The 106,466-nt window shown below is 33.1% G+C and overlaps 6 protein-coding genes and 1 long non-coding RNA gene across 7 annotated transcripts; 4 read left to right on the top strand and 3 right to left on the bottom strand.

Moving 5' to 3' along the window:
- The first annotated feature begins 7,403 nt into the window (after positions 1 to 7,403).
- Positions 7,404 to 14,167, top strand: LOC114421409. Its single transcript, XR_003668532.1, has 3 exons — positions 7,404 to 8,011; positions 12,888 to 13,540; positions 13,621 to 14,167. It is a non-coding gene; the product is annotated as an uncharacterized LOC114421409 (long non-coding RNA).
- A 19,326-nt stretch (positions 14,168 to 33,493) lies between these two features.
- LOC114424164 (agamous-like MADS-box protein AGL29) lies at positions 33,494 to 36,192 on the bottom strand. The gene is made up of 2 exons (XM_028391018.1): positions 35,700 to 36,192; positions 33,494 to 33,672 (listed from the first exon to the last, which is right to left on the bottom strand). The coding sequence occupies exons 1-2, from the start codon at positions 36,190 to 36,192 to the stop codon at positions 33,494 to 33,496; spliced, it is 672 nt and encodes a 223-aa protein (XP_028246819.1).
- Positions 36,193 to 48,195: 12,003 nt separating this feature from the next.
- LOC114424163 lies at positions 48,196 to 64,717 on the top strand. The gene is given in 19 exon segments (XM_028391017.1): positions 48,196 to 48,775; positions 48,887 to 48,929; positions 49,496 to 49,921; positions 52,500 to 52,816; positions 52,895 to 53,086; positions 53,275 to 53,457; positions 53,546 to 53,620; positions 53,725 to 53,791; positions 53,914 to 55,042; positions 55,114 to 55,170; positions 56,499 to 56,659; positions 56,727 to 56,809; positions 59,745 to 60,079; positions 60,705 to 60,957; positions 61,086 to 61,859; positions 62,289 to 62,535; positions 63,135 to 63,543; positions 63,770 to 63,998; positions 64,000 to 64,717. Coding segments are annotated over 19 exon segments (5,889 nt in total). The 5' UTR covers positions 48,196 to 48,448; the 3' UTR covers positions 64,582 to 64,717.
- A 548-nt stretch (positions 64,718 to 65,265) lies between these two features.
- LOC114423106 (inorganic phosphate transporter 2-1, chloroplastic-like) lies at positions 65,266 to 71,240 on the bottom strand. The gene is made up of 3 exons (XM_028389728.1): positions 70,275 to 71,240; positions 67,206 to 67,397; positions 65,266 to 66,546 (listed from the first exon to the last, which is right to left on the bottom strand). Exons 1-3 carry the CDS (start codon positions 70,983 to 70,985, stop codon positions 65,722 to 65,724), a joined length of 1,728 nt encoding a protein of 575 aa, XP_028245529.1. The 5' UTR covers positions 70,986 to 71,240; the 3' UTR covers positions 65,266 to 65,721.
- Positions 71,241 to 79,802: 8,562 nt separating this feature from the next.
- On the top strand, positions 79,803 to 81,752 carry LOC114422030. Its single transcript, XM_028388203.1, has 2 exons — positions 79,803 to 80,138; positions 81,193 to 81,752. Exons 1-2 carry the CDS (start codon positions 79,988 to 79,990, stop codon positions 81,588 to 81,590), a joined length of 549 nt encoding a protein of 182 aa, XP_028244004.1. The 5' UTR covers positions 79,803 to 79,987; the 3' UTR covers positions 81,591 to 81,752.
- A 6,838-nt stretch (positions 81,753 to 88,590) lies between these two features.
- Positions 88,591 to 88,995, top strand: LOC114424162 (30-kDa cleavage and polyadenylation specificity factor 30-like). The gene has a single exon (XM_028391016.1). The coding sequence runs from the start codon at positions 88,591 to 88,593 to the stop codon at positions 88,993 to 88,995; it is 405 nt and encodes a 134-aa protein (XP_028246817.1).
- A 10,474-nt stretch (positions 88,996 to 99,469) lies between these two features.
- LOC114422596 (ethylene-responsive transcription factor ESR2-like) lies at positions 99,470 to 100,646 on the bottom strand. Its single transcript, XM_028389041.1, has one exon. It carries the CDS (start codon positions 100,593 to 100,595, stop codon positions 99,531 to 99,533), a length of 1,065 nt encoding a protein of 354 aa, XP_028244842.1. The 5' UTR covers positions 100,596 to 100,646; the 3' UTR covers positions 99,470 to 99,530.
- Between the last annotated feature and the right edge of the window lie 5,820 nt (positions 100,647 to 106,466).

Genomic DNA, 106,466 nt, shown 5'->3' with positions numbered 1-106,466 from the left:
CCATAATCCTATGTTCATAGTGCTTACTAAATATCTTATGATTCTTTTAACAGCACTAAGATGTGATTGTTTAGGATTTGATTGAAATCTAGCACACATACACACACTAAACATTATATCAGGTCTGCTAGCAGATAAATAAAGAAGTGATCCGATCATACCTCGATATTGCTTAACATCTATTGACTGACCGATTTCATCTTTATCTAGATAGCAAGTAGTGCTCATTGGTGTAGCCATGTGCTTAGCATTTTCCATGCCGAATTTGTGGATTAACTCTTTGCAATACTTGGATTGATTGACAAAGATACCATCATTGGTTTTTTAATTTGTAATCCAAGAAAGAAATTAGGTTCTCCCATCATTGACATTTCAAACTCACTTTGCATGTCATGAGAGAATTCCTTGCACAATAATTCATTAGTAGATCCAAAAATAATATCATCAACATAAATTTGAACTAATAAAATATCATGTGATTTTCTCTTTATGAAAAGAGTAGTATCCACTTTTCCTCTAGAGAAGTCCTTTTCTAAAAGGAACTTACTTAGATGCTCGTACCAAGTCCTAGGGGCTTGTTTCAAGCCATATAAAGCCTTTTTCAATTTATAGACACGATTTGGCTTATCCAACATTTCAAAACCTGGTGGTTGTTCAACATATACTTCTTGAATTAAGCCATTTAGAAAAGCACTTTTAACATCCATTTGATAAAGCTTAAAATTCATTATGGATGCATATGCTAAGAGCATTCTAATCGCTTCTAATCTAGCAACTGAAGCATATGTTTCTTCATAATCTATACCTTCTTCTTGATTATATCCTTTTGCAACTAATCTAGCCTTATTTCTAATGATTATTCCATGTTCATCTAACTTATTTCTAAATACCCATTTTGTTCCTATGATGGGATAGTTTTTAGGTTTCTCAACAAGTTCCCACACATTGTTTCTTTCAAATTGATTCAGTTCTTCTTGCATATCAATTATCCAATTATCATCTATTATGGCTTCTTTTATATTTTTAGGTTCAATCATAGATAAAAAAGCCATATTATTGAATAATTCTTTCTAGTTGTTACCCCTTTTGAGATATCACCAATAATGCTGTCGATAGGATGATCTTTTGAGGCTTTCCATTCTTTTGGAAGTTCATCATTTGACTTTGCTTCTTCTTGAGGATCTTCATTGCTTCCTTTTCCTTTTCCTTTAGAATCTTGTCCATGAATATGAATTTTTTCTAAATATTCTGCAATATCATCTAGTATATTCTTTCTTGATAGAATAACATTAGATTCATTAAAAGAAACATGAATGGATTCTTCAATACTCATAGTTCTTTTGTTATATATTCTATATGCTTTACTTTACAATGAATATCCAAGAAAGATGCCTTCATCAGATTTTGCATCAAATTTTCCTAGATTATCTTTACCATTATTAAGCACAAAACATTTGCAACCAAAAACATAAAGATGTGAAATATTAGGTTTTCTACCATTATATAACTCATATGGGGTTTTCTTTAAAATGGGTCTTATTAAGGCCCTATTCATGATGTAACATGCAGTATTGACGGCTTCAGCCCAAAAATATTTTGGAAGAGAAGTATCATTTAATAAAGTTCTAGCAATTTCTTCCAATGACCTATTTTTCCTCTCAACAACTCCATTTTGTTGAGGGATTCTAGGAGTAGAAAAATTATGCTCAATACCATGTTCATCACAAAATAATTCAAAATCTTTGTTTTCAAATTCACCCCCATGATCACTTCTAATGGATAAAATCTTAAGATTTTTCTTGTTTTGTATAACTTTAGCAAGTTTCCTAAATGCTTGAAATGCATCACTTTTATGAGTAATGAATAATGTCCATGTATATCTAGAGAAATCATCAACTATGACAAGAGCATAGTAATTTCCTCCAAAACTCATGGTTCTAGATGAACCAAATAAATCCATATGCAATAATTGTAAGGGTTGAGTAGTTGAAACAATATTTTTGGGTTTGAATGAGACTCTAGTTTGTTTTCCCTTTTGACATGCATCACATAGTTTATCTTTTTCAAATTTTAATTTAGGCAAACCAACTACTAAATCTTTTGAAATTAATTTGTTTAAGTGATCCATGTTTATGTGAGCAATTCTTTTATGCCATAACCATGGATCATCATCTTTGCTAAGAAAACAATGATTGCTATCTATTTTTAGGCTTAAGTCTATCATGTATACATTGTTGACTCTATATCCAACATGCTTTATATTAATGTCATGCTTATGTTCTATAAGACATTTTTGAGAATCAAATGATACTAGATAGCCTTTGTCACATAATTGACTAACACTAAGTAGGATGTGCTTAAGACCTTCAACAAGTAGAACATTTTCAATGGAGTTTGAAGAATTTGTACCTATTTTACCAACTCCAAGGATTCTACCTTTGTTGTTGTCACCATAAGTTACATGCCCGTTTTTCTTGGGAGAGATATGTGTAAACTTTGATGCATCTTTAGTCATATGTTTTGAACATCTGCTATCTATGTACCATTCCTTCCTCAAAGACACCTCTTCATCGCTTTCATAACTTTTAGCCATTAGACAGAGGTTTATCTCTTCATTTTCTGAATCTATAGAAGATTCCATATCATTGTCATCCTATGTGATGTACGCTTTCTTCATTTTCTTTTCACTAAAATTTTTCTTTTCAGATTTCTCCATCTTTTTCTTGAAGATAGGACAATCAACCCTCAAATGTCCAGGTTGATTGCATTCAAAGCATTTTGGAGTAGAAGATGAGATTTATGTCCTTCTTTTAGATTTAAAATTTGGTCGCCTTTGACTTCCTCTGACTTTTAGAAACTTGTTAAACCTTTTTACAAAAAGGCTAAGATCATCATCTTCATCTAGATCAATTTCCTTATCACTTTCTTCTTGGATTGAAGATGAGGCTTTAAGAGCAATTCCCTTCTTTTTCTTGTCATTTTCTTCATGTTGATTTAATCTCAACAATTCCATTTCGTGTGCCTGTAACTTTCCAAATAGAGTAGCAAGAGTCATGTTAGATAAATCTCTTGATTCAGTAATGCCTATTACTTTAGGTTGTCATTCTCTGCTTAGACATCTTAATACTTTGTTTATGAGATCTTCATTTTGAAAATCTTTCCCTAAGGTTGCAAGATGATTTACTATATGTGTGAACCTCTTTTGCATGTCTTGAATGCTTTCATTTGCATTCATCCTAAATAGTTCATATTCATGAGTTAATGTGTTTATCCTAGATCTTTTAACATCTGTTGTGCCTTCATGTGTTGCTTGTAAAGTGTCCCACATTTCCTTAGCACTCTTACAATTTGAAACCCTGAAATATTCATCCATTCCCAGGGCAGATGTAATTATGTTTTTGGCTTTTAAATTATATTGTACTCGTCTTCTATCTTTTTCAGACCATCTATCTCTAGGTTTTTCTATTGTTGTGCTTCCACTTGTTGTGCTTCCATCTATTGTGGTTCTTTCTACTGTGGTGGGTATATAAGGCCCTATTTCTATGGCTTCCCAAATATTTAAGTCTATTGCCTCAATAAAAATTTGCATTCGGGTTTTCCAGTAGTGGTAACCCTCTCCATTAAAGATTGGAGGTCTATTGATTGAATTTCCTTCTGGAAATAAGAAGTTTGCTGAGGCCATTATTCTTGAAGCTTCTAAACTTTATACAAGAATGAAGCTCTGATACCATTTGTTAGACAAGTGGCCTCAGATATCTTAAGAAGGGGGGTTGAATTAAGATATTGCAAACTATTTCCCCAATTAAAAATTCTATTTCAATTTCAATGCAAGTTGCAAGTTACCTTAAAAATTAACTTTTAAATAATGATTCAAATAGAACAATCTGAATATAAATATAAATCAGTAATAAATAAACGAGTTTAAGGGAAGAGAAAGTGCAAACTCAGATTTATACTGGTTCGGCCACACCCTTGTGCCTACGTCCAGTCCCCAAGCAACCCGCTTGAGAGTTCCACTATCTTGTAAAATCCTTTTACAAGTTCTGAACACACAAGGACAATCCTTCCTTTGTGTTCAGATTTCTTTACAACAAGAGATTCCCGGTCTCTCAATCCCCTTTGAGAATTTAGAAAGAAGAGAAGAATAAATCTCTCTTGAAAGAGATAGATTTTACAATCTCCTTTGTATTGGCCAAGGAATTCTTAAGAGGATGAAATGTTTTTGCTCTTTGAGAGAATAAGACTTTTTGTTATGAAAAACTCTGAGCAAATTCGTGTTTCAAGTCACATATATATAGACCTTTGGTGGCCATGTAAAAACCATTTAAAAAGATGTGACTCTTAGAAATAATTTTCTGAAAATCTCCTCTGGTAATCGATTACAGGATTTGTGTAATCGATTACAGGTTTTAAAATTTGAATTAAAACGTTTATTAGCTGCTGGTAATCGATTACCAATATTGTGTAATCGATTACACAGTCTAAAATTTGAATTCAAATTTTTAATAGTTGTTGTAAACCCTTTTTGGCCACTGGTAATCGATTACATCCTCTAGTAATCAATTACCAGAAAGTAAATCTCTTGAAAAAGACTTTTTAACTTAAATTACTTGGCCAAACCTTTTGCTATTTCAATTAGGAATTCCCTTCCTAAAATACTAGTGATCATCTTGATGTTGTGTCTTGTATTGTTGAATCATTGTCTTGAATTAAACTTGAAAAGCGCATTTGCATCAAATCATCATGATCATCATCAAAACATCAAAGTCATTTGCTTCTACAATAAGATGAACCATATTGTTTAAGAGAAGTCTAAAAGTAAATAACATACGGTTGCATGCCTAATAACTTTTGTAGTATAAATGGCTAAAGTTAATATGAAGTCCAAGTGGGAGATAGTTAGGAATTTTATAATTCTTAATTAATTAATTAATGTGGGTTACATATTATATTATAGCATTTATATTAGTTACTTACATTTTTTATGAGGTCAATATAAGTGATCTAATTTGGTGAGCCTATTAGACTATCAACAGAAAATTGATATGAGTTTAATGAGCGGAAACCAATTTGGTCCATTAGCGGATAATGATAATTCTAATAGGTTTAAAACCTAAGGCACGGTTATGGTCCCCATACACCAAATCAGAAACAATTTTCTTCTCTCCATATCTGAAGAGAAAACGAAGGTCACATAAGGAATAAGGAGATTTGGTTGAGGAAGGTCATTAAACCAATTGATCATGATTGTTCTTCAGATTCCGCTACATTTGTTTGATCAATCATTATGGATCCTAATATTTTTAAAACTCTTCTTGATAATCTAACGTAATATGTTCCAGGTGATTATTAGTATTTTAAAAGGATCCCCTAAAATTCTAAAATCCCCAGTTGTAATTCATGTAATGGTTTCCCATTTTCCCCTAAACAAACAGCTACATTTTATCCCATTACAAATATCCACACATAAGTGACATGTAAACAAGTTATGAACTACAAGTCCTTATGCAACTTTTTAGTGATGCACGCTCCCGGTGAGATGACTTAGTGGTGTCGTCCTGGATGATCGACTTCATCCAATCAAATAAGTAATCAAGTCATTCACTCAATTGAACGTGTGACACTCTTCTCTTCAGAGTGACATCACCAAGTGGAGATGAGTTGGTAGGCACCATTAATTTTCTACATGATGGTAGGAATCATCTGGTATGATAAATTATTTAAAGATCACCCCATAGAGATATTTAGTTTTAAAACAAATCCTATATTGATCAAAATTCTTTGTTCTTACCTATAAGCAAGACCAATCTGTAAATAATATTTTTTGTCTGCAGCAGAGTTGAGCTTCAAAAGATCCATTTCTAAAAATGCGTGCATTCATTTCTCAATAATGACCAAATGTTTCAGATTACAGCTACCCACACCACCAACTATATATCCTGCTCGTTTATGCCATCGAGGAATTGCACGTGCTGCAGAAAAAGCATTTCCGCATCATATGACAAGGCAGTAGCTACACCTAACCACTTACAAGAAACAATGATTTACCGATTCATAGCCACTTGTAACAAGCTTTGCACACTTCCATACACATCTTTTAACCCCTATTTTGGTCCCTATCGTTAAGTGTGTACCATATATATCTGAAAAAACTACCAATTTCTATTTTTTGTGGTGTAAAACAACCGCAAATTTGTTGCTAAATGACACTTTTTGGCAATTTAACAACCATCATAAACTTTGTGACAGTTTACCAAACAAAGTTAAGATACACTTAACAACTTAACAACAAAGACCAAAACAAAATTAAAAATGCATGTGTGTAGATACTAAAATAACTAGTTTTTGGATAAAGGGACTAAAAATTAATGGTGCAAAGCAAAATGAATATAATTAAACTAAGGTTAAATGGTAATTTTGTTCCATTTATAATTTTTAATCAAGATTTTGATCTCTTATTTTTATTTCTTTTAACTTTGGTTCTTCTATTTTAAAAAATATGCAATATTAGTCCAATTTTTAGTTTTGTATATATTTTTTTCTTTTACTTTTTATGTTTAATTAATTTAATTAATTTTATCATGTCTTAAATAAATATGTTAGATTTATGGTTCAATTGAATAAAAATAAAAGAAAAAAAAACATATCCAAAATTGAGGATTGAACTAAAATTGTATATTTTCTAAAATAAAAAGACCAAAATGGATGATTAAAAATTATACAAAATCAAAATTAGAATTTAAATTTAAACTTAATTATTATCATACACATTAAAATAAAACATGAGATATAATGAAATATCTAGCTGAATAAATAGAAAAGATATCTAATGAATCGAAAAGAGAAAAAATAAAATAAAAATGAAACTAGTTAATAAAAGAAAATATAAATAAAGGGGGAAAATTTACTTTTAGTTTGTTAGTATTTTTTCCATTCTTATGTTTAGTTTTTAGGGGACTAAAAATAAGAAAAAAATTAAGAAACTACACAAAAATTAAAAATCTAGAGACTAAAAATAAAAAGTTTTAAAGACTAAAAAGTTAATAATTATAATTGCAGCCTTTAGATTTCTCGGTAACTTCACATTGATAGAACTGCCAAAAATTTCTTTTTTGAATGGCCTATAGAGAAGCCAAATGAATCTGAATATACAACAATTTTTGGATTACGGGCCCGTTTGGATGTGGCCCAAAAGATCTTTTATTATCTTATATACTGAAAAAAGATCTTTTTTATTTTTTTAAGAATGTTTGGTTATTATTTTTTTAGCTTTTACAAAAGCAAAAGCTCTCAGCAGATCTTCCTTTTAAGCTTAGATTCCCAGCTTCTCAAATCTCCTTTTCGGGAATCTGATCCCAAAATAAGGCTTGGACAATAATGTCCTCAGAAAATTTCAAAATGACAAGCATACCCTCCTCATTTTCTGAACCCTAAAATTTTCTCTCGTTCCTCACAACTTGCAGTGCTGTGCCTTCCTCGAAATTTTTCTCACATGCTTCCGATCTCCTTCGTCATCTCTCCCGATCATCCTTGGTCTTCTCTTTCAATCATCCTTCGTCATTTTTTCTTCTTCCTTTGTTAGCATCACAGGTTAACCAATTCTTCATTAATTTCTTTTTCTTCGCAATATTGTTATGGATTAGGGTTATGCTTTTGTTTGTTTCATTAAGCTTGTGAAATGTCTCTCAATCAAGTTCATGTGAAAAGAAAGAAAGCAGAATGGTGTGATAAAAATACTGAGATTATGTTGAAAGTGTGCATAGAAGAGGTGAATGCTGGAAATAAACCTCACAACCACTTCACTAAGCTTGGTTGGGCAAATATTGTAGAAAAGTTCAATAAGGCAACAAATTTGAGATATGAATATAAACAATTCAGAAATAGGTGGGATTGTTTGAAAAAGGAATGGCAATTATGGGCTAAGCTTATTGGGAAGGACACAGGTCTTGGCTGAGATGGGGAGAAAAAAACCATTGCAGCTAGTGATGAATGGTGGGAAGCGAAAATTCAGGTATGTGTTATTCAACGAAAATAGAGTTTTTGTGCATGCCACTCTTTTGTTCTTTTGTTTTTTATGTGTGATTCTTGACTTTGGGGCCAAAATTGCAGTTGCAGACTATTTTTTAGAAGCTTGCATTTGAAATTTTAGTACCCTGAGACTGAAACAGTACCCCTTTATATACCCTTCAAATCTATTGACATGCTCATCCGTGGAGGAAAGCATTTTTGTTCTTATTTTGCTTCATCTCTGTATATAATCACAACTTCAGAGGCTTGGTTCTAGGATTCAACTTCCAAAGGCTTACTTACTCTAATATATCTTTGATTCAAATCGTTCTGTGAGTTTTCCTGTTTTAGTCTGAGGCTTTGAGCTTTGTTTGATAGATATGCCAAAGGCAAATTGTAGTTTCTAATTTGTTGAAACTACAAAGATTGAGTTTAGAACTGATAGAAGAGTTACCATGTGTATCAAACTAGCATTAGAATTGGTCATGGGTGTTTGTTTTTTACGTTCTTAGTTCTTATACACTACTAGAAACTAGAAAGAAGTGATTGGAATTTCAACTACCATTGTTGGTTTAGAGGGCAGAGGCTCCATTGAGTGAAAGTAAGAAAGCAATTAAAGGCCTTTGAAGTGTATTCGGGTAAATTTCAACACCTCTGATTCCTTCTCTGGCTTGTTGTTGTTCACAATAGGATTCCTTCTCTTGATGGTTGCTTTTCTTAAGGACATAGACTTTCAGAGTTTCTTTGCCTAAGGGTGTGTGATGCTTCACATTTCCATGGGTGGCCTTGGCATGCTGTTGGGGACATAGCATTGGCTATTTCATGGGTCTTTTTTCTTGTGTACACATGGAGAGAGAAATATGATTAGTTAATTTCTTTTATAATTTTGTAAGTTTTTGGTGCTTGTGGTTGTAGAAACAACACGGCCCAAATTGGCCTTGTGAATGCTTAGATTCTTGACATAAATGGAGAACCATTATATGAGTTCTGTTCTTCTTCAAAGAGAGAATGAAAGAGGTTATTGAGTTAACTTTCTGGTTCTTCTTCAGTTCCTTTTCTTTCTCTCTTATCAATTCATTGGATTGCTTGCATACTATCCCACTTAAACCTATTTCGAATCGATTTAGATTCTTGATGCTAGGCGTGTGTGTCTCATTATTAGCATTTGCTATGCTTCCATTTATCCAACTGTTACTTACATTGGTGCCAAGCAAAATTTGCTGATTGGTATATTCGGGGGCATTGGACACCCTCTCTCAGTGGATTTTTTTGTTTTCCGAAGGAGCGGGAGAGGTGGTAAGGTCTTATTGTTAAGTTGTTTGTTGTGTAGCTTGGTTCAACTAAATTAGATTTTCAATTAAAAGAATTATATTATACCGGCTTACACGATTACAAGTGGATATAAGTTCTGTAGTTGAATTTTTTATCATCATCCGGCTTATGTATATTGCTTACATTCTTGGGGTTGAAGCTAATGTTGCTCTGCATATTTGGTTTCAATTATGCTTCCTTTTATTTTCTTAGCTATTTTGAATCATTTGTGCAGTCACTACAATTTGGACTTTCATTATTTTGGTTGTCTTGTTATGAACCTTCCTTGTATTCAAATTGTTTGGCTAGATGATCTAATTCCAGCCATATATTGTATTGTTTGGGATCTCATCTCAAATTGTTATGGTATCCTGAGTTTCTTTATCCAATTTTTAAGCTAGGTTGTTTAAGTGGGAACCATAATTATCTTTATCCAATTTTTACAGGTACATGTATAAGAATATATTAAGGAGATTGGTGGGCTTAATAACCTTTATGGACCAACTACACTGGGATTATTTTAATTAGATTTTTGCTACTGCATATGCTAGTGAAGCATGTACTGCTAAATATTAATAAATGGCATCAACATGGACAAGAATGTGTACAGTACAAAGCATAAATAAATAGGTTGACTCAACACTCTACACCAAGAAGTAATACTTAGAAGCCATAATAAAAACACAATTCTCTTGAAATATTAATTTAGGAATTGAAGGACACCTTTGAGGCAAAGCAATCTAAAAAGTGCAAACAATTACTATGAATCTTATTATGTTCAAACAATTGATATTTTATTCTCAACTCACCAATGCATCTCTTACATCTTAGACTCAAATTATGGTTGATATGTTTTTCTCCTAATTCAAACACTTATGGTTGATATCTTACTATCAAAGTCACCACTCTGCTCTTCTTCTACATATAAATACCATTTTCTTCTCACCATGGCTAGAATCATGATTAATTCAACACCATTGAATTTAATTTTCTTGGCATCTATATATCATCAGCTGGTGCTATAATCACTGGATCTGACTCTCGAAATGAATGATCCTACTTAATTCTCACAAGATTCTGATGCATGGTTTGATGAGGTATATATATATGTTGAGACTACCCTGGTTTTACTTTGCTGCTTTTTTTATCCAAAATTCAAACCTTGCAAGTTATGTTTGTTATATATATATATGCTACACTTTGATTTTTAACTTCTGTGACTTAAAAATGCTTGTTTTCCCTTCTAATTTCTCTCATTAGACACTCTCCTACTCATGAATGGGATCAAAGGAAGATGTTCTGTGCATTTCCTTGTGGACCCTATAATGTAATATAATACTTATCCTAATAAATATTTAAGTAAAATTATATCCTTCAATTATTGCAGAAAGAATATCTCTTGAAATTATATCCTAATAAATATTTAAGTAAAATTATTTAAGTAAAATTATATTTGGCAATTCTTTGGTATGTTTTGCAAGAAAATTGTAGTTAAATTTTCATGAGCTTGGAAGTGATGGCCTTGGCAGTGAGCGTATGGTAGGACCTGTTCTATAAATATTCTTGGTTTGTGACATCTTTAATGTGTTGGGTAGTTGGTAGGCACGTAGCTTTTATGGTATGGCTTTTTATAAATATGGGATTTTGAGTTATAATATTTGAAAGCAATACATCTGTCTTATTGTTAGACAATGGCATTATATTGAGAATTGTCAGGTTGTTGTTAGGAGTGTTGGATCAAGTGGCCTCAGAATAATTAAGAAGGGGGATTGAATTAATTATTCCTAAACCTTTACTAATTAAAAATTACTCTTCTAAGGCATTTACTAAATTGTTAAGAGAATGAGGAGTAGAAGAAAAACTTAACAGAAAGTAAAAGCGGGAATTAAATGCACAGCGGAAAGTAAAAGAGTAGGGAAGAAGAAAACAAACACACAAGAGTTTTTATACTGGTTCGGCAACAACCCGTGCCTACATCCAGTCCCCAAGTGACCTGCGGTCCTTGAGATTTCTTTCAACCTTGTAAAAATCCTTTTACAAGCAAAGATCCACAAGGGATGTACCCTCCCTTGTTCTCTTTGAAAGCCTAGTGGATGTACTCTCCACTAGAACTGATCCACAAGAGATGTACCCTCTCTTATTCTCAGTCAAACCCAAGTAGATGTACCATTTACTTGTACCACAAAGGATGTACCCTCCAATGTGTTAAGACAAAGATCTCAGGCTGTTAAACCTTTGAAACTTTGTGAATGGGGATACAAAAGAATTCTCAGGCGGTTAGTCCTTTGAACACTTTTGTATAAGGGAATGGGAAGAATCAAAAGAATTCTCAGACTGTGTCGTTTTGAATTCTTTGACAAGGGAGAAGGGAGACACAAAAGAATTCAGGCGGTTAGTCCTTTGCTTTATTGGAAAAGGGAGAAGAGAGACACAAAAAGAATTCAGGCGGTTAGTCCTTGGCGAATTCTTTTTGGCAAAGGGAGAAGAGAATGAAAAGATGAATAGCACAAGTTTTCAAGGTTTGGAAAACCAGAAAACTTCAGAAATCTTTTGGTACAAAGAAGAAGAAGAATTTCAAAGAGATTCAAGGCTTGTAAAGGATTGTAAGAAATTGATTGGAAAAGTATTCAAGATTATTGAAATGCAAAACAAGGCCTTGCTTTTATAGACTCTTCATGTCTGGTCAAGACAACCATTTAGAAGAGTTATAACTTTTAGAAAAACTTAAAACCAATTTGAAAAAGTCAAAAAACTATTTGAAGAGTTACATCTTTTGATTTTATTCAGAAACAATCACTGGTAATCGATTACCAAATTAGTGTAATCGATTACACAAAGCTTTTATGTGAAAGGATGTGACTCTTCACTTTTGAATTTGAATTTCAACGTTCAAAGGCACGGGTAATCGATTACCAAAACATTGTAATCGATTACAGCTTTTTGAAATTAATTGGAACGTTGTAAATTCAGTTTGAAAACTTTTTCAAAACAATTTTGCTACTGGTAATCGATTACTAGAGAGTAAAAACTCTTTGGTAAACATGTTTTGAGAAAAATCATGTGCTACTCAATTTTTGAGAAAAACTTTTCATACTTATCTTGATTAAGCCTTCTCTTGATTCTTGAATCTTGAGTCTTGAATCTTGATATTGATTCTTGAGATCTTGAACCTTGAATCTTGATTCTTGACTCTTAACTTTCTTCTTGAGTCTTGAATTCTTCTTGATTCTATCTTGAACTCTTGAATTGTTCTTGATTCACTTGAGTTGTTCTTTGATTGATCTTTGAGCTTTTTGTCATCACCTTTGTCATCATCTTTTGTTATCATCATTGTTATCATCAAAACACCTTTGAATCACCTTTGATTCACCATGAAGCTTTGCTTCTACAAGGAGGACTTATATTATTCCACAGGTTAACATATGCAGAAATTCATATTGGATTAGGTTTTGCTTAATTTAAATTATATAGGAATGTCAACCTTACCAAATATATTATAATGAGATTGATTTTTATCTCTTAATTCTCATGCCAAATATACATTATAATTCTTATTTTTTATTTTATAGGAGGATCCTGAAGTAGCCAAGTTTAGAGAGCAAGGCCTCAAATTCTTACCTGAGATGGAATTCCTTTTTAAGGGTACTATTGCTACTGGTTTTGCAGCATATGCACCATCTGAAGATTCAAGACAATATGAAGGATTCAACACAAGAACAGAAGAGACAAATGATAACATTGATGATAACACTGACATGGAAGTGAATGAGCCTGAGATAGACACGACAACTCAAAACACATCTTCGGCAAAGGAAAATGGACAGAGGAAGAGAGGGTGATAAAAGAATTGGGGTTGCTGCCAAGCTTTCCTCACAATTAGATCGTATTATTCAAACATTTGAATCTAGTGTATCTTCTCAAGACCCAACTAGCATTACTGCATGTGTAGCAAAGTTGAAAGATCTACCAGGACTTGAGCGTGGGCGTGAACTATTTTACAAAGCCACTAAACTTATGAAAAAAAGGGCAAACAAGATATTTATGGACTATTGTTTGTGAACTATTTTACAAAGCTACACTACCACTAATGTCATGGTTGTTTGTGACTTTAGCATGTGTTTCACTTTTGTTTGGGCAGGTTGGGAAGGTTCTGCACATGATACTAAGATATTTATGGAGGCTTTACATAAGCCTGCATTGCATTTTCGACATCCTCCTCAAGGTACTTAAAATTTATATATTATAAATATATGTATCATTATAATTTTGTGTTCTAACATGCTCTATTATTTTATTCTTTAGGTAAATATTATCTTGTTGATTCTGGTTATCCTACTTTTATGGGTTTTCTAGGACCGTACAAGAAAACTAGGTATCATCTCCCGCAATTTAGAATTGGGCCTAGAATCAGGGAAAGAGTTGAAGTTTTTAATTATTATCATTCCAGTCTTCGAAGTACAATTGAACGTGCATTTGGTTTATGTAAAGCAAGATGGAAGATATTGGGTAATATGCCACCTTTTGCTTTGAAGACACAAAACCAAATCATTGTTGCTTGCATGGCTATACAAACTTCATTCAAAGAAATGACAAGAGTGATGGAGAATTTGATTCGCTAGATGAAGATAATGAAGATATAGATAGTGATGAGGATGGAAGTGAAGTTGGTCCTAGTACTACAACATGGGAAGAACCGGATGCTCAAAGTACTCTACAAATGGAACGATTTAGAGAATCTCTGAAGAATATGTTTCCAACACGTATTTAATTTCTTTATTTTTTTAATACTATAAGGATGCATGTTTATGGTATGAGTACATTTGAACAATTTTCTATTGAAAGACATTATTGATCGTATTATTACCAGGTTAATGATATTTTATATTTTGTTATAAATTATAATTACATAGATAATAATTAAATTACAAACTAGAATGTATGTGACAACATTACTAAAACAATAAATTAATTAGATTTTAAATATGAAAAGTAATTATGTAGAAAGATGTATAATTATATTTTTATGAGATACATTTATTTTATTTTTATAAAAATAATTATTTTTTAATCAAAATTTCTAGAAAATATATAACAATATTTTAAATATAATGATAAAGTTAAAATATTTTTATAAATGAAATAGAAAAAAAATAATTTTTATTATTTTTAATAATATTTAATTATTTAAGGCATTTAATAATTATATAATAATGTTTAATTATTTAAGTACTAGTTTTAATAATGTCAAAACATATAATATCTTTTTTGGTAATTTTAATTATGCAAAAGATCTTCTACAATTTCATCCAAACACCATATTAATTTAAATAAGCACTTAAGAGTTTATCATCCAAACATCAAATTAACTTATGTAAAAGTAACTTTTCAGATAAGAGCTTCTTGAATAAGTTCTTTGTCTATAAGATCTTTTACAATAATGCATCCAAACAGGCCCTACTACGGTTACGGCTCCAAGTCTCCAACATCACACCAATTAAAAGTAGAAAATAACATACTTTTTATATATATAAAAAAAAAAAAACAGCTGGGAGCATGGTATTCATGCAAAAGACAATTCCATCCATGAATATTAGAGTAAGTTTTGTCTCAAATGGAAAAGTAAAAGGTTAGCTGAAACAGTGAAATGGTATTATATTGTGATTGCGATTTAAGTTACACTTACATTAAGATCTTTGACATTACTGTTATGTCACTGTTTTAGATATATTCTTGTTATTTATAAACTTATAATTATCGTTTGATATGAATGAATGTCGTGTTCAACTTTTCAGTAAGGTCCGAAAGGTTGAAGCAAGCGGAGGAAGAGGCAGAGAGGAAAGCACAGCGCAATAAAGAACTCAGAAAATAAGTATCAAAAGTCACTTTCCGAGGTATAAAAATAATGCTTATGATAGTTCAAAATTTAAGTATCACATGTTCTCAATATTGGATTGACAAGTTGAATTTCCTTAGATCACTGGGAGTTGTGGATCTGACGCAAAAAAAGGCTTGAGGAGGAGATAGACTGAGTATAAAAAATTTAAGGAAAATCGATCAACTTCAAAGGTCTCAATAGAAGTAGTTGACATGCTACACAAGTTTTTTTTTTATCAACAATGCAAAAGCTATATTAGCATGCTGGTACAAGTGATATCCAAAATCAACTTCATGATGTTTATTCCCTTGAGGAAATCTTTTGAAAACTTGTGTTAATTGTTTTGAGATGAAAGTTTGTACGTAGAGCCAGGCGCGGAACTAGAATTTTTATGTAAGGGTCAATATAAAAAAAAATCATTACTTATAAAAGAAAATTAAAAATTTTACGTGCATGGTATTTATAAAATCTTTAAGATATAACTAAATGTTTTTTAGGAGCAAAATAAATATATAATTGTGTTAAGCATGAGAGAGATACTAATCACCAAGTGCAATTAACACATAAGGGCCAAAGACAAGTATCAAAAGAAAAAGAAACTAAAAAAATCAATTAAATTAAGTAAAAATAAATCACATGTAAAATACGTAGAAAATACTTGATAAATAAATCACAATGCTAATAAAGACTTAGATAAGTTAATTAAATATAAATATATCATTAACAAAAATAGAAACTATAAATTAGAAATGAAGAGAATTTTAACTTTTAGATAAAGTATTTTAATAAAAAAAATATTGAAGAGAACTTAGAAAAGTAAAATAATTTTATATATAATTTGAGAGTTTTTTTTAACAACAATGAGAGATTATATTATAAATAAAAGTATTGGAATTTGTCACAAGATGTGGCCAAATTACCAACCATAGAAAATTACAACAAGAAATTACATAAACACAGCCCATAAATATAACATGGTAGCACCGAGAATCCAACAACTCATAAAACCCAGTCCCTACCAAAAAACACTTAGGCTCATTGAACCCATCACAAAACAATACCGCAACATATATACTAATACCAGCTAAACCAAACTAAAAGAAAGTACGACAAATTCCCTGTATATTGTGTCCAATAAGAAATAGTCGAGTAATGGGGGGGGCATGGCCCCAGTGGGCCCCCCGCCTCGGCCTTTGCGTAGTGCCCTATAGCACCATGCTCTTATGTTTTAATCCTTTGAAAACTTACGTAGTGCCCTATACCAGGTAGTGGCTTCTGACCCACAATGTTTTGTTTTTAGTTGCATTACTTCTGCCCTTTTGCATAAAAGTTTGATGTCTAACTGTCTTAAGTGTTTTTTTTTTTTCCTTCAGCCCTTTTGTTTTGGAAGACTTAAGCTTTTTTGTGCTTTGCTGGAATGCAAATACAAATGAGATTTTGGTGAGTTTAAAATATATTACAAGTTTGGCTTATTCATATCGAATAGTGCTTTTGAATCTTCTTTTGAAGAAAAAAAAAACAATAGCTTACAAAGATGTTATATGATTTTCAACTTGTTGGGTAGTTTGTGTGTCTAATTTGAACATCTATTTTGGAAAGTAGATTACAGTATGTTTTATGTGTTTTGGAAAATTCTTGGTAAAATGGAATAGGACTTTTTAGGTTAATGTAAGTTGTCATGTCCTATAACTGTTTTGGCTTATGATTTGACAATGATCCTTCTTTTATTCAAAAAGTTTGATAGTACAAATAAGAAGGATATTAACTAATGACAATCTAAGTAGATTGGGTGTTACACCATTCACCAAAACCAAGATAGATAGATGCAGACTTCAAGCAAGCTTCCATCCATATTTAGCACAAAAGTTATCTTTTTTTATCATATAGAACAATAACTCCTAATTAATGCAATCATATGTCTTCTGAAAGTCAACCTTAAAAATTAGGCATTGTTTTTCTTCTTTTAGCATTATCTACCACTTCATTCACAATTAAAACCATCCAACATATTCCTCCCCCCCCCCCCCCCCCCCCCAACTTTGATTGCTAGCAATGATCTTGTGTAGCTCCAATTTTAGTCTCCTAGCCAATACCTTAGAGATGATCTTATTCATCAAGACCTTGTGGATCATCCCTTTTAGGTATCAATGCAATGAATGGAGGATTTCCTCCCCTTGGAATGACACCTCTCTCCCAAAACTCTTTCATTTTGAGGATAACATTCGGTTTCAAAGAATCCCAACATCTCTTGACAAAGTTAAAATTAAGCCTATCAGGTCTCAGGCTCTTGTCTCCACCATATTCTCATTCTATCTCTTTAACCTCATCTTCACTAAATAACTACAAATAAAAAGTAGAGACATTATCTACTTCCCCAATTTGATTGAAGGGGGCCCCATCAAGCAATCGTATGACACAAGCATCCTCTTGAAATCTTCTTTTAAAAAAGTCTAAGACTCTTTTTTTTAACAATTGTAGGATCCTCCGCCCACCCCCCCTCCAAAGATATGCCTTTAATTCCATTTTCCCTCCTTTTCCAATTAATGACATCATGGTAGAGCTTTGCATTACTATCCCCTTGTAAGACCCATTTACTTCTAGATTTTTGATACATTAGAGAATCATTTATTTTCACAATTTTCCAATATTCCCCGTGTCGCAACGTGGACCACGATGGGATGACAAATAAAAAGAGGTCTTCCAAAAAGAAAAATTGGGAGATTTGTCACCAACGTTTATTTAAGGAAAATGTCGGGAAAATAAAAAAAGATAAGGAACGGTCTACGATTTGAGAAAAAAGATTCGAGAGTCGTTTACACGCAGGAAAGGTGCGCACTCCACACACTCATCATGAAGATAACAACCTTTAATCAAGTGTGCTAAAAATAAAGTGACTTTTTAATTATTTATTTTCCCTTAAGAACATGAGTTATGTTTCTTATATTTTTTGTTTATTTAGAAAAAAGAAAGAAAATTTTTATTTTTTAAGAAAAAAAGGAATTTTATGTTTTTTAGGTCGACAAGGGGTTTGTCCTTGCTCCTATGTATCCTCAAGTGCAATAAGAAAATCAGACTTATGTAGTTCTTTGGGTAGAAAACATTTTGTGTATTTGGTTGATTTTATTTCATTTTATTTTATTATTTTTTGAAAGATTTGTTTTAATTGTGTGATAGAGTCATTAAGGCATTGGACCTTGAAACGACGTTGAATTTTATGAAAACAGCGAAAAGAATCACTTAAGGCATTGGACCTCGAAGTGATCTCAAGTAATGTGCAAATTTTGTAGAAAAAAAGGAGAATTGAGTGATTATTTGTTTGTGGAGAAAAGGGAGAATCTCTTTTATAAAGTCAAGCAAGTCAGAGACCAAGCATGACTTTCACAAAACTTTACCAAGAAAGTTGAAGACCCAACTGTTGGATCAAGTGACCTCGGAATAATTAAGAAGGGGGGGTTGAATTAATTATTAATGTGCCTTGACTAATTAAAAAACTTATCCTTCTTAATGTTACTAGATTTAATTAAGCTTTTACAACTAATTTAAGAAATTAAAGAACAGAAACAATAACTTAACCAAAAGTAAAAGCGGCAATTAAAAGTACACAGCGGAAATTAAAAAGTGTAGGGAAGAAGAAGACAAACACAAGATTTATACTGGTTCGGCAACAACCCATGCCTACATCCAATCCCCAAGTAACCAAAGGTTCTTGAGATTTATTTCAACCTTGTAAAATCCTTTACAAGCCAAAGATCCACAAGGAATGTACCCTCCCTTGTTCTCTTTGAACAATCAAGTGGATGTACCCTTCACTTGAACTAATCCACAAGAGATGTACCCTCTCTTGTTCTCAGTACAACAATCCAAGTAGATGTACCCTCTACTTGTACCACAAAGGATGTACCCTCCAATGTGTTAAGACAAAGAATTCTCGGGCGGTTAGTCCTTTGAATCTTTGTAAGGGAAAACAAAAGATATCTCAGGCGGTTAGTCCTTTGAAATCTTTTGTTTTAGGGGAAGGGAAGAATCAAAAGAATTCTCAGGCGGTTAGTCCTTTGAATTCTCTTGGAAAGAGAGAAGGGAGACACAAAAGAATTCAGGCGGTTAGTCCTTCTATTCTTTTGGCAAAGGGAGAAGTGAATGAAGAAGAAGAATAACACAAGTTTTTGGTCAATGATCTTTTCTTGAAAGAGAAAGTATTGAACAAAAACTCTTAGAAAAATGAAGTGAAATGAATCAGAAAGTTCTGTTAACAACATTATTGAAATTCATGTCATGGTCACATATTTATAATCATTTGATGACTCAAGGTAAAGTTTGTAACTCTTGGCAATTTCTTTAAAACTAATCACTTTAAAAGCTTGTGACTCTTTTGAAAACTAGTCACTTAAAGGTTGTGACTTTTGAAAAATCCTTCAGAAACAAGTCATTTTAAGAATTGTGACTTTGGAAATTTATTTTTCGAAATCATTAACTGGTAATTGATTACCATTAAGGTGTAATCGATTACACATCAACATATGTCACTCTTCATGTTTAAATTTGAAAATCAAAACGTTTAGAAACACTGGTAATTGATTACAAGTATTGTGTAATCGATTACACAAGTTTAAAATGATTTGAAAAGGTTTTATCACTAGTTGTGACTCTTGAAATTTGAAATCTTACATTTTAAAACATTGGTAATCGATTACATGATTATGGTAATTGATTACAGCTTTATAAATCAGTTTTGAAAACAATGCTGGCTATTGGTAATCGATTACTATCTCATGGTAATCGATTACTATCTCATGGTAATCGATTACCAGAAAGTAAAACTCTTTGGTAAAAGATTTTGTGAAAAATTCTTGTGCTACTCAATGTTTTGAAAAAATATTTTAGTACTTATCTTGATTGAGTCTTCTCTTGATTCTTGAATCTTGAGTCTTGAATCTTGATCTTGATTCTTGAAACTTGATTCTTAAATCTTTGGAATTTGCTTAACTCTTGATTCTTTGGCATCATCAAAATAATCTTGGAAGTCATTGCTTCCACACCAACATGGAGTGCACAGAATGTAAAAAAAAAAAATTAGGTTTGCGGTAAACTTTGTGAAGCCAAACAAGTCGGAGACCCAACATGACATTCAGTAAATTTACCCACACATTTATTAAAACACCATCAAGTAAGTCGGAGACCCAGCATGGAGTGCACGAACTGTGAAAAAGATTTTGAATTTGTGGTAAACTTTGTAAAGTCAAGCAAGTCGGAGACCCAGGATGACATTCACTAAATTTTCCAGAGTTTATTAAAACACCGCCAAGCAAGTCAAAGACCCAACATAGAGTGCACAAAATGTAAGCGTGTATTAAAGAATACTAAGATAAAATTTCAAAATGATTGACATAGCGTTAAGTAATCCATAGACGAGATACACACAAATAAATCGAATGTGAATAGAAAAGGATAAAATAGAAGCGAGAAATACACTTAGTAATTAAGGGTGCAAGGTTAAAACATGGGGGAAATAAATAAGTGACAGAATATTTACAATACACTACGAACTAACTAGACAATGATAAATAAATAAAAAAGATTTATAGAGCCAAACTGGAAAAAAGGTGGTATGAATAGCAATTTTACTTCATTTGGACTACCTGAAAGGAGTCGGGGTGTGTATGTAAATAGAGGTGTGACTAGTGGCATTTATTTTATGTATAATTATTTTTTGAAAAAAATGGATCAGGCCCAAAATGAAAGAAAAAATTATGTATGAAAAGTTGGTGTTAATAGCAATTTTTATTTTGTTTTTATTTTTTTTGTCTTTTTATTATTTTTTTTGTTTTTTATGATATAAAAAAATATGGACAACAAATATTTATAAAAAAATATTTAAATTCTAAGAGTCTCACCAGTACCCAAGGGGTTACCGACAAGTTGAAACAAATCAAGCAGGAGAAAGAGGAGAAGAAAGAAGAGAAAAAGAAAAGAGAAGGAAATGATGAGATGAAAGGAATAAAGGGGTACCCAAAGGTTCCTCCCCCTTTCCTAACTGTAGTGCCAAACGATGCTATGCAGTGAGCTTCTTCGCCTCCTCAGAATTCATGCCTCTCCTTTATTTTATTTTTTTGCCTGTTCTCTCTATGTGTTTTTGTGTCATTCTTCTCTTCTCTGTAATTGTGTATATTTGTGATGCTAAGACCTCCTCCTTTTATAGTGTTTCTTCTCCTTCTATCCTTTATAATTTTTTCCCTTATTATTATTATTTTTTATGTTTTAATTTTGTTCTTTCTTTCCTTTTTTGGGTTTCTTTTCCTTATTTTCTTTCTTTCTTTTTTTCTTTTTATTTTTTGTTTTCTTTCTTTCCTTTTTTTTTCTTTTTTTCCTTTTTATTTTTCTTTCTTTCCCTTTTTTATTTTTATTTCCATTTTTTTATTTTATTTCTTTCCTTTTTTTAATTTGTTCTTTCCTCGTTTACTTTTGCTTTCTTTTTTTTCTTTCTTTCCTTTTCTTGTTCTTTCTTCTCTTTTTTTATTTTCTTCCTTCTTTTTTAATATATTTTTGTTTTTTATTTTTTAATCTTTTTGTTTTGTTTTTTTATTTTGTGTGTTTTTTTTTGTTTTTAGAAACTTGTCCAGACAGAATTAGGATTTGACAGATGCCCATCTTTACTTTTCTTTTATTAAAAATAAAGGCAAAATTGGTCCCTCACTTTATCTCCAATTACGAATTTGACCCCCCTATAATTTAATTCACAAATTTGGTCCCCCAGTTTTATAAATCCCTAAAAAATTGGTCCTGGAAGTCCGATTTGGACGTTGACTGTTAACCTCAGACGTTGACTGTCACGTGTCAACGTCTGAGTGGTTCCATGTAAAGACTTCATTTTTTTAGGTAAAATTGCACTTTTGGTCCCCCAATTTTACTCCAATTTCGATTTTGGTCCCCTTATAATTTAATTCACACATTTGGTCCCCCAGTTTTACAAATCCCTTTATAAATTCAGCCAAATTTCATTACTGGAGAAGTTGTATTTCAAATTTCAAACAAAAATACCATTGTCATACATAGGCCACTTAAGCAGTCATATACACATAATACCGCATGGGAGAGCAAAAAAAGAAAAAAAAAAAGAAAAGGTTATTACAGAACCTGTTAAAGTAAGAGATCTAAAAATTTCAGACCCAGGTTGGGATTCATGCGCCACTTTCCCAAGTTGAACAACCCCGAAAGTGGAAGAGAGACAAAGAGTAATTTTTCTCTGGATTCCAAGTGAGTGGAAAACTTGCGATGAAAAAGAAGTACAAGATTTATCAAGACCTACCATGTCTTTAGCACCAATGGCTAAACCATTCAAAAGACCAATTTTGCAGGAACAATTTATAAAGGGATTTATAAAACTGGGGACCAAATGTGTGAATTAAATTATAAGGGGACCAAAATCGAAATTGGAGTAAAACTGGGGTACCAAAAGTACAATTTTACCTACAAAAAATGAAGTCTTTACAGGGAACCACCCAGACGTTGACATGTGGCATTGACACATGACATTGACACGTGACAGTCAACGTCTGAGGTTAATGGTCAACGTCCAAATCGGGCTTCCAGGACCAATTTTGCAGGGATTTATAAAACTGGGGGACCAAATTTGTGAATTAAATTATAGGGGGACCAAATCCAAAATTGAAGATATACTGGGGGACCAAAAGTGCAATTTTGCTAAAAATAAAAGATAAGTAAAAACGATGACACTAATTTTGTTCGAGTAATCAAAATATGAGAACGAAGACTCTTCGAAAAGATCACAATTGAGGATTTTGGAGCTATGAAACATAAAAATAAATGATGTTGAGTCCTATGAAATTAAAAATAGAGGACATTGTGTCCTATGAAACTAAAGACAAAGGACGTTGAGTCCTATGAAAGTAAAAGAAAGAGGACATTGAGTCCTATAAAACTAAAAACGGAGGATGTTGAGTCCTATGAAACTAAAAATGGAGGATGTTGAGTCCTATGAAAGTATAAGGGAGGACGTTGAGTTCTATGAAACTAAAAAGGAGGATGTTGAGTACTATGAAATTAGAAAGAAAGACGTTGAGTCATATGAAACTAAAAATGGAGGACGTTGAGTCCTAAGAAACTAAAAAGAAGGACATTGAGTCCTATGAAAATAGAAAGGAGGAAGTTGGTAGACCTCCCTTGTTAGAGAAAGAAGGATTCATGCGGATTCTCCAGTAGAGTATTGGAATGATCTTAAGAGTGTCCTTAGGAAGAGGCACATTTCCTCCTACTATGAAAGGGAGCTTATGGACAAGCTCGAAAGGCTTGAACAAAGGAGTATGAGTGTTGAAGAATATAGACAACAAATGGAACTACTCTTTTTAAGAGCTAGACTTAGGGAGGAGGAAAGAACAAGTATAACTAGGTTCCTTAGTGGGCTTAATGTGGAAGTGAGGGGCAATGTTGAACTCTTTCTATATAGGGACCCAGATGAACCAGTCCAACTTTGTATAAGAGTGGAGCAACAACTTAAAAGAAATTCTTCTTCAAAATCTTATGGCTTTCACTCTTATCCAAGGAAGGACCAAGCCTAAGGAATTTTGGGGGCTGCACCTTCAAAACCTAAGGAAGATAAGGGTAAGACCATAGAGAAATCCACCCCTAAGACCAATTCCCAAGCAAGGACTAGCAACATTAAATGCTTCAAATGTCTTAAGAGAGGTCACATTACCTCTCAATGCCCCACAAAGAAAACCATGATTATGAGGGATTAAGACATTTATAGTAGTCAAGAGAAGACTACTTCTTCCCCTTCCTCTAGTGGAAGTGAAGATGAAGTAAGGGGTGAAAAGTCTAGTGAGGAAGTCTACCCCCATGAAGAAGGTGACCTCCTAATGTTTAGAAGGCTCCTTGGAGGCCAATTTTGTGATCTATCACAATCCCAAAGAGAGAACATCTTTTATATAAGATGCAAAATTTTAGATAAAACTTGTTCTCTCATTGTGGATAGTGGATCTTGTTGTAGTTGTTGTAGCACAAGATTAGTTTCCAAGTTGAACCTCACTATCATTCCCCACCCAAAACCTTATAAACTTCAATGGCTCAATGAGCAAGAGGAAATGATAGTTAACCAACAAGTGAAGGTACCTTTCTCCATTGGAACATATAAGGATGAAGTTAGTTGTGATATAGTTCCCATGGAGACATGGCATATTCTCTTAGGAAGACCATGACAATTTGATAGGAAGATAATTTACAATGGCCTAACTAATGAGATTACCCTCACCCATCTTCGCACTAAATTTGTGTTACATCCTCAAACACCTTCACATGTAGCAAAGGATCAACTTACAATGAAGGATAAGAGGGATGAGGAAAAGTTAGAAAAAACAAAAGAAAAAAAAGGATAGTAAGACCTTAGCTCCAAAGGTCAAGGAGAAGGAAAAATAGGAAAGGTGTTCCTCTAATAAAGTTGTAAAGAAGGAAAGTCATTTTTCAACAAAAGGAGATATTAAAAGAGCTATTCTTCTCAATAAATCTTTCTACCTTCTCCTCTCAAGGGAGACTTCCCTTAGCACTACCGCAATTCCCCCACTTGAGACTGTTCCCCCAAAGGTCCAAGAACTCTTATAGGAATTTGGTGATGTATTTCCCAAATAGATACCCCCTAGGTTACCTCCTTTTAGGGGAATAGAACACCAAATAGACTTAGTCCCAGGAACAAGCCTTCCTAATAGGCCAATGTGTACAGATTGTAGGGACATCAACAACATAACTGTGAAGTATAGACACCCCATTCCTAGGCTTGATGATATGCTTGATGAGTTGCATGGTGCAAATATATTTTTCAAAATTTAACTTAAAAGTGGTTATCACCAAATAAGGATGAGAGAAGGTGATGAGTGAAAAATCGCTTTCCAGACCAAGTTTGGGTTGTATGAGTGGCTAGTGATGCCTTTTGAGCTCACTAATGCACCAAGCACCTTCATGAGGCTAATGAATCATGTCCTAAGGGAGTTCATAGGTAGGTTTGTAGTTGTTTATTTTGATGATATCTTAGTCTATAGTAGGGACCTAGATGATCACTTAGGACATCTAAGGCAAGTTCTTTAGGTTCTTAGGAAACACACTCTCTTTGCTAATATAGATAAATGCACCTTTTGTGTTGATAGTGTAGTCTTCTAAGGTTTTGTGGTTAGCAAAAATGGGATCCATGTGGACCCTGAGAAAATCAAGGCCATCCAAGAGTGGCCCACCCCAAAAAGTGTAAGAGATATTAGGAGCTTCCATGGGTTGACAAATTTCTATAGAAGGTTTGTTCCTAATTTCTCTACACTTGCTTCGCCACTCAATGAATTGGTGAAGAATAATGTGGCATTCACATGGGGTGAGAGACAAGAGCAAGCCTTTGCTTTGCTCAAAGAAAAGCTTACCAAGGCCCCCATTCTAACTCTCCTTGACTTTTCTAAAGCTTTTGAGCTAGAGTGTGATGCTTCTGGTGTAGGTGTGGGAGTTGTGTTATGGTAGGGTGGACACCCTATTACTTAATTTAGTGAGAAACTTCATGGTGTCGCTCTTAACTACCCCACATATGATAAGGAGCTTTATGCCTTAGTTAGAGCCCTCCAAACTTGGGAACATTACCTTGTTTCCAAGGAGTTTGTTATTCATAGTGATCATGAATCACTTAAGTACATTAGAGGACAATGCAAGTTAAACAAGAGGCATGCAAAATGGGTAGAGTTCCAAGAGCAATTTCTATATGTTATCAAATACAAAAAAGGAAAGACCAATGTGGTTGCATATGCTCTTTCTATGAGACACACATTGCTTTCTTCTCTTGGAGCTCAAATTTTAGGATTTGATGACACAAAGGAATTGTATGTTTCTGATGAGTACTACTCTCCCATTTATGCTAGCTATGGGCATAAGGCCCAAGATGGATTCTACATTGCTAAGGGGTATTTGTTCAAGGAGGGAAGACTTTGTATACCCCAAGGATCCATTAGAAAGTTGTTGGTCAAAGAGATTCATAAGGGTGGGCTAATGGGGCATTTTGGAATTGATAAGACTCTTGTTTTCCTCAAGGAAAAATTCTTTTGGCGCCATATGAAAAAAAGATGTCCATAGGTATTGCAGTAGGTGTGTGGCTTGTTTACAATCTAAGTCTTGGGTAATGCCTCATGGGCTATACACACCCTTACCCATTCCATTTACACCCTAGGTATATATTAGTATGGACTTTGTCCTTGGGCTTCCTAGGACCTAGAGGGGTGTAGAATCTATCTTTGTGGTGGTGGATAGGTTTAGCAAGATGGCACATTTCATACCATGCCACAAAGTAGATGATGCTAGTCACATCTCAAGACTCTTCTTTAGAGAAGTTGTGAGGCTTCATGGTTTGCCTAACACTATTATGTCTGATAGAGATGTTAAGATTCTTAGCCATTTTTGGAAAAATTTATGAGCTAAGCTAGGAACTAAGCTCCTTTTCTCCACCACTTGTCACCCACAGATTGATGGGCAGACAAAGGTAGTGAATAGATCTTTATCCACATTGTTAAGGGCTCTCCTAAAAGGCAATCACAAGTCTTGGTATGAGAGGGTTAGGAACCAAATAGAGGACCAAATAAAGGTGTATGCAGCTAAATGCAATAGAGGAAGGAAGGAGTTGGTGCTTAATCAAGGGGATTAGGTTTGGCTCCATCTTAGGAAGGATAGATTTCCTACTAAGAGAAAGTCCAAACTTAGCCCCAGAGGTGGTGGCCCTTTCAAGGTCTTGGAGAGGATCAACAACAATGCTTATAGGCTAGACCTCCCAGAGGAGTATGGAGTTAGCAACACCTTTAACATTATTGATTTGGTTCCTTTTGCAGGTGTAGCTAATTCAGATGATGAGGGGTCTACAGATTTGAGGACAAATCCTCTTCAAGTGGGAGGAGATGATGGAATCCTCCTAAGGAGGGGACCTATCACCAGAGCCATGGCTAGGAGGCTCCAAGAAGATTAGGCTAGAGATGCAGGAGAAGACCCTAGGGTTCTCATGAGCCTTAGGGTAGATTTTGGGCCCATGGGCTAAGTATGAGCCCACTTATCTTTGTACATATTAGATTAGGGTTTCATTATTTTTAGGTCTTATATTTAGGTCTCCATAGTGTAGGGAGGGTACCCTAGTAATGTAGGATTTTTCAGCCTTTTATATTTTAAGGCATCTAGACCAGTTTTGTATTAGGGGTAGTTTTGTAATTTCACATACATTAAGTGCACTATTTGATATGTGTGTTGGGAGAGAAATTTAATTGAATTGGGAGAAGCCCAATCCAATTAAATTTCATACCAGCCTAAAGGGGAGGTGAGTATTTGCTTGCTACACCCCATTTCCACATCATATAGTCACACTATGTGCATGTCCTTCATGCTTTACATGCCTCATGACACCTAAGCACACTTAGCGGAGAATCTTGGACTTGATCTTGGATTAGTAAGCTGAACCATAGCTGAAATTCACTAATCATAATTAGTGAAATTTTGGCTCCACAAATTCAAATTCAAATTCAAGTGAAATTTGAATAGAAATTCAAATTTCTCTCCAATTTTGTGTGACACTTATGCTATAAATAGAGGTCTTGTGTGTGTATTTTTTCAACTTTGATCATTTGAGAAATTAGACTTCGAAGTTCAGACCTCATTCTCCCTCTTCTCTCTCTCAAAATTTCGTTCCCCTCTCTCCCTCTCCCTCCACTCATCTTCTCCTACCTTCAAACTCTTATCCATGACCTCCTATGGTAGTGAGCTTGTTCTTGACTCATCTTTTTCTAGAAGTGGTGTCTTTAATCACCTTTTCTCCTTTTTCATTCTGCTGCCATTGATCTTCATGAAGCAAAATACTCCATTGATGAAGAAGATCCAAGGCCTACAAGCTCTACATGGAGCTACATCAGCTGAGTCTATGAAACTAAAAAGGAGGACGTTGAGTCCTATTAAAGTAAAAAGGAGGAGGTTGAGTCCTATGAAACTAAAAGGGAGGACATTGAGTCCTATGAAACTAAAAGGGAGAACGTTGACTCCTATGAAACTAAAAATGGAGGACGTTGAGTCCTATGAAATTAAAAAAGGAGGATGTTGAGTCCTATGAAACTAAAAAGGAGAACTTCTTACCCTTGGGTTTACTTGACGCTCATGCATGGTGCATGTCATTGCCCAAGGTAGGGTTTAAAGGTATCTACTACTAACGTTTGTCATGCCTTTGTAGTAAGAAGGAATGAAAGAAAAGAAGAAATGAAAGAAACTATACGGGTTCTTGAAGGAGAATTTTCAATGACGAGAAATATTATAAAAAAAATTTCGTTGACAGCTTAAACCAAATGACTCTCGCTTTTAACAAAACTTTTAAGAAAGATAAGATGAGGTTACATGCATGTTGGTGTCTAGTATTTATTAACTTGAAACACAGTCAACCAAATGTTTATTCAATTTTACTCATTGCTTACAACACCCTCACCAAATGTGTAGAACACCCAATTTCTGATTGGGCAGACTTGGAGTACATGCATATTCCAGTGAAAGTTAAATCGTGAGAGAATGATAGATGATGACATCAAATTCATTCATATTATTAGCGTTGCGATAGCATGAACATGAAAATCCAAATGCGTCCTTGGAATGTGTTGGATTTCCCCTGCGGTTACTTTTTGTTCCACTTTTCCTTCGTACAAATATATTCAAGGGAAATTCGGTTTACCAAAAAGCGCACCGGATCGTCAAGTATTTAAAAATTAAAATGGATTAATTCGAGTATTGAACACAAGGAACTAATGTTAGCCTGAGTTAAGTTCAGAAATGAAGCATTTTTGAGAGAACATGTATGATTGATAATTTCAAATAGAATTTAAACTAAACCTTTATGCTAAAACTATAAAATACAAGGTAAGTAAAAGTGACAGCAGTAGGTAGAAATGTTGGGTCTTTCTAACAAACAAGTTGATGCATATAAATATATTTCTCTAATCAATCATGTTGTTGTGTTCTATGTTGTAGCCTAAAGTACTAAACCTCGATCCCTCGTCAGACCGAATCAATCCAAGCTTCGTCCTCAGATCCCTCTTGTTGCACTAGACCCAATTTAGACGGCCCTCTTAGGTTTAGACAAACTTAAATTGAGTTTTGTCAGTAGATCCCACTTGTAAGACTAGACTCAGCTCAAGCAGCTTATGAAAGTTTAGCTTAATTTAGTCTAAGCTTCGTCCACAGATCCCTCTTGTAAGACTAGACCTAGACTAAACAACATTATTGTAACAACATAACTAAACCAAAACTTAATCCGTAGATCCCTCTTGTAAGACTAAGTTTCGATCCTGATTCAATCAAGTTCTAAGGCAACAGTACATTTCCCAATGCTAAAGTCACCTAACTATGCACACAAATGGATGATCAGACCAAAAGCATACAAACATTAAGCATTGAAGGAAGCATTGAACACAGAAAACATAATCAATTAGATATTAAGTATTTACATCATCTGTTCATTAGAAATCCCCAACTAGGGTGTTTAGCCAGCCATTATAGATGAAACCCTAACAATAATAAGCTCACAAAACCTAGGTATCTCTACAAAAGTTGCTCCTCTTGCTGCCTCCAAAGCTCTTTTCTCGAAATAGGCACTACGGTGTGCTGTGGAATTCTATGCCCTGGCCCTTCTTCAAGTTATACCCTAATTCTGCACCAGATAGGCTTTAAATAGGCTCTGAATTCGTGACATTGCGCTTAGCGCCACGCTCGCGCTCAGTGCGAGTAAGTGGATTTGAACTTAGCTCCAGTTATGCGTTGAGCCTGGCTGAAGACAATTGTTGCACTTTGCACACTGATCTCGCGCTTAGGGCGCGACCTTGATGCTGATGCTTTGCCAGATTCTCCTTTGCGCTAAGCGCGTTGAAGTTGTGCTTAGCGGTGGATGCGCGCTTAGCCCACTGATGAGCTAAGCTCAACTGTCACTTTTAGCACTTCATGACTTAGCCTCATTTTCACCTGAAATTGCACATAATTCATCATTAAATCCAATGGACATATTCTAGAGGCAACTTAAACCATAAAACACGATTTATTTACAAAAATCACTACAAAATAACCATAAATTGGGGAACTATACAAGTTTTGAAAAATGTTTTCTATACAAAAGTTAGTCGTATAAGACGACTAACAAACTCTCCCAAATTTACAGTTTTGTTTGTCCTCAAGCAAAGAAAGAACAGTTCACTTGTCCTCAAGTGACAAAGACAGTGGTCAATCAAAAGAAAATGGTGTCTGATTCATAAAGGAATTCAACCGTATGAACTAAATATCATGGAATACTTAAATCAATTACTTCTCACAAGCATGCAGCTTTTCAAAGATAAGAGCATAAGCATTAGAGTCACAACTGAAATAAGCTAGTAAGCATGACAGAAATTAAGGAAGGATCATCAATCAAAACCTCACAGTCATTGTTTCACTTAAGCTGAAGTGTTTACGCTTATTCCATCATAAAAAACTACACAAGTCCCAACCTTTGCATTTCATCTCATGTCATACAGCACCTTCACTTTTTCATTCATTCACATCCCATACTTTTCTTTTAGTTAGGCTTCCAACAAATAATGGGGTTAGGCTTCCAACAAATCATGGTTTCCTACTTTTTTTTCTTTCCTTTTATTTTTTTCTTTTTCCGTTTACTTTTTCTTTCCCTTGTTTTTTCTTTTCTCTCTTTCCTTTTATTTTTATTTTTTTATTGCCTTTTTTTCTTTTTTTTCCTTTTTTTCTTCTTCCTTTATTTTCTTTTTCTACTATTTCTTTCCTTTTTTATTTTATTCCTTCTTTTTTAATATTTTTCATTTTTATTTTTATTTTTTAATCTTTGATTTTTTTATATTATTTTTTTGTGTCTTTTTTTATTTCTTTGTTTTGTTTTTTTTCAAAACTTGTCCTGATAGAATTAGAGTCTGACACCCCGACACAAGTTCTTCTAGGCATTTCCTCTTCCAAGAGCCCTTCATGCTCACATTTAAGTCCAAAAAGTTTAGAAGTTTCCAAGAGCCCTTCATGCTCACCTTCATGCTCAAAACTTGTTTTTGTAGGTTCCTAAAGCATTCAAGATTTCACTTTCTTGGATCTTTCTTTAGAAGTTTTATCTTTTCTTTAAGTACAAACACACATTTTCCTTGAATCACGTAGGAGTTCCATAATTCCTTCACTTTTTCCTTAAAGCCATGCTCTAAGAACCAACAATCTAGTGTCCTAAATGGTTTGGGTCCCTAATCATTTGTTGCATTCTTAAGAATAATGGGGCAATGATCAAAAGAAGCTCCTATCTAACACAAATTGAGAACTCCCCTAGCACTTCTCAAGCCAATCATATGACACCAAGAACCTAAAAAGCTTACTCTTTGAACGAGAGCTTGATATATACCATGTGTATCTCCTCCCTATCATTGGAATATCCTCCACCTCCCACTCATGAATGAAATTATTGAACACTTCCATATAATGTCCTCCAATAGCAATGTTTTGAGAATCCATCATTTCCTCCAATAATCTAACTGTATTAAAGTCCCCCACAATGCACCAAATAACCTCATTCACTTTATTCTTATGACAAGTCACTTGTTCTCAAAGTCTTATCTTCTCCTTAAAATCACAAGGTGCATAAATATTAAAAATAAAGCATGGAACATTGCCTTCTTTCAACACTCCTTGCACTCCAAGAAAGCCTTTCCCAACAAAAGAAGTATTAACATCCATTACCTCTTTGTTCCATATGCAAAGCAAACCACCCGCCGAATTAGATGTGTGTGATTGTCTCCTCTCAAAATCATCATCACCCCATATATTTGAACAAACATGCCTAGTCATCTTTTCAATTTTTGTCTCTTGAAGGCAAGCAAAATTGATGCCCTCCTTAACAATGCAATCTCTAATAGCTCTCTGCTTCAACCTTCTTCCCAACCCTCTCACATTATGGCTTAAAACCTTCCTGACAACATCTCTTCATTCCCTACTTGCTTTACACCAACCTAGCCATCTACTTCCCTGTCTCTTTTTTCTAAATTTAGAAAGCTATCAACAACAACCCACTAATTCCCTTTTATACTCCACACCCATGTCTTCTGTCATTCACCATAGCTTTTTGGCCTCTTTTTTTCATTCTTTACTACACTCCTAATACCACATATATTTTCAACATGTGTCTTCCCCTTCTTCTTTCAGTACTTCACAATATAAATCCTTGAAGAATTGTTACGTACAACTATTGGGACCACCTTTTCCTTTGGTGTCTGGCAAAACTTCCCCTCTAAAACATCTCCCCCTCTTGAATATGCATATGATCTATAGCCTCCTTATATGTTTTATTTCCTTTGTTAAAAGAAATAATTTCCCTGTCATACGACCACGAAGACACCCTCTCTTCTTTCTCATCCTTATACTGACCAACACCCATTTTGACTTGATTCTTCAACATCCTCACCAACCTTTTCCTTGCCAGGCTTGAATTTTTTCCTTTGTTTTGAGTCTAAGCCTTTTTGCCACGATAATAATATTTAGGCTTTTGGTTATGGCCCAAAAGGAATTTGTTCCACTTTAATATGTTTACTATGATCATTATGGTTCTCAATTTTTTTGTTTACTTCCTCAATTCACAAGGCCCTGCATTAGAGTGGCTCCACTTGTCTTCTTATTCCCCCAAAATATGTCTAACATCTTTCCTCTCACGTAGGTATATTTTCACCTCATGCCAATAACTACATCTTCCATTCTATTCTCCATATGGTCATCAACCTTCCACTTCCGTGATTCCTCCTCTTATGTATACCCATTTCCTTTTTTCGTGTAAAATTGAGTATATGGCCTTTATTGCTTCCTCTAATGTTTCTGCTTCTGCCTCCAACTTTTCCCTACTGCTAGGTACAACTTTATTAACATTGACGTGTTGACTTAAATAAATGTCAACATCATCATTTTTCACACTATGACACTTTACACAGTGACACTTCACTCAACTTCTTTGTTGGTCAAAATCTTTCACCGATCAAAATCCTTTGTAGGTAGCTCTTTTTGAGATCTCGACAATTTGCTTCGGCTGATTTTATGATCAATGATTGTCCCCCAAAAACCAACATGAAACTTTTGTCCTAACTCATGTTTTATAGGAAACTTTTCAGAAGGTCATCCATCCTATAACTACTTCAAGCCAAACACATTTAACTATGGAGTTCTTAAGTGATAGACTACCAAAAAATAGATGCATCTTATTTATATAGGTAGTGCCAATTAATTATTTTTAAGTTATCATCAACTGTATAGTCTAATGCCTGCATAACCTATGGATTTCTCTCTTTCTAGTGTGATTCTCTCAGGTGTTACAATTTCCAAATCACCCCCTTCAAAAACCCCATAATCAGCCAAGCACTCAGACACACTTGTTCCTCTTACAAAAGTATAGCCCATAATGGATGAATCCTCATCTGAATCTTGTTGATTCACAGTCCCACATCACTATCGTGGTACTCCACATAAGATGCTTCTTACATTATTTTTTATCACACATTGCCTCCCATTAATCAACATTTTTTCTATCTTATGTATCACTTCCAATAATGATGTTTTGATTAGGACCCGAGCATAATCAACCTTTGATAGCACTTCAGTTTTCTCATCCACCATCATGACTTCACCTAGTGTCATAGCTAGCTCAACAAAACAATGTTGGTTCCAAACATCCAAAGGGGGACCCCGAATTTGAATCCACACCAGTCTACTATTGCTATGTGTTTTTGGAGTCCATTGAACAATAGATTCAAACATTTCGTTTAGCCATGCTTCATCCCCCTTCAACATATCTCACATATCATCACCTCCATTGGGCGTTAGCAGCAACATTTTATCCCTAAGTACATGTCTACACAGTTTTAAGGCCTTATATGAACAACAATTCCTTTATATTTTGGATACTATTAGTGCTTTGGACTGTTGCACCATTCTACGTCTTAGCCATCTGTTATTACTATCTTTCACCTTTGTCTCTCGTCCCCACCCTTTATTTTGATGTCCCTCTGTGTTCCCATTGTTTCTTTCCTACCCATCCATCGTTATAACTTCTCCTCTTTGTCGATACAACCTATGCATAAGACCTTCCCTATATGATTCTCGCCCCCCCCCCCCCCCACCTCATGTATTCTCTCCCAATCCTCCTCTTCTTGACACCATATATCAAACAGGGTTTCCCTTCTGATGAGGTCTAGCCATGTCTTTTGGGAACTTAGGCAAGTTCCCCGTCATCTTCATATTTCCAGTGAAGATGTTATCTAGTCATTTCTCCAACCCCTATCGTTTGGACAACTCCCACTCCTATACCCCTTTCTCCTCTCCTCTATGCTCTCATGTTTTTTTTTTCACATAAAAAATTGTGACATGAAATTTACCATAAATGATTAATTAATCAAATCATAATTTTATGAATTGTGGCATGCATCAAAAGAATTGGGAAAGTTTAATGCTATTTTCTACATGTCATTGTTTCTTGATTAAATTCAATCCACTTAAATTCCTTAAAATATTTATAAAATAACTTTATTATAGGATGATATTTTCCTTTTCTTTCTCAAAGTTGATGAGAATTATGTAATTAACACAAGTTTTTACTATTATGTCAAAATGTATGTAAAAAGTAGAGAAGGACATGCTATTTCATGTAAGCTTACAAAGATTCATTTATGTCTTGCTACAAAGAGTCGTGTCTATTCAAAAGATATCTTTTCAAGCAAAATTACAATGGTTTCACACAATTCTAATGCAATTTCTAAGAACATTGTTTTATTTCAAAAATTCGCATTAACAAAGGATATTAGCAATAATATAGTAAAAAATCTTACTCTTGGTTAGAACTTCAAGATTTGTAAAAGAACTCATTTCCTTATTTCAAAATTATAGAAGAGATTTCCCACAACAAAATTTTATGTCCTTGTTACAATAATTATTGATTACATTTTAAAACAAATTTCATGATATTCTCTAGGTCAAAAGTATGACTATATTTTTCCATTAATCATTTGATACACATTATCAATTGATAAAAAGATCTCTCAGTACTAAAAATCATCTTAGGTCCCAGTTAATCTAAATTAATTGTATTTATTTAAAGAAAAAATAACTCTTGAAATGAATTTTTTTAATAGGATTCAAATTCATTACATACTCAAGGAAATGTAATTCTTACAGAAATAATGGTATAATTTCATGACATGAGAACTAAAAATAGTTTACTTTTATCTCATCATAATTTTTTAAATCCAATAAAAAAAAAGTATTCACCAATATTACTACTTTCTCTCCCATCTCACTATATCTAAGAGATGGAAGCAACAAGGCTATAGGGTGCAAGGAAACTAAATATGAATCTAAAAATTACACATTGCAGAGCATCAATTCTTTCTTCTTTTCTTCGTAGTCATTTGTTTTCTTACTCCGACTACGGGTTCTTTTGCAAGAAGCAACATACACTCTGATACCTCGATTGCGTCAACATTGTCCTTCACCTTACGTTGGAGCTCTAAACAAGAACCTTGCAATTCTGCATATTGAGAGACTTGTGTCACTTCATGTTGTTTTAGTCTCTCATCATGCCTCGCACCCTTCTTTTCTTCCTCTAGTATTTGGGCCTGAAGATTAGACAATTGTTGATTCAACCTTTCCATGTTGTCACCATCAACAACTTCATTCGAATTAGGGTTGTTGTTATTTTTTCCCTGTGCATCATCATTTGAATTGGTTGTCGCTTGTTGAAGAAACTTGGTTGCAACAACATCAACACTTGGGTGCCCAAAAGAATAAGGTTTGTTTCCAATAGAGAACACAACCATAGCAATTTCTACTCCGCACAAGATGGACAATTCATTTGCCTTTTTGAATAAGCCTGATCGACGCTTGGAAAATGTGACTTGCCTCGTATTAGGGTCTTTCACCTCCGCAATTTCAATCTTACGACGACCCATGTTGATGACTACTAAAAAGAAAATACAAAAACAAAGAAAAGAGGGAGATTATTTTAAAGGTTGGGGTGGATATGATATGATAAACCCACAACCCTTTATTTATACACAAATTCTTGAAAAATTTTCGATGTTTCTATTATTGAATTTATAAATTCCAATTCTTTTCTATTTATGTACAGAAAGTGTTTTAGTATATTTCCTAATTTATAAAATTGGTCGTATGAACAATTTTGACTTGTATTTTATTTCTTTTTTAATTTAATGATACTAATACTAAATATGACCACATATTTGATTTGTAAGAAAACAAGAAATCTGATTTCTATGTTTGTTAGATATTATTGAAAACTTAAAAAGAAACTTAAAAAAATATTTTTATTTATCAACGTGATCCCAAATGTATGTTTGAGTTGTTATATTTTGGATTATAACAAGATACATTCGTCTGCTAAAATATATACTTTGTACAAAATTATTTGTCTTGTATTTTGTGATAATAAAGTCAACCTAATGTTATTATTTTAGTTTTAGTTTGTATAGTTTTATTTTTTTTATTTTTAATTAATTGGATGGACCTAATTTAAATTCATCACTCAAAATTATATTTTTAATGTAAAGCATAATTTATTTGACATTTTAATTTAGTCTATTTCTATAATAAATTAATATAAAACATCATTTTAGTAAGTATTATTTTTTCAAATGAAATGCTAGTCTAATCAAATTAAGTTAATTCATTATCAAAGAAAGTAAAAAGAAAATTTAATTTAAATTATACAATGAAATAAGATATTTTCAGTCAACTCAACTTGAACGTGACTACTTTTTTCATTTTTTTTCATTGAATAAATACTTTTTTAGTTTTCTTAAACTTCAAGAATTATTCGATTTTTTATATAAAGACAAAAGTAGTGACTATTAACTATTGTTTAAAGCCAAATTTATCATTATCTATACATAATAGAAATCAATTAAATATTTTTGTAGTATAATTTTTTTTATATGATTAACTAATCATAAATTTATCATAAATATTTTTTGTAATATTATCATATACGTTAAAATTATTAACTTTTGTAATAATAAATATTTTAAAAGTCATATTTAGGATGGTGAATTTCATTCAACTAAGTCAGCTTAATAATTGTGAGTGATTTTTAAAATTAATGAAAGGTTGCATTGTTTCATAAAATTATATGTCTATCCATATAAAGGTGTAAGTATCAATAGATGTGACTTTTCATCAATAGAAATGAGATGTGGTTCTTCATTAAGGTTCATGAGATGTGACTCTTCACCAATGATTATGAAATTTAATGATATTAAAATACTAATACTAAATATGACCACATATTTGAGAAGTTATATATAAAAAAATATATTTGATACGTTAGAAAAAAAACAAATTTCTATGTTTGTCAATAGATATTATTGAAAACTTAAAAAGAAACTTAAAAATATTTTTTTTTATCATCACCATCACAAATGTTGAAAACTTAAAAAGAAACTTTAAAATATTTTTTTTATCATCACCATCACAAATGTGTATGTTTGAGTTGTTATATTGTGGATTAGAACAAGAGCATAGATTTGTCGGCTAAATTATATCCTTTGTAGAAAATTATTTGTCTTTTATTTTGTGAAAATAACACATTTATTGTGTAAGTGAGTTAACCTAACGTTATCATTTTAATTTTAATTTTAATTAGTTTGCATAGTTTTGTTTTTTCTTTTTAAATTGATGGACCTAATTTAAATTCATCACTCAAAAACTATATTTTAAATGTGAAACAAAATTTATTTAACATTTTAGTCCATTTTTAGAATAAATTGATATAAAATATCATTTTAGTAAGTACTCCCTCCATTCTAGACCAAGTGTCACCTTTCAAAAAAAAAATATCCCAAAACAAGTGGTACATTTGACTTAATATAATATTAATTATTTTTTCCATTAATACTCCTAATAAGTGTGACTTTAGTTTTTCAATGTAATATTAATACTAAGGTTAGTTTTGTAATAACACTTTCTCTTTCATCTATTTATTAGGTTTGTTTACATGTATAAAACAATAACACTTATTTCAAATAGAGGGAGTATTTTTTTAAAAAAAAATGAATGACCATTCTAATCAAATTAAGTTAATTAGTTACTAAAGAAAATCCAATTAAGTTAATTTGAATTATATAATGAAAGAATTTATTTTCAGTCAACTCAATTTGAACGAGAATAAATTTTCATTGTTTTTCATTGATAGATAAGTACATATTTCAGTTTTTTAAATTTCAAGTATTATTCATTTTTTTATAGAGACAAAATTAATGACTGCTCCATTAACTATTATTTAAAGCTAAATTTATCATAGTCTATGCATAATAGAATTTAATTAAATGCTTTGGTAGTATAAAAGTTTTTTATATTGTCAACTAATCATAATTTTTTAACATTTATAATAATTAATTTAAAATTTATATTTTAATTGATTAAATAAGTTATATTTTAATTGATTGAATAACTACAAATGTTGTGTGCGATTTTGATTGATCTCTTTGCTTCAATGATGCTGGAAACACAAAGCCAAATGATAGGAGTTGGAATGACTATTTTATCTGAACCTTACAAGTATCCAAGGCAAAAAATATTTGCATTAATTAGCATAAATACACACATAATGAGAATGAAAATAGGGTAGACAATTATCCATAAAAATGAACGGAGATGAATGCGGGTAAGAGTACTATAATATCCATCCTACCCATATTTACACCTATTAATATATACAAATATTTAATTATAATATGCAATGTCATATATATATATATATATAATTTTAAAGGGAGGGGATCCACTTATTGCTAGAGTAAGTTTAAAAGATTACTCTTAAATCTTAATCTTAACCCCTTATTTCTACTAAAATCTAACTGCTTGGATTAATTTACTTAAAAAGTCACGTGATAGTCAAAAATCTAGTTTTCAACTCTACCTTCCTCCATTTATTCTCACTTCTAACTTCTCATTACTTCTTTGACCCAATAGAAGACACCCGTTCGAACAAATTATTGTGCTTCTCTCTGTTGTTTGTCTCAAGTGCACTACCTCTCTATTGCATTGTGGTTGGTGGTGAAATAGGTTTCAAGGTGGGTGACATTGTGACCATTTACTCTCATTTACTAGTATGCTTTGCCGTTGGTAATGGGGAGTCTTTTGTGTGGACTCTACCCTATGATTACCTTTGGGAGGAGGTAAACATGGTTGTAATGAACCACCATTAATTTGCTTTGAACAAAAATTGATTTTGAAGAAAAAATGGGTTTCTAGGAAAACAAAAACTATTTTGATGTAAATTTGTTTTGAAAATTTGTTGCATGCCCTGTTTTCTTCTCATTTTTGCTTTTGGTTTTCTCTAGGAGAGCTCCTAATACAAATGAGACTCAGCCCAAATTTTATCAAGTTTTAAAACTAAAATATCAAAGATCACATTAGAAGAGGGGGTTGAATAGTGTGTTAGATAAAATAATACTTTTTCACAAAGGAAACTCTTTTTCTCAAGTATATCTATAAAGCATAGGAACTAATTGTGTCGTCCAGTGATAAAGAAAACAATTTTGGTGAAAATAGAAGACTACCTTCTAATGAAAGATAAAGAAATTTTTTCATAAAGATTTTCTTAAACAAATACTTAATGACCAAGTGTGACAAAGTAAGCTTAAGAGAATATTGACTGAATAACTTAAGAGAGGGAGAGGTAGAAACACTTAATTTATATTAGTTCATTCAAATAGAGCTACATCCAATTCTTCTTTACAAACTTGCAAAGGGTTCCACTAACCAATAACTAATTACAAACAAGTATTATATCATACCACTACTGGCTATATGGTATTCTCTAGGCCACTACTGGCACACCCATCGACTCCTCCTGAATCAAAGATACCCAAGTATTTCTTTATACTAAGTCACTCTTGACTTTCACAAATAAAAGTTTGAATGAATACAACGATTCAAATCACTCAATAGAGTGGATAAACAATTATGCTTGAATACACGGATTAACTTTGCTAGGCAAATGATGAACTATTTAAGTGCATAGTATGTCATCCAATGATTTTGACAGAGTTTTTCTTTAGAATGTTTTGCTTGTTTTCTCTTAATTAGTTTGTTGTTCGAATAGCCACACCTTAGGCATCCAACACTAACACTTAACTAGGATGACACCCATAATAGTGCGTTAGGGCTATTCAGTGTTGCAAGCATATTCCAATCCATCGGATCAATGTCACATCCTTGATTGCATTCGTAATACCCCTAATTATTGACATCTTGACGAATCAAATTCTACGACACTTCACTCAATTCCCTTGTTGGTCAGAACCTTCCACTGGTCAAAACCCTCCATAGGTAGTCCTTTTCGAGGCCTCGATAATCTGCTTCGACTGTTTTCATTATCAATGATTATCCCTACAAACCAATACATAACTTTTCAACATGTTTTATCCTCACTCACACACTTCCTAAGAAACTTTCTAGAAGGTCACCTATCCCATAATTGCTTCAAATCAAACATGCTTAACTGTTGAGTTCTTAAGTGAGACACTATCGAAATGTAGATGCATCTTGTTGGTATAGGTAATACCTATTAATTACGTTAAGTCATCCTCAACTGTGCAATCTCATACAAGCACAACCTCTAGATTCCTCTTACTTTAGTATGATTCATTTGGGTTGTTACAATCAACATGAGTTTAAAGGAGATTTCACACCAGATAACTCATATGAGACAAAAGCTTAACAAACACTTTATGACCGCCCCTAGTTAGCTTCATAAGTATACTTTCCAAAATATTTATATATGTCTCATTATGATGCATGGTTCATACAGATGCTTGTGGCTTAATTTAGCTTATGGCATACAAATTTTATGAATAAAAAAATGATAGGAAAAAAGACTCACTAAAAATTATCAGTTAGGTTTCTTTGTAAGAATCAAATATCATTTTTTATCTGTAGGAATCAAAGACAAATACCAAAAAATTTATAACCATTTATGCACCTTGTTCAACTAACTGAATTATACCTTTTTAGTATGAATATTTATCAACAAAGTCAATAAATACTATACAACTATATATAATTGAAATTAATTTTTAAAAGAAGTAAAATATAAGTATACTTATTACATGTGGTGTAATTATCACAATCCCAATTTTGAAAGTTTAAAGGACCAAATACATGACGACTTCTCGCATGCATACCCCCTACACGGGCTACACGATGTAACAAGAAAGTTTTGTGAGAGTTGTTGGACAAGTGACCTCAATAACTTAAGAGGGGGGTAAATTAAGTTTTAAAATTTTTCCACTAACAAATTTTAACCCCCTTTAAAATGATATATGATAGGCTCAGAATGTAAAAGAAGAAGAAACAATCAATTTAATAATATTCTTTTAACTGCACAAGACAGAGTAAACTGTAATAAAATAACTGAGATAAGGGAAGAGAGAATTGCAAACTCATTTTATCCTAGTTTGGCCACTTCCTCTGCATACGTCTAGTTTTCAAGCAACCAACTTGAGATTTTCCACTATCTTTATAAACTCTTTACAATTTCTGAATACACATTGGGATACATCTCCCTTGTATTCAGGATTCTCACGAGTCAAGAGACGAACAATCTCTTGATCACAACAATGTTTTTAGAATGTACAGAAGAATTTCTCTTTTAGAGATGATAATACAAATTGAAGATCTTTAGAAGAATACTCAATTGATTTGTAAGTGTTTGACCAATAGTTGTTTAGAGAACATTTGACAATTAAGTTCTCTTTTTAAAATCTCTCTCTTACTTTTCGAAGTCAGACACATATATATAGGCCCATTGTGCCTTTTCAAAATGGTTTGAAGAGATGTGTCTTTTCAAAAATCTTTTCTGAAATTTTCTCACTGGTAATCGATTATAGAATTCTGGTAATCGATTACACAATTATATTTTTGAAGAGTCATGACTTTTCAAAGTTTTTTTTTTTAAATCTTTTCACTGGTAATCGATTACAGGATTTTGGTAATCAATTACACATATCAAAATTCAAACAGTTTTGTGCTGTTAGTAAAAAATATCTTCACAAACTCTCTGGTAATCGATAACACAGTCTGGTAATCGATTACTAATTAAAAAATATCTTTTTGAACTAATTTAGCCTTTGATAAAAGAGTGTTTGATACTAAAGATGTTAAGGCCAAACTAAAGCAATCAAATTGAGATTCTTTAAATAAATTTACTAATTTATCATCTTAGATTTACTTGATCTTGTTCTTGACCTTGAATTAATCTTGAAGCAATCTCTGTTTGCTTAACCTTGAATGTTTCTTGAAGCAATCTTGTTTGCTTATACTTTGGCATCATAAAAAACCTGTATACATACATTCACATTCTCCCCTTTTTTGATGATGACAATCATTATCAAGTAAATTCTTTTGGCATCATCAAAACCTCCATGATTCGATTCACATTCTCCCCCTTTTTGGTGATGACAACCATCTGTAGGTAAGGAGTAAAAAGAATATCTATTTGTGTCGTTTACTCTCCCTTGACTTTTCAATGATTGCTTATATGAAAAAGTTAAAGATTCCATATATAAAAAAATAGATAATTCTCCTTACTATCTTATCTATCTTTTCCCCTTTGCCAACATAAAAAACAAATCATGAGCACAGAGAAGAAAAGTATTCTACAATTTATAATGAATTAATAGAGAAGAGCATATCATACCGTTCAAAGTACCATTTCTTGGCCTAATAGAGTTAGACTAATCAAAAGCAATTATGAGAATCAAATAATATCAAAAAGCTTATATCACATAATTGACAAACACTTAATAAACTATGCTTAAGACCATCAACAAGTAAAACATTTTCTATGGAGGTAGAGGGATTCAAACCTATTTTTCCAACTCCAAGAATTTTACCTTTGTTGTTGTCTCCATAGGTCACATGTTTACTATTTTTGGAAGAAATATGAATAAACTTTGATGCATCTCCCATCATGTGTTCAGAGCAACCGCTATCAATGTACCAATTTTGCTTCAAGGAGTCTTTCATTCATATAATCATATTTTGATTTTGGTACCCAAATTTTCTTGGGTTCTTAAATGTTAGTTTTGACTAAGGATCCTTTTGGAACCCATACCATTTTTCTAATGCTACTACCATTCTTTCTAATATAACATATTGATGCACTATAACCTTTCTTACCACAATAAAAGCATGTTAAGAAGGGAGAACTAGTCTTTTGAGTGGAGGCAAAGAAATTTTTATACATCTTTTGTTGATTTTCAGGATTATATCCTAATCCAAATTTTTAAAAAACATATCTACCTAATATAATATCTAAATTATTTTTACCAAGAGTAAATTTGGCAAGAGCAATTTTTAAATCTACAATTTCTTCTTTAAATTTATCACAACATTGACATGAATGAGATGCTTTATTGTTTTCTTGTATTAAGCATTTTGTAGAAGATTGGTTTTTATCTATTGATTTTAATGTTTTAACTTCAGATTTAAGATTTTATAACTTTACATTTAATTTCAAAATTTCCTTTTCTAAATTGGAAATAGTTTTCTTAGAAAATGAAACTAATTTGGCAAGTTTAATAGATTCTTTATGCAAGTCATTGAATGCATCTTGAAGTTCATCAAAAGAAATAGATAAATCATAGTTAGAAGATGTTACATCTTTTTCGCTTTCATAGTCCTTGACCATGAGGCTTAGATTTATGATTTCATTTTCTAAATCACTTGATGAATCCATGTCATTATCTTCTCATGTGATATATGTTTTCTTTTCTTTCTTATCTTTGAAAGTTTTCTTGTTGGATTTTTCCATTCTTCTTTTAAAGATAGGACAATCAAATCTCAGGTGCCCAAGTTGATCACATTCATAGAATTTTGGAACTAAGGAGGAATCTTCTCCTTTCTTCTTTGGATTGAAGTTCGATCTCCTTTGATTTCCTTTGTTCCTCAGGAATTTATTGAATCTCTTTACAAAGAGAATGAAATCATCATCTTCTTCTAAGTTCTTTTCATTTGAGTCTTCTTTGTCATTTTCCGCATGAATAGAAGAAGATGAGGCTTTGAGTGCAATTCCTTTCTTCTTTTTGTCATTCTCTTCATGTTGATAGAGTTTCATAAGTTCTATTTCATGTTCTTGAAGTTTCCCAAAGAGAGTGGCAAGAGACATGTTGGTGAGATCTTTGATTCTGCAATTGCTGTTACTTTTGGTTGTCATTGTTTGCTTAAACATCTTAGCACTTTGTTAATGAGATCTTCATTAGGAAATATTTTTCTTAATGATGCAAGATGATTAAATATATGTGTAAATCTCTTTTGCATATCTTGTATGGTCTCATTTTGATTCATTATAAATAGTTCATATTCATATGTAAAAGTGTTTATTCTAGATCTCTTAACATCAGTTGTGCCTTCATGTGTAACTTGTAATGTATCCCACATTTCTTTTGCATTTTTACAATTTCAAACTCTAAAGTACTCATCCATGCCTAATGCAGAAGTAATTATGTTCTTGGCTTTTAAATTATATTGAACCCTTCTTCTTTCATCTTCATCCCATTGTTCTCTAGGTTTTTCTATAGTTGCAATTCCCACTATCATTATAGGAATGAAGGGACCAATTTTAATGGCTTCTCATATATTTAAATCTATGGCTTCTATAAAGATTTGCATACGGGTTTTCCAATAGTGATAACCCTCACCATTGAAAATAAGAAACCTATTAATAGAATTTTCCTTAGGAAATGGAAAGTTAGATGAGACCATAATTATTCTTGAAGTTTTTAAACTTTAGACAAGAATCCTGCTCTGATACTACTTGTTGGACAAGTGGTCTCAATAACTTTAAGAAGGGGGGTGAATTAAGTTTCAAAATTTTCTCACTAACAAATTTTAACCTCATTTTAAATGATATATGATAGGCTCAAAATGCAGAAGAAGAAGAAGAAGAAACAATCAATTTATTGATGTTCTTTTAACTGCGCAAGACAAAGTAAATTGCAATAAAATAACTGAGATAAGGGAAGAGAGAATGCAAACTCATTTTATCCTGATTCGGCCACTTCCTGTGTCTACGTCCAGTTCTCAAGCAACCCACTTGAGATTTTCTATTATCTTTGTAAACTCTTTACAACTTCTGAACACACCTTGAGATTTCTCTCCCTTGTGTTCAACATTCTCACAAGTCAAGAGACGAACAATCTCTTAATCACAACAATGTTTTTAGAATGTACATAAGAATTTCTCTCTTTTAGAAATGACAATACAAATTGAAGATCTTTAGAAGAATACTAAATTGATTTGAAAGTGTTTGACCAATAGTTGTTTAGAGAGCATTTGACAATTAAGTTCTCTTTTTAAAATCACTCTCTTACTTTTCGAAGTCAGACACACATATATATAGCCCATTGTGCCTTTTCAAAATGGTTTGAAGAGATGTGTCTTTTCAAAAAGCTTTTCTGAAATTTTCTCATTGGTAATCGATTACAAGATTCTGGTAATCGATTATACAATTATATTTTTGAAGAGTCATGACTTTTCAAAGGTTTTTTTTTTAAATCTCTTCACTGGTAATCAATTACAGGATTCTGGTAATCGATTACACAGATCAAAATTCAAACAGTTTTGTGCCATTAGTCAAAAATATCTTCACAAACTCTTTGGTAATCGATTACACAGTCTAGTAATCGATTCCCAATTCAAAAAATGAATTGATTTAGCCTTTGATAAAAGAGTGTTTGATACTAAAGATGTTGAGGCCAAACTAAAGCAATTAAATTGAGATTCTTTCAATAAATTTACTAAGTTCTTATCTTAGCTTTACTTGTTCTTGATCTTGAATTAATCTTGAAGCAATCTCTATTTGCTTAACCTTGAATGTTTCTTGAAGCAACCTTGTTTGCTTATACTTTGACATCATCAAAAACATGTATACATACATTCAAAGAGTATCCACAGTGAGAAACAAACATCACTCGTAGGATATAGACCATTGAACATCAACGGTTAAAATTAGTAATGGACTACTATAAAACTACCCACACTAGATTATTTTAAAAATATATTTTTTCTCTTCTTGGTCATCGCCCCTTTCTTTCTTTCATTATCGTCTACCCTTTCATCACCAATAAGCCTCTTACTAATGTTGGTGAAGTACTTCTCATTGTCGACGACACTCCATCATCTTTCTCAACACTAACAAATTGATTTTGTATGATGACCGATTAATGTTGGTTGTTTGCTTTCTTTTTTTGGAGATTTGGTTAAGCAGGGAGAGATGTGGTGGTCTCTCACATGCACCTACCTTGTGCGTGTCACCCTTTTGTCGTCTCATAGCATCCCAAGTGTTGGCTACTCATTCTTGGTGTTTGATGCGACAGTGGAATGGCACGGGTTTGCCTTGTGCCATGGCGGTGCGTTTGCCCTGTGCCAAGCATGTAATCATCTCCTTGATGCATCACCACCATATGCACACCGCATTGTCGCTGAAGGTGCAACCCCTTTCTTCCTTCCTTTTAGTTGCAACATCATATTTGATGATTTAAGATAGTTGCATTTTTTTTTTCTAGATTTGAGAAATGGGTTATGGTTTTCAATTTTTTCCATATCTAAAAAAGGTGTTTCTTTGAAGGGAGAGTCATTGTGCTTCGATGTTGTTGTTGTTGGCTTCCTTCAATGTCACCAGTGGTTGTGGTGGTGCCGCTACTATTAGCTCTTGGTCGTGGTGCTTCGATGTAATTGACTATGAGTAGGACGAGGGGAGAGAGAGAAGGGAACAAATTAAAATACTTTCTGTTTATTATATATCAATTAGCATAAGATGCAATAGTGAAAACACACGTTCTTGCAGTAGAAAAATAAAATCCCTAAATTTCATAATTATGGTTCATGCATAATTGAGAGAAAATAAATTATTTTTGGAGAATCATAAATTTTGTAACTTGGCTCTGATACCACATGTAAAACTTAAGGATTCCATAGATTAACAATTATAGGAAACTAATAGGATCTTGAAATATATGATTCTCACAAATAATAGATAAACAGTGCGTACTTTTCTCCATAATGAGACTTCTCCCCGGTGTACTTTGATTCCTTGGAAAATGAGACAAAATTTCGCTTTCTTGAAACAAAATTTCTCTTTCTTGACTATTCTTTCCGTCTCTCTACGTTCGTGATGACTAGGGGTTAGAGAGAACATTTTTCTATACCTTGTCTCACATGAGGTAACAATTATCTCTAGAAACTCCTCCTATTTAACCAAATTACAATTTAATCCTTAATTATTTATTTATTAGTCCCTACATAAATCACATATCTCTCACACAAGACATTAATTCTAACAAGAAGGGAGCAAAGAAGAAGAAGAAGAAGAAGAAGAAGAAGAAGAAGTCTTATCAAAGGTGGGTATACAAACCCTTCCGATTCATTTCAGGCCTAGTCTATAAAGCCTGCATTTTAGATGGACTAGTTCAGTTTGTGAAATAAATGAATTTTTTTAAAATCTATATTCGGTCGCAAAAGTTCATGGATAAACAGACGCATCCACGGACTCAAATATTAATATATTAATTTGAAAAAAAATATTTTTAAAAAAGTGAAAAATATATAAAATAAAAAAATAATTAACTTCACTTTTTAAATTAAAATTTATCACACTAAAATATATTAATATTTTAAATATAACAAATTAATAATAACAATATAAATTAAAGATTAAAATCTCAATATAACAAATTAATAATACTTATAAATTAGACTTATGCACGCAGGCTTCACAACCTGGACTTGAAAACTGAATAGATTTATACATTTTTTATTTTTTAAAAAGACTCGTTATCGGTGGACTTAATGGACCTGTCCACAGATACTCATCCCTAGTTATTCTAACGTGGTATCCCCCGTATAGCCCTTTAGTTATTTTGATCATTAATTACAAAGGATGCACGTTAGCCGACATCTCAAATACACACATCAAGATTCAGGACTTCAGTTTTTTATTTTTCATTTTTATGTTTCTTTTATTTTCTTTTTTCCATACAAGAAGAGAATAGAATATAGAGTGAGTGGGCAAAAAAGAGTTTGGATCGCAAGCGGGGTGCCCCACGGTGTGTACCTGAACCCTCATTCTTCCTAAAATTCCCCCTTCAAAACGAAGCGCATCGCAACGCAATCCAAATCCCCTAATCAATGGATTCGTTCCAGCAACAACCCCACGGCTACATGAGGCCACCGCAACCGCCACCTCTGCCGCCGCACACGGCGGATCCCCACCACCACCCGCACCACTTTCACCAGATACCGCCGCCACCGCCCCAAGTCCCTTGGTTCTCCTCCCAGTTCCAATACCGCCCTTCCCAGACCCCTTCCCCTCCGCCGCAGTGGCAGCAACCTCCGCCAGCTCCTCCGTCGAACGCTTATTCCTACCACCCCAATCAGTTCCCTCCGCCTCGCGCTCACGTGCCTCCTCCTCAGTTCACACCTCACTCCCACGTTCCTCCTCAGCCTTATCCTCAGGTGAAATATCCATCTTGCCCCTCGTGTTTTTTGCATCTTCTGTTCTTAGTTTAGGGTTTAATTTTTTTGATTGTTTTGCTGGTTCGCTAATTGCATTGAAATTTTTTGCAGGAATGGGGCAACCCAAATTGGCCACCTAACCAGGGCTATCCAGGTTAGTTGTTTTTCTTTATATGCTTATGTGAGAAACGTTGTTTTCGTATTTCGTGCCAGAATTAAGGTTTTGGTTTTTATTAGGGCCTGGAATAGTTGAAAATTATATCCGCTTGAGAGGGAAGCATTTGCTCAGAAATGAAAAAAAATGAAGAGTGGGGAAAAAAAAAAGGCTTGCATTGTTTTTGTTAGCTTTTGTTTGTTGGTTGATTTATGAATTATGACCATGTTATCTGGGCCAAATACATTGCTCTTTTTTTTTTTGTCTGTGGTTCATTTGTATTTGTATGTATTCTTGAGATTTTTGTTAGTTATGACTTGGCACTGAATGTTGGCCAAGATAGATACTTGCATGTGAATGAGGAATTTAGCCACTTTTCAACTGTAGTTTGCAACTAGTGTAAATGATAATTGGTTTGTGATGCTGTCATTGGAATGATAACTGTGTAATGTATTGTTTATGTGCCTCTGCATGATTTTGTAGTTCTATATGGCATCTTGGAATTTCTGTATCTCCATTTTTAATGCAGTGGGTATTGTATTTTTGACATAATGTTCTAATGATAGCCAATAAGAATGAAGATTGGGCTGCTAAGGCCAGAGCTTGGGCTGATGCTAATGCTGCAAGGGAAAGTCAGCATCCACAATCACATTTTTCACCTGCTGGAAGAATGCAAGAGCAAAGCCATTATCATGATCAGTATCAACTATCTGTTGACTCACATTATACTGATGTTCAAAACCAAACCCATCCATCAGCAAGCTATCAACAATTTTCCTACTTGGATGCATCTGTGCAGCGGATTTCAGGACATTCCCAGGAGCCTGCATCTGCCAGTTTGGAGGCATCATATAATCAAGATGGGCATTCATGCAGTGCTAGAAATGGGACCGGCATAGGAGATTCGACTGTTTCATTTGAACAAGGGAACTTGCCAACAAATCCATCAGTTCATCAGCAGGAGGTACCTTCTAGTTATAGTTCTGTTGCAGGTAATTGTTTATTTAGTACATTGAAATTGCAAGTGAAGCTTCTGTGGAAATGGATCATAAATCAATATTCTGGAATTTGCCTATACTGTATATTTGTTATATGATCCTGTCAAAATTTGGTTGAGAGAGATATCTTGGTAGTTGGAATCAGAAGAATCATGATTTGATTCATGTGATTTGATGCAAGTTCTCACTCTATAGATGCAGATTGCATAGAGTTTCATTTTATCACTGGAGATGCATGTTGAATTGCTAGAACTGAACCAAATTGTAGGAATTTCAATTCTATTGTGTTTTCAACAATATAGGAAGGGTATTTAGCCGAACAGCTAATGTGGGATGAAAAACTAAGTCAGTGTTGGGTGGGTGTGACCGCAATCTTGTGGGCAAAGGGGTCTGTGAAGATGGCTTCTGAAAAATGCTCACTGTCACACGCTACCCAAATGGGTGGACACTACAGACTACAGGCCAGTAATTGGAACATGGGATTGTGTTGATGCTCTGGGGATGATGAGCCTGTGGTGTAGGGTGGTTTGGCACAGGCGATGAGGGTGGTTGGGGAAAAATAGAGTTTCTATTGAAAAGTTCTAGTATCATTGTTGAAAGAGAGAAAATTAAGTAACACTCCCCCCACCCCCCCAATTTTTTTTTTTTTAAAAAAATAAGTAATAAATAATTAACGTACATATGAGGCAAATAAATTTGTTGTGTGTACAAAATACAAATATATTTGTTATTTTCAGTATTGACCATGAATCTTATTACTCATGATATGTTGTTCACCTAATAGGTATACTAATTTGTGATTTGATTTACAGTTTGATAACCATGAGAGAAATCCCTTTTGACCCTTATGTGTTGTCCATATTTAGACAAGACATGCTATCAGCCTATCACAATTCTTGTTTAATGGACAACTATGGTTTTATGAATTATTTTTTGATAGAAAAAGAAATATTATTAGATTGGGAGGGGAGAGGATAAGATACCCACGAAACAAACTCACACAAAGCTGAAGGAAGCAAAGAAAGTTAAAATCACCCATGAGAAACTGCAAAACTAACACAGCCCAAGGAGTCAACAAAAGGGAACCCCCATTACATTAGTTCTCCTAGGAAGTTCTTTCCATTGTCCACCAAAAAACTCAACCAAAGTGGAAACCCCTAATGCTAAATTAAAGTAATAAACTCAAGACATTGCTCTCACTTTGGTCTGAAGGTTTCAAATTTTAAATATCTGGACAAGAAGAGTTTCCTTTTCAGAACCAGCATTAATAAAATTACGACCTATTGAAGACTATATTCTTGTCCTATCTGTTATTATGACAGCCTAATCTTCAAGGTCTCTCTGGACAAGCATTGGGAAGAAAGGCTGAGAAACTGGATGATGTATGTGTGGGGTTAGGTGCCACTTTTTTAATTCAAAATAATAGTTGTTTTAGTAAAAGGTCCACATCGGTTCTTGTTTAGAAATATAGGGAACTATATGAGACATTGCTTTATTCTTATCTTGTCAAGCAAATTATGTTGTTAAGTTGCTTCCACTTTTTATGTGAAGCAACTTGAGCTGAGAATTAGATGGCTCAAATTGGGGAATAGTTGCATGTTTATTTAATTATTTTCACCATCCAAGTGCTTAACAATAATAAGTTGTACTTGATTATTTATATATCGAATCGGAAGTCCTGATGAAGTACCCATTAGTGATGATTGAGCAATATCCTTTAATCACTTCAATGTACATTATTATATAGCTAATTGTTAATAGTTATTTATAAGCGGTGCCCACCTAATCGTTTTAGGTCAGGTGTCTGTTCATTTTCTGGGCATTATTTATTGTATTAGGATATAGGATATATGGATTGTTGGACCTTATATCTTTTTTGGCACCTCACTGCCTTACATGTAAATATTACCACATCTTCATCTATTTGCTCAGGACCTAGCCAAGGAATGATAAACCCATTTATGCTGGTTTATTTGCACCTTGTGATAGGTAGTAGGCGTGTATTGTTATAATACTTAAATGTTGCATATCAAAAGATGAGTTGGAGAACAGCTAGCAGTCAGTAATACTATCTCCAGTCCTATATATAAAGAAACAAAAGGCAATATTTTCTTGGTCCTGATTATAAGAAACGTAGGACTTCTCTATTGCTAAATTTCCTTTTTACCCCTAATTAATTGTGAGGTCTATTAATGATTACACTCATTTCTCCATGAAAGTGAGTGCATTTATTGAGCTGTCAACAAAAGAAGATATACTCATTGGTTGAAAAATTATCTTTTGAAAAATAATCACCTCTTAAATCATTAATATAATGAGTATTCTTGAAATAAAATTAAAATTTATGACAAATTAACTAATCTAACCACTTTTATTTGTCTTAATGAATTGGGTAATTGTTTCTTATATATAGGACCGGAGGTAGTATTAGACAGTTGGAAAGGGCTTTTTAAAGATTACTCATTTTTTTGTTCCTTTCATGAATGTATGACTCTAGATCTTTGGGGACCAGATATTTAATTTTAATGCTTCATATTCTCCCTCATTTAATTCCCGAGTATTGACTTAACAGGTAAAGAGGCTGCTGAGCAGATTCAACAATCATACTCGGCCTTTCCTTTGTCAAGTTCCTCATCTCAAGAACACCATGTGCAACCATCAATGCATGCACCACCTTTTGCGTCTGGCTGCCACTCAGTTGACTCTGCTATCAGTCTTGCTGATCAACCATTAGATTTTGCACCTAGGTTTAATCGTGATAGTGACTTGCAAATGCAATCAACTTATAGTCATCATGATTCCAGCTCTTCAATGAATAACTGGGTTTCTCCAGTGGCACCTGGTGTTGGTTATCCACCAATACCACCAATTCTTTCTTCTGGGCAACAGGTTTTAATTTTGAAATGTTTTGTTTTCCTAGTCACTAATGCTTATTATAATGCTCTTGACACTTGGTTAATTTAGCAGCATGACCCTTCTATCACCACTCCTGGTCATGTGGCACCACCATTTGGAAGGTTTCCTGGACCTGGCCTCCCTTCAACCATACAACCAACTGGTGCACCCTTTACTCTTAGCACAGGAACCACAATTCATCCTACTGTGGCTTTCTCTGCTGATGTGTATGGGGTATCTGGTATTCCTGATCGTCCTAAGAAGGTAAGTTAATGTTTGGATATATATATATATATATATATATATATATATATATATATATATATATATATATATATATATATATATATATATATATATATATATATATATATGCGCCATCAAAACTGTTGTTAAGGTTAATGCTTGGATAGATATATGCCATCAAAACTCATTTTGCTGTTATTTTTCAGGCTTCAGTCCCTAACTGGCTGAAAGATGAAATAAAGAAAAAAGTCATCCCTGCTCCTGCAGGGAATCTGAAGGAGGAAACATTTGTAAATGATGGCATTGACAAATCATATGCGAGAGGTGATGAGGCAGATAGTAAAAGCATTGATTCGTCTAGATCAGCTGAGGATGAAGAAGACGAAGAGGTTTCATTTTATAATATTAAAGTTTGTGTCCACAATAAATTAAATGCCGTTATAATTTTTAATTCAGTATGATGTATTTCATATGTAGGATCAAGTTGAAGCAGCTAGAACTGCAGCAATCAACCTAGAAATAAAAAGAGTTCTGACTGAAGTTCTTTTGAAGGTAACCATTGTTTAAAACGTGCATTATTTATCTTATTTACATCAGTGTACTGTATGTAGCAGAAAAATAAATATACTGTAGTTCTAATTACTGCTTCTTCTTAGGTTACTGATGAATTGTTTGATGAAATTGCAACCAAAGTTCTTGCTGAAGATGATTTTACTGCTGAAGGTAATTAATCATCTGATGCCATCTCATTTTCTCTTAAATTGTATCTATTAATCTATATACGTGATTTTATTCTAACAATTGAGTATTAAATATTTTAGGTTATAACAATGTGTTTTCTGTAGTGGGTCACAAGGTTGCCACCTCAAACCATAAGGCATCAGCATCTCCTCCCTCAGCTACAGTTCCTAAGGCATCTGCAAAAGTTTTTGTTCCAATCAAAGAGAAGGTAGAAAATGTTGATGCCAGTGAAAAATCTAATTCCAGCTCTCCTGGAGATGTTTTAGGTCTTGGAAATTATGGTTCTGATGCTGATGATGGAGACAATGAAATTGAGAGTTCCAGTGTGCCAACTCCTGCAAAAGATGCTGCCTATAAGTCAGGGATTAAGAAACCTTTGTCAGATACACATGATCTATCTGTTAATGGCATTTCACAACTTGATGAGCATGCTATAAGTGAAACTAATTTGGTGAATAATCAGGTCAAAACTATCTCTTTACCATCCAGAAGTAGCAATGGTGCTGCTACTGATCAGTTGCATGATGACAAGGTGACCAAGGAATCCAATCATTCACATTCTTCCAAGGTGGTGTCTGAAGATCTGAGGGATAATGGGCTTAATTTCATTGAAAGAAACCATGATAGATTTAATGGTTTTAGTTCTAAAGATACTTCAGGGATACCACGATCTGAACTGCCTGGAAAGAACATTAGTGTGGAAAAAGCAATGGATGATCATTCAGGTAGGGAAAGCAGAAAAAAATCAGAAAAAAATGATCGACCTGACAGGAGTACTTCTGAGAAAGACTTTGTAAAGGAGGTACACAGTAGTAAGACTAAGATAGATGAAAAAGGTAATGAGAATCAAAGAAGAAAGGATGAAAGGAATCAGAAAAGGGACAAAACAGATTATGGCAGTGAAGCAAAAGAAAGAGTGAAACAGCACAGTTTAAGGCACGGGGAGAAGGCAAAGGAATCAGACTCAAGGAAAAGATCCTCTCATGTTGATGTCAAGGATGATAAAAAGGAAGCAGAAAAATCCCATAGAGGTAGTGCCACTGACGATACTAGCCGGAAAAGGGAGCATGCAAAGGATAAGGGGGAACATAAATCAAGGCAAAAAGATGCAAGTAATAATGACAGGCATAGAAGAAGGCGTTCATCTTCAGTAAGCAGTAGAGGTAGAACCAAGAAGGATTGTATTAATCATGCTGGTGATTCAAGTGGTGAAGGATCAGATGGCTCAAAAAGGTTTAAAACATTCCATTTGAACCTCATTGTCTGGTTGTCATATGTAGTCTCATATCATTTTTGTAATGCAGGAAGCTGCATTCAAGAAAGCGTGACTTATCACCGTCTCCAGTCAGATCTAAAAGAAGGTATTATTTATTAAGAGATCCTTACATTGTTCAGGTTTGGAATATTGAAGTTTGGGTGTTTCAGAACATCTTGCAATATCTTTCTTCCTGTTCATATATATATATATATATATATATATATATATATATATATATGTATGTATATCAGTATGTGTGTGCACGGGGGTGTGTAAAATACATTTACCATCTTAGTAATTCTGACATGGTTAATGTTTTTCTGGTTATTAATAGAATCTTGGTGGTTTGCAATACAAATAGTTTTTCTTAGCTTATATGTGTAAAGTTGAATCTTAAATGATGATACTAGTCATACTACCAGCTTTTCTATAATTTCCTTTAACGATTTCAGCTCTAGGTCTATCTTCTCACGACTTTAGGTGGGAGGCTTAATTGCTACCCTCAATCTTGTCACTGAAGCTCTTTCTTGCTATCTCAGAAGGCCAGAAAGTTCTATATTTATTTCTGCATTATTTTTGGACTTTGGCCGTCTAACATTTTTATGTATTTTTTATTCACTTGTTTGGTTGATAAGATTTTTTGGTCTTATTGTATACCAATATTTTTTGCAATATTATGATAGTTATCTAAATGTGTGTTTGACTGTTTGTGTAGGTTGTAGGTATTTTTCTGATACATTTTTATGTATGATCAGTTTTATCTTTGCTGGGCAAGCTTCCATTATTTACAAGATTACGTCTGCCTTGGTTCAACTTATGAGATTACTGTTACTAAAGTTGCCTGCAAGTTTGAAAATAGAACTACTGATATTCTAGTTTTTTGTACGGTATGGTAGTTGACTTATTTTTAACCTTGTTCCTGTGAGAAAACATATTTAGCCTATGACTTTTGGCAGTTTGAGGATTCTGAAGCTGATACCATGCCACAGATTCAATCATTTGGGTCTTTTTTTGTTGAAGTTAAATTGTCTTATTGCGTGTTATATTGATTGTTTTTCATAATGTTCAAGTTTGTAGTAATAATCACATTTTCATGCATCTTTGGTCTACTCTGATCTATCAATTATCCATCTGCAATATAATATAAGACACAATAGAAGAGCAAGAAACTATAGATTTTGTGCAAAAAATTGTTGCACGTGTTTATCCATAATTGTAAGGATATCTGTACCCTGAATCTAAGATATGTAGGTACATTTGTAGTTTCTGGTAAACGTTTGTTTGATTCTGATCATACTCATTAGGAACAGATAGGACTTATTGTAATAGGCTTCTTCCAATGGAGTGTTGACACTGTACCAGGTTGAGTTGTATTTATAAACTTTTGTATACTTTAAACTCACCAAGTCAGTACGGTGGTTTCATTTTTAGACAACTTTTGCGGTCTCCTCATAGCAAGCGTTCTCAGCGCAGGCATTCTCCCTATACTTCTCTTGATTCTTCCAGGTTTGTTGCCATAGAGTTTTTCAAGATTAAGATTTATGTTTTTCAGACAAACTTCCATCATCATATAAGATTAAAGTCGCACAGGTGAATTTGTCAGGCTTCATATTTATGTTACAATGGTGCCTTCTTTTTTACTGGAACCCTTTTATGCAGGGGAAGGAGGTCAAGATCCAGATCACCTGTTCGGCGGCAGAGATGAATGGATGGGGACAGAGATGGTTGACTTTGCATCTACGGTGTTCATTCAAGAGAACATAAATTTGGAGGCGTAGGGCGAAGCTTGTGATGTTTGGTCTTCAAGGGAATGTTGATTAAAAATTAAATAGATAGTGGTGACTTTTCCCATTTTTGTGGGTTCAATATAATGATACTGTTATTTTCCTGGTTTGCTACTGTTCTTTAGGGAGTAGTATAAAACTGGGCAGGGTTGAACATGTGCTGTAATATGTTTTGATGTAAAAAAGGAAACTGAAAAATCGATAGCTTCTTTCATTCGAAATCCAGTATGTACTTATATCCCATCAATATCATAATTCGTAATGACAAATTCATAAATGGCTAATCCTATTTTTGCTGGATGTGTTGGCTGACTGATTCAGATAAAGTTTAATAAAATAATCTACTGTCCATTTTTCTTGTGTTTTTTTCCCTTTCCTTTTCCACCTCTACCCATGTCACGTAAATACTGAATAGACGAGTTGAATGGAGAATCATCTATGCCACCTATCCCATGCAAAAAATTATCTTAGATGAGGCTATTGATGTTAGTGTAACAGGTACAAATGTGAATGTCTGTGTTGGTTTAATCACTTGAGTTGCGTTAAAGTGAATGGCAATACACGTTTCTACTGTGTCTCTTAGCTTATTGACTAGAAGACGTTATGCATCTTGTAATGGCCACATTCTGTGCTATTCGTGATTTTGTGATATTGCCTTCCGCGAGTTTGAAACTTCTGATTTAAATTTTGTAATTCATCTTGAGGCAGTTTTAGAAGAAATCTTGCTATTTTTTCAGGAAAGGAAGTTACAACTTGCAAGATTTCTCTATAAAGGTAGGTAGAAAAGTTTGGTGCCGGGTAGGCAGTATGGCAATAATTGTATTATCATTTTTCAAGTGACGCGGCAATAATTGCGAATGAGAGTCACGATTCTGTATATTTGGTTGTTTTCTAGGCTGTTAGCATTATTGATTTTTTAAATAAGGTGTGACATTGATGGGTAGATAATTTGTTTCCTAATCAGATGATCATGAGTTTGATTCTTCATGGAAAAATATTTATTGAGAGAAATCAATTTCTTAAATGGATGTCAGTATTTTAGAAGATTGGTCTTTGATTTTCAGCAGAAGGATATCCTGATTAAAAAAAAACATTATTGATTTATTGTTACAGTTAGCATTATTGATCTTTAGATCTTATTCCTTAATCAATTCTGAAATCGTTATGATCATTATATTTAAGCCACGCCAATAGTCGGCCAAATTCAACTGTATACATTAGTACATTTGTCAGGTCATTCTGGTTAATTTATAATTTATTTGATTAACTTGTTATAAACTTGTTTGATTAAAATAGAAGTATCTGATAGTAGTGTTTAAAATTATAATTTATTATTTATTTTTCATTTTCACCTTTAATATTTTAATAAAATTTCTCATTTGCCATTTTCATTATTAACATTTGTTGATGATAAACATTTATTTGAAGAATAAAAGTATTTTGATTCTCAAATAGATGATTTTTCACTGTGGCTCTAACCAATAAATATATTTCTATTTTTGGGACTTGTAATCAAACAATAAATAGATTGTAAAGACCATTGACAAGAAAATAAAGGACTTGAATTAAGAACTGGATGAGAACATACATTATCAATAAGAACCTATATGGCTATATCCATGATGATAGATGTGTGTGGTTTTTTATAGATGTGTAAATGTTTCCATAGAACCTATAGTTAAACAACTTGTGCAACTTTTCCGTCCTGCCACTAATAAGAATCCACATTAGGTAGTACAAATCAAACTTTGTTTACATCATGTAGTATGGAACATGACAGTTTGATTAACTAGTTGACCTTTGATCAAGTAATAACAATCTTATATCAGTAATATATTTTAGGGTTAAATATTTTTTTTACTACAATTTAGTATTGTTTTTTTTTTCATTTTAATCCTTGTTATCCTTAAAACATTTTAGTTAACTTTTTAAACAGTAAAAAAATATTATCTAAAATACTTTAAAGACAAAAATATAGTATTAAATCAGTTTTTTACAAGAACAGAAATGAAAAAAAAATATTAAATTACATGCACATGCACGAAAAAGATATTTAAATCTATACTTTAGAATGATCATATTTTGATATTTTCTTTGTAAAATTCCCCTAGTTCAGTAGAGGGGACAACCATGGTTGTCATTTATCCGTGTTTTAGGTGAAGAAAGCAGTATCCATAACCTAAGACTAAACTATTGATTATTGATTGTTAACTGTAATTAGGTAGGTTGCTAATTATATGCATGTTGTTGGTTTAATTAACTACCTCAGCCTGTCTCCTTTACGTATGCATTTGGAAATGTCCACATGCTATTCGTGAATTCATGATGCAGAAAACCGGCAACGGCATTGAACCTCGTTAACTTCGATTTTACTCATGAAACGTTTTTTTATATCTTTAGTATCTTTAACGAGTTTGACTCTTGACTAGTATCTTATTATCATCTCATTCTTTTTTTTGTTTTTTCTATACTCAATTCAATTCTTGCAACTTTGATGAAGACCTTGGAGGAAGCCAACGTGCTTGTGACGTCAGACTACTCCACATGTCTCAATAGTGGCTTAGTGGGTTTGTTAGAGTTGCATTTCTTTCTTTCAGGTAAAGCACCACTCTTCCTCTCTTTCTTTTAACAATCCATGAAGAGTTTATTTTTTATGGAAAAATGTTAGTTTTTTTTTGTTAGCGGGTCGAACCTATGGCCTTTTCCCCATTTCCTTCTCCCTTAATAACCAAGCCAACTTTATATCTCCACAACCCATAAGTTGACACAACAAGAACACATTTTTCTCAGTAAAAAGCCATGAAGGTCCTTAAATTTTAATTTTAATTTTTTTTGCATTCTTTCAAAAGCCTTGTTTTCAAAGCATGCTAATCTTGTTGTACTTAATTTTCAGGGATCTCAGGTGGAGCTATGGTTAGTTTGGCTATCTGGGTTTGCCTTCATTTCTCTCTCTCTCTATGCCACTCAGAGATTATCTTCACTAAAGGATCACACCAGAACTTTCAAAAATGCTATCTTGGATTCCACAAGTCTAAGTAATATTACCATATTCACAGCTCCTAAACCCTTTAAGGGCTCTATTAGGACCAGACAAACACTAGCTATTCGGTCATGGTTGGCTCTGTCTCCATATGTTACAGTTGTTTTGTTCAGTCAAGATCCTTCTGTTTCCTCTTTTGCAGATGCTTTTGATTCCAGGGTTTTAGTTGACACTAACATTGATTTCACGTAAGTAAATTGTCCCTCGTGTGCTAGAGAATAGTATTCATGATTTGATACTCATTGCAGAAATTGCTACTCGGGTGGTTTTCTAGTTGGTATATTGCATTACTCAAGGTCATTAATTTGTTTGTTCTGTCTAAACCTCATACTGTTATCACTAAGTTATACAAGTCACTTGCATATATTGATTTACTTTTTATGTTTAATTTTTACAGTTAAAATCCTTACATTGTCAATCAATTAAAAATCACCTTATAGATACCTTGTAAAATAATTATTACAAAAATTAATTATTTTTAATTATATTGCAATCATGATTAGACGATAGTGTAACAACTTTTACTCTCCTTGTATATTCCAATTAAATTCTTTTTTTTTTTATGTGATTGACCTGAGTGAAGAAAATAATACAACATAAAGATTTTTTAATAAATCTCAAGTAAGACAAAGACCATCATCATATGGTATCCTCTTTGTTTCCATAGATTATATACAATGCTGATAATAATAATGCATGGCGATGGAGTTTTTGGTGTTTGTCATGTAATTGATAAAATAAGCCAAGTCATTGTTACCTAATGTACAAGGAAAGATCTAAATTACTTCTATCTAATTATTATCTTTTATCCAGCTTCCTTGGTACTCCTTTTTTCCATTCCATGGTTGCAAAATCACGCTCATACACATCAGAGATATCTGTCATCATTGATTCTGAAACCGTTATCCTTTCTGGATTCATCTCCACTCTAAACCATGTGTATCAACTTGACCATGATTGGCTTCTTGTTGCTTCGGCTCAAAATGTTTCTTCCTTTCCATTCCATTTGGATGAGTCTGGGAAACATTGGCAGACGGATAATAGGAAACGGATGAATGTCCAGGAGGTATGAAAAATTGAAAATCTTTCAAGGGTCTGAGAGAAATTACTCACTGAAAACACTTAACGAAAATTCTTAGCCACACTCACTTTATATGCTCAAGAAAGCTATATTGAATTGTCCCTCTTCTTCAGCTGCAGAAAATACTTCAGCACAATTGGCAGGGGAAACATTGTTGTTATTCAAGAATGCTCATGGTGTGGAACAACAAGGATGCGCCTCTACATAGTGGAGTTCTTCCTCCATTCTTGTACGGTAAGGGTACACACAACAATTGGCTGATTCATGAGGCCATGTCATCTGAGTTCAGATTTGTGTTTGATGCTAGTTTGACCATCACAAGTTTCCATCTGAATGAAGAGGATGATTTCAGTCCTACACATGGGAATTCTAGTGCTGTAGATATTGAAAATAGAAGTTGGGAGTACATTGGCAATTCCCACATAGGGGCAAACTATGGCTCATTCTTCTATAGTGAAGCTAATTTCACTAGCCTTGTCAAACTTTTGAAGTGTAATAAACAATACATTATGGTTGATACCAAGAAAAACATTGTTTATCCTATTGGACACCAAGGTGCAATGAACTTGATGAAGGAAAAGGTTATTCCATCTTGGTTAAAGGAAAATACAGTGTATTGCATCGATCGTCTGAACTCACATACAAAATCATTAGATTGCTCTGTGAAGGATCAGACGAAAATTCCATCAATACTGGAGCTTCCATTCTCCTTAGAATCACTTCTTTCTATCACTTCAGACAAAACTAAAACAGTTATACTTACTGTTGCTGGATATAGCTACAAGGATATGCTCATGAGTTGGGTTTGCAGATTACGAAAACTTTCCATTGAAAATTTTGTTGTGTGTGCCCTTGATAAGGAAACTTCTCAATTCTCCATCTTGCAGGTATGCGCTATACTTCTCCTCCACAATAATATTTGTGGAAGTACTCATTTGTTTATGATCAATAGCGATATATTCGTGGATATAGCAGCAAATTCTTATTAAGAGTGTTCTGTACAAGCTTCCAAATAATTTCGTTAACTCTCTAAAATACTTCTAGAGGAAAGTGAGATCCATAAATTTTCATTGTTTGGGACTTGGATGCATTAGCCGTGTTTAGTCTAACATACTAAGTGAAGTTTATGAAGAAATATAAGAAACGAATCTACCATAATGTTGTTAATGCATGTTCTTTTATGGCCAAATGGAAAATTGTTAATGCATGTTATACGTACTACTAATGGTTCTTTAGTTCTACTTTGTTTTGATTTTCATTACCTATAAGTGCTATCATATTATCTGAATTCAATTTACCTTTCTCTGTTATGGTAGGGAATTCCCGTTTTCACAGATCCAATAGCTCCAAGTAACATCAGTTTTGATGACTGCCACTTTGGCACAAAGTGCTTCCAAAGGGTGACAAAGGTGAAGTCAAGAATTGTTCTGAAGATTCTCAAACTAGGTTACAATGTTCTTCTGAGTGATGTTGATGTATACTGGTTCAAAAACCCAGTTCCCTTGCTTCACTCTTTGGGCCCCGCAGTTCTTGCTGCACAGTCTGATGAATACCAAAATCAAGGTGCTTATTTCACACTTGAAGTTCATATTTTTCCAAAACTAGAAGCATAGAACAGTTAATACTAGGATCTTAGTAATAAAAGTGTATAAACCTATCTGCTTAACCGGACTATAGCAAAATTTCTATTATAAATTTATTCTGCATTTGAACAAAAAGTGTTGGAGTAACAAGCGTGAGTAAAAAGTTTTACATTTGATAGGAATGAGCATGTTGAGTAAGATATAAGTGCGAACTATGAAGTACAAATTCTGACACGGAAACCAAACCAGATACAAACACTTTGATACAACTAATGTCTAAAATATAGGACACGGAAACACAGCAAACACACACAAAAAGAGAGACTTTAATGAAATAAAATACAAATAACATAACAAAATATTTAAATTGATGATATATTCATCTTTTTAAATCAACATTCTATGTTTTTTCAAGTGTTAGAGTTGTGTAAAGATATCCACTTAAGTGTTCAAGCCAAAAAAAAGTCATTTTTAAATTGAAAACTTAATAAGTGTGGGTATCGGAAACGTGTCCACAGGTTTTGTTGAATGAAGATTTTCCCAGTGTTTCAACTATTCTTTTATTGTCATTTTGTGCAGGACCAATAAACCTACCTAGACGCTTAAACTCCGGCTTCTATTACGCTCGTTCCGATTCTCAAACAATTGCAGCCATAGAGAAAGTTGTAAGACATGCAGAAACTTCAGGCTTATCAGAGCAGCCAAGCTTCTACGACACGTTATGTGGGAATGGAGGATCCAACCGTGTTGGTGACGACAAATGTGTGGAACCTGAAACAAACCTAACGGTACATTTCTTAGACAGAGACCTTTTTGCAAACGGTGCTTACCAAGACCTGTGGCGGGAAAAAAACGTCAAAGAAGCATGTTTGAAGAAGGGTAGTTACATCATCCACAACAACTGGATCAGTGGGAGGCTCAAGAAACTTGAGCGCCAAGTCTTGTCTGGTTTATGGGAGTACGATCCCAGCACAAGAATGTGTCTAAGGTGTTCGCAATGTATCAAACAGTGATGTTAATTTTGAAGAAAGAGTTGATTCCTTCTTATCCATTCGATGAACTTCTTTTGTCCTCTTTCAAATAAAATCCTTTGGTTTCCTTTTTGTTTGCACATGTGCCAACCTTAGGAAACTGAGAAGCTTCTATGCTGACTCTCTTTAAATTGTTTTGCTATGACAAACGCGCATCCTCTACCCATTTTTAGCTTCTAAAAGAGATGGTGAAACAGAAACATTCAGAGTGCATAACAACTTTGAGGTGCAGGCTATGCTGAAGCGTGTGGTTCACTCCTTAGACCTGGTAGAGCAAAAAGAGAAGGATTCCAGAAGGAAGAACCGTCTGAGAGGAAGAGAGGCTCCGCCAACGAAGGACTTTGTTGTGAGTATAATTCATGCAGTCCCTGTGTTCAAGTTGATGAGAAAGTATCCGGGGATGTGTGTAGCGCGGCCCCGATGTGTTCAAATTTCCTCATCAATCAGTGTTTTGGCATGAAGATGTTCCGGTGCCAGGCCACAAGTACATCTTGATCTCGTTTCGAGATGTCGATAAGCTGAAAAGTAAGCTCTTGGAGGAAGAGAGGAGCAAAGAGGCTAATGGAGTGGTGCTGGAAACAAAGACCAGGTCTCCTAGTGGACACAAGGACAAAGTGAAAGTGTCAAATGGTGTAGCAGGCCATGAGGCACTGGAGACAATGATCACAAGTGGAAATGGAAAAATGAAAGAGCCAAATGGAGTTGCAGGCCAAGAGATAAGTGTGTCGTTGTCTCCCAAAGACAAAGTGAAGAGTGTAGAGATGGTGGATACAGACATGGAAGGTTCTCTAGGTGAGGGAGGTGTAGAGGAATCTTTTTTCTCTGCAAAGGACTTCTATGCCCCTAAGGAGAAGTCCACAAGCACAAGACCTTCAAGAAGAAAAGGACTAAAAGGGAAGAAGCCTTTTGTGGCACCTCTTCCAAAGGCAAAAAAACTATATAGGAGTTTGGGATGGCAACCCAGCCTCCCAACTGTGAAGGAACCCTCTCCATGATTTTGTACTGGGTTTTCCTTTGTATAACTCTTGTTCTGCTATGAAACTTGAGTGCCAACCAATTGCTGATTTTTCTTCATGGATCTAATAGATAGCTGTTGCATCATATTAATAAAATCAAAACACTATTCCCATTTCTTTAATAATACTGTTTTACTTATGCATAAGGAACTTTGGCATATGTATTAGATGCGATGACAACAACAACAAAGTCTAATCTTACTAGGTGAGGTCAGTTACATGAATTATTACATGACGTCATCTGCCTATGTTTCTTCATAGGCGGTTCCAAGCCCAAGTTAAGGAAGAGGGTTGTGTTAAGCCTCGACCGGTCAACGTAAAACTCGCCATTATACCAAACATTAGATAGACGAAGAAAAAAAAAACTAAAAACTATTGGTATAGCATTGGCATAACTTCTCACAGATCTGACTACACAAATGAAATTGAGTTATTCTCGTTAAATAGAATCCAGATATCTCCATCGCATTTCATTTATTTATTTTATTAAATTCGTACTTTCATATTACCTTCAGCCATTTTTTTTTGTTTGCTCAGTGCTCACATACTAATTCAGGCTCTGTTAATCGGATGTATTGCTCTTACACGTTTTTCACATTTTACATTGTTTCCCAAAATTGGTCTAGATATTACGAAACCTTATTGAATAAACAGATCTGGACATTAAGAAACCTTGAATCTCACAGCTCTATATAGAAGAATGTTTCAACAAGTGGATATTAATTTGGGGCAAAAAGGTTAAATGAATCTGTTAATAAGTACAAACGTTGGGTTTTTACCAATAATATCGCTGAATCTGTAACCTTTTAAACATAACAAGGATTGCTAAGTTGTTTTTTCTAACTTGGCTAGATAGTAAAATGTCTAAAAATGCTGCAGCCGAAAAATTCTCCACTCATTTCCTCGCTTATTAAGTTTCCATCCGAGAATAAATGAACATGAGCAATCACAGGCTTGACATCCGAACATAAAAGATTCATCCCTTGCCAACTGAGTTAAGATACCTGTGCTGCCCCACCCCTCTTGTCCAATTTGTTCCTCAAAACAATCCTTTGAAAGATGTTGCTAGTAACTTGAATTAATCACATACATAAGCTTTTCATATCTAGGAATGCACCCTCATAAAATATAAGACAAAATCTTAGTCAAGATCCAAGTGTAGAGAACTGATAGAGAAGCACCAACTGGAATAGTGACTACCCATGAAGCCACAATCTCCTTCACAGTTTCTGATCTAACACTGTTAAATCCCCTTGCAAATCCAACTCCCATTACTGCACCTACTAGAGTATGGGTTGCTGAGATGGGTAGCCCCAGCTTTGAGGCAAACAGAACAACAGAGGCAGCAGCAAACTCAGCTGCAAATCCTCTTGTTGGTGTAAGTTCTGTTATCTTCTTTCCTATTGTAGCTATCACTCTATAACCCCACATCATAAGCCCTGCAACGATTCCAAATCCTCCCCAAGCAAGGACATCAGTTGGAATAATAATCTCAGTTCCCATGGTACTGCCTTGAAGAATAGCTAGTGCACCCGCCAATGGACCTATAGCGTTGGAGACATCGTTTCCACCATGAGCAAATGACATGAAACATGCTGAGAGGACCTGCATGTAACCAAAGACTCCATAAACTATTTCCAGTTGAGCACCCTTCGGGCCTGCAACATCGTCGAGGAATCCGATATTGTGGTGGTGGACAGTGTCTTCTTTTGGCTCAGGCTCTGGAGTACTTGACTTGACAAGAAGATGTCCAAGCTGTTTTCTGATGATTCTGTCTACCAGAAAAGCACCAACAGTTCCAGAGGCTAAAGCTTGGACCAGAGCAAAAGGGAAACTCTTGCTAAGAGGAAATGCAACAAATGAAATCCCCGTTACACCCAGAAATACAGCAATTGGTGCCGCTGCAGCTGCTGCTAGACCGGGGTTAGGTGCACTGTATACAAACTGGAAGGGGGAAAAGACATGAGCAGGAAATTAACATATTATCCTGTTGACAATTTGAAATTTTGAAAATGGAAATTTCCACATAGCCTTCAAGCTAAAAATGTTTGAAAAAGTGTCCAGTGTTTGTTAATAATAAATTTTGAGCACAAATCATGCTAGTTTAATTTTTATGTACTCCTTATATAGACAAGTTTTACATTGCTCCGATGATGTATTCTCATATCCTTTCATGAGTTTGACAACTCATCTCATTAAACTCAGGTATCACATCATTTTGGATGGGATTTAAATCACCGGTCAAACTTTTGAGTCTCAATTCCTGCCCCATCAATGAGAAGCTGACACATCATTAAGTATTTTTGCTTCAATTCTCAAACTGGCCCTTGTAAATCTCTAACCCGTCAGTTACTGTTTTGTTTATCGTGACAGGAGTAGTTTGAGAATTTAAGAAAAAATACTTAATGACATGCCAGCTTCTTATTGGTGGGGCAGGAATTGAGACTCAAAAGTGAAACTGGTGATTTAATTCCAGATGAATGATTTTGGACTGAAAATGGCTTTCTTTAGTGTTTTGATTACTTTTCCTAGATTGCATTTGTAACCAAATAAAAAAAATGTTAGAACCCAGAAGACAGCATGTTGGATTAAAGAGCTTATACCCTTCGAATGCATTTATAGACAAGAAAAGACACAGCAGCTCCCATTAGTGGTGAGACAACCCACGAAGAGATCACCCTGGCCAGTGAACCCCAGAAAACAGCTCCGGCACCTCCATAAGCTAGGCCAAACCCCACCATTGCTCCCACTATACAATGTGTAGTAGATACTGGCCAACCATAATATGATGCAAACTGCATAGTACAAAACAATAATCAGATGTTGAATCGAATTGGATTGTTTGAATGCATAAATAAAGCATAATTATTTACTTATCTCTTGAACAAAACTATATAATATAAATTCAATGACCAAGTCAAGATAGTACTATATATATTGCTTCGAAGAAGCAATTGGCATCTAATTCCAGTTGCTCCAAAGTCTAATCTGTAAGGAAAAATGGCATGCCTCTAATACAAATTTGAGTTCAATCTTTCCATTTTCTTCAATCATTCAAAAAGAAGTTTTTGTATGCAAATATCATGGAAATTAAACATGGTAACGAAAAGAAAAAATATCAAGGAAAATACTGTCAATACCCTTGTGTACCACATGCCAAATTCACCGTACCACATACATACTGCATATCAGGTTCTCTTTAAAGAAAATCTTGTAATAAAATGTAAAGAGTGACGAACCACGTACTTGTACACATATCACGTACCTAATAACTATGTTGAAAAGTGTACGTTCATTAATTTTAATAATGCTTCTTTTTATCCTTGTATTTTCCAACTACAGCAACACAGCCTAAGATACGTTGAAGGGAAAAAGAATATATTGTAAGCAGCAGCTACCGACTTGTATGGAAAAAATTGTGTGCATATAAGAACCTGTTTGTTAGCAAGTGTGATAAATATATAACGATATCATTTATATGTCTTAGAATTTTTGAGTATCCTGCTCCATTTTCAACATCTTTTGCATCTATTTTTCTCTCTTTCAACATGGTATCAGAGCGGTACTATCCTCCGTGACCTTTCTAGTGTGTTTCCTTCTTTGTCTACACCTCAGCCAGCTGATTACCCTCGGCAACTCCTACTACTTACGAAGAGAGTTCTTAGAATGTAGATTTGAGTCTAACTCAACTTTAAAAACTCATAAAATAAGGGTTGTCTCCAACTTATATATTCTATTTTGGCCTTATTCTTATCTCTAGTCAATGTAGAACTTGAGTTTTTTTTCCAATACGAGCATTGCCAGACATCCCGATAACCTGCTTTAGTGTTTGTCATGCAATTCTTTTCTCACTGATGGATTACATCAGTGGCTTCTATTCCAACAGAGGATTATTCTGGCGGTGACTCTTCTCACAAATGAATCATTCCGGTAGTGACTGTTTTAGCCATATTCATGGTGACTGTTTTAGTGGTGACTGTTTTCCCGCAGATGAATCATATTCATGGTGCCAATTTTAGCCATCTTTTGCACATGTTTTCTGTCCCAACACTCATATTAACCGCCACTGCCAATTTTGGCCAGTGAACTATCCAATGAGCAAACGTAACATTCTTTCTATTTCTATTTCCCTAACTTCAACCCACATTCCTATAGAGAATTCTCTCAATACCAGTCATCTTGAAAGCCGCAGGAATCATCCCAACATCACAAAGCCAGATTAAGATTCTTCTGAAGTGTTAATTGAAATTGTCTTTTTATTCCAAAAATTTAATTTTGATAACTGTCAACCATATAAAAGTCACCCTAGCTAGGTGTAACACTTCAAAGCTAATTATTATAAAAGTCAACAATGTTTAAGTCCATGAGAATCTCTGATTGAAGCATGTTATAAAAAAACTTTTATACCGTAATATTATCTATCATCTTAAGATACAATTATCTAATTCATCAAAACTAATAAAAAATAATTAGACTGATTAATTTGTCATAAATTTTAATTTTATTCCAAGACTATCCATGGTTATTTTTGAAAATATAATTTTTCAACCAATGAATTTACTTTTTTTTTTATAGCTCAATAAATGCACTACTTTTAAGGAAAAAACGAGTGTAATCATTAGTGGTAAAAAAAATTAACAAATAAAGTAATCAATAAATGCACACACACATTATTGTTGTCCAAAATTGTATTTATGTTAATGATTATTGTTTATATATAAATTTTTATAAAATATTTTATATATATTTCGAGGATGGAGGCGGGGCGAAAAAACCAACCCTAGTCGGGTGTGGGGGCGGGGGCAAATTTATAGTCCCGTCGGTTTTCGCGGACGGGAGTGGTTATGAGATTTAGGGATAGAGGAGGGTAAGCAAAAGTCACCTCCGACCGCTCCCTGTTACCATGCCTAGACCGGAGGTAATATGTTCTAGAGTAAATTATAACAACACTCTCTTGACTTTTTATTAAATTACGCATAATACCATCCCTTCCATTCTCCTACACTAATTCTCTTTAAGTTTGAAAACATTACACTAACATTCTCTTGTATGTTTGAAAACATATTATATTAACATCTCCTCAAATCTTATGCTAACACTCCAATTATAAAGGTGAATATAATGATTAAAAAAAGCAATTACAATAAACCTCGGGAAGTATTGCTATAATTTGTTCTACATTCTAATTCCAGTTAAAAATTCCTATTCTAATTTCAAGGTTTTAAATTGCCATCTACAACGGCATTCTACATTTGCCTGCAGTTTTGAAAACCGCAATGAATAACCTTACTAACCTCAAAATCGAAAACTCACTGAGTTGGCCCAAGACCTTTCAACTAATTTATCTTAATTAATTTAATTAATCACATTAAATATATTAATTATTAATACTATTATTTAAAAATTATTATTTTTTAATCTCTTTATTTACTTAATTGTCTCTAATTAATATTTGAAGAAAAATAATTAAATAAGAATATATAAAACAATAAAATTAACACATCTAAAAATTATAAAATAAGACAAATAATTTTTCTTAAAAAAAATCTTATATTTAGAAAGGAAAAAGTAACCCTTCACTTTCCTATGAGTTATAAGGTTAATTTGATGGCAAGACTTTGTTAACAAAACTAAGATTCATCCTAACCAAAAAAAAAGAAACTTTACTTTACCTGTAACCAAGTGCCAGCAGCGGCGAGAGAAGAGAGCAACCCGGCGAAGAGCAAAGAATCCTTCCCATTGAACACGTTCGCGACGAGAATCCCCTTCTGCATCGTGCTGGTCACGTGCGTTCCCATCATCAGCGCCCCGGAGAACTCGAGCACCGCCGCCGTCAGCACCGCCTGCCGGAGCGTGAGGGCGCCGGATCCCACCGACGTCCCCATCGCATTCGCCACGTCGTTGGCGCCGATGTTCCACGCCATGTAGAACCCGAACAGCAACGTCGCGTACGACAGCACCTTCGTCTTCAGAACCATGCCCTGCCCCAAAGAAGTCATGAACAACGGAAAAGTCAACACCGCCAATGCCATGCATATCGATATGGCAGAAGCCGTTCGAGACGATATGTTGAAGGCCTTCGCAATTCCTCCCAATTCATCGTTGCTCGGTGGTGTTTCTGTTCCCTCCTGATTCTCTTGTTGTTCTCCCTCAGCGAAAGATGAAAGCGTTGCGAAAGGGTAAGAGAGTTTGATGTTTCTGAACCTGAGAATGTTATTAAAAGGATAAGGCTTTGTTGTTATTGGTGGTGATAAGAGAAAAGGTTTCTGAGAGTGAGAGTGTCCGAGGAAGACATAAGGGGAAGTGGTTTTGGAGAGGTGGGTGTGAGAGTTGTGAAGGAAGGAGGTGTGTTTAGTTGAAGAGAAGCGACAAGAGGGATTCATGTTAGTTAGTTATTTAATTAAGCAATGAAGAGTGATGTGAAAAGGGTGTATGTGTGTGTTTGTTTTGGAATCTGTGTGGGATTATTCAGGTAGATTCTTCTTGGCCATGGAGAAGTGAAGGAAGAAGGAGAAGGAGGGGAATGTGGAAGAGAGCATTGTGATGTGAGAGTGTGAGTTTTTGGATTCTTGCTTGGTTTCTTGTTGATGGAAATGAGTGGTGATTGGAGGGTCTCTGCCTTCTCACCAAATATATATCCAAAGCAACAAATATCAGTCTGAAATATTATGGTTCAAAATGGGAAATTAGAATTTCACCAAAAAACAAAAAAGAAAATGGGAAATGAGAAATGAAATTCGGACACAACCATTATCCGGAGTAAAACCACAGAGTATGACATGGGCTGTCTCTGAGGCTGACACGTGTACAGATTGGCTTGCTCTTTTTGTTCCGTGTTTCTTTCCTTTTGTTGCCTGTTGTTATACCATTTAAACTTTTTTAGGAGAGGTTGTTTTTAAAGAATAGTATTGCATTTGGAAGAATTACATTCTTAAGAATATTATGGGTATTATGTTATATTCTTGGAAATATTATATTTGAAAATACTATTTCTATCATCATGTTTATGGTAACATTTTAATAGAATAACAAAATTAATATAAATGAAAAAATATAAAAATATGAATTAATTAAAAATTGTGTCATTGGAATAAACGTGAATAAATTATTTAAATATGATGTGATATAAGTACATACAAAATTTACTTTGAACACAATTAAAAACTTAAGGAATTGCAACGAGATGTACGTAAGGTGGTTGGTGTTGGCGATGACGATAGCTTGTTTGAGGAGGTATGACAGCGATTCAAGGACTTATTCTTGCGTTGCTGAATTTGGTGTTGGATCTGTGTGGTTGTGTTTTCAGAGTTGTGATTCGTAAGTGGATTATGAATTAGGCCGTGGAGTGTCATTTTCGGTAGTAGCAGGACGATGAAAGGGAGATGAAGAGGAGGTTGCTGCCCTGATGGGAAGGTAGAGGGCAAAAAAGTTGCCGGTTTGAAAATCAAAGTTAAAATTAAAACTCAAAACTAAAATTAGTTTTGATTTTATAAAATATCAAAACTAAAAATTAGCAACCATCCTACATGAGGCCTAAAGTAAGTTACTTAAAAATATCATTAATTTTATTTATGGCTTAAAAATGTTTCTTTTTTCTCTCAAATTGGATCATTTTTGTCTTTTTTCTCTTAAATTTAAATCTTTTTAGCTCCTGAATTTTGAAAAATATTCCGTTAGTTCATTCAAACTTATTTTTAGCGATTTATTGGATGCACAATTAGTAGAAATTATTGATTGTTGAAGAGACTAAAAAATGTATTTTTTAAAAAAAATAATGAGGGATAAAAAAATTTAAAATTAAAAGACCAAAAATGAAAATGACCTAATTTAAAGGAAAAAAATATATTTAAACCTTCATTTACATGTAAGTTCACCTAATTCATTTAATTATAAAAAATTAATGAATTAATAAGATTAAAAAAATATTTGTTATCTTTTTGGCAAATAAAAAATTATTTGTTTTTTGACAAACAAAAAACTATTTTGTTATTTGATAAACAACGAATTATTTAATATAATATGTAATCTATTGAATTAGATACTACACCGTTCATTAAGGAATCCTTGAATCAATATTCAAGAGTATTTGGGTATAAAATTATATATAAATATTAATGTTTATTTTTAAAAATAGTTAATAAATGGATTGGATAATTTTTTTTATCAAACAAAATATAGATAGATTAAATTTTTAATTAAATTCAATGTAATGTATATTAATCTATTCAAAATAAAGTATGATTTCAAAACAAAAAGTTATAATTTAATAATTTTTTAAATAAAAGAATGTAATTTATAAAAAAATAGAAAAGAAACTCTCTAGTCCCCACTATTTGTAATCGTATAATGGGCTTCCTTTCCTCTTTTAGTTTTGATATAACTCAACAAATTTTTTAAATTCCCATTGTACCTTTCCCTTATAACTTTTCCTGTGCTTTTTTATTTAACGTTTCTTCATGCAAGCTTGTTCTTTTTATTTTCCTTCACCTTCGTTGTCGTGAGAGTTGTTTCGGTGAGAGTTGCTCGTTCGTTGTTGTGTCTTCTTTGGTGGAGGTGCATTGTTTACGATGGTTCGTGGGCAAGTGGTGATTGTTGCGGTGGTTGGTATGGCCATTAACAGCGGAGGTAAAGTGTTTGATTTGGTTTTTTCGCGTTAAAATTATGGATTGATAATCCATAAGTTGTATACAATTTACGAATTGATAATCCGTACGTTGTATATAACTTACAAATTGATCATCCATAAGAACCTTACGGATTTTCAATCTATAAGTTCCTTTTAATTTGTTTTTAATATTTTTTTATTGGCAATCCATATGACTTATATAGATTGGTGATCCATATAAGGCATACAAATTGGCAATCTGTATGACTTATACGAATTGGTGATCCGTATAAGGCATACAAAATGACAATCTTTATGCCTTATACAGATTGGTGATTCGTATAAGCCATACAAATTGCTTATACGGATCACCAATCTGTAAAAGCCATATGGATTGCCAATTTGTATGTCTTATATGGATTTTCGACAACCAGAACCAAACAACCTCCACAAAGAGACAAAGAGAGGGACGAGACACTTACGGCGGAGAAGCACAACAACACGACAATTGGTCTTGCGGTTATTGGCGGCATGAGCGACGACAGTGACAATGCGGAGACAAAACCAAGTCACGAACGAAGAAGAAGGAACCAAAAGTCATACAGAATGCATTAGTATGCTTTTTAAAAATTAAGTGAATGACCTTTTTGTCACTTCACATATTTTACTGGGTGTACGAGCAATGTTGCTGGTGCCCAAAGCAATTCTCCAGTCAGCATTGTTCTCTTCCACAATGGTCCCGAAGATGGAACAAGAGTGGACAATGATAATTACTTAATACAACCCATTTTTGCTTGGTGCACCTCCTAAGAATTACTTGACACCCTAAATAGACATTTTTTCCCTTCCTTTCTCGGCCAAACCTTAACACCCTTCCCTTGTTTTCTCTTGTGTCGTGAACCCCCAACCCTTGCACCCTGTTGCATCGGTTGTTGTAATTGTAGCAATGCCCTTTATTGTAGGTCCAACCTCATCATTATAGCAATCCCATTCATTGGCAAAGGTAAAGACACCTTTGCAGCCCGTCACAATTCCCTCTAGTGTTTGCTAGTCACTCAACCATCACCATTGAAGGCAACACAAAAGACACACTTGAAGGTAAGTTAGTGTGGCAATGTGTACTTTTAGTATTTATTACATATTGAGTAATTCATAATACAAAATGTATTATGAATTACTCAATCCATAACTATATGGGGGTGGTGGTGGAGATTTAGTGTAGCATGGAGATTCATGAATCATAGGGAAGTGCATGGCGAAGGTAGATGGTTGAGTGGCAACATGGTGGTAGGTTTGGTGCGATGTGGAAGTGGCATTGGGTGGTTGTGGTGTTGGTGTTTGAGTGCGGTGGTGGTATTGGGTGGTTTGGTGTAGTGATCATGGAGGTTTGGGGGAGAGGCAACCAAGTTTGCTTGGGAGAGGAAGTTAAAAAGGGAATATTAGAAAATTTGGAAATACAAGTATAATTTGCTCATTTAGAAATGAGTAATTCGGTTTGTTTGTTGCTCTAATAGAATATGATAATTTTGTCCTATAGTCTCAATCTCTCTCTCTCTCCCTTTATATATATTATATTCAACTTATTACATAAAATGTATGTATGATATTATTATGAAAAGAATATAAGACTCATATATATAAGGAATATAACATATAGTACATTTAATTTATATTATTAATTAAAATATTAAAATTAAATATTATTATTTAAATATTTTTAAATAAAAATATTTTAATAATAATTATAATTTTATAAAACTTCTATATTTTATATTTAAAATAATTGCATAAATAAAATATTTTTTTATAATTCAGTTAAAATTAATTTTTTTATAATCTTCATAATTTGTAAAAATATTAATTAACAGGACTTTTTTTAATGTAAAACTGTATGTAATTATAATGAAATAGTAATTTTGTCATTTGAACATAATTTATACTATTTCTTATCATTATTTGGTGTGTAACAAACATTGAATAAGATTAAAACTTATTTTTTTCTTATCATGTTTTATCTCACTCTCATATTCTATCATATCATGTCCATCACACAAACACTCATAAACTATATATACAATGATAAAAGACATAAAAAATAAAGATGATAATACATTGAGAAAATATATTATGTACTAATAATATAAAATAAATTTATATTATCATTTCATAAAAAATTATCATATATGATAAATTTATTAATTCTTACAATAATTACCTTAAAAATGATTTCTAATTTATTGAAGGAGTAAAACTGATTTTCAATGTTATCATTAACTCTAATACCTTTCACATTAAAAAAGGGATCACAAAAAAAAAAACTTTTGTTGCAAGATAGGAGTGGATAATTGCTATTTTTACCACCCCTTCTACTCTATTACCTCCCATCCCCTTCTCATTCTCATTGCCATATAACCCGGAGAAGGCATACACCCCCCTCTTTATCAATTTAGAGACCCATGCTCTTTTCAAAAGAATAGTCGTACCTTCCCTCAATCCAGGCAACATATGATAAAATCTACAAAACTAAAACACCAACATTACAAACACAAATTGAACATTTTACATTAGCTATAACAATAAACAACATAATTAAAAATCAAACAAACCATTCTAATAAAAATTTTGAATGCCCATGATTTTGTTGAGAAACTTGTTGGTTTGCCTTCTCAACGTCCACTGAGCAGCTGTTGCATTGCCTCCAACATCTTCAATATATAATCAGTGTGAAGAGATAATAGATCAGGGTCCTTTGTTGGACTAGTATTGCTGTGAGAGAGTAAAATCCCTAGCAAGGGTTTAGGGATTGTCAATTGGTATGTGCCATCATTCTCCCTTACTTTTATTTGGTCCTTTATTAAGTTGTTTAGGGATGAAGAATTTAAACATTGAGACAATTTCGCTCATCAAATATCAGAATCTTGAATCCCCTCTTGCTACATTCTACTAGTTATATCATCTAATGTTAGCGATGTGTGAATACTGTAATACTGCTTGTATGTTCAGTTTTTGTGTGTGTGTGTATATATATATATATATATATATATTGCAATGGCTGTTAATGTATCCTTTGAGATAGAAAAAAAAAGTTTGACAATCTTTTCACTCGAATTCCACTTTCACTTTTTTTAACTCTCGAGAATGTTCGAAGCTTCCAAATCACCTCTGTTAATTTAAATGTTATTTATGTTTTTGGAATATTCTTGGTACCTTGAGGGATGCATTGTGGCAACTTCATGAAAAATATGGGGGTGTTATACAAGTCACTTTGTGAAAATTTGCATAATTGTAATTCTTGTAATGAATTGGTGAAACAGGAGGAAAATAGAAAAGCTGACAAAATAAGAAAGAAAGAAAAGTGAAAAGGAATGAATGAAAAGTTAGTTGAAAGTATGTGCAAGAAAATAAAAGAAGTAAAAAAGGTGAATGAATTGAGATTGTTAAAAATGTCCTGCTACTATAATTGTTGCTTGAAGGTGGTCAAATCTAGCCTTCACCTCCACCCATATCACTTTTTGCCCCCTTTTCTTTCTCAAAATTTTCTCATTTTGGTTTTTTCCTCTTTGTTGGATAACTCAAGCTTCGAGCGTAAAGAGACCTAAACTGAAATGACTTGAATTTATTGGGTCAAAACTAAGAAAATTTAAAGACTCGAATTGAACTAAAATGGTAAATTTCCCTTAGAAGGTTTCATTTACAAAGTATTTATCAAACGAGATCTGTTTTTAAACTATTTACAAGGGGGGTTTGTTTTTACAAACTTGCCGCAGCTGCTAATGGCGATATAGCCTGAACCGCCATTGCCACTAGCGAGGGAGCTGCTTACGTGGACATGTCGCCATTGTTGTTGGCGAGACCAATTGACGTGGCTTTCCTGCCATTGCTGCTGGCGAGTCTAGTAACGTGGAGAGAGTCGCCAATGCTTCTGGCGATATAGGTTGCAGGCTAGCAGTGGTTCTTGCCACTGGAAATGACGAGACTGGTGTCTGGGATTCCTTTAAATAGACAGCTTTTGCCTTGAAAATTTGTAGTAGTTTTGATAAAAGAAAGCACACAGCAGCGTGTTCAATCAAGAATTTACAAGCCTTGCTTTCATTCTCTTTAGATAGCCCAGCTTTTGCCTTGAAAGTTTCTCATTCCATCCTTATTTATTTGAAGTAACAATTTATATTGTTGTTCAGTCAATAATTTATCTGCCTTGCGTTCATTCTTTTCAAGTTAAGTTTTTGAATAATTTGTATCAGTTACAAATTATTTATTTTGAAGTAATAATTATTGTGGTTAGAATCAATTTTGAAGCTGAAGTTTAAGTGTAGTAATTATTGGAATTAGATTTTTTATTTTGAAATTATTACCAGTAATTATTTATAAGTCTTTGTTGATGGTTTTTATGCTTAGAAATTTTTATGTGTGACCCTTCCAGTCTTTGAAGTTAAAGAATTATTCACAAATTATTTAATTGGAGTAATAATTTTTTTTCTTAGAATGAAGTTTTAATCTGTAGTTTAAGTTTAATAGAGTAAGCAAATAGATTTTTTTATTTTTATGATTCGCAAATTATTTATTTGAAGTAATAATTTTTTTGTTAGAATAAAATTTGAAGCTAAAGTTTAAGTGTATTAATTTTTTTATTTAGAATTTTTATTTTGAAGTTATTTTTATTATGATTAATTATTTATAAACCTTTGTTGATGCTTTTTCTGTCTTAAAAATATTTACGTGATTCCCTTCCAGTTTTAGAAGTTAAGGAATTATCCAAAAAATTATTTAATTGAAGTAATAATTTTTAATGTGTAGTTTAAGTTTAATAGAGCAAACAAATAGATTTTTTTTCTTTTTATCATTCAGAAATTAAATTTTTGAAGTAATTATTTTTTTTTGTTAGAATAAAATTTTAAGCTGAAATTTATGTGTATTAATTTTTGTAATTAGAATTTTTATTTTGAAGTTATTTTTATTACGATTAATTATTTATGAGTCTTTGTTGATGCTTTTTCTGCCTTAAAAATATTTATGTGATAATATTTTCATACTAACTAACCTAAGCTTAGAATACCTATTAACACAAATAATTTTTTTATAATATTAATAACAGAATACATAAAAACTATTTATAAAATATCTCACAAACTTATATATACAACAACCAAATAATATTTTCATACTAACTAATCTAAGCTTAGAATACATAAAAACTATTTATAAAATATTAATTTAAAAAACACGTCCCAGTTTGTGTTTGAAATGATAATATATGAGTATATTGCCAATAGTAGAAGCGAAAAGCGAAACATAGCAAGACACACGCAGGAGAAGAAGAAGATGAAATATTATAGAGGAAGTTGGGGAGAGGATACAAGAGTGTATGCGTTCTAATGGAAGATTTTTTTTATAAGCAATGGTCACATTATTCTCACCATTAGTAATGACGATATATGCTCAGAAAAAGCAGGCCTCCTGTTCTGCAACCCGCTGTGCATGTCTTGCCAATGGGAAGGGCGAGACTCTCTCCACGTCACCAGACTCGCCAATGAGAATGGTGGTATGCAGGTCACGTCAGTTGTCTCGCCAACAGCAATGGCGGCATGTCCACGTAAGCAACTCTCTCGCCAACAGCCTATATCGCCAGTAGCTCCCGTGGCTTCCTTGTAAAAACGAACTCCCTTGTAAATAGTTTAAAAACAGACCATGTTTAATAAATACTTTGTAAATGGAACCCCTTGAAGAAAATTTGCCAACTAAAACACTTCTACCAACTCAAGTGTTATTTAATATCAAACCTAATTTAAACCTACCCTTTTTCTCTATTTTTGGTCTAACAAATATTTAGGAGAACAATATCCCAATATTTACTAAAATGCAATAATCTTTAAGTTTTTAATACTTATTTTAAGCTAAGCTTTTGTACCTTAAAAATATATAATATTCTTAAATTTAAAGTAAATACAAAACTAATACATTATTATTTACCCATTTTAAAAAGGAAAAAACTTGGATGTACTGTTGATGTTGTTCTTCGATCAAAATTAAATTAAAGTTTCAATTTGATAACATGCATAATAAAGATTTTCATTAAATGCCAATGCGTATTATAGAGATGTAACTCAAAATCTGATTAAAAAATAACATTAACAACACCTATAATGTAAGTTTTGTCCTTTTAAAAATAACCTTACTTTCCATCACCTAAAAACAAAACAACAGCAAGACTAATCAATAAGTTATGCAGGGGAGGAAGTCTTCCAACAGGCCTTATTCTCTATAAATACAGGAAGTTTATTTTTTTCACTCTTACTATTTTGTATCCGACACCTTCTGTTATATTTTGAAATGTATTTTACATCCGACACCTTTCATTTTAAATTCCAAAATAAGTTTTCCCGAATGCATTGGAAAGCATCGGATACAATAATAAAAATGCAGGATAAAATAGCCTAAATACAGATAATGTATGTTTGTGGTGAGAAAAAGAAAAAGAGAAAAAGAGAAGGAAATAGAAATAAAATAAAACAAATAAATAGTAATTATAACACTATAAAAATAAAGGCAAGAAGAGAAACAAACAGGAATAAGAGATGGGTACATGAAAATCATTATCCTATAAATACAAAACAAAATACAAATGATTGGATACATAAGCTTGAAGAGCTACACCACCAAACTTGTCGTTCCAACTTTTAACCTCTATGCCCTCTTTCTTTGTCTTAACGTCTTCTTCACAGAATTAAATAGAACACCGAACCCCCAATCCCATTCGTTCCCGCTAAATCCAACGAAAACCCAATGGTGGGCCCCTCTCCCTCCCATGGCAACAACCTCAAATTCCTCTGCAGCTACGGCGGCAAAATCCTCCCCCGTTTTCCCGACAGCAAGCTCCGTTACTTTGGCGGCCACACCCGCGTCCTCGCCCTCCCTCGCTCCGCTCCCTTCTCCGGTAAAACCACCACCTTCTCCTCCCTTCTTGTTTTCCCTTACATTGACGGCGTATAACTGTATTTGCTTTGGCATGCTTCTTTTCATAAAAAATCATGTTCAACGTGCTTCGGAAATGCCTGATTCATGTCAAACAAACATACATTAATAACGTCCTTGGGAATCCGTTACAAAAATTTACCTCTAAAGAAAAAATAATTCTGTCGACGTGCTTCTTTTGTTTTTGCGTTTATTTTATTTCTACCTAATGAACTTTTATATTAGAACGCGCACTGCAATACATTTTACATTTATTTTATTTTGACTTAATTATCTTTAAATTTAGGGTGTGTATTTTTTTTTTTGTTTTTGAAATTTATAAATATTTTTTAATCTTTAAATTTTCATTTTTTTTAGTTTCTAATATAATAAATGAGTTTTTAGTATTTTGTGGTTTTTAATCCTCGATGACAATTTTAAAATACAAATTCAAAAATGAACTAACATTATCACTTAATTTGAAAAATCAAATCATTTTCTTACCCAACTAGTTTTAATAAATGTAAAATTAATCTTTGATATGAAACTAGTTTTAAATAATATTTAATTACTGTTATAGTCTCTAAAATTTAAAATTATTATTTTTTCTTAAATTTTGAAAAATTATTTTTTTAGTCTCTAATATAATAAATTGATATTTTATAAAATTTTAATTTTCATAAATTAATTTTTATTTTTAACCCTTGAATTTATATTTTAAAATTATTAGTATTTGAAAATTGTCAGAAAATACTAGAAGTTGTCATAAAATGTCTTGATTTGTTGTGCTAAGAATTAAAAAATACATTGTTAAAATTTAAAGGGATTAAAAAATTATTTTTAAATTTTAGGAACTAAAAAAATATATTCTTAAATTCAAAGAATAAAAGAATAACTAAAACTTTTATTTTTATATTTAAACATATTTTTAACTAAAAGCCAAATATGTAATATGTTTTTTCTTTTCCAAGGTTATTAGAACACGCGCCCCGACACATTTTTAATTATAAGTCAAACATGCACTTTCTTCTTTTCAGAGGTTATGGTGAAGTTGGAAGAACTATGCGGCGCACACGTCACCCACCTCCGTTGCCAGTTACCAACCGAAGACCTCGACGCGTTGGTTTCCATCACGTGCGACGAGGACCTCAATAATCTCGTGGAAGAATACGACGGTGCCGTTTCATCTTTGAAAATCAGAGCCTTCCTTTGCTCTTCGCCTGCTCCGTCAAAATCTTCGTCGACAACGTCGTCGTCGTGCTCATCTTCTTCGTCGTCTCCGTCGTCTTGCTGCCGTACCGCTATGGCAGCGCCGCCGCAGTTGGCGAAGAAGTCTTATGTTTCTCTTTCCTCTCCCCGCTACTATAGTCATCCCCGCGTTCAGGGGAACCGTGGCGTCGTTTACCTCGTCCCCAGCGGCAACCACTGGCACTAGCTAGCGCTGCTGTTGTTTGAGTTGAAACGATTGGAGATTGAGCGAGTAAGATTTAAGAACAAGTTGTTGTTTAAGGAAAATCAAATATAACAACAATATGTAATTATGTATATATAAGTATGTGTTGTAAATTTTTGAAAAGGAATTAATCGAGGTTTTGGCCGTGGATTGTTATCTCCCTTTGATCATTAATGGATTGATATGCTTGTGATGATGCGTTCAAAGAAAAGATAAAACAAATAGAAATTTGGTACATACTCATTTTTGTTGTTGAATGTGTGAGCTGCTGATACATTCATCATGAAAATTCAAATTTTAATTTTAAAAATTGAAAAAAGTAGAATAAATTTATTCATATGTTAACTTAATAAAATAACTTAGATAACACATTCAGGGATGAATTTATAAGTGTCTTATATATTTAGGGACAAAAATGATTATTTACTCGAAATGTAATTTTATCTTCATAACATTACAATAAACACTTAAAAAAAATAAGAAAACAAACATAAGTTAGCATAAACATGATAATAAATATAATATTTATTAATAAGTCTAATCTGTCTATTATTTTGAAATGTCTATTGTAATCGTACCTTGTTCAAAATATGAGACTCAAACAAAAATATATAACCATTAAGTTAATTCTTACAAAAAAAAATGAGACTCAAAAAATTAAGTAAGTCTGATTTCTTCATTACAACCGAGGATACGTAGGAGCGATGATAAACCCTTGTTGACCTTAAAAATTTTAAAAAAAAACATAAAATTTCCTTTTTTTTTTCTTTTAAAAAATAAAAATTCGCTTTCTTTTTCTAGATAAACAAAAAATATAACAAACATAACTCATGTTCTCAAGAGAAAATAAATAATTAAAAAATTACTTTATTTTTAGCACACTTGATTAAAGGTTGTAGTCTTCATGATGGACATTTGGGGTGCTAACACCTTTCCCACACGTAAATGACTCCCGAATCCTTTTGCTCAAACCATAGACCATTCCTTATCCTTTTTGATTTTCCGGACGTTTTCCTTAAATAAACGTAGGTGGCAACTTCCTTAATTTTTCTTTTTTGAAGATCTTTTTTTATCGCCATCCTGTCGTGGTCCACGTTGCGATACACTCAAATTCTCGTATGTTGGAAAGTTATTAATGGTACCAAATAACATTGCATATAACTTGAATGTCTCATTTTGATACCCATTAAACACGGAAACCCCCTTATCCCACAACTTTGTCAAGTCTTCAATCAAGGGACTAAGATAAACATCTATGTCATTTCCTGGCTATCTTGGGCCCGATATCATCATAGACAACATCATGTATTTTCGCTTCATGCACAACTAAGGATACAAGTTGTAAATTACTAACAAAATAGGTCATGAACTATGCTAAGTGCTCAAACTCCCATAGGGATTCATTCCATCAGTGACAAGTCCAAGCCAAAGATTTCTTGTCTCTTTGCTGAAATCCGGATACAAATGATTAATTTCCTTCCACTGAGAGGAATCAGCCGGATGTCGAAGCATTTCATCGTAGTTTCTTCCATCTGCATGCCATGTAAGGTCTTTTGCATCATCTCCATTAGCAAATAGACGCTTAAACCTTGGAATGATAGGAAAATACCATAACACCTTCGCCGGGGGGCCTTTCTTAGTGCTTTTGTTACTGTTACACTTGTCATCATCCTTCACTTTGTATCGTGATACCCCACACCTAGGGCATTTATCCATTTCTTCAAACTCATGTCTGTACAGTATGCAATCATTAGGTCATGCATGAATTTTCTAATACTTCATACCCATCGAACACAAAATCTTCTTCGCCTGATAATAACTTTTTGGCAATGTGTTTTCCTCTAGAAGCATACCGCGCACTACCTGAAGCAGTGAAGTAAAGCTTTTGTCACTCCACCCATATCTGACCTTGATATTAACCAAACTTAACACCATTGACAACTACATCAAATACTTCTTACACCTCAGACACAAAGGCTTCTTCGAATCACTTTCCAATGTATCATATACATAGGGACATGTGCATGTTGAAAAGACTCTTGTCCAAGATCACAAATCATATCTTTTAATCAATCTCCCATTTCTATATCAACCATTTCAGTTTGGGACCCCTTTGCATGTCTGTCAATTCTCCACGCCATATTCATGTCATATAATTCTTCTTAATTCCATCACATAGAAGATGTTCCTGTATGTTGTCTAGTACGTGTCATCTCCCATTCAAAGAGTTTATACAAGGACATAAATATTTTCCATCCTCATCCGATCGACTTCTTTTGGATGCAAATTCCAAGAACTATTCAATGCCTTCCTTATAAGCAAGGCTCATGCGACTTACATTCATCCAACTTCGATTCATCTAAGAATTAACTTTGTGTTCATGCATGAAAACCTCACTTTTTTCATTAAAGGTGTGGCCCTACCCCATTCATGAAGATATTTTTTTATAGTAGATTCATACATAAAGGTTAAGTATCTTTTCTTAAATTTGATAAAATTTCGACAACATTTCGTATTAATCTTTAAGTACATGAAATGAAAGCGGTGATGTGAATTCCACCACAATCAAGTATGCACACAGAGAACAAAATGAAATGCATTGTACCAAAATTTCATCAAATTTAAGAAAAAAAACTTAACCTATACATATGAATCTACTATAAAAAATGATTATTCTCAGATTGTCCAAACAGACAATTCAAGATTCAATATAATGATTAATCCAAACTATTCGGAAAAATCATTGTATTGAATCTCAAATGAAAATCTAAGGTTCACTCATGATGAAGATTAATTGTATATAAAGCAATAGTCATTAATCACATAACACAAGTTATAAAAGCATTCATAAAAAGACCATGAAAGACATTCGTGCCTTTGAAGATGGTCACTGACAATAACAATCAATGTCGTGAAAATGATGCAAACAGAAAAAGGGAAAGTGCCTACTAATTACAATTACAACCACAAAATGTTATTCAATGGTCAAGTGAATTTTATATAATTATTTTGATAATGATAAAGAATTCAAACAATTTGTATGAATTCTTAAATTTAAACCAACACTGTAATTATAAAAATGATTGGCAATTAGACTTGATGGTTCAAGAACACATCTATTACTTATAAAAATCCCATCAATAATTAAATTCGTTAAGTATTCAAAACTTAAACAAAGAAAATTCTTGATCTAGAAGAAGAAAAATTAATTTTCTTCCTCTAAAAATATTCTAACCATTGGAAGTTACTACATGTGTCTCATTGATACATTCTCACACATCCATAAGGCAAAAAAAAATTTGGTCCTTGAGGATTCAAGAATTCAGAAGAATTTCAATAACTAACAACTGCCTATCGCATCCAACTCCTAAATTGAACATGATACATTTGAAAACATAAATGAATTGATAGTTAAGCACTAGACATCAAAACATCAATACACTATTCGTAATTACCAGTAATTTCATGTAAAAAGTTGAGATAAATTTAGAAATTATACACTATTAGAAAGCTAAATGCGTCTTTATAACAAATTCTCCAATGCAAATCACTCTACTCCCTCCATGTCAGATGACCAAAAATTGTATTGAACATATTGTGAAAGCATACATATAAGCACTAAATAAGCGTTAGTGAAATTCATTTAAGCAACAAAAGATTAGCATCCTAAAGCCACAAGTATCGAAGGACAAGGCCAGTACTAGAAAACATTTCAACTTAGTTTCATCCAAAGGACAAAAAGCCTAGTGTCAAATCCTTTGTTAATGTAAATTGTCAACCTTTCCGCATTCAATATGCAAAGTGCACCTACCAATGAACAAAAACAACAATATTTCATGTCAAGTTAACTACAAAAGTGTAATTACAGTTTGTTGGTGCAACCAGATCAACACACAGACATACATAACCATTGAGGCAATCAGAGCATCGACACTTCTTTACAACCAAACCACCGAGGCAATCCAAGCTTAGACCAAACCATATCTCTATTATCAAATCATATGTTTCAACCAACACTACTATTTATATGATTATTTAAACCAACACTATTTTTATTTGTTTGTATGTTTCAACCACAACCATTTTTTTTATTCAGTGTGAAGGATCAAATGCAATCTTGTATGTTTTCATAGCTAGCTACAACAATGTGGAATAGTTATAGCACAGAGTTTTCAATGGAAAAGGGAAGGAAAATATTACTATTAATTCTCACTAAATAACGAGAAGCATCAAAACTCATAAAGAAAAAAAGGTGAAAGAAAGATAGTGTTGCCAAAATCCAATATAGCTAACCAAAATCCAATAAATAAAACTTAATTAAGAGTTACTGAAGATGGAAGAAGGGGAACTCTAACATTGCATTGAAATTGAAGTTGCCAAAGGTAAGAGAAAGACATACGTCGTCATTGAGACCAACAACTCTCCTTTTGTACATTCGTCGTTGTCGTGGAGAATGGCCACCAAGAGCGAGAGCACGACTGAGACCAAGAGTGGTCGCGAGTGGGAGTGAGAGTGGCCACGAGCTTCACACCAAGAGAGAGTACGAGTGCAAGTGCTGAGATGGAGGAGACTCAGAGTGCGAGTGCTGAGATGAAGGAGACTGAGAGTAAGAGTACGAGTTGTAGCACTGCGAAAGTGACAAGGTCAGGGTGAGAGTGAGGAGACTGAGAGTGGGTGCGAGAAGATGACCAAATTCAATTATATATATATGAAAAACAACGTCATGTTTTATGAAAACCGATGTTAACATCATTTTTTCAAAAAACTGATGTTAATGAAATCATTTTATTTACAATTATGTCACTGCCCTTTTATTCACATTGGTTTTATCCAAAATTGATGTTAAAGTGGCAATGTTAAAAGCTTTTTTTCTAGTAGTGGAAGAAAAAGACAGATGTGAAAACTAAATGATTTTATTAAGATGTTTAAGAGTTAATTAAGGTTGTAAAAGGTTGACCCTATTCTTTGTAACAGAGATGTTTAGAGAAGAGAAAACCCTACTTTTTGAACTTTTGTTCATTGATGCTAAAGAATGAAAAGGAAAAGCAAGGAATAAGGATAATGGTAATAAAAACAAAATACTCAAATTAAAACTATTCCTCCAATTGATTAAGATATATAAAACCTTTTGAGTTTTGACTTTCATATTAGAAAACATGTTGCAAATATTAATAGGCCAGGGAAAATAGTGAATGCCAAAAGCAATAGAGGGATGCAATACCAATGCCTGCATCAAAGCAACAGTTGTATAGATCTTATATCAGATAAACACTATGATTATCAACATGTTTCAAAATCGGGTGAAAAATAACTTTTGAAGCAAAAATACTTTTATAAAAGGATTAGATGGACTCTTATTTTTATTTTGTTTTTATTCGTTATATTTACATTGAAACGTGTGTCACAATATTTTTAATTACAAACCAAACATGCAGTATGCTTGATTTTACATTTAGATGTCTCAAACAACCTATTTAAGACATTATTATATTATTGCATATTAATTGTGAATATCTCTTCAAATGAATTAAAACTTTAATTATGGTAGATGGACAACAAAGGAGTAGTCACAATCAGACTCACTTAGTAGAGAACTTAATTGTCCAATGTATCATAGCATTGTCGTCAAGCGGATACATGAAGCTTTGATGACCATGATAGAAGGATATTATCCCATTCTAGAAGTGATAACCATTTGCAGGAGACTTCTCATCAGGTTCCAAGCCAAAACAATGTGCTTTGAAGTTTTGTATCCTCTTTAAAGTCTCCCGATTGAAAGAAGTCTTATTGACCTTCCTTGGAATGGCTTCAATTTCATGCTTGAAAGGGAGGCCGTGACAGACTCTAATGAACTTTGTTGGGTGCCTCTTTGTCTTCTTCTTCCAACTTTTCCTTGTCTTTGTAGCAATTTTCCAGATAGAAGGAAGTTTTTCTATTAACAACTATATTGTACTTTGGGTTGGGAGTGGCAATGCAATGGAATTGAGTTCCAAGCATGTGAGGTAGACGAATGTTAAGTTTGTCCAATCATCTAAAAGAAGGACATACAGTTTGCCTCATTAGAAACTCCTTGAACACTGGTTCCGTCTTATAGCAGGAAAGAACATGGACTTCTTCATCTAGGTAAGTGGCCTAGGTAGGATAGTTGTAGGGATCAACCTCAGGACGCCCTTCTTTCTAGGGTTCTAGAAGGTCCAGGGATTTAAGCAAATAGTCTTGATGCTCTAGATGAAAAGGTCCCTCTGATTTCCATCTTTTGTTGCCATGGGTACAAAAGTGATTTTGAACGACACATAATTTAAGATGTTTTTTTAAAACTGTCATCATTGGAAACTCAGTAGCATTTTTGTATATAATTGAATTCTTTTAAAGATGGTTATATAAAAACCGTCTTAGAAACCAAATGTTTCAAGAAGGTTTTTAAAATCCGTCTTTGAAATCAATAAAAAATATTTTCTTGCTTGCTTCTTTAATTCATCTTTCCCTCTTCTTCAACCCTAACTCCTCTTCCCAACCATATATTGATGACCCTTCGTTGGACTCCTTCTTGCTCCCCCCTGAGAGGCCCTGCTATGGTTTGAGCTTGACACATGCCTGATCATCCTGCATGTGCGTCCCACGATTGTCCTCTGCTGCCCGAACTAAGGCTCCATGGATCTAAACGTGGCAGAGGATGGCAGCGACGACGACAACGCCGTAGACAACAACAATGAGATGATGACTCTCGAGGACTTCCTTGCCAAGGCCAATGCCGTCGACGACGCTGACCATGACCATGACCACGACCCCGACTACAACAATGATGACATAAAGATGCCAATGCCCCTCACCGAGAGGCTCAGCAGCGACACCCTCTTCTCCTTCGACCACCTTCCAACAGCGCCCTTTCACGAACCTGTACACTGAGCCACTCTTAAAATGCATTATATTCATATTTCCCTTCCAAATCCCTAATCCACTTCAAATCCACTCTTCAATCCTAATGGAGGATTCCAAGGGATTCCTTAGCTTCAATTTTGAGGGTAGCCTCAATGTTGCCCCTTCCTCATCCTTCGCCGTCGCCCCCTCCAGCCTCCTCATCCTGCACAACTCCTCCACGATCGCCTTTGCTGGTTCTAACAAAGGGCCTGCCGCCCCCACCCCATCCGCAGTGGGCCTCATGGGCAGCGACAATGTTCCAGACCAGTGGAACTTCCGGCAAATGGTGTGCCGACACTGGTTGCACCACTTGTGCATGAAAGGTGATGCATACGGGTTCCTGCATCAGTACAACAAGGCAAGGATGTTGGTGTGCCGCTTTTTCAGGCTCTATGGAGAATACTGGAAACATGATGGAAGTGGAGACTATACTCTTGTTCACGAGGATAAGAAGGAAACTTTGTCTTAACTCACTCTTGTTCAGCTCAAAGAGATTCCTCTATTGGTGGAGTTTACAACAAGCAGGAGGAAGAGAAAGCAATTACGAGGTTATTGGATGGAAGTGAAAACTATACTCTTATTTATGAGGATAATGAAGGAGACATGATGCTTGTTGGAGATGTGCCATGGTAGTAAGCATCTTATCACTGTCAATCATATGCACTATTATTTTATTTTATTTTATATTATATTATTACTATATTGTACCTCACCACTTGATGTATGAGGACCAATGCCGAATTAACATCTTGATCTCAAAATTATAACAGATATTAGTTAGATTCCTTGTGCTTAACAATTGCTATATATTTAATATCAAACAACATTTTTTTTTTTTGCCAATTGTTGTGAATAAATCCAAAGCAGTACATGCCATGGCATGTCTGTTCTTTCACATGATAACACCTGTAATACTGTCCCCTCATAAATACAAATAAACTATAAACAACTCGCACAATTGGATTTTCCCTTAGCTATTTTTTTAAATGATTTAGTTATTGCTAGAAAACTATGATTAGCTTATATTATATGGTTTTTTAATGCTACATATGCTTGGCAGCATGTTTGTATCAACAGTGAAGAGGCTACGAGTGTTGAAGAGTTCTGAGCTTTCTGCTTTTTCCCGTGAGTTGGAATCTTATTTGATTTAATTGAAGAGTTGGAATCTTGTTTCTTCTTCCCTCATTTTGTTTTAACTTGTGATTGAAAATTCAAGAAATGTTCTTATTTTCAATTGGTAGTAAGCAAGACAAGATAGTACTTGCTTTCGTCAATTCATGAATGCAGCTGCAGAGAGAAGTGCTACTATTTCCTTTTACTTAGTCAATTATTAATATTGCTCTTGATTACAAGCATTAGGAAGATTACTATTGGAAATCATAGACATAAAAAACCTTTCATAGAAATCTATGTGAGACACTGCCATACTGTTTGTCTGACATCTTATATTGATCTAAGTAGATGCAAGCTTTCATATTTAATTCCTGCATAACTGCCAAATAGAAATTACTGTTAGTTATAGAATACTGTAATGACAGATGATGATTATTTGCCATATAATTAGGATCTGTTGTTTAGACTTGATTTTAGTTTACAACTTTGTTTTCAGTGTAATTTTCTTTGTAAAGCGAGGATGAAATTATTTTTTTTTTGGATTTTTGTTATTATAACTTATCTGTCTGCTAATTACAGGTTTAAATTTTTGAGCTGCGGAAAGAAGTGACTGATTTGCAAAATTTGGTAAAAGACTATCAAATGCCTTAATCTTTTGGGTGTGTTGCTTCTTCTTTTGCTGCTACATCTAGTCCAGTCTTTAGTACTCAAGAAGCATTTCATTTTATTTTGCGAAGAATAAACACTAGCAATGAGTTAGGTTGTACATATCTTGCATTTCCTACATGAATCCTGCTTCAATCTGATAAAAGAAACTTGGTAAAACCTCAACACAAAAGTTAACTTTTGTAGTTGGAGATCTGAAGGCCTTATAGACCCCAGGTAATTTAACTCTTTTTCTTCAAATATGTCTTTTTATTTTTAAATGTTGATCATGGCAAGTTTAGTCTATGTACATATCAAGCTACCCCAATTTATTGTTTTTTTTTTCCCTCTAGACTTTGTCATTGGATATCATACATAAGAATTATGTTGTGTATGCAAACCTTTTTTATGCAATTGTTTATGGTGAGAAAATTTTTTGAAAGCCCGATGTGAGAAAATATTAACAAGCATACTACTTACTATATTGTTGTCTAATTTCCTTGGTTTATTATGAGGGAAATTAACATAAGATGTCATAAGAGAGCTCCCAAAACTCATTTTTCACATCTCCTTCTAAGAGAGGATTGAAGAGTTTGGTCTCCATCAATAAGGAGGCTTCATGCACTGCTGCCACAGAAGAGTTTCAAATGATAATGAATTAGCTCAGAGGAAGCAAGTATGGTTTTTAATGTGGGTATCATTTGCCTCCTATTAACTACACCATGCCATTAATATCTACTTTTATATATATACCAATACCAGATACAAAAATAGGATAGTTTAATCTTCAAATTATTAGTACAATTTTTTACAATAGAAACCATTAAAATAACCTTACGTATAACTTTCTCAAATAATTACTATAAATATTAATAACTTTTCATGATATGATGATTCAGGATTGATTGGTAATATAGAAAAACTTATACACTCACAATGTATCCTGATTAAATTCTAAATATTATATATTCTAGGTGTGATGTTTGTTTCTTATGACCCGAAGAAAAGAAAAGAAACAATATATCATTTGGTTCTTTTAACGTAATTTATTTGTTTCCTACTTGTGCTTATTTCCTTTTGGGTCATCCAAATTATTAGTTGGACCCCTTTACTAAACAAAAGCGGAAAAAAGCAAGGTTACAAATACAAAAAGGCAATGGTTAGGTTTTATATATCAAACAAATAATGGCTTGCCAGAAAAGAAAAAGAATGAGATGCAGCAAGAGACTGATGATGAAGAGTAGTCAGTGGGGGAAAGTGTGTGTACTAAAATGAGTTAGCCCCCCACCACTCAATAACTGTGTAGGATTGCGACCTTGTCTCCGAGGGTTGTTAGGACATATTTTTATGCTATTTTATTGATTCATTATTGCTAAAATGAGTTGGTCCAAATTTTGTGACATCAAGTATTCTACTATAATTAAGTAAAAAAGAAAAAAGAAAGTAATGATCTAAGTCAATTGATAAATAATTACGTTTCTTAAATGTGACGTCAAAGATTCAATCTATATAACTAAAAGAAGACTTTATCCAAAGAAATAAATTTTATTTTTGAATAATATGTGTCTCAAAAGAAATTAATCTTATCAGTTTAAAAATATTCTTAGTGCAAATATAAAAGTATCATAGCCGAAGAGTTCTTGTAACTATAATTTTAGAGCATAATGTTTGCCATTATCGATTAAGACCGGACATTCAAGCAACAAGCAGCTTAATTTTGTAACATCTCAAATGCCACTTTGCTGCTATTAATCGTTGCTAGTTTCCTTTAACTTTGACATTTTTTTCTTTTTAATTCATTGTCACTTTGGTTACGACATCCTTTACAATTTTTCTTTGCTTTTTGTGACATGTTTTGATGTAAAATTTATAATCAAAATTTATAAGTGCATCAGTTACTTGCTTATGCCGGTACTTGTATATTGCTTATGCATGCAATTTTTCTAGCAATGCACTCATTGGTTTGCACCATGCTAAATAAAACATTTCCTGATGATGGATTACTTCCCATCTACATAATAATCCTCATAGTGGGGCAGCATGCTACTCTCCCATCACATTTGGTGCCGTGGGTGATAGGTATTAACACAATTTACCAACCATCTTTTACATGATATAATCATCGCAAACCTCTGCATTGATTAATATGAATTGGATATTGTTAAATTCTAATAATTTTATCTGTATTTGTTAATCTGGTCTGTTGGTGATTGGCACAATCTTGTTGCAGTTTTTATGAGTACTTGCCGTTTTTAATAATCTTTTTCCTGATTAGGAATTGTGAAGCTGCTTGGATTCAAATATTATGCTCTCCTCAATCGTTAATATTGCTCTTGATTACAAGCAAGGAGATTTTGAAGTTGTTGGAAATCATACACATAAAAAACTTTCATTTATAATTGTGATATTTTTCTTTTTTCAACCATGTAACTATATTCAATTAAAAATGTTTTTCTAACATTGTACCTTAGTGTATTTGAAGTAATATTATAATCGTAACGAGAAATTAGATATATTTTTTATAAAAAAAACATTTTAAAATTATTCTTTAAAAAATCATCTTAGAAAATGAACTATCTAATAAGTCGATTTTTCACAAAATTATCTAAGAATTTTTTAATTTTTATTTTAATTTTATTTAAAAATAAGATATTATAAGACGATTTTTTAAAAAGTCTATTTTTAAGATGATTTATGAGAAAATCATCTTAGAATCTTATTTTTTTTATTTAACAAAAAAAACATTATAAGACTGTTTTTTGAAAATCGTTTTAGAAGATTTAATTTATAAGATAATTTTTCTTAAAAATCATCTTAGAAGTATTTATCTTTTTTTAAAAAAAATTATTTTTAAAATGATTTTTGACAAAATTGTCTTAAACATTCCAAAATGATTTAAAAAATTGTCGTAAAAAGTCTTAAATGACTTAAAACAATTGAAAATCATCCTAAAAAACTCCTCAAACTATAGTAAAAAGTGAATTTTAAGTAGGCATGATAGCGGGATGGGTCAGGGTCGGATTTTGCTTACTTCACCCCCGCCCCCGACTCCCCATCTCCCTCCCCGCCCCCACTCCCCAAAATCCAAGGGGGTGTATATTTATCCCATTTCCGTCCCCGACGGGGTTGGATTTTCCCCACCCTGCCTCGACATATTTATAAAATTTTATTTAAAAATATAATTTTTCATAAAATGAAAAATATAATTTTAAATAACAATCATAACATATTTTTAGATTATACATGACAACATAAAATCCAATGCAACACTAACATAAAATTCAATCTAATAGTTTCATGTTTTAATGTGTTATATATATGTAATGATATTTTTTAAAATTAATTATTAGCGGGACGAGTTTGGAAGCAGGTTCGGAGCGGGTATTTATAATCTCATTCCCGACCCTGAACCTGACTTTGTCTATCCGGGAAAATCCAACCCCGACCCCAACTCCGATCAATTCGGATTTTCCCCATCAAAATTGAGACGGGTTTAGGGCGGGCCCCACGGGTTTGGGCCCCGTTGCCATTCCTATTTTTAAGTAATGCAAGTTTGTTATGCATTGATTTTGTTGCCTCTAAACCGATGGTACTGCCTCATATTGATCTGTGGATCCCGTGGTGGTTTTGTGAAAGCTGGTTGTGGAGGACCTACATTTGTATAAGGTTTGATGATCCAGTCTTGAACACTTGGACCCACTTTTTTAAAGTCTATAGTAAGTCTGAAGAAGATACTAGACAAACTAACATGCTTAGCTACAGTGACAATCTGTTTTTTTTTTCTACAAGATTTGCTTTATTGACTTAGTGGAGAAAGATGAAGCTTCTCCATAAACATATTGCATTCTTCTGAGTTTGTCTTCGACTCATTTGTTAATCCAGGGTCTTAGCAATTTTTAGTTCATCTTATGCACTTACTAGCTTTGGAAACATCCTAGGCATCTCATCGTCTGTTTCTACAACATTTGTCATAGCAGGCTCTTGTGAATATGCAACTATAATAAATTACAGCACAACTTCTTCTAGCTCGGCACATTCAGATTGGTTTGTATCCTCATCGATTATATATGGCTGGTAGCTGCTCATTGAACCTTTCGACTTCATCTTATGAGATAATTCAGTCTTATGTTTTTATATATAAAATTTGGATTGGTATAGTGGAGAGAAGTTTGGATGGTTGTATATTTACTAACTCTACAATTAATTGTATATTAAGTTCTCGTAACATCCTAATTATGTAAATGTTATATTTTATCCTTTAAATTTGCATCCCCTTTTCATCAGCAACATCTTCTTAATGCTCGTATAACATATTTAACCGAGCTAGATTCTTTTAATTTTTAAAATGATTAATTGGTTTTAAATATTAAATTTTGTATCCTTTGAATTTACATTAGTTGTGTTCTTTGCCTGAAAAAAAACCATTAGTTGTGTTCTATTATTTTATATAAAGTTTTTGGTTCGGACTATGGTGAAGATTTGGAAAGTGAACCATTGGTGGGGAAAAAGAAATTACCTGTAATAACAGGTTGTATACCGGAAGAAAAAATGATAAAAAATTTTAAATAATATTGTTATTTAAAAAATTGAATAAAATAAAAAGATTAATTATATTATAATGGAAAATGACTACAAGTTTACCCGGTGGCAGGTTTATTTGGTGGTTGAGATTAAAGAAAGGAGACTTGCTTAACAGGTATTTTATTTTTAATATATTTGATAAATTTTGTCTCACTAATTTTTTTCCTTTTTTTTTATAATTAAAAAGGTGATAATAAAAAAAATGATTAGTGAAATGTTATAGTATGAGAACCATAGAAAAGTCGACCAACAACAACATTGCAAGGTGTCTCATAATAATGAAAGAGAGAGATGCGTTGTTGTCACTGTTACTGAGGCAAAGGTCAAGGCCAAGTCTAATCTCGTGGGGGTGGCTTGACGGAGGAGAAGAAATTGTTGGCAGACAAAGGAAGGTCACAAATCACATAATAGTCTAGTAATTTTTTTTAAGTGAGAAAGAATAAAAATAAGTTAAATTTTTTTTTAATGATTTTAATATTTTTGTTCATTTTTTTTTATAAGAAATTTATAATCAACCGGTAACTTTACCTCCCATTGTAGGTAAAATCATTTGCTTCACTCTGGTCCACTTTCCAAATACTTCACCATAGCCTGAACCAGAGTTTTTTCATGTATCATTCGAATTGTGTTTTTTTTTTGGGGGGGACTGGGGACTCAGGCCTATGATCCAAACCTTCACGACCTGTATACAATTATATAAACTCTTCAAAGAAGACAGATCTCAAAAGGTTTGAGTGATTTATTATTCTAAATTTCTTTTACATTATTGATGCATCAAAATTAAATTTTTATTTGCTAACTAATGTCCAAGAACTCCCCACGTAACTCATTCATAAAATAATTATGATCTGTTACCCTATAATTAATTTTCTTTAATGATTTAAGGCCACAACATTAACTTTGCAACTGTATTTTTTGGTCCTAAGCCGCCAAACCCGTTTATTTCACTTATTTGAACGAGTCACTCAAATACAATAATGCAATTCTAATTTCATAATAATCCTTTTCCTCCCATCGATCAGTTCGAATCGGAGATCTACAGCAATTGATTCTTTTAACTGCTGATCCTATTACTCTTATAATTCATCCCAATCTTATATACTCCCATTTCACACATTTAATCAAATATTATTTTCATATTAATTATTTTTCATTCGAAGTGAACAATCTTTAGATCATGAAATCACGTCTGCTTATATATATATATATATATATATATATATATATATATATATATATATATATATATATATACACACGTTGGAAAAACTAACAGCGAACTGCACAGAGCTATCTAAAAAACCCAAACAGATATAGTAGGGGATGGCTCCCTCCATGCGCACAGCTGAAAATTAAAAACTTTGGATAAGAAAAAATTCAAAAAAATATTGTATTAATTTTGAAAGATTTGAAGTTAATTAGGAACATTATAATATTGAATCGATTTGGACTTAGGCCTGGTATCTTCTTTTCTTCCTGGTGCACAAATCCCTAGCATGTATTTTGGGCTAGCTGAGTTGTCTTGCTGTTTTGGGGTGACAGATTCTTTGAGCATTTACCTTTTTGTCATGGGATTATAAATTTTTTTATCCATTAATTTTTTAGTAAAAGAAATTATATGTATAATCTTTTTTCTCTTTTTTGTTTTTTCTTAATTACTTAATCAACTTTATATATGCGTCACAGGATTATACGTACTACATCTTTACGTCTTATGTACAATTTTTTTGTACATCCTATTATCCTCAACATATACTATTGAAGATCACGATTTACATTTAGAAATAATATCGCAAAAGTGCAAACACAAGAAAATCACAATCTAATTAAAGTATCAAATTACGGTAGTAATTTATGCACATTGGCATGTGTAAAATATTTACACATAAATATCGAATGATATTTGACCATTAATATTTTACTATGTCTTCCAATTCATTGCTAATGTGTCATAACGGTAAGGTAAACTCATTGAACATGTGTGCATATATATTTTACTCTAATTAACGATATATATAAATTAAACTATTAAATTATATAACTATTATGTTTTTTTTTAAATACAGCATTGCCTCTAAAATATTTTAGCTAATACTTATAACTATTGATATTTGATATTGTTGAGAATAGTTTTTAAATTAAAATAACTCAAAATTTATTTGACATTAATTATGTTACATGACAATTAGAATGAATTTGTTAAAAATAAATTTAAAAAATAATTAGAATAGACTGACAATATAAATGCTTTAAAATAGTATTATCTAATTATACATTTTTATAAGTTTATTATTTTAACTCGTTTTATTATTGATTGAAATTTATCAAAAAATTATAAAATTATAATTATTTAATTAGTAAGATGTCAAAATCATAAATTCTTATAATTTCTAATAAATTCCAATCAGTGTAATATATTTAAAATAGTGTGTTGTTAACCTTTCTCAGATTTTACATATGAAACACAATGGTTAATCACTGGTCAAGTTCTAACTGCATGCCATGCAACTCAAAATGAACAGCTGGAAATCCAAATCCATATGAATCCAATTCGAATTTATTTTACAAGTATCATTTATCTAATATATAAACGCATCCACATTAGCCGAATTAATTAATCCTTCCAAGAGTTGCATCTTTTGAGTACGATTATAAAATTAGAAACCCATAATATAATATAACTCCAAATTGATCCTCATTATATATATTTACAGCCTATAAAGACTCTTAAATAAAAAGATAAACTTAAGAATAGATTAATTGTAAGTAAAAATTTAATAAATTTACAATTTTATTACATGTTGATGTATTTTATCACGACACGACTAATAACTGCTGTTTTAACACAAATAATAACCGTATAATTTTCAATCAATTACCAATATAAATGCAAATATATCTTTTAAAAAAATGCACGTTACCTTTAAAAAACTTAATTCACACTTTATTATAAAATGATTACAAATAGTCGTTAGTTAGCAACTGAAGATGGGAGAATAAATATTGGGTCTTACTGTGTACTACTCCTAACCTTATAAATTGCTTTCAATTATTTCAAAACAATTATTCTTCTCATCAATTTCGCAATTAATATCCTAACGGTATTAATCAGAATTTGCAAATTGCAATAACTTTAACAATATTTTTTTCTTTCCGGACTTTAACATGTGTTAGAAACTATCATTTCATCAATATGCAACCAAAAGTGGGTATATTTATGGGGTCTTCTACGATCTCCCAATCCTCCATTAAGTTCTGTCGCGTTACTGAAAATCCTCACCCTGGAACCGTGCCCTTTTCGCTTTCGATCAATGAGCAGCTTTAGCGCTACACTTTCTCCCAAAAGGTTCAGTCCCATTTTCTCTAGGGTTTTCCTTTTCCGTATCTATCTCCACTTTATTACATTAAATTTAAAATTCTATAGTCCCAATAATATTTTTAGGATTAATTTTCTTTTATCTCTCCCAGAGTATTTTTTATTTTCATTAAAAAAAGCAGAAGAGTTAAAATATACTTGGTTAAAATTCAGAAAATATTTTTTAAAAAATTCAAAACTAAAAGCAAATAAATGTTATCAACTTTTTTTTTTCAAAACTAAAAGCAAATAAATGTTAACAACTTTTTTTATAAAAAAAAAGTAAAAACACATTGATAATATTTATTTTGTAAATCAAATTGAACATATTTTATAAATCTTAAAAAGTTAAAAATAAAAATTATTTTCAGAAAATAAAAGTACACAATAAACAAGCACTACTTCAGTGTGTTTTTATTTTCATTTTCGAAAAAAATCATTTTATTTCTAAAAACATATTTATTTTATTTTTTTGTCCTTAACATCATTTTTACTGTTTAAGATACTTTTAAAAAATTAAAAAATTCAAGATACTTTCTAAATATTTTTAAAGACAGAAAATAAAATAAATATACTTTACAAGAACTACAAAATTACAAAAATGTTAAATGATAAAAAAAATATTTGAACATTATTTTAAACCAACACAAGATGACAACGACAGCTCAATCGAGCATTTACACAATCCAGACCAGGGATGTTCTCCGAACAAAACAAAGAATAAAACAGACACAAAGCAGAAGGAGGGCAAAAGATAAATAAAAGTGTGCCACACCACACAACAGACGCCAACTTTTCTAGTTCCAAGGTCAACGCAGAAGCTGCTATCATTATCGTGCAATTGAAAACAAGAATTTCACTTTACTCCGAGTATGTTGTTCTCACGAAACCCCTTCAATTCCCAGTACAGAAATTTAATGCAAACATAAACAAAAAAAATGAAAACAAATATACAAGCACTGAAAATGGCGCATCGCATGCTTAAACAGAACACTGTCAACTATTTCAGGATTATCGATAATTTCAAGTACTTACCAACCCCATAGAGTAGGGGCCAGAATACATAGAGTTTTGGCACATAAACCTAGTTAAACCTCCTATCAATCATAAAACCTTAAGAAACCACATTCCCATTGAAAAGAGATCAAATTAACGTTAGCTGAGGATGCAATCAACAACAGCACACATCTAATTAACATAGATTAAAATAAAAACACCTGAAACCAAACTTGACATGTTTTTATCTCTCTTTTTTCTTCCTATAGCTAGTTAACTAATTAAACTACCCATAAGACATAATTTAACAAAGGCTAAGCATTTTGCATCCTTGCTACAAGGGAATTAAAAATCTCTGGATACTGAAGAAAATCTTCCAGGTTGGAGCATCCTGCAGCAACATGGTTCATCAAAAACTGGTTGTTTCTCTCCACAGACACGCCCTGCATGGTGTTGAAGCCATGATGAATGGCTTCAAATTGGTGCTGCATGGTAGAAGAATCATAAGGGGCACCAAAAGCTTCAACCTTCGGAACCCTAGTCCTAGTATCAGCACAACCCCTTGCAGCAGAAACATTCTTGAGTTCAAATTTCTGTTGAGGAGGACGTGACTCAGGAACAGACAAAGTTTCTTTCTTGGGCTTCGATTTTGGCAAGAACTTGTGGACAATCTCCTCCAACAACCCAGAATCCGAAGACTCTATTGGGAAAAAGTCAGATTCTTCATTAATAGCTTCAGCAACTTCCATTCCAAGATTAGGGTTGGTAAAGCAACAACCTTGGAGACAGTTATTTGCAGCAGAAGAAGAAGATGAAGAGTTTACATAACAACTAGAAGACTTATTATTATTATTATGAAAGTGGTGAGAAGAAGAGTTGAGAAAGTCACGAAAGAGAACCATGTTAAGAGAAGAAGAAACGTTGTTATTGTTGTTGTTGTGGGAATTTGCGGAGAAGTCAGCGTTTAAATTTTGGTTCGGGACGAACCTGGTGACATGGCAGTGTTTGGGGTTGATGTTGTAGGGTTGGAAGAGGTGGTGGTGGTTAGGGTCGGCGGCGTCGGGGTATAAGAAGTTGGTGCGGGCCTTGGCGCCGCGCATGGCGCGGGCGGCGCAGTCGTATGCGAAGGCGGCCTCCTCCGCCGTGTCGAAGGTGCCAAGCCAACGCCGTTCCTTCGACTGCGGGTCGCGGATCTCGGCAGCGTAGCGGCCCCAGGGGCGGCGTCGGACGCCGCGATAGCGCATGGTGCCGCCGGAGCTGGCGGTATCGCGCAGCCCGCGCTTGGTGGTGGCGCTTTTCTTGGGGTGGTGGTCGGAGAGGGTTGTGTCGGGGTCTTGAGTGGGGCCCATTCCGTTGAGACGACGGAGTGCTTCTTCCATTGAAGAGAGAATATGAGAAGCGAAGGGTAAGCTCTTACTACTACTTCTCAAAGTTGGAACTTGGAACTGATTATGAGACCGTGTGCGATGTGTTGCTTTATTTATATTTTGACACAAAGGTTGACCATTGACTACTTCTACTTGTTATGGTAGAATTTTCGAAATAAAAGTTTAAATATTTTTATTTTTAATTAGTATAAGAGGAGGGCTAACTGGCAGGAAGTGCTAAACACATAACTGACATAAGTACGCTTTTTCTAAAACATTTACTATTATGAATTTAAATTTATTAAAAATTTATAAATTTATAAAAATACCCTTAGTACTAGATTTTAATTTCTGATAATAAATATCAACAAATCACTTGATAAAATAAACAATTATGAATCTGTTAAAAATATATTTTTCTTTCTCAACAAACTTCCAATGCCATTGTGTTCAATATTAAATTATTCGTTTAAAGACTTTAGAAAATGCCTTTAAATTCAGTAAAAAAAAAGTTTTTTCTTCTGCTATTCGATCTAAACCCTAATGTCACAAAATTAATAATAAAGGTTTAAAACTAATTATTGACTTGTACAGAATTACAAGAGAAAACATATTAATTGCAACAATCTTGTTTGTGTTAAAATTGATTGAAGTGTAACGCATATTTATTTTTAATGAAAAAGGTATGATTTTAAGAAATTAAAAAACTGTTCTTATAAAATAATTATACTATTTGTTCGTACATATTAAATAAATACAATTTTGATACAAACTCATCGTAAAAAAAATTATACCAAGAAAACTAATTCCTTTAAAATGAAATAAATACAAAATTTCAAACGATAAAATAATATACAAATCTGAAAACAGAGAGACGATCAATTCCCATTTTCTGTATATCCATCTGAAATTAAATAATTAAGTAACGTAACCTAACATGGTGTAAGTGTAACCAACAAGGCAAAATAAATAAAATAACTTGTATAAAAAATAAATAAAGTAACGTAACGTAACGCGGTTATGTCTCATTGGTGATTAATTGTCGCTTTTATTTTTCCCTTAAGTTTAGAGGTAAATACCATCATAGGTAGGGCAAATGATCAATACCAAAGTACTTACGTACACTACAAGTTCGATGAGCGACCCTGCACACTGTGCATGCATGGCATGATGATAATTTCTTCTGTCTGTCCTTCATCCACAGTGTTCCACGAAGCAGGCATGGACATATAACATGCATACATAGCTTAGCTTTCTAGGATCTAACTTTTCAAACTTTATACCCAATGAACTTTATGCTTCTTCAGAGTGTGCCTCCAGACAAACCAGGCAGCTATATATGCTCCTACGACTACAAAAGACTTTTCGATGTCCCTCATGACGTGCCCTAGCATGTCTAATTAAATTAATTAAGACTTACATTGTTATAATCCCCATAAGCCCAGACAAAATGAATAAGTTTGTCAAATTAGTAGTATAAGTTTAACTTTATGTAATTTACCCATTTCCATTAGTTTGGTCACTTGGTTTGGTGTCCATTCTTTTAAAATTGATCGAATAGAATTAGCTTAATATTAATTAAGTGTTATTGAGTTTGGTTTTTTAAATAAGATTTTAAATTGGAATTTATGAATGAAAAAAATGATTAAAAGAGGAGATTATATTAAAAAGTGATTAATTAGATAATTTGACAGAGAATATTATCAATAAAATTAAGAAATATTGTGAATCAATAACATGATAATATTTTTTAATATTAATCATAAATTTTATATTAGAACTTTTATAACATAAGAAAAATTGATTCTTAATCTTTGCAGGTCGATCTCTATAATCTTGTGGACGTGTTAATGGAAGGATTATTGTTGTGACTTGTGACAGCTTGCTATAACGCGTGAAAGACTGATAGTAGTAGTAATTGTTTTCGGCTATTTCCGAGAGATAACCTACGCAAGAAAGGATATATACAATCGTGGGAGAAAGAAACGGCAACGAAACATTGCCGATTTTGGGTTGTGAAAAGTTTCATTATTTAATAGTTAAAAGCTGTGTAAAGTTATGATTGAATTTGGATTGAATTAAGTCACAAAGGGTTTTAGGATCTTTGCAGATTTTCCTTTTCACTTTATTTTATGCATTCTCCATGAGAATTTTTAAGGAGTAGGAAATTACGATAAAACTAATAAAGATCAAATGCACATTAAATTTATTTTTGTAAAGTTATGATTGAATTTGGATTGCAAGTCACAATAGGTTTTATGGTCTTTTCAGATTTTCCTTCTTTGCTCTATTTTATGCATTCTCCACGAGTATTTTTGAGAGATTGGCAATTACTATAAAACTGATAAAGATCAAATGCACATTAAAAATTTATTTTCAGGGTTTGGATCCATACTTCTCCACCCAACATGTAATAAATAATCAAGATTTACTGGCACAGGAGGGTTGATAAAGCTGCTTTTAGCTTTTTTATTAAAAAAAATGTAGAAATAATATATGGGAAGTTGGAGAGATTCTGGTCCCTTGTGATTATCATTTTGAATGATTACACTGGCGGCGCTCAGAAATTGTTCCTCCCACTTTGGTTTCCTAGGTACTCCTTTCCACTGATCGTTTTCCTTTTCAGCTAATTTTGATTATATACATTTTGTTTATGATGTCGAGGGTGGAAACCAAGGATTTAAAGATCACATGGACTTGTCTGATTATATAGGGGTTGGTTTAAGACGGTGAGAGATTAGGTCTTGTTGGAAGCTAGAAAGTGGCTAATATATATAGGTTGTTAGTAGTAGTTGTACTTTTGAGTCAGAGAAAAAGATGAACGGAAGCTGAAATAGAAGGGTTAAGGGTAAATCCGTATATACAGTATATGACTATATATGCCAGTTTTGGAGATTAGATAGGTCCACACGCACGTCCATCAAAATTGGCCTTGATCATCTCTAGCTACTAGTGTACTTAACTAATCTTTGCATTACAACTAATCCCATTAGGACTACGGTCTCTTTCATCACATTCCCCATGAACAGAAAATAGACTTGTCAGTTTTCAAACACTATACTACTGTTTATTTTCAGCATAATCCATGTATTAATTTTTCCTATAGTGAAATATATAATGGATAAAAAAATTGATCTCTTGTGGAATCTTATCAAATTTGGATGGGTTATCAATTTGGTCAATACATTGAATCATTTAGTTAAAGATAGATATATTTAGTTATTAATTAATTCGTATCATCTAGTTTATATTAAAAAAATCTAAATAATTTCACAACATGTAAACTTGTATAATTAAAATTTAAGTTTAATAAAATTTAATATATTTAGAAACATAATTATGAACTTGTTTAAATTTTTAAGCCTGCAACATATTTTTTTTTTCAGAATTCAATATGTATAAAAAAGTTAGTTAGGATTTAAAATATAAATCATTATTGTAAATAATAAACATATTTTTTTTGAGTTTTTCACTTTTTTTTGTTGAGTTACAAACATAATCCAATACACACAAAAATTAGTCAAGGGAAAATTAAAAATGATAATAATTTTATCATTTCAAAATTCAAAATGCGGCTATGCTTGGTATAAAAATATAAGTCTATAAACAACACAAGTGTAAAAGGTATGAATTGATTTTTTCTAATATAAGTGATGTGGTTCAACTATAAGAATATAAAAAAAAATGCATGATTTAGCGAGTCAACTAGATCGTCAAGTCACTAGTTTGAGGCTAGGTCATGTCGAGTTGACTGGGTCATATGCGTAACCATTCAATAGGTGACTCAGATTGGTTGGGTGCTTGGTTTTCAGGCCAATGGGTCGACTTGGCCAGTCCAAGTTGAGTTTAATAACTATGCTCGAGAGTTAACTCGTGCACTCTACTTAATTAGTAGAGTTACATTTTCTAAGTACGTAACATATTTATTTAAGATGTTGTCAAAAAATAATTTAGACTTATTTACAGTTTTAATTCTTAAGAACATCTTTAGTAATAGAACCCAATTTGGATTCTTAACCACTTTTAAGTGGGTCTTTTAGGGACACTTAAGATTTTAAAGAGCGTCTCCTTACACTTATGTCATGATCTTGTACTTATATTCTCCTATGATACGAGGAGTCATTTATCACTTCTTTGAAGATGGAAAGTTATGGAATCCTGCCTATCACCAAAGAGGGTTCCTTAAGTCTTTCGCATGCTTTACATTCTTACTTTTTTTTGTCTTCTCCAATGAAATCCAAAGGATTAGTTTCATTCTTTTCCAATGGAGACACTTTAACATTCATGTGTTTGAGCTCGCGCGCGAGCACACATACACACACATAATGAGTTACACATGTTATGTTGTTCCAAGACTCTCTCGCTTAACAAACAAGACCATGTCACTTAGCGCACCTAGATGACATTTAACAACTAAGTACAAGGTCCTAGACTTGTTTTATGACCCTTTTTTTCCTTAGTGAGGATAGTTCTTGCTTAGCTAATTAAATTATTGGGTTTTATTTTTTCTCATCTAATTAAATTTTTTGAAATGCAAAGATAAAAGATGGGTTGGATGGTTATGGGAAAAGGGAGGAAGGAGAAATGTTGGGGGTTCGATCCCCTTTGCTTACAAAACTAATATTCTAACAAACTAACATTTGTAGATAAAAAATATTTTAGAATGCATTCTCATTTTACCACAACTTGCTTAGCCAAAGTGACCCTTCTTTCTAATCATCAAACCAACATCATACAACCCACAAACCATTCAAATTTATGAAAATTCCAAGTTCCCAAATGTTAGGGTTCAAGATTCAAACCCTAAAATCAAACAACAAAAACTAACAAGAGTGTGGGTGTAGGCATGTGGGTCTCTAACTTTCCTTCTTTGTTCTACTACTATTTTCTATTCTATCCACTTCTCTTTGAAGAATGTGTTTTGTGTATTGAGAGGTGGGGAAAGGGTTTTATAACTTGAGTAAGCTTTAAGTCCTTATTGTGCCTCATTTATTCTAACTTTGACCCGTCATTCTTTTATAATACAAAACTAACATAAATTAATCTATAGAGTATTCATAAAAATGCATAAAAACATACTTATTTATTATCACTATTGGCCTACTTTTGGGGATGTTACAATTTTAGTAAATGGGCATGTTCCACGGGAAGGGGAACATTCATATCTCATAGCCCTTTCAGACATTAGGAGTATAATGTTGTGATGCACTTCTAAGCATACTAGGGCATGTCACCTTCTTTAGTCATGTCTTTTTATACTCAACGTTTGGCTCTCTACCCAGAAAGTAACACTATCCCTGACCCTTTCTACTACTGTTCCCAATATTTGTTAAGAGTAGTGTCACCATCACTACCATTCCTACTATAGATAATATGCCTAAAGTTTAATGTTTTTAAAATCGAACCAGTCATTAGTTAAAGGTTTTAATATGTGATTGAACCAATTTTATATTTTTTAATATTATATAATACTTTAAGTAATAAAATACTATAAAATATAACAAATTAGAATCTAAAAATTATAAGTTAATATAAATGATTAAATTATATGTTTTATAAAATTAAAATTAATAATAGTTGATAACATAATTGATATTTATGTGAAATATTTAAATATTAATTTTTATTTATCTTAATATATATATTAAATTAAAAAAAAAACTAAATAACTTTTTTTAAAAAAAACTGATTCAAACTAGTTCTACACTAATCTAACACCAAATTTAAATTGATTTGATTGGTTGTGAAATATCCTAATTTTTTTTAGTATTAGATTGATCGCCATACCAATTTCTAGTCGGATTGGTTGAATCAACCTATCCAGTTTTCTAAATAATGTCAAAGTTTATCCTCATCCCCAACAAATGAACCATCAAATTGATG

This window comes from Glycine soja, chromosome 8 (assembly GCF_004193775.1).
Source record: "Glycine soja cultivar W05 chromosome 8, ASM419377v2, whole genome shotgun sequence".
Taxonomy (NCBI): domain Eukaryota; kingdom Viridiplantae; phylum Streptophyta; class Magnoliopsida; order Fabales; family Fabaceae; genus Glycine; species Glycine soja.
This window is presented reverse-complemented; position numbering and strand designations above follow the sequence as displayed.

Bases quoted from the DNA above. Each gene is read 5' to 3' on its own strand.
- LOC114424164 (XM_028391018.1), bottom strand. From the start codon at position 36,192: ATGGGTCGTCGTAAGATTGAAATTGCGGAGGTGAAAGACCCTAATACG. The intron at 33,673-35,699 runs GTATGTTGCTTC...TGAATCAACAAG, and splicing joins CGCAATCGAGGTATCAGAGT to ATTCAGATGAGGATTCATCC.
- LOC114423106 (XM_028389728.1), bottom strand. From the start codon at position 70,985: ATGAATCCCTCTTGTCGCTTCTCTTCAACTAAACACACCTCCTTCCTT. The intron at 67,398-70,274 runs GTAAAGTAAAGT...TGTACTATGCAG, and splicing joins CTGCTGGCACTTGGTTACAG to TTTGCATCATATTATGGTTG. The intron at 66,547-67,205 runs GTATAAGCTCTT...TCCCCCTTCCAG, and splicing joins TCTATAAATGCATTCGAAGG to TTTGTATACAGTGCACCTAA.
- LOC114422030 (XM_028388203.1), top strand. From the start codon at position 79,988: ATGGTGGGCCCCTCTCCCTCCCATGGCAACAACCTCAAATTCCTCTGC. The intron at 80,139-81,192 runs GTAAAACCACCA...TCTTCTTTTCAG, and splicing joins TCGCTCCGCTCCCTTCTCCG to AGGTTATGGTGAAGTTGGAA.
- LOC114424162 (XM_028391016.1), top strand. From the start codon at position 88,591: ATGGAGGATTCCAAGGGATTCCTTAGCTTCAATTTTGAGGGTAGCCTC.
- LOC114422596 (XM_028389041.1), bottom strand. From the start codon at position 100,595: ATGGAAGAAGCACTCCGTCGTCTCAACGGAATGGGCCCCACTCAAGAC.